This window comes from Phodopus roborovskii, unplaced genomic scaffold (genome assembly GCF_943737965.1).
Source record: "Phodopus roborovskii unplaced genomic scaffold, PHOROB, whole genome shotgun sequence".
Lineage (NCBI taxonomy): Eukaryota > Metazoa > Chordata > Mammalia > Rodentia > Cricetidae > Phodopus > Phodopus roborovskii.
Window position 1 is genome coordinate 12,827,478 of NW_026126485.1, and position 130,406 is coordinate 12,957,883.

The window sequence follows — 130,406 nt, forward strand, 5'->3', positions numbered from 1 at the left end:
TTGAGTTGAAGGAGCTCTTTTGTGTCTTGGCCTGAGCCAGCCACCCACCATCTGGTTTCTTTGTGTTATTGAAAAGAGAGCCAAACCCTTTTGGAGTGCTCAGCTTTGCTTAGCATTCTTGTGGGAGCTCATGCTGATCTACAGCTCACTGGAGATCAAGACCCAAAGAGCAGAGAGGGCTGCTGTGCCTCCCTCAGAGCCAGAGAAAAGCCTAGACCAGAGTAGGATGAACACTGTGCTAATCAAGCATTGGTGGAAGCTTCTGTCCTGTCAACCAGATCCCAAATAACCACACAGACACTTACTATTAATTATAAATTCTTGGCCAATAGCTTAGGCTTGTTACTAACTAGCTCTTACAACTTAGATGAACCCATGTCCATTAAATTACGTGCTGTTACATGGCTTATGGCTTGTTACTGCATTTTTTTTCTTTTTAATTTAACATATCAACCCCAGTTCCTTCTCCCTCCCATTCTTCCCCTAACCTCCCATTCCATCCCTCTTCTGCTCCCCAAGGAGGGTGAGGCCTTCCATGGGGGATCATCAAAGTCTGTCACATCATTTGGGGCTCCCACATGTATCTAGGCTGAGAGAGTATCCTTCCATGGGGAGTGGGCTCCTAAAGTCCATTTATACAGTAGGGTTAAATATTGTTCCATTACCAGAGGCCCACATAGACTTCCCAGGCCTCCTAACTGACACCTATGGGGCCTAGTCCAGTCCTGTGCTGGTTTCTCAGCTGTCAGTCTGGGGTCCGTGCACTCCCCCTTGTTCATATTAGCTTTTCTACACATCTTGCTCCCTCTGTGGCAGTCGGGTGACTCCACCTTTCTTATTCCCTGTGTTCTCTCAGTTTGGCTCTCCTGTCTAACCTCTTACAGCCTAGATATTGACCAATTAGCTCTTTATTAAACTAATAAAAGCAACACATCTTCACAGCATACAAAAGTGTAGCAGCCTTCACCCAGTTAGCGGAGTGGATTGTAGTACAGCTGCTATACAAACTTATTTAGTCTCGTGCTTTTGTTTTTAGTAGGTATTTTGTGTATGATCTGTTTTGTTCCCATATTTAGCCCAGGCTGGCTCAGAAAAATTTAGTGTGCAGCCCAAATGGATTGCGCTCTCTCTCTCTCTCTCTCTCTCTCTCTCTCTCTCTCTCTCTCTCTCTCTCTCTCTGTTAAAACAAAGTGTTATGTATTTCATGCTGGCCTAAAACTCATTTCATAGCCAAGAATGACTATGGACTTCCTATCCTCTTGCCTCTACCTCCTGAGTGCTAGGATTTGGCAGGAGCCACTGTAGCTGGTTTCTGTGGTAATAGTGATTGACCTCAGAATTTTGTACGTTCATTCCATGTAAGCATTCTACTAACTGAGATATACACCCAGATCATTTTTTTCTCTTCAGTGTTGTTGTTTAGAGATAGGGTCTCATATAGACTAGGGTAACCTCAACCTTGCTACACTCTAAGACTGGGTTGGAACTATTGATCTGCAAGCATCTTCCTCTGCTTCCTGAATTCTGGGATTATAGATACGTGCCATCATGCTTGATTCTGTTTTCTCAAACTATCCCAGTTAATAGAGTATCACGTAACTGTTTATTAGTATTTTCTATCTCCTATATTGAGCACTAAGTTTCTTGAGCACAGATGACATTCTTATCCATGTTTTTATCCCCTAAATATATTTTTGTGTTCAAATAAGAAGCATATGGTGAACATCTATTTCAGTAGCACAAGCCAGTGTTTGAATAATACACTCAGTAAAACATCACCCACCAGGCAACAGTGCCATTGCAGAATGTCTTAATACATCTACCAGGAGCATCTTGATGAGTATGTGATGGCATTTTACTCCTCAAGACATTTGCTTTAAAATATTTGGGGAAAACAATCTCACGAATCTGCCATCAGTATTTAATTTGACCATAGACTGAGGTGGTAGTTAGATCCTGACCACTTAGTTACTCTGATGCAATTCCTATACTTAGGCCTGGGAAAAGTACCTTAGCAATAAGGGCAGTTATCAGTAAGTGCTGATAGAGACTTGAGCCTGGATCCTTGGGTATTGGCCCTGACATTGCCATCTTGCTCATATGGGCATTTGAAGACTCATTCATTAGGAGACAGTGATGGCTTCTCCACACACAATCATATAATTATTATTCAATCTATAAAGAAAGAACTTTGGGAATCCAGAAGAAAAGAGTTCTGGAAGGTCACTTCTAACAATATAATAAATGTCAGTTGTGTCTGATTCAAGTTCTTAGGTTTGGTAGATGGCCAGCAATGAGCCTGAGAGAATGAACAAATCAAACTCCCAAACTAGCAGCGTGAGTGGAATGTCCTTACTTTTTGGCCATCTGGTCCTTCTGCACACACCCAACTTTGGGAAACTTTCCTACTTTGCAAGACCTGCCTCCACAGGAAGACATTGGAGGAGTTAATTTCATATACTCAAGTTTCAGTAAGTCCAAAGATTTTTCTTTCTTTCTCTTCTAGCCTCAAAAGTCTCTCTCTCTCTCTCTCTCTCTCTCTCTCTCTCTCTCTCTCTCTCTCTCTCTCCCTCCCTCCCTCCCTCCCTCCTTCCTTCCTTTTCCCTCCCTCCTCTGTGTGTGTGTGTGTGTCTCAGTCATCTGTACCCTTGGGCATGCTCCTCAGGAAGCTTTTTAGGAAAGAAAGATTCCTATTAACTGGGAGTGTGCACATATATGTGGTGTGAGTGTACAAGTGCATACATGCACACGTGCTCAAGTGTAGAGTACAAAGGTCAACCTAGGGTGTGGATAGTTCCTCAGGAGCCATCTATTTTGTTTTTTGAGTTAGAGTTTCTCATTTGGAAGTGGGCTCATGGGCTTGTTTAAACTTGTCCAGCAAGCTCTAGAAATCCTCCTGTCTCTGCATTGTAAGCACTGAGACTATATGCATGTATCACCATGCCTAAATTTTTTGTAGGCATGGGATCAAAATAAGGACCTTCTGGTTATGTGGCAAGCTATTTTCCAATTGAGACATCTCCCTATCCCTAGAAGGATGGATTGTTAGGAAAAGATTCAATCTTGACCCTTTTCAATGCGCTTAGATTTCTACAGTCCTGATTTTCAGGACTTCATAAAAGTGTGAGGTAAAACTAATAAAGGGGAAGAGGTTTAGACATTTATTATTCAGGGTATGGTTCAGAGATAGTAACAGGAAGCAAAATTGACAACTTATTGGAACTAGAGGATCTCAAATTTACCTATCTTTCTGTGGTAGTTTGAACATAGGCTCATATACTTGAAGACTTAATTGTCAGGGAGTGGCACTATTGAGAAGTATTAGGAGATGTGGAGGAAGTGTGGCCTTGTTGGGGGAAGTGTTATTGGTGTATAGACTTTGAGGTTTCAGAAAGCCCAAGCCACACCCAGAATCACTCTTTCTTCCTGCTGCCTATGGATCTGGCTGTAGACAGCTACTTTTTCAGCACCATGTGTGCCTGTGTGCTGCCACGCACTCTGCCATCGACAATGGGCTAAACTTCTAACACTGTAAGAAAGCCCCAATAAAATTCTCTCTTTCTTAGGAGTTGCTATGGTCATGGTGTCTCTTCAAAACAATAAAACACTAAGGCAGAAGTTGCTCCTGGGGAGCAGGGCATTGCTTTGACAGGCCTGAATATGCTGTTTGTTAGAGGATTACGGAAGACTTTGGGATGTTGGACTAGAAAACTGGTTGGACAATTTAAGCACGGCTTAATGGGCTATCTAAGTAGGAGCGTGGAAGACAGTGGTACAGAGGGTTCTGTAAAATGTGGAGGCCTTGCCTAAGAGATTTCAGAGGAGAAGACTATTATTAAGTGGCCTAACGACAATTTGTGTGAGATTTTAGTAATAAATGTGGCTAATTTACCAAAAAAATGTGCTTGAAGCTAAAGTAAGAGTTTTGGATTAATGGTGTTGATAAAGATTTCAAGACAGCCTTGTATTGACTCTGTCATGTGGTTATGAAAAGGAGCAAAATGTATAGTTTGAATATAGAAAGTGCACCAGGAAGTGTAATGAAGTAAAATCCAGTGCTGAAGGAGATTAAAACAATCAAACAAAAACTTGATGCTAAATGTAATAAAAGGAATGGTGACTTTGGGGCAAGACCCCACCCAGCTAAGCTTCCAGTTTGTGGAAAGGAATTAAAGAAAAAGATAAGTGGTGAAAAAAACCAACAACAGAAAAGTGATGCAAATGTAATTAAAAGAGGGGCTCAGGATACAGGGCACCCAAGCAACAGAACTTGGCAGCTCTGGCCACTTTGTTATAACTTTAAAGTCAAGGGTACAATAAAAAGGTTGTAGAATCTCCCTCTGCAGCTAAGGAAAGCCACTGAGGAGAGCATGTATCAGGGATGTTCCTGCATAGAGGTCCAGAGAGGCCATTGTGTGAAACTATGAAGATGAAGCCTAGATTGTCTTGAAATCCTCAAGCTGTTAGAGATGCCAGAGTCCTGGGATACCTGACAAGAAAAGCTGATAAGTAGAACCAGCCCAAGAGAGAAGTGTGCTGCCATCAACAAAGCTGAAAGGAGCTGGAGATCTGAGGGGTGCATTGACATCAGACACGGAGGCTTGGGGACATCAAAAATGGAGATGTAGATTTGTTATTTGCCCTGGTGGTTTTTGGTCTTGTTTTTGGTCCAGTAGTTCCTCACTTTTTTCCATTTCCTCCATATATATATCCTATGCCATTGCATGTTGGAAGTATGTGATCTGTATTATTGTTATTATTATTATTTACAGAATGATACAGCTAAGTGATTGCCTTGAATGTCAGAATAGGCTTTGAACTTTGGACTTTTAAGCAGTTTTTGAGACTATGGTAGACTATGGGGACCTTTGAAGTAAGACTAAATTCATTTTTAGCATTACGGTATAAGCATATGGGGAACCAGAGAGTGGAATGTGGTACTTTGAATAAGAATGACATCCATAGACTTCATATTTGGATGCTTAGTCATCAAAGAGTGGCACTCCTTCAGAGGATAAAAAGATGCGGCCTTCTTGAGTAGCTGTGGTCTCGTTGGAGGAAGTGTGACACTGCGAATGGGCTTTGAGGTTTCGACAACTCAAGCCCAGTTTCTCTGTCTCTCTCTCTCTCTCCTGTATAACTATTTGCTACTTACTTCTTCAGCACCATGCCTGCCTGTGTTCCACCATGCTCCCTGCCATGATCATAATACACTAAACCTCTGAAACTGTAAGCCAGCCCCAATTAAATGCTTTCTATCATTAAGAGTTGCCCTGCTCGTGGTGTCTTTTCAAAGCAATAGAACACTGACTAAAGCACCTTCCCAACTCCAAACTATAATCTGCACTTTACCACATTTTCCAGGTGATTGTAAGCACCTTAATATTTGAGAGGACTGGCTGAGAGAAAAGCCAAAGCAGCAATCTTCAAGATAATAAGTAGTAACTTGACCAAATCAGAGGCAGACACTTGGCATAGCACCACAGAAGACAGAAAATTCCAAAAGGATTTAGCAATAATGATGTAGTTTCAATAAAAAGCATCATTGTAGAAGCTACTGGCTCCCTCACTTGTGAATGCTGGGCAAGTCAATAGCCTGATTAGGCCCTGCCAAATCGAGGCAATGTGTGGAAGGGCAGCCGAGGAAGAGAAAAGAGAATGATTATTTTCTTGTTAGTTCTAAAGCAATCCATATGCATTGTACATTTTCCAAACTCTAAGCAAATATGGAGTATGAAACTTGGCAGAAGAATTGCTTCCTTGAAGATTGAACTAATCTCACAAAAGCAGTTCAGGCTGCACCCTGGAACCAATGTGCCCCATGGAACCAAGCAAGACATGAACATCCCAACACAGATGAAGCAGAAGAAAATGACCCTAAAAACAACTTCATGAAAATGATAGAGGCCCTCAAAGAGAATATGAGAAAATTCCTTTAAAGAAATGGAAGAAAAAACAACAAGTGAATGCAAGAAATCAACAAATCTCTTAAGAAAACAAGGAAAGCCAAAAAAAAAAAAAAAAAAAAAAAAAACAGTCAAATAGATGAAGGAAACAATTCAAACAGTTCAAAACCTGAAAACTGAAATAGAGACAGTAAAGAAAACACAAACTGAGGGAAGCTGGAAATAGAAAAACTGGGTAAACAATCAGGAACTACAGATGTAAGCATAACCAACAGAATACAAGAGATGGAAGAAAGAATCTCAGATGCAGAAGATAAATTAGAGGAAATAGATTCATCTACCAAAGAAAATCTTAAATCCAACAAATTCTTAACACAAAACATCCAGGAAATGTGGGACACAGTGAAAAGGCCAAACCTAAGAATAATAGGCATAGAAGAAGGCGAAGAAGCCCAACTCAACAGTGCAGAAAACATATTCAACAAAACCATAGAAGAAAACTTTCCCAACCTGAAGAAGGCCATGCCTATGAAAGTACAAGAAGTTTACCGAACATCAAATAGACTGAACAAAAAAGTCCCCTTAACTCTGAGGTAGTGTCTGTCTTTGAAGTTGAGGTGTGTTTCTCACCTGGGACCTACTGAAACTGAGAAGCTTCTGTAAGGCAAAAGACACAGTCAACAAGACAAAATGGCAGCTCACAGAATGGGAAAAGATCTTCACCAACTCCACTTATGACAGAGGGATGATTTAAAAAATATACAAAGATCTCAAGAACCTAGTCACCAAAGCACCAAATAACCCTATTAAAATTGGGGTACATGAATGTGGATTATTTGGGTATATGCCTAAGAGTGGGATTGCCGGGTCCTGTGGTAGACTGATTCCCATTTCCCTGAGGAATCGCCATACTGATTTCCAAAATGACTATATAAGTTTGTACTCCCACCAGCAGTGTAGGAGTATTCCCCTTTCTTCACATCCTCTCCAGCATAAGTTGTCATTGGTGTTCCTAATTTTAGCCATTCTGGAAGGAGTAAGATGGTATCTCAGAGTTGTTTTGATTTGCATTTCCCTGATAGCTAAGGATGTTGAGCATTTTCTTAAGTGTCTTTCAGCCTTTTTGATTTCCTCTATTGAGAATTCTCTCTTCAGTTTCTTGAATTCTTTGTATATTTTGGAGATCAGCCCTCTGTTAGATGTAGGATTGGTGAAGATCTTTTCCCAGTCTGTGGGCTGCCATTTGACATCTGTTCAACTATGTTTGTAGCAGCATTATTTGTAATAGCAAGAACCTGGAAGCAAGCTACATGCCCCTCAACTGAAGAATGGATAAAGAAGATGTGGCACATTTACACAATGGAATGCTACTCTGCTGAAAAAATAATGGAATCTTGAAATTCGCAGGCAAATGGATGGAACTTGAAGAAACCATCCTGAATGAGGTAACCCAGTCACAAAAAGAAGAACATGGTATGTTCTAACTCATATATGGATTTTAGACAGAGCAAAGGATCACCAGGCTATAATTCACACCACCAGAGAAACTAGGATACAAGGAGGATTCTAAGAAATTCATACAAGGTCCCTCACAGAAGGGGAAAGGAACAAGATCTCCTGAGCACATTGGAAGTGGGAGGGCAGTGAGTGGAGAGGGGGCTACGAGAAAGAGAAGGGACTAGGGTGATTGAGATGGGGGAGGAATACACAAGAGAAAAAAAGAGAGAGAGATAGATAATATAAAAGAGGGAGCCATTATAGGTTTGAAGAGAAAACTGGTTCTAGATAAATGTCCAGAGACCTACAAGACTGATCCCAACTAACAATTTGCAACAGTGGAAAGGCTACTATAAATGCCCTTCTCTGATAATGAAATTGATGACTAATAACTTATCCACCATCATAGAGTCCTCATCTAGTAACTGATGGAAACAGAAGCAGACACCCACAGCTAAATACTGAGCCAAACTGAAATCCAGATGCAGAGAAGGAGGACAAGACCAGGCTACAGAAACCCACAGAGACAGCTGACCTGAACAAGAAGGAGCTAATGGGCCCCCAAACTGATAGCTGGGAATCCAGCATTGGACTGACTCAGACCCCCTGAACATGGGTCTCAGTTAGAACACCTGGGTAGTCTAAGGGATACAGAAAATGTGGTAGATTTACACAATGGAGTACTACTCAGTGGGGAAACAAACAAACAAAACAAAACAAAAACAAAAAGCAAAGCAAAGCAAACAAACAAAAACAATGGAATCTAGAAATTAGTAGGCAAATGGGTGGAACCAGAAGAAACCATCCTAAGTGAGGTAACCCAGTCACAGAACATGGTTCCCCTGGTGAATGGCAAAGGGCCAAGAGCCCTTGAACAAATTGGGAAGATGGGGAGGGGGGAGGGAGGAGGAAGAGGATGGGAGAAGAGGAGGCTGAAGAATATGAGGGAACAGGAAGATTGAGTGGGGAGATGAATAGAGGAGAGCAAGAAAAGAGACACATCAATAGAGGGAGCCATTATAGGTTAAAAAAATCTGGCACTAGGGAATTATACAGAGATCCACAAGGATGACCCCAACTAGGAATCTAAGCAATAGATTAAGGATACCTTAAATGCTCTTCCCCTATAGTGAGAATGATGACTACCTTATATGCTATCCTAGAGCCTTCATCCAGTAGCTGATGGAAGCAGAAGCAGATAGCTAAGCACCAAGCCAAACTCCTGGAAGCTTGTTTCAGAGAGGGAGGAGTGATGAACAAAGGGGTCAAGACCATACTGAGAAAACCCACAGAAACAGCTGACCTGAGCAAGTGGGAACTCATGGACCCCAGTCTGACAGCTGGGGAACAAACATAGAACCAAACCAGACCCCCTGAACATGGACATCAGCAAGGAGGACTGGGAAGTCTATGGGACCTCTGGCAGTGGAACCAGGATGTATCCCTAGTGCACAAACAGACTGCAGGAGCCCATTCTCCATGGAGGGATACTCTTTCATCCTAGAGACATGGGGGAGGGCCTAGGTCCTACCCCAAATAACTTCGCAGATTTTCATGATTCCTCTTGGAAGGCCTCACCCTCCCTGGGGAGTGAATGGGGGATGGGACCGGTGGGGGGGTGGTATAGGAGGATGGGAGGGAGAGGGAATTAGGATTGATATGTAAAATAAGATGGTCTATAATAAAATATTTAAAAAAGGAAAAGACAGGGATATACAGGGAAGACAGCTATGGCAGGCAATCGAGTGATTCTGCCATAAGCCAAGAAGAACCTGGAGCCCCCAGAAACAATGTTTCTCTCCAAGTGTGGAAGCTTATAAAAAAAAAAAAGCTGCTACAAGGCAGGTGATAGTTTATAGACTCAAACCACAGACAAAACTGGGGGCTGTGTTGGTGGAAAATGAAGTCTCAGGTCCCTTGCTTAGGACAATGTGTTTTATATGGAGTATAGGTGAGATTGGATAGGGAAAGGGCCAATGCTGAGTTCTACTTCACCAGTGTAAAGCAAACCAGAGTGGAATAATGAATGACAATCCAGGAAGTAGGAGTCCTCCTGGGGGGCTAAAGCCAGCCTTGTGGGGCTTAGCATGTGACCTCCTCTGTGGTATAAACAGGGATGCATTTCATAGCTGCTAAGCACCAGGAAATATGCTTTTAATTATCACTTAAGATGTAACCTGTCAGAGGTATTCCTATCACTTATATTTAATGAGAATTGATTTTGGATTGTATTACCCAGGAAGCTGAGGATAATGGAAAGTTCTGGGTCTTTTCTGAGACCTTTAGTCATGACATGCCTCTGTGATGATGATCCCCCACCTCAGCAGTCACCAGACATTTGATCTGCCCACATGCAACCTGGGCAGAGGTCCCCCCCCAGCCAGAAAGTGGTTTTCAATGAATGAGAGTCCATAAAGCCCAGCTCAGCTCAAGAGGCTCATTGCAAAGGGAGGAAGCCCCAGGGAAAAGTCCTGAGGTGTTGAGTTTTCACTGATGTCCACAGGCTGGTCTTGTCAATCAGAGGGCAAAGTGTGCAAGTGAAGTGTCAGTAGAACTGTCCAAACAGCCACTGCTGAACTGACCTTCTGGTGTGCGTTTGTTTGCATCCTTGTTTGCTTTTGCTGTGCTGAGGATCAAACATGGGGCCTTGAACACTCCAGGCCAGCACTCTGCTGTTGACCTCTAGTCTCATCTCACACAGATCGTGTGCTACTGCCATGTTAAATTGCTCAAGTTGACCTTAAACTTTAGAGCATTAGCTCCCCAAGTAGCTAGGATTACAACTGTGCACTTTTTGACTTGTCTGAAATGGTGGGTAACTCCTGAAGAGGCAGGCCAGGGTAGCTGTGCAGGACACACACCACAAGGAAGGAAAAGCTGTCTGATTACCCCAGTGTGTCCCAAATTAGCCCCCTGTGTTCCATGTTTTTCACTTGTTTCCCGTGATCAAAAAGTAACACTACTTCAGTAATTATTTGGCTAATATTTTCCTCGAGTGGCTTGGCTAATTTTTAAAATTTACTTTGCAAAGGCAATTTAAATTGTGATATTAAGAAGGTCTGTCTTTCATAGGTATACAAAAGCCACCATAAAATCCATTAATTGGTGTGCTAGCTTTAAAAATAATAAAGGTATTTTCAGGTCTTGGGCAAATAAAAAAAAAAAGAAAAGGAAGGTCAGTCTTACAGGTTTGGAGACACAGCATCATTCAGCTACAGATGGACATTACTGAAAGCGTGGGGTTTTGCAATATGGGTCATTGGTGACTTTAAGGTTGTAGGTATTTGAGCAGCACTAAGACAGAGAAGAGAAGGGAGCCCCAGGATTTCTGCTTTTGTCTGGCCAGATTTAGAAAGATTGAAAATGATTTCCAAGAAGAACTTTTTCATCCTGGGATCCCATGCTCTTGAGATTGATGCCTGCATGTAATGTAAGAGACTGGTCTACCAATGAGACTTTGTCAAAAGATTAACAAGGGAGGAAGAGAGGAAGGGAGAAAGGGAGGACAGAAGGAGAGAGAGAGGGGGGAGGGGAGGAGGGAGGAGAGAGGGGGGAAGGGGGAAGAATAAGGATCACAATTGAAGCTGTCCTCAGCTGATTCTGTTGGACCCTCAGACCAGGTTGTTATATGCATTCAGTTTGTGTTAACTGTCACCGATATTGATACATGACACTGTTCAATATACTGGAGCCATAATGTCCTGCTGTCCTCAAAGACCTTGTGCAGGTCTACAGACAGAAAGACAGAGTAGATGGAGAGTGTGGAGTCTAGCAGGGAAGCCAGTTGAATCCACTTCTGAGGATGGAGAGAAACTTCTTAAAAAGGGTGGTTTCTAGGATATCATGGTGATGACATGTTCTTAATATGGGGAAATAGAATGCATTGCCATAGTGATATGGGCCCACTGCTTACTGGATTTCTAGATAAATAGACAAGCAATGTTCCCTAATTTAGTAAGTATTTTGTGAACTGTTAAGGGGGTACTTGGGTATTTAGTTTAAGATAGTATATTGCTTCCTTCATAGGCTGCTGGAACAAAATGCTCTGACAAAACCAATTTAAGGTCGAAGGGTATGTTTTTACCCATAGTTCAAGAGTACAGTCTACAATGGTGAAGAAGACATGGGGGAAGGAACTTGAGGCAGCTGGTCACATTGCATCCTCAGTCAGGAAATTAAGGAGGTTGGATGTTCCTGTTGATGTAGATTTCTCCTTTTGTGCTATCCAGGACCCAAACCCAGGAAAGATGCCTCTATTCCTTAGGGTGAGTCTTCCCATCTCCAGTAACTTAATCAAGATAAACCCTCATAAGCTGGACCAGAGACCAACCTAATCTAGATAATCCCCCGGGGATCTCCTTGTTTCCTGAGTGACTCCCATTCTGTCAAGTTGATAATAAACACTGTCACAGATGGTCTGGTTATTAAAGTTCCAGAGGCCAGGTGGAGTGATATCTCAATGGTCCTGGACTCTTGGTAGTTTTCTGTAAAAACACTTCTCGCTGCCCCGGGGGAAGCCACAATGCAGGTATCAGTTAATGACTCCTGCCAAGTCACCTTCCTGGCATTTCCAGTAGTTTTTGGCAACACCCCTTGCCCCCCCCATCCCCAGCTTGTTCAACTCATCTCAGCTCAGGCCACAGGAAGAACAAGGAGAGTCATTTCTGCCAGTTTTGTGGGTTGATGTTCAGAAGGTGGTGAGCTTTGGAACCAAGAATGGACTGGATCGGCCAGCTGTTAACTATTTAATCACAAGTCAGAGGGCTTCAGCTTGATGCTGAGATTTAGACCAATTCTCTTCTTTAAATGGATTTAAGACACTCCATTTTATTCATCATGAATCAGTTTCACATATTAGGGTAGAAAAAAAGGGATATAATCAGAGTCCCTCTGAGGCTGTGGGACACTTTCAGGCTTCAAGATTTCCCTGGGCTCTCACGGCTATGAATAACTGAGAATTCAACTATTTGCTTTCAATGAACTCTTCCAAGGACCACTACTTTTGTTTATTGTTCTGTGTGGGTCTGTGTGGATCTGTGTACATATTTGTGAAGGCAGAGCACACAGGCAAGCAGATGAATGTGGAAGCCAGAGGTCAGTCTTGGGTGTTATTCCTCAGAAGCTATCCATAAAAAAAACAAAAACAAAAAACACCTCAGTGGTTGGTTGATTGTGAATTACTTTCTTTTCTGGTCAATACATACGAACCTCTTCCCATGCCTTTAAACATTCTCTAGTAATAAAACCTATCATGTAGATATACCACAGTTATTGCTATTCATTTCCTCTCAGTAAGATTTTGTAAGGTCCTTGTGTCATCCCTACTCTGTCTAGAGCAGTGTACGTGAGTTTTTGGCCCACATCTTGATGACATTTATGGACCTCTTTTGTTGAAACAGGACACAAGAAACAGACACATGTTAGAGATGACAATGATTGCCAAGCTGCTTTTTGGACAGATGGCAACAATTTTCCTTCAAATAATTACACTCTCAGACTATCCACTCTGCTGAGTACGATTCCACTTAATGGTTGCTAGAAAGGGACTCAAAACTGAGGCTGGGTGGTGATGAGGAAGGGAGAGTTGACCAAACACGTTCAGATTCTAAACTTACGTGAAGACTAGAGTAGGAGCCTGAATTCAAGGCCTTTGCTAACAGGTTGTGTGAGAAGCTCCAGCTAACAATTTTTTGAAGTTTCAAGTCCTCTTTTTCTAGGTGTGAATGTTGGGTGATTGCACATATGGCAATATGTGTTTTTGTGTATGTCAATACATGTGTGTGGGTGCAAGCACACGTGTGTGTATAATTATTATATGTATGGATGTTTTTCCTGCATGTATGCATGTGTACCATGTGTGTGCAGAGGTCAGAAAAGGATATCAGATATCATTTGTAACCAGGGTTACAAATGGTTATGAACCATTATCTTCTCTATTTTACATTGTTTTAAAGTTATAATTATTGTATATGTGCATTGATGTGCTGGAGGGAGCATGTGTGTGGAGTCAGAAGATAACTCAGTGGAATCATTTTTCTCCTTTGTCAAGTTCAGTTTGCCAGGCTGCAATGGCAAGTGCCTTTGTCCACTGAGCCATCTTACCAGGACCTTTTATTTATTGAAACAGGGTCTCTCTATAAAAGCCAGGAGCTCATGGCTTTTGGCTAGTCTAGCTAGCCAGCTTGCTCTAGGGATCTTCTTTTCAACCTACCAAGCACTGAGATAACAGGTAGGCCACCACACCTACCAGCTTTAATGTATATAGTATAAAACATATTTTATAAGTATGTTTTATTATATATTTAATATATATTAATTTTGTGTATGGGGTTTTTTTTGTGCATGTATGTGTGTGCACCACGTGCAAGCCTGCTGTCCAAGAAGGCCAGAAGGTGTCAGATCCTCTGGGACTGGAGTTACAGAGGGTTATGAGCCACTGTGTGAGTTCTGGGAATAAAACCTAGGTCTTCTGCAAGAGCCGGCAGTGCTCTTAACTACTGAGCCATCACTCAAGCCCCAACCCCCAGCTTTTCTGTGGGTTCTAGGATCAGAACTCCAGTCCTCACACTTGCATAGCAACTATTTTATCCACTCAGCCATCTCCTCAGTCCCTTCAGTTTCCTGTTTTAATGAATGAGGTGATGAAAGATATGATTATCTCTCAAGCAATAAAAATTCCTGAAGTCAAACTTCCAGCTTCTCAGAAGTGTGTGTGCCTGGTTGCTGCTGAGCCCTCTTCACAGCTGTGGGCAGATGCCAGGGCACTGTGACACTCATTTTCAGTGTCCTAATCTTACACATTCTTTTGGGTTTCTGGGTTACTGAAGACTGGGTTTCCTCCTGATTAGCTGATGGGGTCATGCTTGGCAGCAATAATCACATTAAGTTGGTTCAAAAAGTGTCTGTTACTAAACTAGTGCTCCCTTCTTGAGTGGACCTTATAGGATGGGACAAGCTGAAGAATTTCACTTTTGGTGGCCACAGCAGGATCTCAAAACCTCTTAGTTCCTATTTGGATGTTTTATGTGTATGATTTGTCACCTAGAAGGCTCTTTCTCAATTACTCTATGGATTAAATGATTATAAAAAAAATCTGTGTCATAACCATGCAAAAATGGTTCATCAGGGGCTCTCAGCCTCACACAGGAGAAATGGGCTTTCCTGGATGCTGCATTTGAAAGGATAAAACTAAGATGAAAGCAGATTGTCTCCATTTATGCAGTAGAAAGTGGTAAGGGGAGGTAAGGTGGACCCCCAGGTTAGGCACAGAAGGTGGGTTACTGTTATGCTCTCCAGTCCACCTCCACACCCTTCAGTTAGAGTGTGTCCTATTCCTTGCTTTTTTTCCTCAGCTGATCAGTGGTCTTCTCAGACTGTCACTGAGTCTGAGTTTCTCCTGACAGCAGCAGCATCATTTGGAACAATGTGTGGAGATAGGGCATCTTCCACAGAGCTCAGCATGACTGAGAAATATTCATTCCCATCCCCTCAGAAGCACATGGGAATTCTTTCTGGAATATAGTCCAGTGAGTCACACACACATATTCATCAGAGCAGAAAAATAAAGACACAATGAGGTTTTCCTCATGTACTCACAATTCACACAATTGTGAGTACATCACATCAATTTCCCAAGAGGCAAACTCTTGGTAACAGAAGCCAAGTAAACAACAACAGCAATAATGGCCATCCAGGAATGAGCTGATCATTCCTTGGTTATGGCCAAGACTTTCATCAATGTAGAGGATGACTAGTACCCCAATTACCCACAGACCTCGGATGACACAGAGTTGTGCACTGTTTCCCTGAATGGAAATTCTGCTGGCTGAACATGTCCTGATTGGTGACCATCTTTTTTTGTTTTTTGTTTTTTTCAACACTTGATATGCATTAGGCTCTCTCTTTACATTGGCTCCTTGGTTTTTATCCACAGTTGGGGCATGTTACCTGAGGATGGTTTCAAACTGTTAAATGACTTTCCTAGGTTGGATACTGCTTGGGAGAAAATAGGAAGCATGTTGCTTAAGTTGCCCATTGAATGCTCTTGTCAACACAGTTTCTTTGTCTGATTGAGTCAAGAGGGATAGGCTCCAGCTTATTTTGTTAAACAGATAATGCAGTAATATTATGATCCAAAGCTTTGTCTCATACAATTTAGGTTAAGTGTCTCAGGTCTTACCTCCTTTTATTTACGTATTTATTTATTTGACATTAGGGACAGAACCCAGGGACCTGCTAGGCAAGCCACTGTGTTTTATCTCCAGACCTGAATCTCACTACCAGACACTATAGCAGCTTATTGGGTATACTTATTCCCACTGTCAGGACAGGTATTTTGTTCCTCCAAGATAACCTGGAAACAGATCTCTACTGAAAACTTTTCCTCCCCCATCCCTACAAAAGTACTTAAAGGAGATAAAAAATAAATAAATAAGTAAATCTAAAAAGAAACAAGTTTTTTTGCAATCATCTGTATTTTTCAAGGCATTATTTTTTTTTATAAACAATGAGTATGTATTGTTCAGCCAGCAGATACAAACTCTGCTTTGTTGGTAATTGAAATTGGAAGACTATCAGTCCAACTTGTAATTGAAGCAGACAGCAGTCCCAAACCCATTCTCCAGCGCCATTTCTCAGGTGCCTGTTTCAGCCAGTGCTCTGAGGTCACCAGCATTGCTGCAGTGTCTTCCAAACACAAACAAAGGCCCTTCTCACATTTCATTATCGCTTGCCAGTTACACATGGGAACAGAGCCCTGTTGAGTTAGAAACTGAAATATTAGAATGGAAAGCAGGGGAGATTTGCAGTCGAACTTTAGTAGTAGCTTTGAAATTAGGAACCTCTGTGGGTCTCATTTGACTATCCATATGGACTTGGAACTTCCCTAGCTTTCAGAGAAAGGAAGGGAAGGAAAGGAAAGGGAAAGGGAGGGGAAGAGAGGAAAGGAATAAGGAAAGGGAAGAGGAGGGAAAATACATAATTGACTGAAAGATGTGACTACAATTCTACTTGGATTATTTTGAATTATAGCAAAGACCTGTCATTAAAGGCATGTTTCATCCATGGTTAGACACTGTTACGAGTGAAATCAGTCATGGGTTCTGAGATTTCAGATGGCAAAATGAAGGTCTCAGAGACCTTCACGTCAACAATCCAGACCTGGAAGAAGCTTTGCCTTCACCAAGCATATCAGCCTGGCGGTGTTCTTCAGACTGTGTTGGGGAATTTGAAGTTTGAGATAAGATTGTTTTCCTTGCCAACATTCTTAACGTGTTGAGAAGCACAGGGTAGATGCAAAGTGCAGGCATCTCATAAAAAGCGTGTTATGAGGAGAGAAGAACTACCCTCAGAGGAGCTAGATATTTCTCTTTAGGCTCCAATGGCATTCCTGGTTCTGTAAGCCATTTGAGCATTTCCAATTAGCCCCTGTCTTTCAAGAGAACTTTATTTATAACACCCTCTTTAACACTTGAAGTGTCCAAGAACCCTCTCTAGACAGTCTAGACAGGAGCTCACCACTGCTGGACCAGGTTCAAACCCAGCATCACCAACCTCCCAGTAATGGATGCAGTTCTTGATCCCACCCCATCTTCTAGTGGGAGAAATGAGGGTCTGGATGACTCTAACAATGTCTGGTCAGGACTTCCCAGCTACAGAAGCAGCCCATTGTCAAGGTTCTGCCCATACCTTGCATCCTGGTACTACATAGCCCCTGGGGATTTTTAAGTGCACTTCAGAGGTGGCGAATGCATTGACATTGTCATGAAGTAGATTTCTAGAATGTCTTCATCATGCAAGACTGAAGCTGCACCCATTAACCAACAGATCCCATCCTTTCCCACAATCCCCCTAACACAGTTTCTCTCTCTCTCTCTCTCTCTCTCTCTCTCTCTCTCTCTCTCTCTCTCTCTCTCTCTCTCTCTCTCTGTCACTACCCAAAGAACCTTTTCTATAAATGAAGTCAAGCAGGATTTATCTTTCTCTAGCAGGTTCCTTCCAGTTTTAGCACAGTGTCCTCCGGGTTTATCCATGTTGCAGCTGATCAGAACACCTTTCCTTCCTAAGGCTGCATGTATGAGCCACACTAGATTATCTATTGTCAATGGACTTTGCCTCACACCTCTTAGTTATTAGAATGATTCTGATGTGGACCTACATGTACAGATACATGGTAGTCGTCACTCAACATGAAATTCAGTGGCATTAAGCACATTCACATTATTGCAATGGAGGCAGAGAACTGAGATTAATCACCTAAGTCTGAATTTGACAGATGGCTGCTACAACATCCATACCAGGCCAGGGGAAGTAGGCATTTGCAAGGTTGACTGGCCTCTCACAGGGAAGGTTTCTCTCTAGTTAGTCTAGGTGAGTTCAGCAGGCAGAACCGTGTACGTATGGCTCTAATCACAGTCACAAATGGCAGGGTCTGCAGTATCTTAATTCCAGGCTGTGTACTTCCTATGCAGACCTCATTATATCACTAGAGCCTGGTGGGGTGGGGATAGTAAAGTTGCCTTCTGGCAAATGTTCCTCCACCAAACTTGTCTCTCCTCACCACTCCTCAAATGCCCTCTACTCTACTGTCTCCTGGGTGCTGAAGTTTCCGGCAGTAGAGGGAGGGGCAATAAAATACTCCTGGGTTTATCAGAGTTCATCAGACTGCTGAACAGCAGGCGCCAGGCTGCCAGCATCCCCTCGACTTGAATTTCAACCCCTTTTCTCTGTTTAACACCTCCCAGACCTCCCTCTCTGTCCCCACATAATAAACTCTATTCTTTACCAGTGAGCTAGGAGTCACAGTAGCCTGGGATCTACCTTGTGGGGATAGGAATTGGCTCTACTTAATCTGCCATTTTTGATTCCCTTTCCCACCCTTCCTGCCCCCCAGTCCATTCAGCTGTAATCCTAGTAGACCCCTGGCCAAAGAGTGGCACCAAGGCATTTGCCTCTGGGAAGAATTAACCTCACAGGGTGAGGCACTGGCTGTGTGGCCATCAGTGGGTCAGTAGGTGTGACTTTGGCCTTGGCCCTATAACTTAGAATGAGTGGGCTTGCCTCTCCTGACCTCATAGAACTGAGGAACTGAGGTGGCATAAATATTAAAGTGTTAACGTGCTGTGGAGGCAAGTGACCGAAGAGGCATGGGGAAGAGAAACGAAAACCCCAAACAATCCTCGGGGTTATGCTAGAATGAGGGGTTCACTGGAAGGGGTGGGAAGTGCAGAGGAAGGAGGTAGTGAGGGTGGCTTGAGGACCTATGCTTGGTGGGTTAGGCTTAAAACAGGGCAAGGATGCAAGGCTGAGAGTGAAGTCTGGTGGTCCCCAGAATATGGCAGCAAAGAACTCTCTGCTAAAGATATAGCTGCATCAGGATGCCTTTTAACATCCTTTACCTGGAGGCCAGCTTGCTTTTGTGTATATTTCAGATGCCTAGACTTCATACTCCAACACACACTACTACACAATCTTTTATTATTATTATTATTATTATTATTATTATTATTATTATTATTATTATTTTAAAACATGTTCTTGGGGAATCAAAGCCAGGTATTCATGCTTACAAGGCAAGTACCTAACTGACTGAAGCCCATGCCCTCTAGACTTCAGATTTCATATATACTGGAACTGTCCAGTACACAAAGGCTGTTAAACATAGCATCATGATCTAGACTCCTCTTAGCCCTTTGAGTCCCTGTTGCCTAGTGGAAAATAGCTAGTTACTTATTTCTTCCATTGTTGATCTCTTCACTTAAACTCTAGGACTAAGTTTCTACAACTGGAAACATCCGCTGTTAGACCTTAAACAGAGGCATTGGACCTGACTGATTTCCCAGACAAGGGTATGGGAAGAAAGGAGAAAATAACTATAGTGCACCAACCTTGTCCCAGAAGCCAGAGGCAGAGTCATATTAAGGATTTTCAGAGACTGGTTGCATTTTTCAAATATGGTCCCTCCCGGTTTCATTTTGCAATGTTTATCTGAGGGAGCTTTGTTGATTAACAGAGAGTAGGCATTGACACAAGAAACCTTTTTCCTCAACACTTTTACCTTTGGACCATGGTATTCTTTTTAGTTTTTTAAATTTTTGTGTGGTATGCATGGATGTATACAGGGTTTATGTGTATGTGCCTGCATGCAGGGGCCAGAAGCTGGTGTTGAGTGTCTCCCTCAATTTATGTGTTGAGTCAGGGTCTCACACTCAAATCCAAAGCTAGCAAATTTATCTAGTCTAGCTGGCCAGCTTGCCCAGTGCTGCTTCTCAGTGCTGGAATCACAGCCATACCTGCCTGCCATTTACATTGGATCTGCAGTCTAAACACTGGTCCTCATTCTTGTGGGGCAAGGAGCCATCTCTCCATCCCTGGGCCATGATGTATTTTTTTAGATAGGGTCTCTATGTACTACTGGCTGTCCTGAAACTTGCTATATAGACCAGTTTGGCCTCAAACTCACAAAGGTCTTCCTGTCTCTGTCTCAAAAGTGTTGGGATTAAAGGCGTGCACCCCTCTTACACCATTTACCCCTCTTCCTCATTCCTTTCCTTCTGGACACTGGGAACATAACTCATGTGCACATGACCCATCTCAAGTATATGTGCACTTCCCCCTTTCTTACCGCAACACTCCTGAAGACTTGCTTATCTCTTCCACAAAAACTAGGGCACGGCATGTCTCACAGCACAGTTGCAGAGTGGCTGACAGCAAGAAAGAAAGTTCTTCCTGCTTCTGCTTCTCAGCCTGATGCCCTCCCTGCCAGGTGCTGCCCAGTGCTCTCATTAATCATGTCAATAGCTGCATTGTCTAAGCTTCTCTCGGGAAGACAAGTGACATTTCAAAACCACTCAATATGCATATGAGTCTGTCTTGCTATTTCTGCATAGCTAGCTCTTGGCTCTTGATCCGTGGCCTCCTTCCCAGCTCCTTGGTGTGTTTCCATGTTTTTCCATCTCACAACACTTTACTTCCAAAATCCTCAGAGTGAAAGATATGTCTTGGGATGGTGTGTCTGTGGGAAAGTGGAAACGATGAACTTCCAGCAGGTCTGCAGTATCCAGGTCTCCTGGGATCTGGATACTGTTCTTGGAGAAAAGAGTCTCCCCTGTTCACTTAGTGATTGTTCACTACACTCTCCTAGAAGTCTATTCTGGGGCTCAAACTTTTTGCAGAACACTTACCAACTGAGTCACCTCCCTAGCTTAGCACTTCCCTTTGGAACTGAGTCTTGAACTGTTGTCGTTCTGTGGAAAGGTTTGGTTCTATATGATCTACAGCATAGAAGGTAGATTTCATTGTCTGAGATTTTATTTATTTATTATTAACATTTTTAGAGCTCTTCTCAGCATCATGCCTGAAAGATCACAGAAATGAGGGAAGATTTCCAGTTAGGAGTTTAACAGGATGAGCAAGTAGATGTCCACCATTCAGGCCTTCCTTTGCATGAGGGATTCTCAACCTGTGGGCTGAGAACCCTTGGGGGAGTCACATATCAGATATCCTGTATAACATGAGTTTTAACTATAACATGAATTATAACTATAATTCACAACAGTAGCAAAATTAGTTATTAAATAGCAGTGAAATAATTTTAAGGGTGGGGTCACCACAGCATGGGGAAGTGTATTAAAGTGTTGCAGCATTTGGAAGGTTGGGAACCAGTGCTTTACAGAAAGTTATTTCGAATGCTGTATTTTCTGCATTGCTCTTGTGAGTTTGAAAAAAATAAGTTAAATTGTATTAAAATGTTTTCAAAATGAAATATTTACACTCATAGTTCAATGAAGTTATTTTGTGACCATGTCAATAAACTTAGTAATTGTGATTTTCAACTTATATAACCAGAAATTCTCAGTAAACCATTGGAACACCGGGTCTTCTCTCACACAAACACAGCTGTTGTTTGGAGAAAATAAAATGATTATGGAGAGGAACAGGAGAAGGGAGAGTTGGCCAAAACTAACTTTGTACAAAAAAAAAAAAAAAAAAAAAAACCCTTAAGGAAACCTGATACCTGGTAAATTAATTAAAAAATTAAAATGTCAAAATTTTAAAAATAAGATAATATAATTAACTAAGAATTCAGCTCCCTATGAAATGTAGCTAGATCAAAAATGTGCATATCTACCTTTATTGCAACGTAAAAAAATAGCAAAGGATGACGCTGGGACTTTTCCTTCCTTTTGGCTCAGGTTCCCAGATCCAACGCCGCATGAAATTATAGACACTTTGAAGAAGACAAGTTTGCTTCAGTTCCTGAGTTTGAGATAAGGACAGAGTACTTACTGGGAAGTGATATCTAGAGACCACACCACAGGGTAAGTTCAGGAGCCAGCTATGCAGAGACAAGGAGACTGGAGCACTAAAGGGAATGGATAAGGGGAGAGGAGCAGCCCCAGGGCAAATGCAGTCAGTAAGAGGAAAGAATTTCATCATAGCAGACTGGGAAAGATATGACATACCCAGAACCATGGGAAGGAAGGGATCCCAAATCCAGCTCACCGGGCTAGCGACACCCATAGAGGGAGTCAGACACGGGGAAGGAGTGAACTGTGATGGTAGAGATTTGGTTCCATGAACATAAAGAAGACAGAAGCTTGAGTCTGAGGTGTAAACATTGAACCAGGAGTTGGGAAAAGAGTAAGATTTAGATGGGGCCTACAGAGCAATTGTCATGCAGAAGTAAAAGGACAGGCAGAAGTCACCAGTTTCAGGTCAGAACAAAATTGTCATGGTAGGTGTGTGGATCCTTGACTGGAAAACCTGAGACTTCGGAGCCCTAATATGAGGTCCAGCAAATACTCTAGAATCTGAAAACTCTGAAATCTGAGACTTCTAGTCCGATGAGATTTCTGTGTTTGAAATCAAGGGGACAGTGCTTGGGGAGGGAGCAAGGGTCTCCCTTAAAGTAACAAAAGCAGCCGAAGGGAGGTGGACAACCACACTCGGAAGGAGGAGAGTTGGGACCAAGGGAAGACATGATGGTGCAAACAAGGGAACTCCTTCCTCTGTTTCCTCAGCAAAGTCAAGGCAGGGTTGCTGTGGACAGCTACAATCCTACAGCTAGCGAGAAACAGGAGCAGTTAACACTGGTGCGCTGAAGGGAATTGGTTAGTTGCAGGTTTCCCTTGTCTTAGCAGGAGCCATGTTGTCAGAATAAACCCATCGTGGATTTCTGTGACTCCTTGGTGTTCTCTAAAGCCCAGGAATAGGATAAGGTGTGATGTGGTCATGGATTGTGATGCATCAGACACAGGGTCAGAGAACCAAGCTCTGATTCCATGAAGTGTTCACTATTGCGGCTTCACAGAAACCACCAAATAGTTACACTTTAAACAGAATGGAGTAGGAAGATTGTTTCATGTGGGCGATGTCGTCTATTGTCTAATGTCCTGGAAAGCCTGTCTTAACCTAGTGTGTCAGTACATGCCACTCTTCTTGCAACTTAATTCTCCATTCCTTGGGCCAGTTTCCTAACAAGCCCTATCTTAGCTGTCCCTCCTCTGTGCTCAAACAGCAGCCTTCAGCAAAGTTGTCATCTATCATCGCCCACACTGTCCTTCAGCCTTTGCACTCTGTATACATCTTGTTCTCTAAGCTGGAGGCTTTACTGAGGTGACAGTGTGGTTCTCTGGTTGTTCCCGGGGCCTGGCATAATGGAACTCTAATGAATCAGGGCCACTGAATGAGACTCTACTACTTACCACTGAGCAGCTCAGGAAGACTCATCTGAAGGCAACAGGTGGTGTCAGCTTAGAGTACTTGCCTAGCACATGAGGCACCCTGAGTTCAACCTTCAGCACTGAGAAGAGAAAGAGTTAGAGGAAGGAAACCTGAAGCAAAAGACCAAAAGCAGGGCCAGGGAGACAGCTAGGATGAGAGTTTGATCCCCAGGTAAGAAAGCCAATGCAGTGGCCCATATCCAATCCCAGGACTCCGACTGTGAGATAGGAAGTAGAAACACAATACTACGCATGAAACCCTACAGCCCGTCACCTGGAGTATGAAGGCAGAAATGAGCAGAGATCCTGTGTTGGGAATAAAGTAGAAGGAAAGAATAGACTCCAGAAAGCATCTCTCTGACCTCCCTGAACACACTGTGAGTTTGAGATAGATTTTTGTTCATTTGTTTGTTTGGCAACTTGACACAAAGCAGAGTCATTCAGGAAGACAGAACCTCAATTAAAAAAAATGACAGAACCTCAATTTAAAAAAAAAAATTGCCTCCATCAGACTGGCCTGTAAGCAAGTCTGAGGATGGGATTTTCTTGACTCATGATGAGGTGGAAGGGCCCAGCCCACTGTGGGTGGTACCAGCACTGGGAGGTGGTCCTGGGTTGTAATAAAATTCAAGGTGAGCAATTGGTTACAGCAAATTTTGCCAGTGGCCTCAACTTCATTTCCTGCCTCTTGATTCCTGCTTGATTTTCAGGGGTTTCCCAAGCCCTCTAAGTTTCATAAGCATCCTAAGTGTTTGGGTCCCACTTCATGCTCCAGGAGGGGATGTTGAGTTTGGAGGCAATGGGTACTCCGGTAGAGCAATTCGACCTACTTGGACCAGTTAACTCACCCGTGAAGAGTGTAATTCACTAGGTTTAGTGAAGGGTGCTTAATTCACAGCAAATAATCCTTTACCACAGTGCCAGATGCCACTGACTAAAACTGTTCCCAGGCTCCTGCTTCATACATCTTTGCTCTCTGGCTTGAAGCACTGTACCTTGAGCTTGAAGCCACAGGGTGCAGTGCCTCAAGCCAGAGAGTTCAATGAGATCTAAACCACTTTGAGCTGGAGCACTCCAGACTGGAGGCAAAGGTGGCAGAGCCAGAAGCTAGAAGTACCTGAGTGAAACAAGCTGCAGGGTGGTATTTTGGCTGGCAGTTCCCCAGGGATGGGATCAATGCTGCTGGAGAAGACATGACAGCAGGCAAGGAAAGCAGGAAAAGAAGCTGCTGATTACACCAAGTCTAACTCAGGAGGCAGAAACAGCAAGAGGGGCTGAGCTCTAAAACCTCAAGCCTGCCTCCAGAGACCTCCAAATCCTGAACTCTATAACCGTCCCAAACAGCGACACCATGTGGAGACTAAGTGTTCAAACACATGAGCCAGTACAGGATGGGGACTTTCCTACTCCAACCACAACAGTGAAAAGAAATTACTTGCTTGGAAGAAGCACTCAGCACGATGATGGGCTAAGAGTGTGCAACTGACTGACCCAACAAGAAGGTAATGAAAGTCCCGCATGACTGAGGAGCTGGTCCTTCTTGTGGATCTGACAGATTGGAGAAGTGACTCAGCAGTTAAGGGGACTTGCTGCTCTTTCAGAGGATGCAAGTTCAGTCCCCAGTACCCACATCAGTCTACGCACAACTTTCTGAAACCCAGCTCCACAGGATCCAATACTCTGCTGGCCTCTGCTGACATCTGCATGTGTGCACAGGAATAAAAAAAGTTCACAAGGATAGCATCTATAAATTTTTTGCTCTCTAAATTATTTTCCCAATGTTTCCACTCTACTAATATATTGTATATATAATTGCATGCCCCTTAATGATGAGACTCATTCTGAGAAATGTGTTGGAAGATGACCCCTCATGTATTAACATCATATAATATACACACTCAAACCTAGATGGCAACGTTTATTATTTGCCAATGCTGTATGGCATATCTTATTGCTTCTGGAATACAAACATGTATAGCTGTGACTATGAATCCCTTACTATAACACAATGGTAAATACTTGTGCATATGAACACAATTAGACATTAAAGATAGAGTAACAACACCAGGTAACAGAATTTTCAACCCTATTATAACAGGACCACTGTCTTATATATGGCCCATCATTGACACAAGAATACTTATGTTTGGGATTGAAGTGCAGAAATATCTACAAACAAGCAGTGTGGTTATAATTATCAAGTTTTATTCTCAGTAGCCCTGATTCCATTTTCCCTTAGAAAATAAACATACTACACTGTTTGTTTTTAGACATCATTTTCTTACAAGCTTTAAAGAAATAAAGCCTTTTGAGATATGAACAATCTGTACCCTACTTATTTAAAACAGGCTAAAATAAATATTTAACATTGCATCTCTAAGTATTTGGTTAGCTGTGTTATTGTAATTGGTGTTTATTTTAGCTGGATCATGTCCTTATGCTTCCAGGGGTCTTTCAGATTTAACAACAGCATTGCTTTTGTACATTCTGGGTAGCCTGAATGAAGGTGAAAACCATAATTTTGATGCTTTATTGCCTTAGTAAGTCTTGGCTGCTATATGAAGAATACTATAAATTGGATGGTTTAAACAAAAATAATTTATTGCTTGCAGATTTGGAGACTGAGAAGATCTAGATCAAGGCACAGATCTGGTGTCTGGTGGGGTTCCTGGCTTCTGCACGGCTACCTTTGTGTTATAATTTTACATAACAAAGAGAAGCAACTTCATGCCTCTTGAGTCTTGTGTGTGTGTTCATATGTGTGAGTGCACATATGTGTCCTAGTGTGCATGAACATGTGAAGGACAGAAGATAACCTTGGTTTCTATTCCACAGATGCCATCTTCTTTGTGTTTTATAGCAGATTCTCTCACTAGCTTGGAATTCACAGAGGCCCCAGGGATCTGCCTGCCTCAGCCTCCCTGCATTGAGCATGTGCATCCCCATGCTTGACACTTTTGAGTTCTGAGGATTGAACTTAGTTTCTTCTGTTTGCAAAGTGAACACTTCACCAACTGAGTCCCTTGTTTATTTTTAAGAAATATTTATTTTTTTTAATAATGTCATGTGTGAGGACTGTATTTACAACATTTCCATCCTGTCTGAAATAGTCCACCTGCAGGGACCATCACACTGGGGAGTTATGCTTAAGCGTGGGAATTTTGGAAAGATACTTTCAGTCACAGCATTCATCTCTCCAAAGAACCCTGCTCTTATCCATCTGTGAGGACATGCAGTTCAGGTTGTAACACACACACCTACAAATACATATGCATTGATTTTTGAGGCAGGGTTTCAACATAGCCCTCTCTACATAACCTCAGCTGTCTTAGAACTCACTATATAGTTCAAGCTGGCCTTAAACTCATAATCTGCCTGCCCCTGCCTTGCAAGTACCAGGTAAATATTGACTGTGACTCCTGATAAGAGCTGTAAGCTGTCTTCCCTAATTTCCCAGCTTCCTGCATCTTTAGAGTGGCTTCTGAGCCCACAGGGGTCAACATAATACTTCATCCTGTCAAACATCCTCAGCTTCCATGGGATGGGTGAACTGAGGTATAGTCAGATCTTTTCATATAAAATTGTAATGAGAAGGCTCTTTAAAAATGACCCATTTCTATGCCTTTCTTCAATAAAGGGGGTAGGAGCTAAAAGCCAGAACACAACTTTGTTCAACACTTCAGGTCACTGACTCATTAACACTAACTACTGTAATAGCAAATTGATTTATCTCATTTAATGTCAACATTTTCCTCCAGCCAATTTATTTGCTTATTTGGGAACCTCCCACTTTATCTTTTACAAAGCATGCAAGGAAAATAAATGGTTGACTAGGTGAAAAACATGTGAATTCTGCAGGTTCAACTCTACCCCTACTTTACGTCTTAGATGTATAACTTGAAGAAAGTGGCCCAGCTACCTCCATTTTCCCTTTTGAAAACTCAGCCCGCTCCTCAAAGTTACTTGAGTCTTCTATCTACAACACACATGCCCAGTCGAATGAAAACTTTCCTGTTGGTGTGTGGTTTGGGATATATAATTTATATATATATATATATGTGTGTGTGTGTGTGTGTGTGTAAAATTTTAGATCATTGAATAATGGATGATTTTTGCAGAGAGAGAGAGAGAGCTAGCAATGCTGTGGAATATCTGTCTAATGTTAATGACTTCTGAGTAGAATCTGTCACCTTTTAGATTGATTTCTTTTCTAGAAAGGAGAGCAAGTGATGGACATTTCTTTGGTATCTCCCATGGGTTTCTGCTTTTAGACAATAGCAGTAAAAACTGCTCTTGCCTAATGATATTCCTCTGTTGAGGTGAAGCCAGCATTGAGAACAACACACCCATATCATCCCTCTGAGTACAACCCAGTGGGCTGGTGGGATGCCCTTCCCACCCCTGGGCTGCCCCTCCCACCCCATCCCCACCCCTACTCCCTACTTCTAGCTCTAGAGTTGTCTCTCCAGCTGGGATTTATGTAATAGGAAGGTCCCTGGAACACACCATGGGGCCAGCATCAGTTAGGCCTGGCTGAGATCCCCTCTTTCTCTAAGCCTGAAAAAATGGAAACATCTGGCAACCATACGGGTTGCTCATCTTTGTACTCCTGGCCTGAGAATGGACAGAGGGGTCTGGGAACACGGGGAGTCAGATAAATAGCACAGCTGGCCAACTGTGGCCTGGTGGGTTCGTGGAACAGAGTAAAAGAGACTCACGCAACCCTAGCTGGCTCTTGATGCTGCTAGGGGAGTCAGACAGGAAGAACATGTGGATGTCATTGTGCTGCTCAAATGCTTCCCACAGGAAGGAAAGCAATTTTCTTGATGCCAATTTCTCTCCAAGTGCCAAGCAGCCTTCCTGTCTCACTGTGGAGGTCGCCTTGGCACGGGGCCCAATGGAAGAAGCGGGGATAGCACAGAAGCCTTTCACTCAGGTCCACATCGAAATACTGCTTCCCCCAAGCATGTTCCTTTCACTTCTCTGTTGTTCATTCCCATCACTTCCCACTCGCCTGTTTCCATGCAGGCCTCACACACACTGGCCCTGAGAAAGCCTAAGCACAGTCAAGGATGGCATGGGGTAGAAGAGCTGAGACTCCAGGCTCTCCTGCATCTTCCTTGCTCTTGGATGAGCTGTACAGACTTGATGGAGGACAGTCACAATAAAGTCGCACTTGCTAATATTTTGAGTCTTCCTCTGATTGTAACCTTTTTCTTAGTGGGTGACTGTCATCTAAGCACTACAACTAAAATTCACAATGATTTCCTGGCTTGTGCCCATCTGAGATGCAGGAATGTCTTCTTAGATTTTTTTTTTTTTATTTAGTGTATTCATTCACAACTTCAGTCATATCCCTAATGTACTCTCCCTCCTCCCATGATCTTCTCTTATGACTTCCTTCGTCCCTTCCTACTTTCCTACTTTCCTGTCTCTTGTTTTGTACATGATTCATTGTATTCAATTAAAGTTGCTTGCTGTGAACTAGGGGTTATTTTCTTGAGCAAGGACAACTTACCAGCAGATATTCTAGCTGAGGATTATGACACCCCTTTCTCAGGCAATTATTAACTGTGCTCTTCATGCACGAGTAGGGCCTCATGATCCCTCCCCCATCGTGGATGGAATATTGATGGGCCCTGTCTTCTACAGGCAACCAATACTACTGCTAGTTCAGAGTGCAACAGCCATGTTTTCAGGTGTGTATCCACTTGCTTCTCAGAATGTAAAAGCTGATTCTTCCCACAGGTAGCACCTACTATAGACTAGGGCTCTCTGTTATGCTAGCACTATTCTCTTCCTGACATCCAAAGGCAAAAACAAAAGGTATTAAACTTACAGTACAAGCTGAAGTGCTCTGAGTAGAAGATTTATCTTTCCACTAGCTGGCTCTCCAGCATCAAGGCAGGCCAGCAAAGACCATCCACAGGGAGTTTTCCTGTTTATTAAAAGCTCTTAGCTTATTAGAACACATTGGAAAGCAGCCACCAGCAAGGTCAAGTGGCCTGGAAAGCCAATTAGGAAGAGATCAGTATCTGGAATATTGATTTTTCTATTTTTAACCATTTTTTTTACAATGAAAACTAATTTTTAAAGGCAGGATTCCACAATAGAAAAAACAAACAAACAAACAAACAAAAAACCCCAATCTTCTGCTAAGAAAAGCCTTGATCATTTAGAGCTATTTGATATGAGGACTACTGGTTAGCGTGATTGGTGGCCTGGCCTCAATGTAGATGACCTTGAGAGAAGACGTCGAGAGCACCATCTGAAAAAGGCAACTGAAAAGAGCAATCCCTAAGCATGAATATAGGGCAAAAGCAGAGTGCCCAAACTCGGACACTGTTACGGAGAAAACAAATTCCATGGCACCTTATATCATCAGAAAGGGTTACTTTACAGTAGACTAAGAGGTGGACAAGCCAGGTGCTACAAATTTTACTTAATTAGACTGCCTCTCCTCTTGGTTCTACCATTTTTGTCTAGCACAGGTGGGATGCGGAATGTAGGAAGGGGAAGTAGAATGTAGTATTTTCACTTCTTGCCCTGACTCATGCTCTAGCACACATTGGACCTCCACTCCACCAGGGGGCAGCCTACACAGTGCAGCTCATAGCAAGAGCCAAGGCAGCACAGGTAACAAGAAGAGCTGCATCCAGAGTAGACCCAAAGTTGATTCCCTAAGTTAGACACTCTCCTTAGGAAGACTGTCAGTCTCAGTGCTCCTGGACATCCTCAGGCCCAGTATGTTTTCCGTGTCAAATGGATGAGATGCCAGGTAGTTCTTATACACCCCGTCAATCAGCTTGACAGCATTGTTTTTGTCAAACCAGCAGTCTACCTGCTCTTGCCCATTATAAATCTTCCTTTGTTTCCAGACCACTGGAACTCGGCGTCCTTTCACCTTTAGAATAGCCTCAGGAGTCCCTTCTGTCTGAGGAGATGGCTGATTACTAAGATTCTTGCCATACACTGCAGGAGCTTCTATGAGTTTGACATCCTGGTTCAGGAACTGACCTGAAAAAGGAGGGGAAAAACTGATGTAAGTTGAATGCAGATAAGAGCTGGTACCTAATTTTGGTGGTATCAAGGGCAGGAGGGGTTTTCATGGACCATTGACCTAGGCTAGGCCCTCGCTGGAGGCATTCACTTACTGCCCAGGCTGACAAGAAGCACCAGACTATCTCAGGAGGAGAGATGAGATTCTCCTCATTGTGGTCTGCCTCTTCTGGAAACTGTCCATTTATTTGCTAATGCTGTGACAACAAATGGAGTTAGAGCAATCTCGGCTAAAATGGGAGGATTGCATGGTAGCAGATAAATAGGACATAGACCCACGCCCTTCCTCTCATCTTCTAAGCAATAGATTCTCCCTCATACCATCCACTAGCTGTTATGTTCTGGGGGAAGATAGTGGAAACAGTCAGTTCAACTCACCGCTGTCACTCAGCCTCAGAATTTTCCAGGTCAATTGAGGGCATTGCTCAGGCCAAGGGAACATGGAGACAGAGGTTATGCTTGGCAGCCAAACAAAATGAAACACACCAAGCTCAAGTGCCAGGAAATCCTGCCTTCTAAACTGAGCTCTGAAAGTGACTCACTCTGTATTTTAGGGCAAAGGGCCCACATGATATTGTACATTGAAGAAGGCCAGCCAGCCAGCATGGCCTGCCTGCTGCTCATAGCAACACACATGACTCCAAGGAAAGGCATCCACCTCTCATGCTCAGTGCTGGACTGCCCTAGATCTCCTTCTTCTCCCAGAATGGCAAGAAACCAGCTCTTTGGATGACTGCTCCTCATCTCTTTGAGTTCTCAGAAGTCTAATGAGAACTAGTATATAAGACCCACTCATGAAACAAATACAATTTTCAGGGCTTGGGAGATGGCTCAGTCAATAAAGTTCTGGCTTCACAAGGGTGAGGACCTAGTTTGGTCTCTGGAACTCATAAAGTTGGGCATGGTGGCATAGGTTTGTAATTCCAGAGATGGCTAGGTGTGGGGTGAAAGAGTCCCTAGAATACCATAGGTCAGCTAGTTTATAGCTACACAGAAGTTATTGGTTGATGAGAGGCCTTCCTTAAAAAGGAGGGGGAGGCATCTTACCCAAACTGTCCTCTGACCCCACAAGTACATGTTCTTCACACATACATGAACACACATACACCAAAAAAGTAATACAATTTTCACATGATATATGAAATTAGGCTTTCTACAGGCAAAAGTCTGGCATCTTTGCCCACTGCAGATTGGAAATTCATGGGGAAACATACACTGATACTGAGCATACAGACTTCCTTCTTGTCATTATTTCATAAACACAGTACAGCAACTACTTGCATAGCACCAACAGTGCCTTTGGTATAGTAAGTAATCCACAAGTTATTTAAACAGAAGGAAGAATGTGAATGGGTTTTATGAAAATTCTGCATATTTTAGACAAGGGACATTGAGCATCCTCAGATTTTAGTGCTCTTGAAAGATCCTGGAACTACAGCCCCAAAAGATGATGAAGGATAACTGGACACAGAAGGACCATACTCTCACTGTAATTTTCTGTCAAGCTCATGATATTGGTCATATAAACTCCTTTTAGGAAACCCAATACTATCCTTGAATCACAGACTGAGCATGGGCAGCCACCTACCTAACAGGCCATGGCAATTGTTGGAAAGGCCTTTGCTGTTAGCAATATAGAATCCAAGGTGGTTTCGCTGGAAGGGTGCTGGCTTTTTGTAGAGGTGAATGAGGATAACAAAGGTAATGGTTCCCTGGATGGTGACAGTGACATTGGCATTGGCAGACACCGACACCTCAAGTCCCCGACTCCCTACCACCACACTCTGGTTGCAAGGGAGGACCAGCCTGTCTCCACCATCCAGGATGACCCTGTTTGGTGTGATCTCAAGGTAAGATCTCTCTGGCTGGTTGATGAGGATGGTGATGGTCCGGAAGTATGTGCGCTGTTTCTTGTGGCCATTTGGAGGTGCTGGGGCTCCAATAAGCTCTCCATTCACAGTCACACCTCAAAGGCCAAGAAGAGAACACAGGTTAGAAAAGCCATTTCCATTCTCCAGCTAAAGACATCTGTTACAGTTTGGGTTTGAGCTGCCTCTCCCAGGGCACATGCAAAAAAGGGCTAATCTCTCAAATGGTAGTTCTATTTTAAGAGGTATTGGAAATTAGAAGGTAGGGGCCAGCTGGAGGGAGCAGGTCACTTGGGAGATGAATCTTTGTGCCTCCCTACTGCGTCTCTGAGTCTCTACTTCCTGTCAGCCATGATTTCAGCTCCCTGTGTCCCATACTTCCACTACCATGTTTCTTTGCCTCACCATGGGCCCAGAATTGATGGAGCCAAGTTATGAACTCTGACATCAGGACCCAAAACAAATTCTTCTCCCTTAAGTTTTTGATGTCACACATTTTGTCACTGATACAAGAAGCCATTGATAATATCTAAAGAATGCCTTTCCACATTTCTTATCTCTGTATCTATCACCAGGCCTGTTGTCTGAACTACAGATTTGGGCCACTTAGTGGTTGCTAACTGAGTGAGTAAATGCATGAAGCCATGAATGAGATTTTTTTTCCATCTTTAAATATAGGAAGATAGGAAGGAAGATGTAGGTTTGGGTCCAACTATCATAGAAAGTGATTAATATCTTCATGTACTTTCATTCTTGTGGCATTCTGGTGTCTGCTGGTGTGGTTCTGGTAGGCACCATGTCTACAAGCTGTCAATAATCGTAACTTAGATCCTTTGATGTCGCTGAGCAGGATTCGAAGTTCAAATGCTTTCTTTTTTTATTCAGTAGACTAATTTCTTCTACCTAATATGTGTTTATCCTGGGATAAGTCACTTTATACATTAATCTGAAATTCCTTGTCTTATAAAATGTAGGGGGATATAAAACCTAAGAGAATTGGGAGAAGGCATCATAAAAAGAGGCTTGTGTAAAAGCCATCAACTGCCATTGCATGCAACTCTTTTTCTATTTGCTACATCATAAGCACACCTGCATCTTTCCGGCCTCTGAAAGGTGTGGGAGCTTGATCCCAGAGTTCAGTGCTGTGCCACTGAACAATAAATAGATGCAGTTGTACATGGGGTATTTGAGAATGAGTTTGATGTGTGCTGTGTGCTTTGATTTCACAAAAGAGGTCATTTTCACTAATGGTAGACTCGTATATAATTAATTCTCATTTCCTTTGTTTTGAGATAATCTTCAATAAATCTTAGAAATACCCAAGGAGAAAAATCTCTTTCATGCAGCAAAGGTGTGATAAATCCCAGCCTGAACAGACACCCTTATCTTAGGTCTCAAAGTCTTAACACCTACAAACTGATTTCATGTCTTAGACATCATTATAAATACAGAAACCACAAAAGAGTTCTTTCTGTTAGTATAACAAAATGTCTGACTGAAAGCAAAGTGAAATGGTTTATTTTGGTTCATGGTTTCAATGGGATTTTGGTTCATTACAGTACAGATGGCATGGTAAGGCAGTACTCTTCATGGTAGTGGAACTATGTGTCAGAAAGTTTTACTGGGGCTAGGGACCAGGAAGCATATAGCATAACAGCAAGAAGCCAGACAAAATATATCTGCTCCTCTTCAGGGACCCAATCACAGTGACCCACTTCCTCCAAGTAAGCCCTATCTCCTAAGAGTTCTATAGTTTCCCCAATCAATGTCATCATCTGAAGACAATGTATTCAAAACATGAAGGATGTTACACATTCAAATCTCAAGCTCTTAAGAGTAAGCATCTCCCGGAAGGGTCACTGACTCAGTACCAGCTGCCTTTCAAATGAAAAAATATTACAGATTTAACTATGAGGCTAGAAAGATCTGTGTGATAAGAGCCTTGATGACTTGATACAACCTGAAATCACCTGGGAAGAGACTCTCAAGGACAGATTGTCTATAATGGGTTAGCTTGGGGGCATTCTGTGGGATGTTGTCTTAAGCTGGTTGATGTAGGCAGGCACAGCCTACTGTGGGCAGCATATTCCCTAGGCAGGGGTTCCTGGACTGTACAAGAGTGGAGAGATTTCTTTCTGTTCTTAACTGTGGATGTGATGTGACTGGCTTCTTCAATATCCTGCCTCTTTTACTTCCTTGAAGGAATGAACTGTAACCTGGAATTATGAGATAAAACAAGCTCTTTTTCTCCAGGTTACTTTGTGCAGGGTGTTTTATCACAGAAACTGAAATGAAGTGAGGACAGCCTGCAAGAATACAATCTGATAAAGGAGATCAGGGATCAAACTTCACAAAATTACATCACAAATGCAGCCTGAGGAGGTTGCTTATAACCTGACTTGCCAAGACACTTACTGCTCAGTACCTAGCATACTAGAAAGTACATGCTAAAGCCAATCCTCATTCTGCTGGGCTGTGTAGCTGTCCACATGGCTGTCCCCAAGCAATGTTGCCTGCATTGGACTCAAAAAGCATTTTCATCTTGATATAGACCTAAGGTGGCCAAAGTGCCTTTCACATATATTCATGAGCTGTGTGTTTAATGTTTGGGATTTCCACATAAGTTTCCAGGGACTATGACCTCCCTACCACCACAGCTTCTGAATGGAAAGACATAATGATAATATGATGTGATAAATTTCTACTAAAGTGTACCCATCCATGATTTGGCTAATCTACTATGTGGTAGTCCATGAGATAAGCAGAGTATTTCAACCTCCATTTAACATGATGGACACTACAGCTGCTATGGTGCAGGCCAAATGCCACACTGGGGATTTAAAGTAAGGGTCTGATTGTGTGTCCAGAAACCGTATAGTTTCTTTACCAATCATCATTGGTGCCTGCTGAACATCCAGGATGTCTCTCTTCTATAATTATAACCTTTGGCACAGAGAATGAAATGCTCATCCCTGGGCTTTGTCTAAGTACCACAAGAGAAGATAGAACTTACCAGAGTCCAGGTGATCAGAGACCAACCGAAGGATGTCCCCAGGTTCTCCATCAATGTTAAAGCAGACAGTGAGTTTGCTTAAGGGGAAATCCACAACAAAATGGGGATCACCATCCACTACCAAAAGCAACAGAAAAAGATGAATAAAATGTTTATTGACTGAATACTACTTTATGTTCTTAGATGGATCACTTCTTTAATCATAATCATAATGTTCTCAATTCTAAATGAGGAAAATATACAGAAGTGTAATAATGCCCCCCCAATGTTATCCAGTTTGTATATAGTGAGAGTACACTGACTTCTGGTCTCCTGAATTCAGATGTCATGGTATTTTTTTTTTATCATAGTTCAGACAACTAAGCATTGCAAGGCAAGACGATCTGATAAGAGAAGGGAGATGGTCTATCCATTTTCAACTACTATGGAGTTTGATTTCCCATGTGGATATGCATCTCATTTTCTTTGTCCCTTAACTGCCTTAGCAAGGAGTGAAGCCCCAGAGCTGGAGAGATGGCTCAGTGGCTGAGAGCACTGGTTGTTTTGCAGAGGTCCTGGTTTCAGCTCCCAGCACCCACACGGAGGATGTTTGTGTTGGAACTGTTGGCCTAGAAGAGTTAAGTCTTTTCAAGTTGCAAGGACATTCATTTCTTCCCTGTGACTGCTGAACCCCCTTCCCTCCAGTGCTATATCTCAGAAGACTTTGAAAAGTCTGGCAGCTCTCACTATGAAGCGCCTCAAGTCCCATGTGAATGGTAACAGAAAGAAATACAAGGTAAGGTGGGGCAATGACTCAATTGGTAAAGGCAGTTGCCTCCCAAGTCTAGGGGCCTGTCGTCAATTCTTAGAATTGAAACAGCAGGTGTGGTAGCCTGTGCTTTTTAATCTCAGTGGTGGTGAGACAGGTGGATCCCTGTAAGCTTGATATCAGCTACTTTCCCTACTTGAAGTTCTGAGCCAATGGGAGAGATCCTGTCTCATATAAAAGGTAGAAGGTACCTGAGAAAGGAGGCTGGAGATTATCCTCTGACAGACACATGTGCACCCACCCACATAAATCACTTCACAGAGGGGAGGAATGCTAGGTATCTGTCTTGATGATGGAAACAAAATACCTAGAGACAAAATTTCTTTCCATCTTTGGCACAGGTGTGTATGGACATAGCTTGCCTGACCTTTATCTGGAGGTTTCTACTGCATTGAAAACAATTTCCACCCAAGCTGTTGCTTGTTCCGAAAGTGTGTGGATGAGTCCAGCAATCATCACCACAGGCAGCTTCCAAGAGAAAGGTTTACTTGCATTCCACAGCACAGATGCACATTAGAAAGTGCATTCTCTCCATGGAACGATATGTGCTTCAATTCCCACAGCTAATCACTGGGATGTCCCTGGCTTTGTGAACTAGCACGTGTGCCTCATCAGCAGAAAGGCAAGAACAAGAACTTACAAGGGAAGACGTGGACACTAGGAGAGTAAAACCCAGACATTCTTCCATCCTGATTGTTACTATATTATATTCTTAGAAGATGCTGCCAAAAGGAAAATTTTACTACATCTTCAGCCTGTGCTTCCCTTCCAAAGCAAGGATTCAAAAACAGCAAAAATTCATAAAACTGCCTTATACAGCCAGACAGCTTTATTTTTGTAACACCATTTTTATCTTTGGGATTGCAGAGGCTGGATGCACACTTCGCTCTCTAAAACCCAGTGTCCTGTATACACAGTAATGGGCAAAATGAGTCCCTACTCTCCATCCCCTCTATTGGCACTGCTACCAGACTGGGTCACCTCTGTGGTGTTTATAAAATGGCTTCTGCTGGTTCTGGTTCATGTGCTTCATGTTGCTGAATAAAACAGGTCATGGGGACAACTTCTATGTCCTGTGCCCCTGTTTTTACTGGCTTTAGAGAATTTGAAAAATCCCTTACTCTCAATTATTCACTTACCTGATGTTTTAGAGATTTTAATTCTTGGGCTGTATGGTTTCTTGAGATCAGGTCCTAAAAAGGACATGGAAAAGAATGGTTGTTATGTGTTAAAGATGTGTGGAGAGGCACAGAGAGCAGCAGGTGAAGATGAGAAACCTGTAGCAGGTTTCAGATATATTTGTAATAACAGTAAGAGTCAAAAAAAGCCAAAGATCATAAATTCCAGGCAAGCCTGGGCTATATAGTGTAGCCTTATATCAAACAATGAGACAAAAGCAAAAGCAAGAATTAAAAACATTCTCCAAACATGATCTAGGGCCAGCAAGATGACTTGGCAGGTAAAGGCACTCACCTTGCCACCAAGTCTGACAACCTGAGTTCAATCCCTGAGACCCACATGATAGAGGGAAGAAAAAGCAACTCCCTCATGTTGTTCTCTGACCTCTACTTGTGTTCCATGTACCACCACCCCACAGGAGCCCACACACGCCATAAACAAATGTAATATTTTAAATAAATAAATCACAATGAAGTGTCACAAACTTAGCCAGCACAAGCTCCATCTGAGACTGGGAGAGGCTTGGACATGAGGTCCTGAAATCAATACACTTCTGGGACTACACACCCCAAGGGAGAGAGAGACAGCTAATAATAATTGAAGACTCGTTCTATGCCAGAGGACAATGACTAAATAGTCCTGGCAATGGACCTTCATGGAATGTATTATTATTCCCACTTATAGACAAGCAACTGTACTCTCCAGGAGGTCTATAAATGTGTCCCGGACTTCACAGCTGCTCAGGAGGGTCCATGGATCCAAACTTCATGTTCTCTGGGCCATTGCACGTGCTTGTCAGAGTTTAATGTGAGAAATAAATTAACCAGCATTTGTGGGACTCTGAGAGGGCCTGGTTAGCTTCAGTCTCCTCTCCAGGAGTTGGAAATTTGGCAAGAACTATAAAAATGTTACACTTTCCACGTGTTCGTGGTAGAAATGATTCAGCCCTTCGCTTTGGTTTAGACTTTTCTCCTGTCTCTGAGGACTCTATCAAATGGCATCAAAATGGTCAGTGTGTAGATCAGGAATTTTCTAGAGTCCACACATGTTTTTTTTAATGTCTATATAATATTTGTTTCTGTTTTGCTGAGACAAGATCTTACTACATAGCCCAGCCTGAGCTCAAACTCACTGTCCTGTCTGAGCCTGATGTGCTGACTTCAGCAGGCCACATGTCTCAGCTGCCTACCATTCTTCTCATGACTCTTGTGAGCTACAGTTTATGACGAGTATAGCTGTTTGAGAGGTCATCTGTAACCGTGCACTTCATGTAAGGTCATTGTTTATAACAATTGCAATGTGAGAAAAACAAAACAGACTTCTGCCGAGGTTCTCTTGGCCTTACAAGGAATTGGCACTCACACACAGGCCACCCCTGAGGCTGTGCTACCTGGCTGCTTGTCAGCTCCTCGCATGCTCTGCATCACTGTCTCAGGTCCTGTGGCTGCAGACATGCCGCGGGTGTCCTCCAGCCCCTCCGTGCGGAGCCCTGGCTTCTTCAGCTTCATGGAGGTGAAGGGGGTGAGGAAGTGGTAGTTCAAGGCTAACGCCTGGGCCTTCTGCCTCAACTGCTCCTTCTCTTGTTCACTGCTGCTCTGCAGCCAGGAGCTCAGAAGCTCCTTCACAGTGAGGTAGCTCCAAAGACGCTCGATGTGGTTGGGGTCCTCCACACTATCACGGGAGGAGGTGGCTGTGACATCATTCCCCAGCTTCTGGGACTCCACAGGGATGTCTTTCTTCAGGATGACAAATTTCTTACTGTTGCTGGCAGTGACCTCCACATGGAACTGATCAAACTTCCTGTCTACCATCTTCCCGGCAATGACGATCTCAGAACCATTGAAGTAGTTGGGGAACAGGGTTTTGGTGGCATGCTCTACAACGTCAGGAGGATAATCTACACGGATGTCAGAAAGAAGCGGGGTCCGGATTTCATCATAGAACCTGCAGAGAGGAAGGACAGAGAGAATCAGGGCCTGGCTGGGCTACAGGTGGTCAGTCCAAGGAAATTAGAGTCTCTGAGGGCGTGGGTCTGACTATGCGCATGATGGCCTCCCATACTACATTAAGCGCATCATTTTGATGGCAGATGTAACATCTTCAAAGATATTTGCTTACAGTAGAACTTTGTGCTCACTTTTGTCTCTTTATTTTTGTTGGGCCTAGGGGTCAGAAATGACATTGACTTACTTTCAACACTGCAGATACGGATAACTCCTAAGTTGGGCACAGATGGAGTAGAATCAACCTGGGTCCCTGAATTACCAGAGGCTAATCTGTATTAACTGTCAAAGGAGCATTAAATAACTCACTTAGTAAGCCTTTACAGCTGGAGGTGTCTGTTCAGCATTGTAACCTCTACCCTTATCTACCTATCTTCTATCTTGTGAGGATCATAGGACATGATGAATACAAAAAAAAAAAAAAAAAAAAAAAAAGCACAGTTCTTTTTAAGTTCTTGGGAACGCAAGGTTTGGATAGCATTCCCAGTAGAATTGCAGTGGGCAGTGTAGCTAATTGGCTTCAATGTAATTGCTTTTTCTTCGTGAACTTCTGACTAAATCACAGTTCTGTTATATGGTGCAGTAAGTTTTCTCTCTTTGAATCTGGTTTTGAATAATTTTTTATGATGTAGGAAGCAGATTTGTGTGCTCACTTAAATTTTTCATTGAAATCCTAGGAGAAAAATGGTGGCCAGTCCCTTAGCAACCAGCCATGTTTATCACACACCTTAAAGACTTTCAGTCGGCTTATGATCCATAAATCTCTTTGATTGTGGCTACAAAAATCTAGATAAATCATACTTTTCCTTTGCAATAGATCCCATTATTTGCACAATGCTGACTGAGTTCCACTGTGCTGAACCTGGAGATAGTGCTTAATTCAGCCAACAACAAAACCACATACTATGATAAGCAGCATGGTATCTGGGACAACATAGTTCTGTCTTAGAAGACCTAAGTTCTAGATGTTTTCTACCACTTTTTTCACACACATACTCACACACACACACACACACACACACACACACACAACATTCTGAGCCTTCACCAGTTTTAATTGATCATTTTACTTCAAATTATATTATCATTTCACCAGTTATTCAAAATATCAAGATGTCAATTGTAACCATACATTGATTGCTAATGGGCAATGTTCACTGTGCTAAAACTTTACCTAATTTTTCCCACTAAACTACCATTAGCTATAACACTCATTTTGCAGAAGAGGAAACTGAGACATGGACTCAAATCTGACTGGATTCAAAGCACATTATGGTCAGGCACGGTGGTATACCCAGGTAATCCCCAGTTACTGTAGGGACTGAGACAGGAGGGCCACAAGTCCAGGGCCATCTGAAGAATTTAGCAAGACCCACATCAAACTAGAATAACAGAAGGGCTAGCTCACTGGTGGGTGAATCTCTTACTTAGCATCCACAAGACCTGTGCTTCAGAATAATAATTTTTAAAAATAAGAATAAAATACACTGTGATATTCCTTGATGCAATGAGCTGTCTTCAGCTCCAGCAGATGTGAGGATAAGGCCCATCCAAAGTTATCCTCAGCTCCAGATTCTTACTACATCCACCCTCAGCCCCTGCCCTTGCCTCTGGTTATGAGAAGACAGACAACAGACCCGATGAGCTGTGCTCCTGCCTTCTCCTCCTCATGAACGTGCCGTGTAAGACCACAGTTCTCCAGCGAAAGTTTCTCTAACAGCTTGGAATCCACATCATTGCCGATGCCAATGGTAAAGATGCAGATCTGACCTCCAGCGGCTTCTTTGGTATTGCTGAGAATCTTGAGGGTACTGGTCTCCCCGAAGGTGGGTTTCCCATCGGTGAGGAAGATAATGAGGGACACACTCCGATCTTCAATGTCATTCTGGGCCACATAATTGTTGAGCAATTTGATGGCCATCTGCAGAGCCCCATTGATGTCGGTACCTGTAGAACATCAACACAGGACTTTGTACTCACCTTCTACCTCTGAGTGCACACTTACAGTTGCAGCAGCCTTCACCATTCAGGGTTTGAGCAGCACTTAGATGCATGCAGGCAGCTGCATTTCCAGGGTGACTCTATGGCCTATCTAGAAATCTGACAACTATATACAAGTGACTTGAAATGATCCCAGTGTAAAAAACCTGCTTTTGGGACTGGGAAGGTACACACACATATATACACATGTATACACACACACACACACACACACACACACACACACACACCTCCCCTGCCTTGCCATCCCACCTATGGAGTATCTAAAAGTACACTTTTAATTGTATCTCTAGTTAAAATGGTCAGATAGTGCCTTGAACAGATGCTAAATGACTGTTTTCTTGGTGGGTGGAGAAATTGGCAGTTGATTGACTGAGTTGGAAAGTGCCTGCAAGAGCAGTGTTTCTGGATGAGCTAAAAAAATTCCATTCAGCTTATCAGCCACATCCCTATGACCAGGAGGGAACCCTGTTCTTACTGTAACATAGAACATCTGTTTCTTTTAATGATTCTTTCTAATGGCATGAGATAAAATGTGTACACCAAACACCCTCATTTTAACTCATTGGCTTTCAAGAATTGGCTTAGATAAAATTTATATGTCAAAATGTTTCCACATGCTAAACAGTGTTTTTAGTAAAATGTAGAGTTGTGCTGCCCCAACCACCGTCCAGAGCCCTGATTGAAATGGGAAAAAAAAATGTACCATTTTTAAAAGAGTCTTAATTATTTCCCTCATTGATTTCTGTCCTCAACACACACACACACACACACACACACACACACACACACACACGTGCACGTGCACGTGTGTACACTCATGGTAGAAGCTGGACATAGTGATGCATACATGTATTTCTAAAATTCAGGAAGCTGAGGCAGGAGGATTGCTGAGAGTTTGAGGCCATCCTGGGCTATAGAGTGACACTGTCTCAAAAGAGAAAATAAATATAAGAAGAAAAGTAGATAATCCATGCTCTCAACAAATGTATCCATAAGTCTTGCTAAAGTGCATGGAGACCAGATGGACAAGAAAAGTGCAGCTGAAACAGAATCTAGCTTTAGAGTCATTAATTTGCCTTTTTCGTCCTTTTAAAGAAGGGAATCATACACAGCACGTGGGCAGCAGTGCCTGGTTCAGCAGTCTTAGAAAGCTTCACTGCCTTCATGCCCGGTTCCACCTGGTGCAGACACACCAGGCACCGCACTCAAGGATTGCATAGAGGGATTTGGAGATCAGCCCTCTCCTTCCACTTCACACCCACAGCGCAGCTCAGGGTATCTGAGACTCCTGCCCTCTCACCATGCTGTAGCTCAAGCAAGACCATAGCTTGTTTTACAGTGCAGTTCCCTCTGCCACTGCTAGAATACATACAAAACACTGGATCATGCACTTGGCTTCAAGTCTCCATCTTAGAGAGAGTTGACTCAGCAGTAAGGATCACTTCCTGTTCTTCCAGAAGAGCCAAGTTCAGTTCCCAGTACTCACACTAAGTGGCTCACAACTAACTGCCTGTAACACCAGGAGATCTGATGCCCTCTTTTGGTTTCCAGCAGCACTCCCACTTAGAGGTCATCAATTTAAACACACACACACACACACACACACACACACACACACACACACACGTAGATAAACCTAAAAATATTCTCCAACCAAGAATAATTTACCAAAACCAGCTTCCTTGTTCAGGATCCAATCAGTTCCAATGATAACTTAAGGTCTAGGAATTGAGAATTTACAAACTTATAGGCACCTGAAAATATTGTTATTATTGATTCCATTGTTAGTATCAGCTTCAACTCCCCAAGCCATGTGTCTTTACAGAAAATGAACCTATGATCGTGTCAGCCTGGGTAGAAAGGCCGGAAGAAATCCCTCTTACCTCCAGTGGGTGACAGGTGGTAAATGTAGAGCTTGCCATTCCTGATGTTATCAGGAGTCACTGGTAACAAGTGGTCCTTCCACACTTTAATCCGGTTGGAAAACCCAATGATATTGAAATGATCCTGGGGTCGGAGGTCATTGAGAATTGTGACGAGGGCTTCCCTGGTCTAGACAAAGAAAAAGCCAATTTGGTCACACATGGGCCCATTAATTCTCGTGTTCCCTGACTAAGAATCTGACTACCAAGACCAGTGTTAAGATTTTTATTTAACATCTGCTATGTAAAGAGCACTGGTCACTGGCTGAAACATGGTATAAATATATGACAGCTGAATAGTAGACATGAATGAGTGTTTTACTCAATCCTAGGTCACATGCTGCTACCAGGCATAATATGTCAGATCAATGCATCTTCACATTCTCTTCTAAAACGTTTAAATTAAGGTTTGATTTGAATATGTGTATATGTGTGTATGAGTATGTATGTGAATGCACACTTGACATGTGACACGGACCAGTGGTGTCAGAGGACATTTCGTGGAAGTCTTCACCATATGAGTCCTATGGGTTGAACTCAAGCTATTAGATTTAATAGCAAACATCTTTATCTTCTGAGCCAGCTCACAGATCATTCTAGAATGTTCTTCCACACTGTTTTGTCCCTATATTTCACCTAAGAAGCCACTTATCATTGTCCAGCACCTAGAAAGATGGGCTAAATTCTCACTATGAAAGTTGTCCTCACTGCTCCAAAGGGACCTGTCATTCCTTCCTCTAAGCTGGCCCTCAATTTGACACACTCCTGTCATAAAGTACATTTGAGAGCAATGATGGCTTGTTTTATGTCTTTCCCCTGTAACAGAGGCTAAGGTTTCTGCAGGTGGGTTTCACTCATCATCCTATTGCCCAGTAACATTAGGAAGTGGCAGACACAGGTCTAGTAGTGATGAATGAATGACTTAATATGTAACAAATTGTAAAATTAAAGATAATAATAAATATATTTGTGGCAGTTATAATGAAAATGGTCCCCATAGTCTCATAGGGCGTAGCATTTTTAAAATATTAGGGGGTGTGGGTTTTTGTAGTAGGTATGGCCTTACTGGAGAAAGTGTGTTACTGGGAGTGGGGGTTTGAGGTTTGAGAGCTCAAGTCAGGCCCAGTGGCTCTCTTGTGCCCCCCCTCCTCCTCCCTTTCCCTCTCCCCCCTTCGGTCATCCACCCTTTCTCTATTCCTGCTGCCTATGTATCAGGCTGTAGAACTCTCAGCTACTCTTCAGCACCATGTCTGCCTGCATGTTGTCATGCTCACTACCATGATGATAATGGTCTAACCCTCTGAACTGTAAACCGGCCCCAATTAAATATTTTCTCTTGTATGGTGCTATGGTCATGGTGTCTTTTCACAGCAATAGAACTTTGACTAAGACAATATTATTTTTCAAAGATTTTATTACCTTTATTTATTTGTGTGGATGGGTAAGGTGTGTGTGCTTGTGCAATATTGTATAGAGATCAAAGTACAATTTTTCAAGGTTCTCTTTTTCCACCATGTAAGTCCCAGGGATTGAACTCGAGTCATTGGGTTTGGTGGCAAGAGTCTTTATCCACTGAGCCTTTTCTTGAGCCACTATCATAGGATTTTGAAATATTATAAAATCTCTGAAACAGTGACATAAGGATATCCTATAAAGGAAAGAATTTGAAGCTAGACATAGTGGTGCACTTGCAATCCCAGCATTCATGGCTAGTATCAGAGCTGAGGTTAAGGCCAGTTTGGGATCCATGGTGAGATTTTTGTCTTAAGAGCTGAGGGAGGGATGGTGGGAAAGAGAGAAAGGATAAGAGGATAAGGAGGAAAGATTAGAGAGGAGAGGGATCCAGGACTTAAAAGAACTGACAGAACCAGGTAGCACAAACAGCACAAAGTAGAGGATCTAAGAAGGAAAACAACTTGAGCATGACAAAGAAGGAGTCAAGTGAATTTAGGGGATAATAACTGGATAAAGGTGACTATTTGAATCTTCTGTGTTTGTAGAAAAAAAGAAACCATAAGAACTTGAGAAGAGAAATAGTCTAAGCCTGGACAAGAGATTTCATAACCGCACAGAGAGATGCTGCCATGCCTCGTGAGTACTGTCATCAGACATTAAGGAGACTCGGTAAAGGAAGTTAAGGACCTGCATTACACAGTCACCATAGTAATGGCTCTGGGCACATTGTTTGCCCTCGGTTCAACCCTGTGCAGGAAGTTCTGTGGCGTACATCGCTGTTCCTAGTTATCCCAGCAGCCACCTCAGGACAACAGCCTGCTTCATCAGTCATGAAGGTTAAGTCAGGTACACAATGAAAGGCGCTTGGAAGGGAGCGGGACAGATAGTCAATGTTATGTTTGGTTTGCTTTTATTTGGTTCCCAGAAAAAAAGTACAAGGAGAATTCAGAGATGCAGTGGCTTCCAGGGTGGGGGTGTGTTTACAGAATAATGCACTATATGGAATGTATGTCTGCTTTAGCATCCTACTAGACTTTCCCCTGGGTTTTGCGAGCCTTGCTTGGTATCCTGGATCCAGACAGTGCTGTATTTTCTGCCTCTGCCTCCATGGGAAACTCCCACCACTTCCTAACTGTCCCTTCTGAATGTCTCCTTCTTCCTCACTCCCCTGTCATCTTTCCATCCTGTATCCAGTTCTTGCTCTAAGATCTCAGTCTAACTCTTGTATGTATTCCAAAGGAACCTCCAAAATCCACTTTAGAAAACTATGCTGGATGTGTTGTGTTTAAAACCCTCCATACACACACTCTCTCTCTCTCATAGAGCTTAGTGAGTGGAGAGCTTCTACCCAGCTCCTTGGTGATCCCTGCTGAATTATTGCTCCTTATCTTCCCATCATTTCTTCATTCTAGGGGACTGGAAAAACAGCAGAGTCTGAAGATATCTGTCACTAGAAGTATGAAGAGGCTAACGATGGTGATGATATTAACAGCTAGTGTTTATGCCCACTAGACATCATGCTGAGTGCAAGGTGAGTGTCTGGCTCAATCCCCAGTCACCTGTGATAAAGCCTCTGCCAGTATTCCCCCTTTATAAAGGATGCCACTGAGATGTGGAGGGATGAAGAATTGCATCCCATAGGAGATTGGATTAAAACACAGGAAGTCTCATGCCAGGGCCCACACTGCCATCCAAGACAGTGGGATCTGCAGCTCCAAAAACATTGGAAGCCAAGTATCCTGAGTTAGAGCCTTTGAGCTTGCAGCTTGCTTTGGGAGCGCTTCCAGCTTGCCTGCCAGGCTGTTTCTTCCAGTTCATTTTTTTGGCAGCAGCTAATGAATCTATCCTCTATAATATCCCTGAAGAAAGCACTGCAGGAATTCCATATCCACCCAGGAATGAGAACAATGGGCACAGTTCATTAGGTCCATCTCCTCACTCTTCCTGGGGCTGCCTCCCACAGTTCATCTCTTCACCCTTCTCGGGGTGGGAGGCTGCCTCCCACTCCCAGTTTTTCCAGGAAAAGAGAAGCAAGACAATGCTAATTGTCCCTCGTGAAGCTAAGATGGCCACCACACCCCATTCTTCCTCTTCCCCGTTTTGGTCTTCCTAGATCAAGGCCTTTTCTCAGAAGCTAAATCTTGATGTGGAGGGTTCCATTCTCCTCCTCAGCCCTGACTCCCATCCCCGGGAAACATGGCTGAGTGTCCTGAGTCAATACACAGAATCCATACTCCAAAAGGCCAGAACTTCCTATAGGCTGTCTGTGAGATGCTCTGCCATGAGGACTCATCCTATAAATGTGTTTGCTCTGACTTCTGGGGGTCCCCTGTCTATCTGGGATTTCCATGGTCTCTCCAAGTGCTTCCTTCTTACTCCCGTCAATGTAAGAGTCACAGAATGACTTTAAAGCTGAATTTCCAGCTCAGCTCTCATACCTCACTCTTACCCTCACCCCAGAAAATTTATCTATATCCAGGATGTAACCACCAATCCTTACCACCTCCCAGATTTCTGGATTTCCCTTTGGAATGTGCTTCTCTCTAAATTCAGGACAACCTGTCAATCAGTTCTTCAGGCAAGACCCTTGGGCAGCTCAGACTCAGCTTGCTGAAAACTGGACACTTTATCTTCTTCCCCAAATCTGCCACTCTTTGCTCTTCTCTGTCTCCCAGGCAAAGGACCGTTCAGAAGCCCCGAAGCCTTTGTTAAACGGTGGACATCATGTCCAAATTTCTTCCTGCCCCACCTGCAAGGCCCATTCTTTCTAAATATCCAAAGGATTGTAATCAGAGTGCTCTCCATTTGTTGTTGTCTTTCATTTTGTTACTTACACACCTGTTTGCATACTGTATTTGAGACAATGTCTCACTATGTACCTCAAGATGACCTTGATCTGATAGATAGCTCACACTGGCTTCCAACTCATAGATTCTTCTGCTTCAACCTCCCCAGTGTTGAGGTTCCAGGCATGTGCCAGTACCCCCCCAACTGCAGTAAGAATATGTAGTTAAATGTTTGCACTCTGCTCGTGTGAGTGGGGCATCCCAGCATACACATGGTGGCCTCATGCAGGAAACTGGCCATCCTGGGAGTCTTGTTTTTATTTTCATTGACAGCTAGCTCACCTAGCATGAACATCAGACAGGTGTCATTCCCCATCAAAGCATCTAGCTCCCAGGAAGGTCTGCGGCACCATGACTGAGAACATCAATAAACATGTATTCTCTTTAGGCAGTGTTTATTTGAGCTCATATCCACAGCTCTGAGGGACCTGGAGCTGGCGAGGCTGTGGTTCAAGAGCTCTTGTCAAAAATAGTTGTTTGTTTTGCTGCTGGTATCTCTAGGGACTCTTAAAGAGTATCCTAAAAATCTTGGGAGCAAGCAGCCTGTCTCCTTTGTGGGTATTTTCCCCATCATGTTGATAGTTCTCTGTAGTCATTCAGTCTCCCTTCCTTCCTCTTGGCTCAGTTACTGCTCATTCCTCGTGACCTTGGAAGGCCTCAGCTATGACTTACCCTCGTGTGCATCAAGGGAAGGAGGGAAAGCAGCCCACAGTCATTCCATTTCCAGCCCCATTAGAACTACCTGGGGGATCTTGCAACCCATCTCAAAGGGAGCTTAGAGGCATACAGATTCTTGACCGTACCTTAACCCCACACTGGTCTTTTATCCACCTTGATCAGCTGATCAGCTTCAGAGCAGCCTTCCTACCAGGATCTAGAGGGAAGTGGTGAGTGGAGGGGGGCACACAGCTGTGAGCAGGAGTGAGCTTGCTCTGATCTCTCTCCACATCACACTTAAATGTTGAAGATTAACAGAAGCCTAGTCAACCTCTGACCAAGAATATAGTCCAGAAACAGGCTTAACACATTCCAGGAAGAACAGAGGAAGCCCAGAGAGGCAGAAATATGTAATCTAAGCTTCTTTGAGCCTTGGAACTGTCCTAGAGGTGAAGTGGAAAACCATGAGGGGCTGAACTGGATTCTTTTCAGGGTTCCTGCCAAATCAGATAAGGTTCACTGTAACTATGGAGTATATGTCTTAGTTCAGGTGATGGACAAGGTAGGCTATCACCAATAAATGCCCTTCTAAGGCCTGAACAAAAACCATGGAAACTCCAGGAAACCACATAGCTTACATTTCTTCTTCTATTCTCAGAGCTATCTCTGAGCCTTACGCACTTGAAAGAAGCCAAGGAAACCCCAAAGTACTACAAATTTGAGTTACATTTTGTCTCCCAAATTTTGGTCATTGCATAGTTTCAGTGTAGCAGAGTTCAATTAGTGGGGGGAGGGCAGTCTGGTTGGGGGAGGAGCTAAATTGTCTCATGCCAGACTGTTACTTATGCTCCCAACAAGTCACTGTCCCTATTCAATGTAAAATTCCATGGCAAGACACAGAAAAGAAGGAGGTCCAGATCATGCATAGCAACTGCAAGATGGTGACTCTGTAAAGAGAGCTGGGAATACTTGAGAACAGGCAAATGTAAAGAGACAAGAAAACCAAGTGAATATGTCTTCAGCGACAAAAACAAGGAATTCATGGAAAGCCTGCTGAAGAGGAAAGAAAACTTTTAGAGATCATCCAGCAAGAGGCCCATGAAGGATATATGCCAGTTCCCAATAGTGCCAATCCACAGTCAATATCCACCTCCGTACTCCTGCTGACACATAAGGACCAGCTGCAAATGTTGTCTAAACATATCATCCTGTCTGATGTTCATGCTAGGTGAGCTAGCTGTCAATGAAAATAAAAACAAGACTCCCAGGATGGCCAGTTTCCTGCATGAGGCCACCATGTGTATGCTGGGATGCCCCACTCACACGAGCAGAGTGCAAACATTTAACTACATATTCTTACTGCAGTTGGGGGGGTACTGGCACATGCCTGGAACCTCAACACTGGGGAGGTTGAAGCAGAAGAATCTATGAGTTGGAAGCCAGTGTGAGCTATCTATCAGATCAAGGTCATCTTGAGGTACATAGTGAGACATTGTCTCAAATACAGTATTCAAGAAATATCTTGAAACTTCCAGGTTGTATTGGTACATAAGGGTATAGAAAGATATTCAAAACTGTTGAAAGATATGCAAAAATAAATATAATGCCAATATATAGATTAATAGGTACAAATATATATATTTTCCTAATGAAGCTAAACCTTGATCTGGGTGCAGATTATTCTTTGCTTAACACTATTTTATTTTTACTTGTGAGCCTAGCCTTTAACGGCTAGGCCTTCTCTCCAGCCCATCTTAACACTATTTTATTGTGACAAACTCCTCCTCCTGGGTGTACTTTACTTGGATTAAAAGAAGAATGAGGTATTTGCTTTTAAAATAATGTCCTACACATCCACTCCAGCTCTGCCTTAGGTTGATGACATAATTCTTTCATTCTCCGTGAAACTCATCCAAGCACTAGTCAGGATCTAAATAAACCAGAGCACACTCTTGGCCCCAGACCTTCCCTCTATTCCTATGATGGCACTGGTCCTTCTTGTTCCCATGGAGGATGAGGGAACATTCCTTAGTGTTCTCACTGGTGCCTATGGGAGGTAGAGTTGGACCCCTAGACATGCAGCCCCGTGTTCATTCTTCACTCCCAGGGAGGAGCATTTAGAGGTATCTTGGTCTAAGCTATACTTAGAGACAAGAGTTGGAACTTGCATTTCTACTCCTCTCTATCTCTTCACCAAAACTGTGACCATGCAGCTGCAGACTCTTGGCACAGCCCTCAAAGGCGCAAGCACTGCCCTCTGGCAGCTAGTGTGCAGTGAATGACATTAGTGTCCAATAAGACCCTCAAAGAGAGGTCAGTGGAGCCCATGCCAAGCCTAGCTGTTGCTCACTCCTCCCCAATATTTCCATCAGGGTACCCACTGACACAGGTCTTCTCAAATGGCTCCACATCTGTGTCAAACCACACAGGAACTGGCATAGAAGCCTTTTGTAACCATGAGTCCTAGGTTGCTGGGTATAAGACATCATAAATGACATCATAGATGAATCCAAGTTCAAGGGAACAAGTTATTAGCCACACTGTGTTTTCAGTACAATGACAGTATTGTCCCCTCCACTTAGTTCCCCATACACACCTCATTCTAAAATGTTTACCAAAGAGCTGACATTTCCTTTCATGGGTCCCCATGACCCCTTTGAACTAATCTAAGAGAAAAAAATGCTTAAAGCACATGGTTTAAAGTAACCCAACAAAGAGCTCAAAGACTTTCTAGAAGTCTGATTAGAACCACAGATGTAATCAGAAAACACATACCAAGAAAATAGCACTCCATTTCTGAGAAGCAATGTAGGAAATGGAATGTGCTCAAAACACATTGGACTCCAGAGTGGAAAGGAAAATATGCCTGCATTGCCTCCATACCTCCATCAATCATATTCTCTTCCTCCAGGAAGGGGATTTTCAAGAACCAATACACTGGAAAGCACTGTTATTCAACCACATTGACAAGCACGCTGCCAATTGAGCTACTTCCCTAGCACTCAAAATAGGTGAAAGTAACAGGGTTGCAGGAGTGCTTCTTTTCCAGAACAGTGTGAAAATAAACTTTAGGTGGATAGTTTGGGCTAAATGTTATCAGGTCTTCCAATGCTTGAGGACCACGTGACTCTTCTGCCTCTTCGCACTGACTGCTGGGATTATAGGCATGCATTGCCATGTGTTGAATTCCTTTTTACTCTCACTTCACTGTAAGCGTCTCCTGGCATGGAGTACATTTTATGTAAGACTCAGAGAGCAATGGGATACTCTCTTAAGCACTTCTCCTTTGTCCCAGGTCTAAATGTCAATGTCACTTCAGGACTGAATCTCAGCTAGAATGACAGTTAGAAATAGGGCCTGGACCTACCCAAAACTATTGTGCCAAACTATGTTGAGTCTTCATGGAAGCCCTTACCCATGAGGAGGAGTGGACTCGGGGTCGCTGTGGGGAGGGGCAGGGGGTGAGAGAGGTGAGGGAGGTGGAAGGAGGTATGGGAGGGAGAACTGTAGTTGGAATGTAAAATGAAATCAAACAATGAGAAAAGGGAAAGAAAGTCTGACTGAATTTAGCCTTGACATTTGTTAAAGACTGAAAATGTTTATATCCTAGAATCATTTCTGCAAAATAAGCATAGCTTCATCTCTTTAGTCTTTGTGTTCGAGTGAGAGACATCCTAACATGAGGGACAAACTGCCTCAACTCACCCTCCTGGATCCCATTAAGATGTCTTTCTAGTGCTTTGACTTTGCTTTGACAAATGTGTCACACATTAATTTAATAACATCATGTATTTTTCTCTAAAGTTCTTTGCCAGTAATATTTCTTTACATCTTCATGGCATGCTGGGAACATCCATGGTTTTCATGTTGGATGTGCAAAATATCCAAACATCCAAACAGTTCTGTTTTGGGGACAGGGTCTCATGTATCCCAGGCTGTCCTCAAACTTGTGCAGCTGAAAGGATGACCTTGAATTCTTGATCTTCTTGCTTCTACCTCCAAAGTGCTGGGATGAGAGAGGTGCACCACCACACCCAGTTTTTTTTTTTTTCCAGTGCTGGGTATCAAAGGCAGGGCTTTGTCACACTGACAAGCACAATGCCAACTGAGCTACATCCCTAGCATTCAAAATAGGTTTCTTTCCCTGGTTCAATTTTTATAGAAGGTTAATGCTTATCACAATTTATTCTAATGGTCAATTTCATAGCTCTCGCCATTGCCAGATTCCAACCTGACCACATATTCTGGGTTGCCCTATCTAAAATATAGCCAGTCTCTATCTGTAGACTTGTAGTTTGAACATTAGAGGCTTGGTCCCCAGTTGGCAGCACTATTTTGGGAGATTATGGAAACTTTATGGGGGGGGGCCTTAGATGGAAAAACAGACTACAGGTGAGGGTGGGCATATATTTGAAAGTCAGTTTTTTTCTCCCAGGTCTCTTTCACTTTCTGTCCCCTGTCCACCAGAGGTGGGCCCTCTCCTCCCCCAAATGCTCCTGGCCGCTTTGACACTACATCACCAGAGGCTTAGGATTAGTGTAGCCACTAGGACCTGAAACCTGTGAATTATGAACTAATACAAAACTTTCCTCCTTCATGTGTTGTCTCGGGCATGCAGAAGTGACTCACTCAAGTTGCAGTGGTCATCCCTGGGGATGGCTTCTTTCTTCAAGAGTGCTATCAAGATAGGCCTGAGCAGGTGGCCTGGGCATATGAGTTTTGGTTCCACAATATCTGTGTTTAGAAAAAGAACCCAGAGGGGCATCATGTGACTCTATCCCCATTGCAGGGAAGGCAGAGATAGGAGGATCTGTGAGGCTCACTGGCCATGCTGGTTTAGTGAGAATCCTGTCTAAAAAAATATAAGGTGGATAGTGACTAAGAAGGACACCTATGTTACCTACATACACCTGCGCATGTGCGCGTGCACACACACACACACACACACACACACACACACACACTTGCCGTGATGTACAAACCTTCCTGGTAAGTGGTGTCCTTCACCCATTGATCTGGCAAGCTTACTGACTAAAATTATACAGTACCTGGTTCCCAGTGTCTGCTCTAAATCCTGAAGTTTCTATTGCCTAGCTTCATGCTTGTGCTGTGGAGCCCTGCCTCTTTCATTCTGAAGATTTTTGATGTCTGACTCTTCAACCGCCTTTGTCCCATTCAACTTTCCCTTAGGTCTTGAGTTCTCACGATTCGTATTTCTATGGCTTGTGTCCATGCTTGGGATCTCAGTCTACATTCCCAGGATGTGGAATGCCAGAACCATAAAAGAGAACACAGAGGCTGAGAAAAAGCCATACTCAATGTAAAATTGTTGGACTATTATGCAAGAAATGAACACAGTTTACCAAATACTTAGATTGTATATTCAAGAAATATTTGGAGGAAGTGGAGCCCTCATCAGCCAGGCAGGGAGAGTGATGCAATCCCTATGTCTCCATCTATCTCCTCGTGCTCTTAAGGTCGCCACAAAGTTGGACAAGCAAGACCTTTCATTGTGGAAGGGACGAGATCATAAAGCCACTTTAATTATTAATTGAATTAATTACTAGGTTGAATTGTCTTTCATCTTCCTAATTTATTCTAGGAGATTGAATTCAGAATAGAAAAGACTTTTCTCAGCCATATGGAGGGGATGGGGACAAAACTGAATCCTTACAGATATGATCCCCTGGCTCAGCTTCCTTGCTGGGGTGGGGGGAGGTTGTATTAGCTCTTTTCTCATTGCTGTGTCAAGATACCTGATTAAAGGAAACTGAAGATTTCTATTAGCTAACAGTTTGAGGGTATCATTCACAGTGGCAGGAAAGAGGTAGCAGAGAAAGCAGCTGTGGCAGCAGGAGCAGGAGGTGGCTGGTCACATTATGCCTGCAGCCAGGAAACAGAAAGATGGACGCTGGTGCACAACCTGCCTTCTCTTTTTTATTCAGAAGAGAACCACACTCAGAATGGTCTTCTGGCCTCCTTGGACATGAGGCATGAGCATGGTATGCATACATGCATGCAGACAACTCACCCAAACTCATGAATAAAAAAAAAGAATAAAAATTTCACATTCAGAATGGGTCTTTTAGTTGCAGATAAGCTTCTCTGGAAATACTCTCATAGACAAGCTCGGAGGTGTGTTTCCTAGGTGACTCTGAACCCAGTCAGTGAAGATGAACCATCACAAATGGAAACCAATGGTGCAGACTACCCACTGGTATGAGTTTCAGATAGCACACCAAAATGTACCACACACAGAGATCTGCGTGGTGGACAAGATGAAAATGGTTGAATAACCTATAGTGTCTGACTTAATCTGGACTCTAAAACTTTATTTTCCACATGGCCCACTGAGCCTCCTGGTCTCCTGTGGGTATTCTCCTTAGTCTAACAATTTCTCTACGCTCCTCTAGGATTCTAATGTACACCCCAGACTGCTCAGTCTCTATAGCTCCCTGCTGCCTCCACCATAGGCAGAGCACAACAGCACCATGCCTAGTATCATAGCTCGTTCCTCCTTTGCAGTATTATCTAAAAGCTGTGTACCCATTAAGAGCTATGGCCTGGAAGGCATAGGTAACACAGGGCATATCCCTGAAGGTTAGAGCCTCACCTACCCTGGTTTTTGGCTTCCTGATCTGCTGCTATGTGAAGAACCTTTGGCCACAAGCTCCCCACACCATAGCTCCACCGTGTCATCCCTGCTATGGAACCATGAGCCCAAATCAACCCTTCCTCTTTCACATTGCTCAGTCAGGTACTCTCTCACTGTGATGCAAGGATAACTAATGCCCTCAGGCTTACTTTCTGGATGCCCACCTTATTCTCATGGTCTTGCACTAGGAGAGATGCCTGGAGATCAGCTGGCTTCTATTTGGTGGTCAGGCCCTACATCTGTGAGTTAAGCATTTGATACAGCCTGGGGTAATATGCACTGAACTAAACTGAAGAAGTATGTCTTCCCCTCATACTTAATAACCACACAAGAATGAGATATCAGAAAATCAAAGAAACACAGTGCCTAGCTTGGGGATTATATGACTTGCCTCTCCTCTCAGCCCAGTTCAGACTAAGGGCCAGTTCAGTCTGGGTGTTGGATGTCAAGAATGCCAAATGCCCAAGTGTTCATTCATCCAACAAAGGCACAGTTTGGCCCTCACAGAAGCAGATCTGCCTGAGCCAGACTAGAGAAGATTTTTGCCCAGAAATTGTGAAGTCATAAAATGGCTGCTCTAGATCCATGATTTTCTCATCCCTGGATCTTTGTGTGTATTCATGTTACATACATGTGCCTGTGTGAGTATGTGCACCTGTTTGTGCTACCATGCATACAAGTGTGTGCATGTCCATTGCATGTGGAGACAGGATCACACACCGAACCTGAAACTGAACAATACACCTAGGCTGGCTGGCCAGTGAGCTCCAGTGACCCACCCATCTCCACCTTCCCAGCGCTGAATTACAGACACACATAGTCACACTCAGTTTTTTACATGGGTGCTGGGGAGCCAAGTTCAGGTCCCCATGCTCATATGATAAGCACTTTACCAGCTAAGCCTTCTCCCCAGACCCATTCCTGGTTCTTTAGCCTCATGACACATGACTACTCTATAGAAGTCCCAATTTTCTCTCTAGTGTATCTACACAACACTGTATGCAGAGAACACTAACCAGGTTCCATGCTAAAAATTGAGAGATACAGATGCAGGCTCTCGAACTACTGTTGGGGGGAGGTGGCCACATAAATGTACACGACAAGTCCACAGTGGAGAAGTAGCTGAGCAAATAGGTCACCACTACTGAACGATAATACCAGTGAGTAGAAGGGGCTTTCATTGATCCATATCCAAAATATCTCTTCATCCATTCTAGAATTACTTGTTATATGGACAACATCCCTTTCTTCCTCCTACCTTTTCTCCTCTCTATTCCCCTTCCATAAGGTCTAGACTGTCTCCCTCCCTAAAGGAATCTCATCCATTCTTCATCTACTACTTCTGTTTGGAAATGTCCCAAGTCCACACTCCAGGTTTGATTTATTTTATGGATAGCTATAGCACCTTTCTCTATTCGGTTGGAGATATAATCCATGATATTCTTAAACACAAAGCACTCCTCCACTTCAGGCTTCCATACTTTAAACATGGCTCCAAAGTCTATGGCTGCCCCCCTTTCCCCTCCTCTTCTGTTCTGCTGCAGCCAGTTTGAGGGGAGTGAGTGAGGGGGGACATCTGGGGTGTTAATGGCTTTTCATTTGTTTGTTTGTTTTGTTTTGTTTTTGTTTGGTTGGTTGGTTTTTTTTTTTTGAGACAGGATTCTCTGTATTACTCTGGAGCCTGTCCTGGAACTCACTCTGTAGACCAGGCTGGCCTCGAACTCACAGAGATCCGCCTGCCTCTGTCTTCCAGATACTGGGATTAAAGGCATGCACCACCAACTCCCGGCTTCCCAGAGGGTTTTACTAGCCAGAAAACTGTAGCAGGGACATACATTCCCCATAAGCTTCTACTAAGAACTTCTGGATTATCTTGGCTCAGAAACCCTTTATATATGTTACCAGAGAGTTCCTAAACCATTTAAGTTCGATGACCAACCCAAAAATCTTCGGTTCTATTTTACATAAAACTCATGGTTAGGAGTAAAGTCTCCCTTTCCCATCCCAAGCAGGCCTATAGACTAGATAGGTGAGGTGTCATTTGTGGTATCATGTTAGTGGATACAAGTTTTTCATGTTATAGCGAGGGCTGTGATCCTTCAAACGAATTAGCTCTGTGCCGTGTCACAAACTCAACTCTCCATCTCACAGGGTTCAAGGTCCCATCTGTTGTTCCCATGGGGATGCTTAAAGCTTGAACGATGGAAACTGATGCCCTCTAGAGGAATAATACCACTTAATTTAGATACCACTTGGTTTTCGGTGATCCTGCCTTCCAGCTTTCTTCCCTTCCCCCTTCCTCTCTCTCATTTTAAAACAAGACCTCACTCTGAAACTGGCCTACAACTTACTAGCCCAGGCTTGCCTCTGACTCATGGCAATCCTCCTGCCCAGACTCCAAAGTTCTGGGATTAGAAATGTGAGCCACCATGCCTGCCTCTTCTGTGTTAGACTCTATGAGTTTAGCAGCCCAGCTATACACTTGAGGTCTTGTTTTGATTTTACTTTCTTTACAAATGTTCAAGCTGGGAAAGCATTCATATTTCTTATCCAAAACTATCATCCAACCCTCCTGACTATAGCATGTACATTCTTGTTTCCAGCCTTTCTTCAAAGTCTGCCAAGAAAACTGCATCCAGTGGCAGCCCCGTCTTACTCTCCCATCATTAATTTTTTGCTACTCAGCTCTTTCTCATCCCTAGAATTCTTTCACTATCTACACAACAGAATGGATTTGAATAATGTTCAAATGTCCGGCATTTCTCTTCCCTATCAAAATGCTAATATCCTCCATTACAATGGCTTACAGTTGGATATGCTTTCTTGAATCTCTGTGGAGCACTTACTTTCCCTGCTGCTATGATAAAACATGCTAGCAAAGGCAGCTGCAGGTAGAAAAAGTGTATTCTGTCTCACAGTTCACAAAGCAGCCACAAGCAGACAACAGAGAGTAATGCATCCACATACAGTATGTGGCTCGCTCAGCCACAAGCAGACAACAGAGAGTAATGCATACAAGTGTAGTTAGTACCGGACTTGCTTTCTCTGTTTTATGCTGGATCCCTTGTGTAAGGAACAACCCCACCCACAATCAAGATGGGTTTTCCTACATCAATTAACACATAATGAAGATAATCCAGAGGCCCAGCTCTTGGATAAGTCTAGATTCTGCCATGCTTAACACTAAACATCTCTCTCCCATATTCTTGAGCATGCTTCCTGTCTGTCTTGTCTCTCATTCTTATCTCATTCACTCAACCACTCAACTAACTTCCAAGAGACCTTTTAGACTCACTTATGCCATCCCCTAAGCATTCCTCTCCACTTCCCACCACATAACAGCTCTTCATCCCTAAGAACTAGTCTCCACCCTGTGGTACAATAACCAAAGCTTCCATCTCTATTGTATCGAGGACTTGCATGCCAGTTTTGTCTGATTCTGTTCCTTTTGGCTTCTTGTGAGAAGCTCCTACTTAGTTATGTATCCCCCATGCCTCACAGGACACAACCACATGTTTGTTTCATTCTTGGAGAAGCTGAGTCTGGACTCAAAGCCAAGATGGAACTTGGGGGAGCATCAGGTGTCCTGAACAAGAGAAGGGGGTGGCTGCACTCTGGCAGCTCTGAGGAATTTATCCAATTGCAGTTTTTTAATCTCTCAGCCAAGGCTGTGAAGCCCTGGGGTTCACAGATTTCTGACACCCAGATAAGCACTTCCAGGCTTGTTATCTCATTTAATTCTCTCTGACTCACAGTGTTTATCTCTCTGTTACCCGAAGTGGTTTCCTTTCAGCCTCTCTATAGCCCTTTTGTACAAAACCCTCGCTGATCCCAGCTGGAGAGTAGGGGGCAGATTCTTCCGGAAGGGAAGAGAGACCAGGCTTTTCCATTACCAGCTGGTGCCATGATTTCAGACACTGACAAACTGCAACCTGAGTGGTGTGCTCCTCTCCACAAGCTTTCTTTGTGTGGCAGTCAGAGTACCAGTCCTCAGAGACACTCTGCATTTCTAGGCATGACCTCATTTAGGGAAATCTTCAATTGCCTCAAAAATAAATTGTTTAACAGGGCACTCCAAGTTATTTAAAGTTAGCTGTGCTATTGAAATATGTGTTGGTAGGTAAAGGCGCTTGCTGCCGAGCTGGATGGCTTAAGTTCTAATTCAAGAACCCATATGGTAGGAGAGGGAGAGAACTGGCATCCACTTCAGCGTGCACACTGTACCCTGCCCCATGTCCTAGATCTCCATTTTGAAATATATTCCTGAAACATCCATCCACTGGTGGCAAGGGCAGCTAAACAAGGGCATGGACCTAAAATGACTCTAGTCACATGTGGCTAGTCATTGTAATGGGTGAGAGGTCAGCAAACTGTGGCCCACAGCAGAAGCCAGATCTCAGTTTGTGCCAGGAAATAAAGTGTTATTATCAGAATATAACACTACTACTTCTTGACGTGTCACTTATGGTTGCAGGACAATAGTAGAGAGGCTGGGCTGGAGGTGCAGCTTGGTGGGACAGTGCTTGCCTAGCATGTGTGAAGTTTTGGGTTCAGTCCCCGGTACCACAAAAAACAAACAAACAAGCAGTCCAAAATAGTGGTGATAAGTAGTCACAGTGATTTCTGGGGCTGCAAATATTCAGAGTTCTGGCTGCTCTAGCAGAAGACCTAGGTTTAGTTCCCAGCACTCATGCCAGCTCACAACCATGTGTAACTCAGTCCCTGGGAACTCCCTTTTCTGGTTTCTTCAGGCACCTGACATGTGTGTCCTGCACATACATATACATTCAGGCAGACACTCATACACAGAAAATAAAAATAAATCTCTTTTTAAGGTAGTTACAGTGGTAACAACCTGCCTAGAGGTATTACTCCTGTCTAGGAAGTTTGCAAATCCCCCAGAAACCAGCCAAAGGAGGCTGCTAAGCTCTTTTATTGTTTCCCAAGGCCAAAGGACTGCTTCCAATGATGTCTAAGATCCACACAGGCACTCAGAACACCTGGGTAATCATACTAACTGTGTGTGTGTGTGTGTGTGTGTGTGTGTGTGTGTGTGTGTGTGTGTAATGCCACCCAGTCTTTGTCTTCTAATCCCTCTCAGGTTTTTAGACACACTCTCATTCAACGTGCTTATAACACACCTTCCTTCTGAGAGTCTTCATTCATTCTGGAAACTTCATCCTCCTGAGCAGGCCACAAGTCTGGGGAGGTCCTTTGAACTCCACTGCTCATGTCTCTCTCACACCTCCCAGATGTTGGGTTATTGCACAATACCTCCCTTGATTGACATCACCTAAAAGCTACTTCATTTATACCATCTTCCAGAATCCTTCCTTTCAAAATGTGGCAGGTTCACAGGTTCCTGAAGACCCCTATGCAAGACTTTGGGGCATCACAGGACCTCACAGTCATGGTCTCACTTAGTGCCTCAGTCTTCGTGTTCATGTTCAACCTGCCCAACCAAACCACAGAAGTGAAAGGAGAATGGTACCCTGTTTGTACCCAAGGTGCACATCATGTGAAATGGGAATAAGTTACTCATTGACTCTGTGAAGCAAAGAAGAATCACATCATTAGCTTTTCATAACAGCCAGCTGCTGGCTGGGACCCTGGGAAGGTGATTTCTGTGTGCATTCATCTGCACTGTACAGCATCCTCCATCACATGCACCAGATGGAGGGTCAGAATTTGAGAGTAGTCCATCACTAATGTTGCCTTGATGGTGGCCTAAGAGTGGGCTTGGGGCAAATTTCAATCCCAACTTTCTTCTTTTTACTTTGCTTATCACCATTCCTTTGCTATAAAGAAGGTGACAATACCGATTTCGTTATTGGGTTGCTGAAAGATTAGATGGGTGAAGTCGCTGTGGGACTATCTTTGTGCACTGTAAATATTTGATATCCCCTTGGTTAATAAAGATCTGACTGGCCTATCACTAGGCAGGAAGAGATTGGGCAGGAGAGCCAGACTAGGGGGATGCTGGGAAGAAGGGCAGAGTCTCACGAGTCACCAGCCAGATGCTAAAGAAGCAGCATGGAAAGTACATTGGTGAAGTAAGTGAGCCTCAGGGCAGCACAGAGATTACTAGAAATGGGTTCATTTAAGTTATAAGAGCTACCTAAAAAACAAGCCTAAACTGTTGGCTGAGCATTTATAGTTAATATTAAATTTCTGTGTGGTTATTTGAGAGAGGCTGGTGAGACAGAACTGACCAGCCGTCCAGAAGGAAAATGCCGCTTACATGAGGTATATAAAAAGTGATACTGGGGAGACAGCTCAGTAATTGAGTGCTTGGCATATTAGCATGAGAACTTGTGTCCAGACCCTAACACCCACATAAAGAGTTTGGCACAGCTGCACATGCCTTCAGTCCAGGCTGGGGAGACAGAAGCGACAGGGAGGGCCACCAGTCCTTACAATCCAACCAGTCCAGTCTAATAGCAAGTGCCATACTCAGTGAGAAATTCTGTCTCAAAAAATATGATAGGGAATGGTTGAGGAAGACACCCAACATGTGCCCCTGGCCTCCATAGGCACAGATACACATACATGTTAGTACCCAAATATATATATATATATATATATATATATATATATATATATATATATGCATACACATTAACACATGCACATACATAAGCACACAAAAAGTGTATTTTTAAAAAGTGTACTTGGTTAGAAAGTACCAATCACTCGATTGTATGCATTGTACCTTTAAAAGCACAAAGTAAATCTAATGCCCGTGTGATAAGTGCTGGGAATATAATCTATATTGGTTAAAACCAAGAGGCCCCCAAATCCATGTTCGCATGTTACATCAAAAGTAACACAACCAGCTAGATGTAGAACACTATGGAAGAAACTGTTACCCCAAAAACATAAAACAGGCCCATGAATGAAGCGTAAGCTATTACACAGGACACTAGAGCAAGTCCTCCCACCTGGTAATTCACATGTTCCCTAATTTCAAGGTATGAATGACAGACAAGGGACGCTATGCATGTTCCTTATCCTATGGTATTGTCTATCAAATTAATGAGAGAATAGCGGACAACTATCCAAGCTACCTGGGAACCCAGGTCTGGCACAGAGTGGGGCAGAGAGTCAAAATCTAACACGAAAAACATGTGTGAAACGATCCATTCACCTGTATTTGTTAAAGAGATCCCAGAGCCGGGTCTGTCTATGAAGGTGAAAGCAACAGATCCACTCATACAGACTGGAGGGCCGGAGAGATGGCTTAGTAGGTAAGATGCTTGTGGCAGGAGTGTGGGGCCCTGAGTTCAAATACCCAGAACCTATACAAAGCCAGACGAAGTAGTGAGCAAGTGTAACACAAGCATTTCTATGGTGAGGTGTGAGGCATAGACAAGGGAACCTGCAGAAGTTCAAGGGTCAGCTAGCCTGGCACATGCAGCAGACAATGAGTGACCATTTCTCAAGCAAAATAGAAGGGAAGGACGAATATTCAAGGTTGTGCTCTGATTTCCACTGATGCCCCAACACCTGCACCTCTTTCTCTCTCTCTCTCTCTCTCTCTCTCTCTCTCTCTCTCTCTCTCTCTCTCTCTCACACACACACACACACACACACACACACATACAGGAACTACAACAATAGTCATAATAATAATTAGAGAGAAATGTTTGGGATTTAGTCAAGGATATGTTTACATTTATTTATTTGTGTGAGTGAGTGGGGGTACAGGGGTCAGAGGACAGTTCTCAGCAGTCAATTTTCTTCCTCCATGTAGATCTCAGGAACTGAACTCAGTTCATCGGGCATCAAAGCAAGTTGCTTCAGCCACTGAACCATCTTGCCAGCCCAGAAAAATGTGCCATCACCAATGTTTTCTAGGACAGACATGTTTGCAGATACTCATACCTTAGTTGTGTAAGGCAAAGCACCCAGGCCACATCACCTGTCTTCCTGTTACCCCTCTTAGCTCCCACTCCATTGAGTAGCACAAATCTTTCTGACCCAAAGTCAGAGCCATCTCTCAACACATCCATCTGCAAACCACATGGAAGACGAAAAGTCTAGTGTGTGTCAGTGGCCAGTGGGAGGCCCTACCTATCTCCAACCCCAAACTGGGAAGACCTAGCATCCAGATGCACATTTCCACTGCACTAGAAAGGAGTCAGCCATTTATGGATACATACCGATTTAGGAGCTCCCAGGTACAGGCATGCCCCCTACTGAGTATGCATTTTTTTTCATGTCAAATAAACTTTACTGTTTGTGTGGGGAGGATGTCTATGCATGCATATGTATTCATGTGTATGCTCACAAGTGTGGAGGCCAGGGGTCAGCATCACATATCTCCCTCATTCATTCTCCACTTAATTTATTTGTTTATTGATTGAGATAGCCTTTAACTGAACCTAGAGCTCATCAATCCTGCTAAACTGTCTTGCCAAAAACCCATAGAGATATTCCTGTCTCTGCCTCCCTAGTTCTGATAGTATAGGCAAGGGTCATCACACCCAGCTTCTTTTACATGGATGCTGGGAATCTAAAACCAGGTTTATTCTTGCATGGTAGGCACCTTGCTGACCAAGCCATCACCCCAGCTCAATGTTTACAGTTCTTTATGGACCAATTGTTAGTTATTTTTTAAATTAATTTTGGGGGTGGCATATGCACCCTTGTGTGTCATTATACATGTATAGAAATCAGAGAACAATGCTTGGGGAACAAACTCTGGTCATCAGGCTTGCATGGCCACTGCTATCACCCACTGAGCCATCTCTACAGCCCTTGATTAATTATTAAATACCAACTACACTCCTAACCCCATGATAAGAACAGCAGAGTTGTTTAAGCCTATCAAAATTTTGAGAAGCCAAAAGCAGGGAGAATGATTCATAACAGGATTCAAGTGGACCTGTGACAAATGTCTCATATTGCCAGCCTGTTGACACAATACGGAAGCCTTGTGCTTGGAACGACTGTCTCTTTCACCAGTTATACACCATCATCTATGAGACTACCACAAGTTAGCTGAGCTTTTCACCCAGTGCTGTGGCTTTGGACAAATAATGGATTGCTAAAATAGAAGTTTGCAAAACCACTCAAGGCAGCAAAGGGCTTTGCAAATTGCTCAGACATGTGTTTGGCTGTTCCAGGGTGTTTCTCCTGGAAAGGGGCCATTCTGTTGCTTAGAAGCCAATAGAAAGAAGCATGCCAAACTGACAGTGAAGAGAAAGAAATGGGATTTTAATGTCCAGAAATGACAGAAAAAAGAATAGTAATGGTCTCACATCAGTCATTGGATTGTTCTTGCAGAAAGGAGGAAGCTCTTGCCTTCCAGAATGCAGCCTTCTCAATTAAGTCTTAAACGAAGAAATAGCACTGACCTTACATCCATCTACACCTCTCTTGGCTGTATGCTGTTGCTCACATAATGGTGTGATAATTTCATGGTTTGGTTCATGGGCTTCAGAGCAGAACCACTTACTAGTCAGGTTATGTAACTGTGCAAACCCTCAGTTTCCCATCAATAAAATGGGATGGTAGTGAAATGGTTATAAGGACTAAACACTTCCATATGACATAATTCATGTAATACACTTAGGATAATACATATCATATTGAATACTGCCCTATTGTGTTTTCAAGACGTCTTCAAGTGTCTGGAGACACAGTACCGTCTGTAAAGTGCTTATTATGCAAGTATAAGAACCTAAATTTCATCCCCAGCACCAGTGTAAAATCTGCACAAGGCAGCATGTGTGTGAATCCCACCACTGGAGAGGCAGACACAGAAGGATTCTAGACAGGCAGTCTAGGCAATCAGGGAACTCCATGTTCAATGAGAGACCCTGCATCAACAATCCACCACAGTGTACATGCACATAGGTGTACATGACCCACATGAGAGGCCCCTGCGTATTTTAGGGTTAAAGATGAATCCAGAAGAACCTTGATTTGTTTTTTGTTTGTTTGTTTTGTTTTGTTTGTTAGATTAGTTGATTTCTCTAAATGGTTTGGGAATTTACCTTTACTTTTCTGGAAGTTATTTGTCAAGATTTCTTTCTTTCTTTTCACTTTTTTGTTTTTATTTTGAAAGGGTTGTGCTATATTACCCTGGCTGGTCTTGAATTCACAATCATTCAGCCTTATTCAGCCTAAAAGTGCTGGACCACAATGAAGACCACAACCATGCTTATAGATAAAAATATCCTCGACTACCACCTGGCCCTAAAATGGTCTTGGACTCAAGGCGCTTCGGCCTTTGGAGACAAATAGTCTCAGAGTGAATGGGGTGGTGACTGTAAGACTGGCTGAGCATTTCCCCACTTCTGTACATCTTAATACTTTAATGATAAATAATGTAAAAAGTATACTTCTGTAATATATTAAAATTCACATTATTCAAAGTGTCTTATAAATAATTAATAATATTTATAGTTTAAAACTATGGACATAAAATAAAAATAATTATTTTTATGTTGTTTTTGTTGTGTGTGTTTGTTTTTGGTTTAAATGAGCTCCCATTTATCCCTGACTGGCATGGAACTGCTAGGTTGTCAGTGATGACCTTGAAATTTCTGATCCTCCTGCCTCAACTTCCTGAGTGCTGGGATCACAGGAACCAGCATTTAATGAATGCTAGGCTTCAAACAATCTATGACCCCTGTCAAATGCTTTTTTAAAAATTGTTAATATGGTTGCCTCCCTTTTTCATATTCTTTTCTGTTGTTGTTTTGTTTTGTTTTTCGAGACAGGGTTTCTTTGTATTGCATTGGAGCCTGTCCTGGAACTAGCTCTGTAGACTAGGTTGGCCTTGAACTCAAAGAGATCCGCCTGCCTCTGCCTCCCCAGTGCTGGGATTAAAGGCATGATCCACCAACTCCCGGCCCTTTTTCATATTCATAACTGAATTTTTTTCTCATTGATTGTTTTACATCCTTTTTTACTTTCTTATAAAGGCTTATTTCTTAGTGATCTGGAATAGTTCACTGTTTATGGATGATAAATAGTTACCTTTTTTCCTGAATACAGCTTTCCAATCATTTATTGCTTCTGTTTTTAATTTATAGCAGACTTTTACATTTTTCTTTTACCTGAAATAAGTGTGTGTGTGTGTGTGTGTGTGTGTGTGTGTGTAGTCACTTTCATCTTTTATTTTTAACCTTAAAAACTTGCCTTTTGGCAACCTTACTTAGATGAATCCTGACTGTGGCTTCCTTTCTGGGTGAATCTAGATTGTGACCAGTTGTCAATGAAAGATAACATCACTCCCTTGAATCCACAAATTCATTAAGTATGAAGAGAAAAGCTCTCAGGAAGAATAAGTCATCATTCTAAAATTACAGAAAACTAATTTAAAGGAGAAAACACCAATAAATAATCCCCCGGGAAGAGAACTTTCAAAAGCAACAATAGAAGTCATCCAACAATGTAAACACCCTCTAATGACCCTTCTGAACCTGGAGTTGTGGTGACAGGCTGTAGATTTACTCCTGAATTATTGAGACTTGAATTCTTTGTTCTGTGGATATGCCAAAGGGACTTCTAAGGATTCTGTTCCAATGTGCACAAAGTAATCCTCACTGGACACAATTTTTGTTAATATGGTACCATTCTGCTTTGTTTCATTTTCTTTTGTTTAATTTTGCCTTGTTTGAACTGGGTGTCACTATGTAGCCCACACTGTCCTGAAACTTTCCATGTATCTCAGGCTAGTCCTGAACTAGTGTTCCTTCTGCCTTAGTCTCCTAAGTATTTGGGTTTCAATGTATATCACCATGGTCAACTAACTGTACTGTTGAGTGGCCCTTTCAGTGTGTTCCTATTTCACTCACATTGTCCTCTCTGCCAGCTGTTTTCTCTAGCCTGCCCTTCTGCTTTCTTAAATCCATAGTATCTACCAATGGCTTACATGAGTCAGCTTAAGGATGTCTGTAAGTAGGAATAGCTGGGTAGTAAAGCAGACATTTGGTACCAACTGAATGTCATTCACAAAGCAGATCATTGCCCCTGTCAAAACATGAGCAAGCAAAGGGCAGGTGGCATTCACTCACCTGCTGGAGTTTTGTTCCCACCATGGAGGCACTGATGTCAAGCACAAAAACCACATTCTTGGGTAAAGGAGGGAGGTCTTTAGGGGCAAAGTAGTGAACAAAGTAACCATTCAGAACCTGGTGGAGGAAAATAAGGTAACCAAAGTAGCATTCAGGATGAGGAAGGAAATCACTAGTCTTGGAATTTCTAAAACACAAAGATGGCATGAAACATAAAGACATTAGACAGTCTAAAGTTGCATTCTACACCAAGAACAAAATTATTTACAGTCTTGATCCCTCCATTAGAATTGATTGCTAATTAATAAAATAAAGAAGAATCATGTCTTTTAAAAGTATATCATGGACTGGGGCGGAGGGTAAATCTCGATGATAGAGTGCTTGCTGAGGATGTGTTTATCCCAGGGTACAATTTATGTCACGTTGAAAATAATATAAATGTATACGTAGTTATAGATACATAGACCATGACAAGACATCAACTTTAATTATGCATCTTCTTCTGACCTTGCTTCTTGAGAATCCTGCTTCTTTCATTATCTATTTTTACTAAGCATCTTACACAGGGAAGGATCAAGGTTGTCTGCATTCCCTGTGCACATCCACATATTTTAATATTCTCACCTTGTCTCTGTAGCAATACAACCTAAAGGGAAATAAGCTATGGAACAGACTCTTTTAATTAAAGTTGAAGAAGTGCTAAAATTCTAACCTCATCTAAAACACCACAGGGAAAATTATAGATTTCATTTACTGTACAAGTTACTGAAGCACGAAATAGGTACCCTTGGCAGCCAGCAAGGAAGAATCACTAGTCTCTTTGAAGACATATTTTGGGTTTAAAGAGTTTTACTGAGAACCAGAAATATCTTTCACCTTATGTAAGTATTGGATCCATAGTTCTGAACTGAACAGAAATGATAGAGCTCCACATATAGTGGAATCATGGAAGTCATTACCTGGATGTCACCAATGGTCTGCTCTCTCTTGACATCGTATCGAATGATGAAATCTCCGAAAATTCCATTCTGGGCAATCTTAGCTTGTTGTACTACAGTAGGCTTAAAAACAACTTTGGCAAAAGTTTCATTTTGGTTAATGACAGTAGAAGGGGGAGGACCCACATCACCTGCAAGTAAGATATAAATGCAATAAATAGTTGAGATTATAAAGACTTTTCCTGAAAAGAATTACCTTCTTGCATAGACACAGGATGATAGACTTCCATCTATTGCATATTGGAAGTTCTCATGGCATCTCCTAAGAACTTTAGAAATGGTTTATTTGTGCTCATTGTTTGAGTGGAAGTTGGTCACATCACAACCAACCTCAGATAGGAGAGAGATGAATGCCCTATTTAGCCCACTTTCTCCTTTTTATCCAGTCCAGGATCCCATCCCATGGAACAGTGCTACCAATTATGGGGTTAAGAAGAAAGCTGGTACCCGGAAAACTCCCAGGAATCCACGAGGATGACGCCAGCTAAGACTCCTAGCAATAATGGAGAAGGTGCCTAAATTGGTCTTCCCCTGTAATCAGACTGGTGACTACCTTAATTGTTAACATAGAACCTTCACCCAGTAACTCATGGAAGCAGATTCAGAGATCCACAGCCAAGCACTGGGCCAAGCTCCAGGAGTCCATTTGAAGAGAGGGAGGAGGGATTATATGAGCAACCAGGGTCATGATCATAATGGAGAAACCCACAGAGACAGCTGATCTGAGCTCTTGGGAGCTCATAAACTCTAGATCAACAGCTAGAGAGTCTGCATAGGACTGACCTAGGCCCTCTGCATGTGGGTGACAGTTATGTACCTTGGTCTGTTTATGGGGCCCCTAGCAGTAGAACCAGAATCTGGTGCATGAGCTGCCTGTTTGGATCCTATTCCCTGTGGTGGGATGCAGGGGGAAGAGCTTGGTCCTGCCTCAACTTGTTATGCCATGCTTTGTTGACTCCCATGGGAGGTGTTGTCCTCTCCAAGAATTGGATTGGGAGTTAGAAATGAGGTGGGGGAGTAAATAGGAGGACGGGAGGGAGAAGAAACTTTTGTTGGCAAGTAAACTTAATGAAAAAATATACTGATCCACTTTGTACTAGGTGTGAGTCTGCATATGTCACCAAGCCACCTGTAAGATACATTAATAGTAGTACTAATGTCATGCTCCATTGAAAAAGATCCAGTGACATAGCATATTTATCACCATCCTAGTTCATGCTAAGCATCACATCAAGCAATGTTATTATCAAACTTCAGAATTTGCATAGTAGAAGGAGGAATTCAATGTAGATCAGAATGATCTACAACTATCACAATGGAAAAATCTACATGTAATGCTGACATTCATGTGAGGGAAAGCATCAGAGCGGAGAATGCATTCTGTATTCTTCACTTACTTAGAGTTCAAAGTCAAATACTACTTGTCCAAAGGCAATGTAGTAGGCTGAGTGCTCCTTTGGTACTCAATTAAAGAGTACAAAAGAACTTTGATGGGAAATGTCCTATGTTTGGTATACAATGTAGCAATATGGGTGTCCTTAATGTAAATATGTGAATGTTTATGTGTGTGTATATAACTCATCAATACTTTCACATATGCATTTTATTCTCTTTTTTAAATTTAAACATGGGACTTGGAGAGTAGAATGAATGGAACAGATACTCTGGTATGAAACATAACATGCATAGCTTGCCAAGTGAACCCTTCTCTGTTCTTTTCCTTGGAGTAAATGTGTTTGTGGATCACTTATATGGGGATTAAGGTATCCAGTGACATTCCAGCTGGCAGAATTAAGGTCAGGGATAGAGTTACTGGGAAGCAATTGCCATGCCACATCAGTTAAATTAAAGAAAATTGTTATAGTGGCACCTGCTGCTGTCACCCCACACTTCAAGTGTCAACGCAAACCCTGGAAGAGTCACCTGCAACATTAAAGTAGATCATTGACTTAGAAGAGCAGCTTAGCAACCCTGTGGAACATTCTAGAAATGTCAGTGCTCAGGCCCTTCCCAGAAACTCTCAATCAGAAACTCTGGAGAGAACTTGAACAAGTCCTGTAGGTGACTTGGGTTTCTGAAAATGGAAACTGAAAGATATGTCTTTCACCCAGACCTCATACCTTACATGCAGAGCATAGTCATGACATTTGTTATATGTAAGTACACCTACACCAACATTCCACAATAATCTAACACTTCCTCTTTAAACCATAACATGTACCCACTTTATCTTTCTCCAAATCTCTCTCATAAAATTGCTTTTCACAAATTCCCCAACTTAATCCATTCATAACAAAATAAAAGCCCTGGTAATTTAAAGACTATAACTTCTTTCTTCTGATTCTTTGATACAGCCCACAAGAAAGGATGTACTATGTTTGTTGCCTATGGACTCTGATGTTTTTCATTCATGATGAAAATTCATGAGTTTCATATAAATGCACTTCCTTCACACACTCAAAGAGTGGGTGGACTCTCTGATTATTCAGGAGGAAGCCAAATTCCTGATGCTAGCTCCCAACCACTAAGTGCCACATAGTAAAAGTAGTACAACAGGGTTTCTACCACTATGGGGAACAATTCAAAAGCAGTATCTTTTAAAAATTAGTATTGTATAGGGGTGCACAGGTGTATTAGGGCATGCATGCGTTGGTCAGAGGACAACTTTCAGGAGTCATTTCTGTCCTTCCCTCTTGGGTTCCAGGGCTTAAACTCAAGTTGTCGGGCTTACATGGCACGTTCTTTCTCATTCTGACCTGAGCCACCTGCCCGTATCACTAGAAAATGAAGATGTCTTGGGCTAAGAAGTTGCTATAGCACAAAGGCAAGTGCTGATCTTTGGCATCCATACAGAAATATGGGCATGGTAATGAGTGTCTGTAGTACTAGTGCTGGGAGGTAGAGATGGGATTCCTGGGGTTCTCTGACCAACTAACCTAGTCAATCAGTGAGTTCCAGGTTCACTGAGAAATTCTGTCTTTAAAACCTGAGCTGGCTTTTGGGAATCTATGCCCCATAATAGATGGCCTCACCCAGCCTTGGTACAAAGAGAGGAACTTAGTCCTACCTCAATTTGATATGCCATGTTTTGTTGACACACACCCGTGGATACTAGTCACAAATAGATATTCTTTTAGACAACCTTGAATGCTGGGGGAAGGATGCCCATTACTACATAAAGTGTAGGAGCCAAAGAACCATGTTCAAGGACACTGGCTGGAAGCTACAACCCCAAAAGCTGGTGAGCAGAGGGATTCAGTGTCCTGTGAGCTTTGTGTTTGGCTACTGTCAACCCCAAAGCTGCCAATACCTGGGGTTTTTACAAAAGGTTCTCCAAACAAACACTGCCTGCTCATTTCCCCTGGAAAGAGGCTAGACAGTCTGGGTGTGTTTATAAAAATTCATCACCTAAATACTGTGTTAAATTTCGGGCAGTCAAAAATATGGTGACTTACTGGGCAGCTAAAATGTAATGGTCCCAATAAAGACAAAGGTCATGCAGATCAGCTGAATATTGAAAGAAAAACATTGAAAGCAGAGGCAATGAGAAGAAATTGGTTACTTTTTACAAGTCTCTTATTAAACAGATTTCCTGTTGGTGTGATGGTTACTATTGATTGTCAACTTCACTGGATTGGCAGTCACCTAGGAGACACTTGTGGGCATGTCTGTGAGGATTCATCTATAGGGAGCTAACTGTTGTGAGAAGACCTGTCTTGAATGTGGGAAGCATCATTCAACAAGCTGGAGTCTCAGGCTGAACACAAAGGATGAGTGAGCCGAGATCTGTTCTCTGTTTTTGATAGCAAATACAATGTGATCAGCTGTTTTGCCCTCCCGTCTGCATGACTTCTTGCACAATTAACTGGAGCTCCTTGAATGGGAACCAGAGTAAGCCCTTCATCCTATGTTGCTTCTTGATTGGTCTAGGCAATTAGAGAAAAGTAACTAACACAGTTGGTGTGGGGATTTTTGTTTTGTTTTGTTTTTGGAGAAAGCACGATAGCATCATACAGCATAGAAGAATAATGAAAATTTGTGTTTTAGAACTCAAGAGGTCTTTTCTTTTTATAGCTAGGGGGTGTTTGCCCAAATTTCCTAAGAAGTTTGCTTTCTTCACACTTCTTTAGGTTTCTTCCTCCCTCAAGTAATTTATTACTGACTCTCAACTTTCCACCTTTGAATATGAAGAAAGCTCATACATGTTGAACACTTAATGTGAAAGTGATTGTCATATGCTTAGGTGGCTGAGCAGGTAGACAAAGTAGCCTTCCATGAGAACTGAAGATACCATCAGGGAAGTATGTCGGCTGACACAGAAGTTGACTCTCTTATTTTAGCCACAGCTGTGATGGATGTTTTCATTCACACAATGATATTCACTTCACACACTAGGAGAATCAAAGAAACAAAGAACCAAAACTCAAGGTCCTAAAGGAAGAACAGGCTGTTCCCACTATCTAACTAAAGGGAGAGGGCCAGACTTAGATGACACATTCATATCTAAATATGCAGTCCACAGATGGCCTCAACCAAACTATAGTCAGAACAAGGAAGGTGACATGGGCTTCTATGCCAGGACAAAGAAGGAAAACAAAACCAATTTGGGAGCCAAATGATTCACACCTGAGTCACTTCTGAGCTAAACAACACTGAAAAACTTCACCTAACAATTGCTTGTTTTCCTGGCCAAAGTTCAGAGATTTCCACAAGGTCAAACAGGGCTATGCCCTTCCAGCTGCTGAAAGGCAGCTGGATCCAGGGAAGACTGTAGAACTGGGGGCTTGGTGGTGAGTCACAATACAGCCCTTTAGTAACGGACACTTTCCGGATTTAAAAAAATCAAAATACAGGCTGTCCACTTCCACTTGAATTTTAGACAAGTCACCAGTAGTTGTTAGTACATCCAGCTACACAGAAAATGTAACTGGGCATCAAAATTTCACCCAGCAGCCCTAACAAAATAAGATTTAATCTAGAATTTTTTTTGAACCAATGTCTTCTAGAACCAAAATGGATAATTATTATGTCTGCCCTCTAATCCCTCCATCATGACAAAAGGAGAGATAGACCTCAAGGCATGCTGAAAACTTAATAGCTCTTTATTACAAAGCTATTTCTTCCTTAATTCGTTGAACAAAACTTGATTCCATGCCAGGCACTACCACAGGACTGAAAATATAATCTCAAGAGCCCTGACAGCCAAAGATAGACAGTTGTTAAGGTACTAAAGAAAAATATACATAAAAGCTTAAGGACAGGTTTGATTCAGCCCTCCTGAACACACGACACTGTGCTGGTCTCAAGTCAGGGAGTCTAGATCTTGCACCACCGTGAGTCTCTGATCACTACCTGCTTCCAATATATATGCCAACTGCGTCAACGTCTACTGTAAAGGAGAATGAAGCTGTAATTCAGTGGTTCTCTTCTTTCTAATTAAGCTACTCAGTTGGGGGAATTACTGAAAATCAAAATACTATAGGAAGCTTTGGGATGGAGGGATTGAGACAACTAAACACAGGCTTATATCAAATCCTAACAGTTCAGACCTTTTTCTTCTCCATCTCTTGTGTCTGTGATGCTGAGTCAAAGCTGGGGTGGCAAGAGGCAACTTCTATGGGGTATATAAGCAATATTGAGTTGACCTGAATCCAACAGTAAAAAGCTTATTAGTGAGAAGGTGGACAACACACATTTTAATAAATACCCACAGTCAGGTTGGGAAGAGAAAGGGACTCAGCAGGATGGGAGAAAGAGAGAAGGAGAGGATATTATGAGAGTAGAGCACACATTTGTGAAACTGTGAACACATTGGGTTTTGGGTGTTTTTAAAGATCTAAAGTGAAGAGTATTTTGAAGGACCCATGAAATCCATGGACAATACTGTTTCATTTAAAAGCTGCTTTTATCATTCAAAATTCTGACATAGCTGATGCCCCTAAATCCTGCCGGGAACCACAAAGTAGTGACTCCCAGCCTTCGCTATGCATGAGAATCACCGTATAGTTATGAAGATATCTGCCTGATATCTAAAGGACAGAGAGATAAGTGGCTGCCTGGGGCTGGGGTGGTAACAGCATGACTGCATAGAGGTGTAGATGTTTGGGGAGTGTTACAAGTACTCTAAAATTAGATTGTGGTGATGGTTGTGAAACTCTGCCAACACTAAAATGCAATTAATTGTATCCTTAAGGTGAGTAATTTTTATAGTATGAAATTAAACCATAATTTAAAAAAAAATGTGGACGTGGTGGTGCATACCTGTAAAACCAACACTATAGCAGCTGGTGAAGGAGGATCTTGAGTTTGAGGTCAACCTTGGCTGTCAATGAGATCCTACCTCAAGGAAACAAGCAAACAAAACAGAAAAAGGAAAGCTGATTGAGGAGGAACCCTGCTAAAGGCAGTAGGTTAAGTGCTAAGATCTGAAGAGAGGCTGTTTATGAGATAAAAGTGTAAGCATGCTGTGTTAGTTACTTCTCTCATTTCTATAACAAAATATTTCATGAAAGCTGCTCAGGAGAGTAAGCTTTTATTTTATTTCACAGTTTGAGAGCACAATTTGTCAGGCTGGGGAGCCAGGGAATCAGGAGAATCAACTGGTTGGTCACAGTGGTGAACACAGAATGCTCCCCATTGGCTTTTATGTTTGAATTCTTGGACTATTTGGGAAGGATTAGGAGGTTAGCTTTGTTGGAAGAAGTGTATCATTAGGCGTAGCTTTGAGGTTTCAGAAGATATTCCCAGGCAGCTTCTCTTTCCTGATTTTTAGTTTGTGGGTTGGGATGTAAGCTCTAAGGTATTGCTCCAGCACTATGCCTGCCAGTCTGCGTCCATGCTCCCTTCCATGATGATCACAGACTCTAGCCCTCTGGAACTGTGAGCCCCCAATAATTACTTTCTTTTATAAGCTGTCTTGCTCATGGAGTCTCTTCACAGCAAGAGAAAAGTAATGTCCAGATTCAGGAAGCAGAGGGAGTTGAACTGGTGCTCAGCCTTTCCCTTTCTCATTCAGTCTAGGACCCCAGCACATGGGATTGTACTACGCATATTCAGAGTGAACCTTTCCTACTCAGTTCAACTTTTTATGTGAACATCCTTATAGATAAAACACAGAAGCTATTTCCAAAGTGATTTTAAATCCAGTCAAGTTGAGAACAATGATTAATCGTCACACAGAGAGAATGAAATAGAGACCCCTGAAATACACATTTGAAACATGTGCCTGAGTGCACATCTGGAAGAGCATCCATCCCAGCTAGCTATGTCCCAGAAAAGGCTTTAAACACCGACATGTGCTGCATAATAATCACGAGGCATGTGACAGACTGTGTGCAAATGTGGCAGTGGTTCTGTACATATTATGACAAAGCTGAATAACTCCTATCACTTAAAGATGATGTGGTCTGTGACCGTTCTAGAAGTATAGTGCAGTCTGTGATTTATGCTGATGCACACCCAACCACCACACTGCCAGTTGCACACAATTATATATAATATACAACAGACAACTGTTACTGGTTCACTTACTATAATTACTTTTTTTTTATAATTTCTGGGCTACTAGCTGCAAAAGAAAATGTTCATTGTAAAACACTGTAGTGAACCGGAATCAAACAGTTCAATAGATGTGGATTCAATTCTGATCTACGAGGCATATTAACTGAGGCAAGGGTAAATAAAGATGAGGCTTTATGTTTCATTCTTTCATTTTATGTGTGCACATGAGTAGCCACATGTATGTATGGGCACTGTGGGTGTGCAGTGCCTTTGGTGACCACTAGAGGACATTGGATTCCCAGAACTGGAGTTTCAAGTACTTAAGAGCCAACCAGTTTGGGTGCTGGGAACTGAACCCAGATCCTTTGTAAGAGCAGCCAGTGAGCTCACTTAACTGCTGGGCCAGATTTTGGGATCAGACCTGTACTTAGAGTTTGTTTCCATAAATAATTAAATATGTGACCTTGTATATATTTCTGTATTTCTGTATTAAGACATTCCATCCTGCAAGAAGGTCTTTAACAACTCCAAATAGCTCTAGGAAGGCCCTGAAACTGACCAGATTCACTAGGCCCCTCCCCTACAAGAGTAAGTAGTAAACTGCAAAGAAGACTCTCACACAGGCCAAGGTGCAAAAGAACACTCCCTCACCAAACTAGCTACCTGGAAGAACCAGAACAGTCAGCTGCCTGGAAGAGGTTAAGACCAACAGAGCATTTGGAAAGGACACTCTCCAACCTGTTAAGCTGTCTGTAGGCTACGCAGTGTTATCCAGGTCTCCCAGCGTTTGGGAGCTATCAGCTATGCTGGGATGGGCTTCTGTTTGGGGGTAATCTTTTTGTACATTGTGAATATGTGTCTCTGTCAAGGCACCTACTGATTGGTTTAATAAAGAGCTAAATGGCCAGTAGCTGGGCAGAAGAAGATAGGTGGAACTTCTGGGAAGAGATAGGAACTCTGGGAAGAAAATGAGAGTCAGAGAATTCACCAGCAAGATGTGGAGTAAGTCAGACATACAGCATGGAGGAGAAGTAACAAGACACATGGCAGAACAGAGATTAAATTAAACAGGTCAATTTTAGTTATAAGGGCTAGTTGGGAACAAGCAGAAGCCAAGACCAAGCTTCTGTAATTAATAAAAAGTCTCAAATAAATAAATAAATAAATGAAAAAAAAGAGACAAACATTGAAAAAAAAAAGAAAAGAAATAAATAAAAAGTCTCCATGTCATCATTTGGGAGTTGGCAGTCCAAAGAAAATACAGCTACAGGCTTCAGTGATGCAGCTGTCTTTGAGTAATTTCTGCTCCTGCAAGTAAGCCCTCAACCATATTTCTATAGATAACTGTGGTGGTTTGAAAGAAAGTGGCCCCCAGAGGGGATGACGCTTTTAGGAGGAATGGCCTTACTGAAATAGGTGTGGTCTTGTGGAGAAAGTGTGTCACTGTGGAGGAGGCTTTGAGGCATCTCATATATGTTCAAGCTATGTCCAGTGAGACAGTCTACTTCTGTTTCCTCCATATCAACCTGTAGCAGCTTCTTCTCCAGAAACATATCTACCTGCAAGCTGTCATGCCCCTTGAAATAATGATAATGGACTGGACCTCTGAAGCTGTAAGCTGCCACCTCAATTAAGCGTTGTCCTTTATATGAGTTGCTGTGGTCAAAGTATCTATTCACAGCAATAGAAACCCTAAGACAGTAACCCCAGTAAAAGCTCATTGGTTCACCAAGTTAGACAATGATGGTATTTATAGTCTTTCGTGGGTTCCTTATCTAGAGTGAGTAGACATGTGTGTTGCAACACCCCAGGAAAAGTTTGTCAGACAACATCTATAAGTCTTGCTTCTTCAAAAGGAAAACAAGCATGAAAAAATATGGACTAATAAGGTTGCTATAAAAACTGAATGAGAAATTGTTACCGGCAACATGCTCTGCCTAGTACCTAACAAATGACAGGCAAGATGCATGCTTCAAGACCAACACAAGTAGAAATCATACTATTGAACAAAGTAAGCAAGATTCAACAAGATCAATCTACCTGTCATTTAATCTACAAGTCACTTCTACATACAAAATCTAGATGTAAAATCGTGTGTGTGTGTGTGTGTGTGTGTGTGTGTGTGTGTGTGTGTGTGTGTGTGTATCTATGGGTATAAGACATGAAACTGGAAAGTAGATCATGAGAAGGAAGAATGAGATCCTAACAGAGCCAGAAAAGACAGGGAGTAATGGAATATTTGTGGGGAGAAAGGAGAAAGGAAGACTAGCTTGACAGATGGTGTGGAGCCAGCAAGAAGGAAGGAGGGGTATGAGTGAGGGAAGGGGAGAAAGGAACAAATGAGAATGAAGTCTAGTGACACATGTGTATGAAGATGCCATGATGAAACGCATGGCTTTGTGTTCTAATCTAAAAATAAATAAATCACTTTTTAAAAAGATGAAATGGAAGCCATGGGTCAGAGACTCATTTACACAAATTGCAGACATCAGATTTCTTAATCACAGATGGATCTATCTGAGAAATGAACAGCCAGCCTCGGGTCACACTCTCTCAGTGCCAGCACATGTTCTGGTGCAAGCCTGACTCTAATGTGATCTCTGTCCTCGATTTATTTTGGAAGCATACAAGTCTGTTCAGACAAAACCACAACATCCTGTGCTCCTTGCTGCTGGGGTCACCATTCTCAGGAAGAACAACAACTGAGTTGGAAAGGCCAATAAGGAACATCCGTGAGCAAGTCTGACCCCTGCATGGGGCTAGAGGACACCCCTGTGAAATCCCCATGTTCTGGAAGACAGAGGATCTGCTCTCCTACAAAGACCTGGGAAACCAATCTTCTTCTAGTAAACAGGCCTGAAGAGATCGATGGTCTGGAAACTTTCTTTGGAGATATTAATAAGCTCCAACTACAAACAATAAGCAACTGTTTGACTGACTGTCTAACTCATAACCTGTCCAAACATACACATGAACAGAGGCATGCAACACTTATCCAGTTCTGAAGAGCTATGCAGTTAGGCAAGCATGCACTTCTGTTGCCTTCAGTTCAACCGAAGGATATATTCATTGACCCTGTGTATTCATGGAAGACACACTTCACAACGCTTTACTTCTATCATACTCCACCGCCTCCGGGAACCTTTTTTTCACTGAATAAACTTCTTCAAACCATTAAAGCTAGAAAAGTTCCCTCTAAAGTTACTATTACTGAAATATTAAATTAAAAAGCATTCTCCATTCTTTGTGTATTTGCTTTTGAAGATGCTGTATTAGTGGTATGTAATATCTAAAAGGCATTAGATTAGATCCTGCAAAGTGACAATGGTTTATTGGAGACAGATACTCCCCTGAAGGCACTTAATATGTTTTAAGATGTCTAGAGAGAAAGAATAAATATATGGGATGTAAAATAATGATAGCAATAAAACAGTAATTATTTAGCTCTTACTCTGGGTGAAGAGGCTTCAGGTACCCCCCCCCAGAGACAGGCTCTGCCCCAGCTGCACACAGGTGGGAGCTCTGTTCTACACCACTGCAATGATCTCCTTCCAGTTTACACCAACAGCTGCACAAAAATCTACAAGCCACGTAACTACCCCCCACAGGACATGAGGATGAAGGGTTGTGTTTCCTGCCATTTCTGAATGTCAGACACCATCACAACAGTTTGGCTATCACAGTCGGATGTGGCTTGCAAAGGCCAAGTTCAGTTGTCTTTAAGATGTGCCTGCTCTGGACTCTCTGAGCAGCCATGAACACTTAATTCTGACTCTGTACTTTTACCTGTTCAGGTCTCATTTACTATTCCCCTGTTCTCAAGGTCACAGACACCTGAAATTTTGTCACTCCAACCCTGGTGTGATATTCGACTATGGTTATCTTATTATTTGGCTGGATTTGACATTCGACTGTACTCGAGTGCCAAGCATAGAGACAGATACAAGTTAAGTGTTTAACACAAACTGCTATTTGGAATCAATGATGATTGAAAATAGACCACTTTCATTCCTGAATGTAAGAATGAATGGGTCTCTGTTTCTTGTGTCTTTTCAAGAGCTCTTTTCTTTCTGCTTGTTTGTTTTATCCAGCTCTAATGTGTTAGTTTTTGTTTTGTCTTGTATTAAGTTTTATTATTATCCCCTAGAAACCTGTTTGTTTTCTAATGAGAAACAGAAGGGGATTGATCTAGATGGGAAGGAAGATGAGGAGTAGCTGGGAGAAGAAAAGGAAGGGAAAATGCATAATTAGGATATATTATGTGGGAGGGAAATCTATTTTCAATAAAAGAAAAAATATATAATATGTAAATATATATATAATGTATTTGGAAGCTTCTACAGTAACAAGTTTCAGTTTTTAAAGCATATATCTATACCACCTTAAATCTTTCATGATTACTACACTAAGTTAAATGCTGTTTTTAAAAAAATCAGAATTTGAGAAAAGCCTGAATGTAGAGCTTCTGCTGAGTTAAAAATAGCTGTTTAATATCATCTATAGATCAGAACACATTTTTTTTCCAGTACTGAGCATTGAACCTTGGACTGCACTTGCTCTAGGAAAGTCTGTTTCTCTGAGCTATATCCCAGATGCCCTCTGACTTTTCACCTTGGAAGTTTGACTGTGTTGTCCAGTCTAGCCTTGGTCTTACACACAGTTCAGGATGCACTTTCAGATCCCCCACTTGAGCCTGCCAAGCAGCTTGGATCACAGGTTCATGCCAACAGGCTTTCTGCAAACATTTTCTTTATGTAATCTTGGAAAGAATATAGCATTGATGAATACTGAAAAGAAGATTGGCTGAGCTAGGAGAATAGGTCTATGGCAGAGCTCTTGACTAACATTTCAAAGCCTTAGGTTCCAGCCCACTCACCATTGAAGAGATGAACTTTGATAAAACAACATACCTATAACCTTATGTTATTCATATGAAAACATAGTTTTATATAACTTTAAGTCTCCTGCTGTGTTCCACATAGTGTTATCATGTGTGCTGATGTGCTTTGTCTTTTGCCCCATCTCATGCTCAATTCTTTTGATTGTTGTTCATTATTAATTGCTCCTATATCATTATATATGTACACTAATAGGATGTTTTGTCTGAGAAATATGATCAGCTTCCTGGATATAATACTCTCAATATTTTAGAAACTTTATCTACAATCAGTTCCTCAGAATGGGGTTACAATGTCAAGAAAAAAAAAGAAAATTTAAATGTTTATTCATCTCTTGATGGAAGCTGGGTCTTGAAGAAGAAGAAGAAGAAGAAGAAGAAGAAGAAGAAGAAGAAGAAGAAGAAGAAGAAGAAGAAGAAGAAGAAGAAGTATTACTCAAAGCCTTGTCTTTACCTTGTGACTTTCTTCTAATTCACACAGACATTTGAAGCCTTTATGGAAAGGGGTGCCTTTTTTTTTTTTTTCAGAGTTGGTGAAATCCCAGTCCCAGCTTTGAGCATCCCATAATACCCAAGCACCATCAGACATGACTTACCTTCTGCAATTCCACTGCCCTTCTTCCTGCTGTTGTGAAGAGGGAGCACCTCCAAGGCCGAGATGCCCGACCTCTCCAGAACATTCACCTCCACAGTCAGCCTCCCCACGAGCTGCTGAGGGCGCACACTGATGGAGTGCTCATATTTTCCCAGCCTCCTCTGCAGAAGCTCCTCATAACTGAGGAGGAGAGCAGCCTTGTCCTTACTCGGAATCACTAAAGAAGCTCTGAACATGTCGGTCTCCTTCTCCCTGTCAAGAAGGAAAAAGGGACCACGAATAAGCTCAAGGGAGGCAAAGCCTGATTTCCTCCCCAGGGATGTTAACAGTGACAAAATTAAATTCTATCTCCTAAGAAAAAGGAAAAGCAATTAGAAACTCTAGGACTTACAGTCCAACTAAATTAAACTATGCCATCACTTGAACAATTCTGATAAAGACAACCCGGGATGCTGTAGCTCAACAAAGCAAGCTTTTGATAACTTGCTGCGCCAAGAAAGAGGGCATCCAGAGGCACTGTGCAGCATCTCACCAAATAATAGAGATGGAGCATAGGATTGTGTGAAGGGGGAAGGGTCGGTAAAGGTTCAATGAGGAATTGTTTGAACAGGCTCAAAACAAGCAGGCTTGTGTGTAAAGCCATCAATGTCACCTTGACTAGATTGCTTCACCATCCTGTGTCCTTGAGAACTGTAATGTTAGGATAAACATGGAGCAGTCTGTCCATATCTGAATATCCCCTATCTGGCACTCTGGGCTTGGTTTGCTTTTCAGAATAAAGTGAACCCAAGCCCTTCTGTTCTCAGTGATGGCATTTCTGACTACTAAGTCCTGTGCCTTTTGAGAACTAGTTTTCGCCCAAACAATGTCCCTTTATCAATGAAGAAAATCAGATTTATAAATGCAAAACCTTTTGTTTAGATACTAAAATGACTTTTCTGTAAAGGGAAAAGAAACTTTCCAATTGGTCTAGTAGAGGAGGATTAAAATCTTTGTGTATTAGACAGTACCTGTCAGTATCAGTCATCCTTACAAAGGAAATTCTGGGACTGGAAAGATGGTTCAGTGGGTAAAGTACTTGAAGAACAAAACCAAGGACCTGAATTCAGATCCCTAGCATGGACAGAAAAGCTGGCTAAGGCCATGTTCACCTGTAATCTTAGCATGGGATCACTTGCCAGATGGCCTAGCCTAGTCTACTGATGGAGAAGAAAAATGACATTACAAAATTTTGGCTTTAAAAATGGTATTGTAAACTTTCTTCATAGCAGAGTCTGTAAATAATGTTTTGTTTTTAATCAAGGAATCAATAAAAATCATAGAGTTGGGGAGGCAACTATAAAGACAGCTGTACACAATTTTTAGAGATATATATTCTAGAAAGCAAGAGTGGGGCATAGGCACAGTAAACCTTCCTTATTATTACAAGTGTTTGCTGCTGCATTTATTATCAGGTATAGTAATTATTTTGATTAAAGCTAAAAACATTTTGGAGGAAGATAACAGACAAGAAGATAAAGGATAAAAAATATTTTAATTGGATTCTAGTTGCTTAATTAACTGGTACTTACTCATTATCATCCGTGGTTTTGTTTCTTTTTTCTTTTATCCTATCATGGCTTTTCTTTTCTTTCTCTGTAATTTCACTCTGATACACTTTGTCTCCAATAAGCCTAAAACACAAGGCACAGCTGTGTTACCAACTCCAAGACAAACTCGAGCATGGTTCTCAGAGCCATGACAACCCCAGAAAATATTTGCATGCGCCTCCTGGGTATGCAGATAGAATGCATTCCAGACTCAGGACCAGTCTTGCATCATGCATTCCACTCAAGAGCAATTTTCCTCAAGACCAAAGGGCAGCAACCCCATCCAGGGTACCCCAAGATCTCGAACTCCCACGGGAACACAGAAGCTCGCACCTTTCCCAGATAAAAACTAAACACAAAATATCTACCACAGTTAGAACTCTGTCTCTAGGATCCAAATAAGAGGAAATATATTTGCTCTAATATCTCAAATATTTCATACTGTCTCATTATTCCAGTTTCAGTTTAATCATAGCCCCCTCTAAGCCACTTCCCAGAACTCCTTTCCCAATGGAGCCATTCTTCACAAGCATGATAGTGAAGATTATAATACCAGCCTTCAGGAGGCTGAGACGTGAGGGATAATGAGTTCAAAGCTAGTCTGAGCTACATAGTAAGACTTTGTCTCAAAAAACACAAACAAAAGTCCCTCTCGATCTTTATTTGGTAGAGTTTACTGCTAAATTATCTCATTTACTAATTCATGTACATAGTTACTGTTTCTCCTTGACTGAAATTCTAGAGTAGAGCAATATTCTCCTCCCTTATACCGATACCCTCAAAGAGTGGCTGTTCTAGAGTGGACATGAAGGATGGAGAGGAGGAAAGAAAGAGGGGAAGGGGAAAATAAAATATGAGGAAGAATGGAATGAAAGTGTAGCAGTATCTAGCCTTGCCAGTATATTTGTGCTAGTGGCCATGCCCCTTTGGGTGTGGCTTCAGGTGCAGACTGAATGAGAAAGAGGGAAGCTTGAGGTAGGCTCTCTCTCTCTCTCTCTTTCTCTCTCTCTCTCTCTCTCTCTCTCTGGTCTCTGGTGGGATCAGAAGGGTAGAGAAAGGCTGCTGCAGTTCAGCAGTTCATGAAAGAAGAAAATAGAGGAGGGTAGGGAGGGGGGGAATGGGGGAAATGGGGGAAGTTAAGGATGTTAGAAAAGAAGTTAAGGAAGGGAAACAGGAAGCTAGGAAATTTGGGAGGGAGAGGAAGGGAGAGAGAGGGAAGGGGGAGAGAGTGGAACGAAAGCAGGCAAGCAAACCTCTGATTCTTAGACCACCTACAGGATATGAATCCTTGCAGTTTGATGGGCTATAGACCCCATACTCTCAGGTTCACCTTGACCAGAGGCAACAACTGTCTGCCTCTGACCATCACACCACTTACATGGTGAAGTTGGTGATGAAAGCTGCTGCTGGAATCTGCATCTGGAACTCAACATCCTGGTCTTCAGAAGCTCTGTTGAGCACTCTGCAGGAAACTGTGGTGAAGGCATATCGAGAAATGATGGTAGACTTCACTGAGAACTCCGTCATCAAGGGCTTGGCTTTCTGTGGAAGTTGAAATGTACGCTCTTCTCAGTGATGCATGGCAATGATTCAAACACTTGAGGGTAAGTGTGAGTCTCTTTCCAAATGGGAAATAATCTCCAACTTGAGAGCCTTTGGGATATGAGTACTCTGCCCTTTCTATATCTTGCTCTTAATTCTCCATTTTAACTCACTTCACCTGTAAAACCAACTTTTGCTGAATAATCAGTTCAAAACTAATTTTAGCCAGGTGGTGGTGACACACACCTTTAATCCCAGCACTCAGGAGACAGAGGTAGATGGATCTACTACAGAGTGAGTTCCAGGATATTCAGGACTACACAGAAAAACAAACATTAAAAAAAATTAATAAGAGAACACAATGGTTTCCAGTTTAACAAAAGAATCATATTGCTTAAATAGTAAATTGTTGAAATTTTAGAAGCATGCAACATCCATAATTTCTGCTACAAACTTTTAGATCACAATACAGGGCCACTTAGTTTATCACAACTTCAGAATGTGCCCACTGAAGTGCTCAGATTTTCAAGTGGATTTCCATATTCACTCAGAAAAAAAAACTAGCCAAAGGCTTCTCCACCTGGATCACAGCTCCATGATTATACAAATTAGTACCCAACTTAAGAGACTATAGAGATTTAGAACCTAGAAAAAAAGAAAAGTTTGTGATAATTACATTTACCATAAAAGCATCCTTCATAAAGTATATTTATTTCATGTTTATTTATGTGTTGGCAAGCATGCTATCACACATGTAAAGGTCAGAAGGCACCTTTTTATAAAAGTCGGTTCTCTCCTTTCACCATGTGGGTCGCTGGATTTGAACCCATGTCAGCAGGCTTGGAGGCAAGCCCCTTCATTGGCTGAGCCATCTTCTTGTAAGGGGAGTAGCTTGTGTGAAAATTTAGACTGTTCCTTGTTTTATTTTTGGTTTTTCTAGCTATGTCTGGTGGCAACCAGCAGTAGAAGCTCCCAGAAGAAGGAAACCTTAATGAGGAAATGTACTACTAACCTCGATTCCCTCACTCCAGGAAGTGGCTGAGCAACTGACAGGATTGTAGGTTGATTTTATGTCCCTCCCATTCCAATCCAGCTGTTGAATTCTTAACCCCCAGTATGATGGTATTGCTGGATTTGGGTGGCCTTCACAACTGAAAGTCCAAGACCAAGGTCTGTCAGGGCTCAGATTTTGTTCAGTGTTTCCATCCCAGCTTGCAAATAGCCAAGTTCATGATGTATGTATGTATTACAGCATTTTCAGTATGTATGTGTGTGCATGCATGTGGATAGAGAGCATTGAGAAAGAGATCAGAGAGAGAGAGAGGAAAGAGAGACCTCTCTAGTACCTCTTCTTACATAAATCCTCCATCTTCACAATCTTGTCTAATCATTCTTACCTGTCAAGGCCACCCAAATTGTAGTATTTTATTATGAATATTCAAGCAGATACACAAGACAGTTACGACATTTTGTCTTGGCATAGATGCAGGAAGCATCTCATTCTCACTCCATAGACTAAGGCAGCAAATCACACTCAGTGATGATACACATTGGAGGTCATCTTCCAGGCACAGAGATGGAATTTTCTTCTGTTAATCATTACCTGAACATTCAAACCTCATCCACTTGGTTTCTTTACACACCTAGAGTCATTTTCCAAATACAATAAGGCTGTGACATGCTAATGATAGAGAATGTGAGTACAAACATGTTTCTAAGGTGCTATTTCATGTGCTTCTATACTCAAAACCATCAGAATAAGTAAAAAAGAAATGTATTTGAGAAGTGGACACACACCATGCATTGTGAGTGCAAAGGGAGGACACATAACAGCAATCTGAGCCAAATATATGAGCAGAAACAGAAAACTTGGGTGTGTTCCACACAAAGGTGTCAATAATACTCATATTTTTGTCAGCCAAAACTGGGTGTACCAACGTTGCTGTGAGACCTTGGGTGACTGTCCAGGTAGTCTGCTGTTTCTGTCCTCGCTGCACCATTTGGAAGTTGCCCATCTGCACTTCCTGCCTACCCTTGTAGTGTTATTTTCCTTCTCAGGTCTTTGATGAGGTTGAAGATTAAACTATCACAACTATTATTCTCTCTTCCTAGTTAGATGTATTAGGTACTAGACTTAAGCTTTCCAGCTTAGGACAACTCTATTGTAAACTCCTTTATACCTTCATCCTAGGACTAGATATGTAGGTCTTAAGTTTGTATGTTCTCAATTTTCCTTTTCTTAGAGCACACTTGTTATTCACTGTTTTGTATATAGTTTTGTATCAAGCCTAAATCTTTTCTTTAGACTAAAAGGGGAATTGTAGTGAGATAATCACTTTGTCCATACCTGTGGCACAGGTAACGCCCATTGGGGGTAGAGGCAGAGGTGGATGTTACCTGGGGGAACTAAGTCTGAAGAGGGAGCGCTGAGCTCAGGGAGCTCTCTTGCTTGCAGCATGGGGACAGGAGAGCATCGGGAGGCATCCTTGGGACAGGAACCTGCTGGTGTTCGTCTGTCTATGTTGTAAGTTATTTCTTCCTGAATAAACATCTATTCAGCCTATTTGTTTTTCCTGATCCTTATTAAACCTCAATACACTCCCTTAATACCAGCATTAGGGAGGCAGAGGCAGGCAGATCCCTGTGAATTCTAGGCCTGCCTGGTCTACAGAGTGAGTTCCAGTACAGCCAAGGCCACCCAGAGAAACCCTGTCTCAAAATCACAAGAGGATGGGAGAAAGTTGGCTCCCAAAGTAGTGTCCTCTCATTATCAGCATCACTTAAAACTTATCAGAAAGGCAAAGTTTCCTACCTCACTCCACCCCACAGATCCAGGAGCTTGGAGCAGTCTGTCTGAACAAGCTATCCAAAGAATGAATGTTCACATTTGAGAAGTTTTAAAGTAACTTACAGTGCCTTTTTATTTTGGGTTTTTTTTTTTTTTTTTTTTTGGTTGTTTTTGTTTTTTGAGACAAGGTTTCTCTTATTTTTGAGCTTGTCCTGGAACTCACTATGTAGACCAGGCTGGCCTCAAATTCACAGAGATCCTCCTGTGTCTGCCTCTTGAGTGCTGTGACTAAAGATGTGCACCACTACTGCCTGGTAGTGTCTTTCTTTATCTGTGAATTGAGATGGCTCTGATAAGCCACTAAGATCACATCACATTCTGAGATCCATGGACCCCAACAGTAAGCTAAACATGAGGGATGCAACATTGGGGTTCAAGTAATCACACCCCAATTCAGAAACAATCGCATTGCCCAACACTCTTTTATGACAATCTGCTCACTCTTCCCAGATGTGATTTGCATCCAAAAAAGAGTCCGTATGTATTTTACCAAATGCTTCGGTCAAATGATATTATTAAAAATCTTTGTTATATTTTATAAAAATGAGAATTAGGCCAGAGAGAGATGGTGAGAATGGTGGTCTCAACAGCATGACAACATGCCAGGTTTATGAAAGTTAAAATCTGTATCTCATCATCTTTCAAAGCAAAAACCTTAAAGTGAATCATGAATTGAGATGAAACATTGACTTTGATCTCTGTTATTGCTGGAAATAGGTTTTCTTACTAAATTAAACATGATTAAATATATTCTTTTCTCTCCAAATCTGAAGGCATGCACAAAAACTGTTCACAGCTGTGCTCTTGAGAATTTCTGAAAAGCCCAAAAGATACTATTGTACACAGTTCTGCTCTGATTCCTAAAATGGCACAAGAAAGAAAAAAGAAATCTGTGAAAACAAAATACAAGTGCTGTGAACTAACTTTTTCAAAATAGCTTTACTTGAAATTTAAACTGTTTCTCAAAAAATTCTCAAGTATGGGACTCATTCGTCAAGAGTGCATAGCATGCTTCAGAGGACTCAGATTCAGTCTCAGCACCCATATCAGGCATCAGTCACCTGTAATGCGTGCTCCAGGGGACTCTGATGTCTCTGGCTTCCATGAGCACTCACCTGTATGTACATATACACATACTTAAAAAGAAACATTACGTTTTTTAAAAAAAAAAATGATCAAGTCTCAGGGCTGGAGGGATAGCTCAGTGGTTAAAAGCATGGCCTGCTCTTTCAGAGGACCCAGGTTTGATTGATAGCACCCACATGGCAGCTCACAACCATATGTAACTCTAGTCCCAGGGTATCCAACAGCCTCTCCTGTCTAGCTCAGGCACCAGGCATGTGCATGGTACACAAACATGCATGCAGGTAAAGCATCTGTGCATGTAAATAGAACAAAAAAAATTCATATCAATGTGTATCAAGTCTAATGTATATGGTTAAAACTTTAGATTGCACCAAATTTAATGACAAGTAAAGTGCTCCCTCCCACCCTGGACTCCCAGCTCAATTTCCCAGATGTGCTATTTAATGGTTTGGGGTATGCCCTTCCACAACTGGTTACAGTATTCATGTATGTAGTTGTTTTCCATTTTGTTTGTTCATTTTTTTTATCTTTTGCTCATCTATCAATTCCAATTATCTTGTGCAACATAACAAACCATCTAAAGCTTTGTAGCTTAACAATTGTGCCTCTTCACATGCTTTCTATAGAGCAAGAATTCAAACAAACTTGCCCTCCTTCACAGTCAAATGTAGAATGGAGCTAGACTAGCTCAGAGCTGGCTGCTGTCTTCCTGTTCTGTGTTGATCCAACAGCAACCAAGGTGGTCAGTCCTTTCACATGTGCAAGGCTGGGTTAATTCACAGCCTCCTCCCAGCCTGTGGTAGCTAGATGTTTCACTAACCATGTGATAGTTTGCCCAACAGTGAGGTGGAAGTTACACTCCACTATGTGCTCTAGCTTCCAAAGTCTATTGGCTAGCTGGGCCTGGTCCAGGTACTTGCAATGCTGAAGCAAGGGAGTGGCAATTTCAAGCCCTACCCAGGCTTCAGTGAGCTCAAGGCCATCTGAAACAACTAAATGAAACCCTATCTTAAATTTAAAAAAGTATAAAGAATATGGATATGGACTAGAAGCTGGGTTGGAAGAGACAGCCTCCATGACTGCTTGTAGACTACAATACTACATACAAATACTAAACAGAGATGCCCCACATTTTATTGGTTGTGTATTTTTGTGTGAAAATTTCTCAACAATGGAATACTACCTAGCAGAAAAAAAAAAAAACAATGGAATCTTGAAATTCACAGGCAAATAGATGGAACTTGAAGAAACCATCCTGAGTGGGTCAGTCCAGTGCTGGTTTCCCAGCTATCAGTCATGGAGGCTGTCTCTTCCAACCTAGCTTCTAGTCCATATCCATATTCTAGTTCACTCCAGGCTTTACCATTCTCAGATACTTCATTGACTCTGAGGCTGCCAGTAGCCAAGTTTCCCTGTGTTTTTAGCATGGTTTTTCTTATTCCAATTGTATTTCACTCATTTATGTCCTGTGTGGCTCTAGACTGAGAATGGCTGCCATCTGTTTCCCCATATTTAGAGGAGCATTGTCCTAACAAAGTAGAAACATTATTTAACAGAATGTAACAGCCCAAGTGTCCATCAACAACAGATTAATTGATAAACAAAATGGGATATATGATGCAATGTAAGCTGTACATCCTGAAAAAGAAAGGCCATCCTGTCACACCCTTCAATAAGAGTAATGCTTAAAACCAGTAGGCTAATTGTAAATACTAGACACATAAAGGCAAGTACTATATGAAGCCATCTAAGGCACATAATGTGGTTAAAGAAAGGAACTTGGATTCATTAATGGTATAGAGTTTCAATTTAGCAAATAGTTCTGGACATGGTTGCAATGCTAGTTAATATACCTAATGACACCGAACTATAGTCTGAAAGGGGGTTTAGATGGCTCATTATACTTGTATTACCACAACAAAAAATAAGGGAAAGTGGAGTTGTATACAGGTCCTGAAAAGTAGACTAGAGCTGCCCATTAGCCATGATGACCTCTTGGCTATTTATGGATTTTCTTCAGGGCAAATTATGTAAATATGTCAATATAAGTAGGGAAGATATGTGAAAACAAATGTTATAGGGACAATAAGTAGTTTGTTTATCTTCCACTGACTGGGGAATATATACCACTGAAATAACATCCTGGGATGTGGATGGAAGCCCGATGCCTCCTGAATGGCATCATTGGCTTCACTGCATGACTGGTGTGATTCTCTGCTGACAAAACCACTTGCTCGTATATTCACTGGAGCAAATAGTAGATTCAATGTGAGTAGCACTCCAAAACAGTACATACCATATTCTACCACTGGAAAGAAAAGTCACCCTGGGGTCCTATCTTCAACACTTTATCAGTAAAGTCAATGAAGACTTGCTCAGCACATGCAATACACAACGTTGTATGGAACTACACTTTTGCTGATGACCATGAATGTCCTTGTTTCTCCTCCCATTGCAAGGTGAGGTTACCTTCCCCATTGATTCTGGACCTCAGTGGTCTGCATAACCTACAGAACACACTGGAAATACCATAGAAAAGCCCAAAGCTTTTATCCAAGTGACCTCCTCGAACATTCCTCTTTTGAGATCTGAATTTACCAGGTATTATCCTGCTACAGAGACCACACACAGACATCCAACTTCTCATACTTGCCAACCATCCAAACATCCTTGTCAAGCACAGCATGGAGAGAAACTGTTTTGAACCCTCCATGTCAGCTTACCTGCTAGACAAACACCTATCAGTGACTTCTGTATAAATTGTAAGATTATTTCTGCCTAAATTCTTGCCTCCAGCATCATGCAAGATGGCTGCTGCTTTAAGCCAATGGGTTTTGTATGAAGGTTTTTATATAACAGTGGAAGACAGAAGTACCTATGCAACATGTACAGTATGTGAGTTTCCTGTTCAGTGTAGCTGAACCTTGAGTGGAATTCAGTCACATTTTCTTGGTTATTTCAAACTCTGTGCTGTTCTACATCTAGAGCAGTGGTTGTCAACCTGTGGGTTGTTTCCCTTTTGGGAGCCAAGTGGCCCTTTCACGGCGGTCGCCTGAGACCATTAGAAAACAGAGATATTTACACTACAATTCATAACAGTAGCAAAGTTACAGTTATGAAGTACCAATGAATATAATGTTATGGTTGTGATTCACCACAACATGAGGAACTGGTTTAAAGGGGTGTAGCATTAGGAAGGTTGAGGACCACAATCTAGAGAGGTTTTTGATGGCATTTTCTATAAACCAGGCGTCTACAGATCAAAATAATCCTTGGGGAACTGGGTAGATGGCTTAGTCAGCAAAGCGTTAGCCACACAAGTCTGAAGACCCAAGTTCAGAGTCCCTAGCACCCACTTCAAAAGCCACCAACACTGACTGCTGTCCTCCACATGCACATGTACACACAACTACGTGTACACACACATACTCTAACGCCATTTTCTCTTCCATACACTAAAATCCCTTTGAAACCTTTTTAGAAGAGATCAAAGGTATAAATTATAAAGACAAGGTATAAAAGGAAAGATGCTCTCAAGCTGGGTCTTTTTATTTCTTTGCCATTGCAGACCAAAGTCACTTACTCTATGACTTCACCAGGTCATTAATCCAAGATGACCTTCGGAAGCCCAGCTTCCCGATTCTGGTGCCCTCCTTAAAGGGTTCTAGAGACATCCCTCTTGCACACAGCCTTCATGTGACATCTGTTAGGTAACCCACAAAACACAGAACCCCCAAAATATAATAACCATAACCTGGTCTTTGCTGCTGACTCAGAGGTTACTTGTGAGAGTCACTGGTCCTTCAGTAAATTGTGAACTTGAAGGCAGGACATTGAACTGAATCTGTTCCTTACTGTTGTTGCTGTTGTACATTATAACTCTGTTGCTTGAAAGTCTGGTATTTGCCCTTGAACAAGGGATTATTAAGTTTACAACTTAGTTAAACAGGTTTATCGCTCTCTAAATAAAATTTATCTTCTTTTAGTGGATAGTTCTGGTCCAGTACTATTTTCAAATAATTAAAAGTTTATTTCTTTAGTATTGTAATATTGTACTGACTGATTCTTGCTTTTGAGATGAATAATTTTGCTGAGTTTTAAATGGTCAGAAGCTGTTGACAGCCAATGAATTCCAGGAGAGGGAAACTCAGCTTTCTCTAAGGGCATGGCTGCTGGTGGGTCCACCATGGTGGAAGGCTGAATGTCCAAGAGTATATGGACAGCGCAAATTTGACTTGATAGATTTAGAGGAAGAAGGAGAAGAAAGAGGAAGGGGGAGGAAAAAGAGGGAAAAGGTGCCACAAAATTATTTGGGTGGGTAGGTGGATCTGGGAGGAGTTGGGAGAGGAAGGATGAATATGATCCAAAATAAATTATATGAAACTCTCAAAGAAAAAATTTAAATTACTAAAACATTCAATAAAACAAAATTGGAGTTAGAAAGATGGAATAGCAGTTAAGAGCACCCAAAGCTCTTACAGAAACCCAAGTTTAGTTTCCAGAACCCATTAAAGGGCAGCCTACAATCACCTATAACTTCAGCTCCAAGGGATCTTACACACCTTCTTCAGGCACCAAGAGCACTCACACACGTGTGTGTCATACACACACACACACACACACACACACACACACACACACACACACACGAAAGTACATCTTTAAAAGTAAATGAAACTTGAAAATCAGGAGTAGAGAGAAGGCTTAGTGGATAAAGGAGCTTGCCACCAAGCCAGATGGCCCAAGTTCAATCCCTGGGACTCAAAAGAGAACTGACTCCGCCAAGTTGCCCTCCGACTTCCATATATGTGCCTTGGTACATGTGTGCCCCTCATATACCAAGTAAATAAGTGAAATGTAACAAAAGTGAAAAGTCAAGGATGTCCAATAAACTATTAAGTGTGCCTCAGTGGTTTAGGCCTGAGTTCCCACAGCATTACTTCAAGAGCATGAGCCATGGCTTCTGAGCCCAGGGAGATGGGTTGGAAGAGTGGCGAATCTGTTAGCTTACAGTTCTGCCTGGTTACTGTTTTCTCAGGAGTCCCTGCAGTTACCCCACAACTTTGTCTCTTACTGCAGCAGCTCTGGTCTAGAACCTGTCAGAACCAAATGTGTGTGTGCAACTGCTAGCAACCATCTCTTAGCCCTACTCCTACTGCATGGTAAATGTGTAAATACACAGTGATTAAGAAGCACAATCTTCTCCTCCCTCTCTCTCTTCTTCCTTTCCTCTCTCCCTCTTCCCTCCCTCCCTTCCTTTCTTCTCCTTTCCATTCCCTAGGTCTCAGCACAGAACCAACTACAGACTGGAAAAAATAGCTCACTCATTGAAGCATTTGCCACATCAACACGAGAACCTAACTCCCATCCCCAGACCCATACAAAGAAAATCTGGCATAGTGGAGAGTGCTGGCGATTTCAGTGCTGAAGAGGGAGGCGAAGGGGGTCCCCAGGCTGGCTGGCAGCCCACCCAGCTAAGTCTGTGAGCTCCAGGCCAGTGAGAGACTTTCTCAAAACACAAGCTGGGCAGCTCCTGAGGAGCAACACCTGAGACTGACCTCTGGCCTCCACACATATATGTATAATTTTGCATGCACACCCTGCCCCCAATACATACATGTACCCACAAACACATATACATGTATGTATATTAAAATGAAAACAACTTTAAAAATATTTGTGGAAGTGAAATGAATTTTCTAACTCTTGTTTTTGTTTGTTTGGTTTTTGGTTTGGGGTAGGTTTTGTTTGGTTGGTTGGTTGGGGTTTTTTTGTTTGGGGAATGGTTTGGGGAGAGTTTTTATGTTTTTGGTGTTTTGAGACAGGTTTCTTTATGTAGCTTTGGAGCCTGTCTTAGAACAATCTCTGTAGACCAGGCTGGCCTCAAACTTACAGAGACCCCCCTGCCACTGTCTTCTGAGTGCTGGGATAAAAGGTGTGCACCACCACCACCTTTGGTATTTTCTGACTCTTGAACAATTAAAAAGAAGTGTATATCCATCAAAAATAAAAAGCTAATTCTTAAGCACTCCTGCAGTACTTAAGTCTATATTTCATGAAGTTTTGAGAAGAACTATTCCAGCTGGCTACTTATCTCAAGGCACTTGCAAACTATATTTGGAAGAAAGAGGTGAAATACAAAACAATGCACAGAGATACAGGAGTGAAATGTACCTGTAATTTGAGAAGGGCAGGTAGGGAGATACATGCTGACAAAAATGAGGAGATGCCATAGGGACCATGACTGCCAGACTTTCCAGAGCTCAGAAGAATGATAAATGGCTGTGCTGTGAAATATCCCCTTATACTCTATGACTACATGTAGTTGTGACTGGTCAATAAAGAAGCTGACTTGCCAATAACGGAACAGAATAAGGTTAGGCAGGAGAGCCAGACTAGGAGAATGCTGGGAGGAAGAAGGGCAGAGTGAGAAGTCGCCAACCAGACACAGAGGGAGCAGGAGATGAACATGCCATGCTAGTAAAGGTACCACCACATGGCAGAGCAAAATGAGGAAGCTGGGTTAACTTAAAATGTAAGAGCTAATCAGAAATAAGCCTGAGCTATTGACCAAGCATTTATAATTAATAATAAGACTTTCCTATGGTTATTTGAGAGTAGCTGTAGGACAGGAAAATTCTACCTACAAGGCTTAATAGTAGAACTGCTTATGTGCATGGGGCCCTGGGTTCAGTACTCAGGCCCCACAAACCAACAGAAAATGGAATAAAACTATAGGAGAAAGATAATTCAGCAACGTCTGCAAAGTGTAAAAGAAGGTTTTTAAAAAGTAGATTCCAAAATTCTAGACTGGGAATGTAGTGCAATGATAAGAGTGTTTGCCTAACATGCATGAAGTCCTGGGTTCGACCACCAGTAAGGGAAAAGAAGAAAAGAAAAAGGGCACAAAAGGCATGAAATAAAACATGCCCATTCCAAGAGTCGTGACTACACCAGATTAATTAGGAAAAGGGGCATGGAGAGATGTAGGTGACAAGTGGGCGAATTAGTCAGGCCCTGCCAGCAGAAAGCAAGCACAGAGCTCTGCACAGCAGAAGTGTATGAAAATGTGTCATAAATAGGAGTCTATAAAAGAGTTGTCTCAAATTTTCCCAATATAGTTCTTTAAAATGTAACATGGTCACCATATTTATATATAAATAATTATTTTGTTTGGAGATGTCAACTGGAAAATACAAAGCAAAAGAAATCTTCCTGTGACATAATTTCTTCATTATTTCTTTCCTCCAAAACCAACCCAGATGGAAAAGCAGTTTGAGGCAGGGTGTGTCTTAATTAGCTGCCAGAGGGAACAGAGGTTTGGGTATGACTCACGGGAGTCATTTAACATCAAGCCACCCAGAGGATGTCATGAATTACCCAAGTCACCATCTGGAAATGTCACTGTGGAATGTTTGGGACACTGCCCAGTTGCCAGAGCCCAGTTCAGTCCCCTCTTCCTAGAAGATTATTAACTCTTTGGTGCTTGGTTCCCAACTAACCATTCTCTTCTTTAAGATGGTTTAGTTATTTTTATTTTGTGTATTTGCCCACAAATGTCTAGTGCCCTCCGAGGTCAGAAAGGGACACTGGATCCTCTGGAACTGGAATTACAGAGGGCTGTGAGTGGCCATGTATGTGCTGGAAGCTGAATCCAGGAAAGCACTGTGCTATCTCTGCAGGCCCCTGTCCTAACATTACACTATTTATTTACAGTCATTAGGAGGGACACACTGAGGCTCCGTGCTCCCTTCTTGTTATAGAAGAGAAGATCAGGATAGAGCAGGTGGCTCCATGCTAGGTCCATTGACCTTCACTCAACTTTAAGGCCTCTGTTCTTTTAGGAAAGTGTGTACTTGTCACTGCTGAAGTTTCCCTGGATGCTGTATGCACCACCTGGGGGAGGTCACTCCCTCCCCCATTTGCAGACAGAAAATGACACCAGCCCCGATTCACCTGTTCACATTCATCCAGTATCCCCAGCAATGCCTCCTGATATTTAGAGATAGGAAGTGTAATTATCCCTGTCCAGAGGGAAACAGCCATTCTGTGATCTTCTGAAAACAACACTCTGATGGTTAGAGATGGGAATAGGGAGACAGACACAGGTGTATGTAGCATCCACGAGAGACTGATGGTCAGCACCAAGCCACCAGCTGTCCTGACTATAATTTATACAGCGTTACCTGAGGCCATTTTCATGCAAGTAAAATGCACTTTGAGCATATTCCCCTCTGGGCCCACAACCCTCTCCTTTACCCAGCTCCCATCAGTCCCCTTCATTCCTCTAAATAGTCTCACTTCTACTTTTGTCATCTATACACAAGTGATTTTATGGATCTATAAGGCCTAGAACTCACAAGCAAATGAAAACGCAATACCTGTCTTTCTGAGACTTAGTTCACTCAGTATGATTCTCTCCACTTGTATCCATTTCCTGCAAATGACATAACCTGCTGTTCTGGCACTCCAAGCTGCCTTCCTGGAGAGAATCTTTCCCTCATCCTGCCCTGCTAGTAAACCTTTAATACGAAAACCTCATTTTCTAGGTTTTTATTATCCCCACTCCTGACTGCTTCCTCTATCAAACACTCACATAGTAAACTTTTTTTTTTGGCCCCAAATCCAGGTACTGGGCAATGAGGAACAGCTGTTACAGCCGAGAGCCTGCCAAAATGACAGTATCCAATCCTATACTTACTGGGCACATTCCCCCCAACCCTCCACTCCAACCCCCGTACCCCACTCACTCATCCCTTCCCATGAAAATCCTAATAGACACTGGGCTGTGCTTCACCATCCACCCCACCCACTGCTTCCTGACCAGCCCTGGTTCTTCTGTGTGTGGTTTTGTATGCAGAGCACACTCCTCTTATCAGAGACATGTGAGTGTAAAGTTCTTCCTTCATGTCAATCATTTCAGTGTTTGTGTATCATACCACATTGGAATAAAATAATTCCTGGCACAAACTAGGGAATACTTCCTACCAAAGGGCTCCCAAGAAGGACCCCTGATATCAGAGGGTAAATGACAGCAGTAAATTGTCTTAAGAAAGCTAATCAGTCTTTTAAGCATCGTGGAAGCTCTGATCTAATGAGCCTCCTGATGTTCAAAACACAGTGTGTGTGTGTGTGTGTGTGTGTGTGTGTGTGTGTGTGTGTGTGTGTGTGTGTCTCCATCCAAGGACTTCTATAAAAAGCAGAATCTAATTAGTTCTAAACATAACCAGGCATATCTCTGTGGTCCTGACAATGGTGGGAGAATCCTAGCTGTGGCTGCTCAGTTTCTATTCATTAGTTAAAACCTGGACCATTCTGAGCTGTCTACTTTCTGTTCATTAATTATAATTTGGAACGTACTGAGAACCACAGTTGGTGAGAGGTAGCTAGAGACTCCAGGCACAGGCAGAAGAAGCTAGATCACGAAATCTCACATAAATAACTACAGAAGCTACATTTTGAGTTTTTCCCTCTTGGTGGCACAGAAGTGTTGAGGACATGGCATATTTATTACTCCTAGAAAGACCCTTCATGGATAGAGCTCGTCTTCAAAATATGTACTGCATGAGAAAATAAGACTTGGAAGTTTTAAGAGGTTTCTAAGAAATGGAAGAGATCGTATGAACTGTGCAGATGACAGAGTCATGAAAATTTTGTAACTTCCGGACATGCCAGCAATCCTCTGTGCATTTGGGAAGTAGATGCTGGAGAATCAGGATTCAATGGACAGTCTTGCCTGCAGAGAGAGTTTGAGGACAGGTGGGGATACATAAGACCCCTTCTCAAAAAAATAGCCTTTTTAATCAATAACAAAATTTAGAGGCTATAAAAGAACAAGGGGAAGGGACAAGTTCTCCAGAGCACATGGAGGGGAGGGGGCAGTGAGTGGAGAGGGAACTGGGAGAAAGAGAAGGGGAGGAGAGGAAAGCACGTGGGACTAGGAAGATTGAGTCATGGGAGGAATAGAAGACAGAAAAGAGAGGGAGAGAGAGAGAGAGAGAGAGAGAGAGAACATAAAAGAGGGAGCCATTATAGGATTGAAGAGAAAACTGAACCTAAAAAAATGTCCAGAGACCTACAAAACTGACTCCAACTAACAATTTGAGCAACCGTGGAAAGGCTACCATAAATGCCCTTCCCTGATAATGAGACCAACAACTAACTTATCCACCATCATGGAGCCCTCATCTAGTACCTGTTGGAAACAGAAGCAAACACCCACAACTAAACACTGAGCTGAACTAGAATCCAGATGCAGATGGAGAGGACAAGACCAGGTTGCAGAAACACATAGAGACAGCTGACCTGAAGAAGGAGGAGCTAACAGGCCCCCAGACTGATAGCAGGGAATCCAGCATGGGACTGACTCAGACCCCCCTACCCCAAGCTAGAAGGCCTGGGCAGCCTAAGGGACCTCAGACAATGGAACCAGGATGTATTCCTGGTGCACAAAAGGACCTTGCAGGCACATCCCCCATGGATTCATACTGCCTTAACCTAGAGACAGGAGAGAAGTCCTAGTCCCTACTTCAAATGACTTGACAGATTTAGATGACCCCCCCTGGATGGCATCACCCTACATGTGGAGTGGGGGGATGGGGGTGGGAGGGGAGGGTGGTCAGGGTGCATGTGAGGGGGGAAGAGAGGGAAAGAGGAAAAGAGGGAAGGAGGAAGGGAGGGAAAGAGAGGGAACTGGGATCGATATGTAAAATAAAAATTAAAAAATTTAAAAAAATAAAATAATAAAAAAAAAGAAAGAACAAACATAGGAACCCAGAACATTTACACAGCAACTACGCCAAAAAGAAACAAACAAAAATCAGTAAAACAATGGTGTGTTTCTGAGGGAATCTTCCCATTCTAAAGACAGATGTCACCAGTAGCGTGAGGATCCCTGATGAGTTCACAATTAGGGGGATTAAAATTAATAGAAGGAAGAAGGGCAGAGCTAAAATGAAACATTTCAGAGATTAGCTATTCCAGATGACCAATAGTCTATTTTTAGATGTCAAAATTTGTTCATAGTCAGGGAATGTATTCATAGGCTTCGTTGAAGCAGTGTCTATTTCTCACTGAGCTGGAGGTAGACTGAAAGCCCCTAAGCTCTGATGAACCTTCTGTCTCAACCTCGCACAGCACCAATGTAACAGGCCTGCATTAAGCTGTTTGCATGGGTGCTGGGGATTTGAACTCAGGTCTCCATGCTTATGTAACAAGCACTTTATCCATTGAACCATCACTCTAGTCCCTCCTTTAAGAAAGAAATATCCCCTTTGAGAAAACTTCTAAAGGAATCAGCTATACTGTTTTGTACTATACTTCTTCTCTAAGGAGGACCAGGAGCTTTGGAGAACAGGCATCTAGATTCTGGTTCAAAGAAAGCAGAATGATGAAGAAATTGAATCTGTGGATATACATACCAGCCTTTGCAACAGCCTGAGTTGTCTGGGCACCCTGAGTGCGACCTGGAAAGAGAGAAGAAATATGAAATAGGACTGGGAGGTATTCATGAATGAGTCATGCAAAACTCTTAAAATCCATTCAAATTCACCACTAAGGATATCTAGCTTGAAAAGCAGAATCCAGGAGGCCAAACTTCCTCACCGTCTGGGTGTGCCTACATCTGCAACAGTGACAAGAACAGAGATACCCACGGAATGCTTGCATTCTGCTTCACTCAGTCTTTGGCTTGACATTAAATTCCTTGCTATTGGGTCCATTACATCATTGTAATACAGACATTTGGCCTTCTTTTGATGTGTTCATAATCAATGCAAAACTCTAGGAAATCCAGATGCAACACTGAAGTTATCCTGAATTGCCTTAAAGATTTCTTTTCTATAAGATTTCTTCTATTTTCTCATAGGTAAGAGATAGGTACAGAAAAAGCAATAAAAAAAATTCCACTAAAAAACAATGACATGGGCTTAAGAGATATCTCAGCAGGACCCAAGTTCAATTCCCAGCACCCACATGGTGACTCGCAACAATTTCTAACGACAGTTCTTGGCCTCTCTCTGGCCACAGCAAACACCAGGAACACAAATAGTATACACTTACAGGAAGGCAAAACACCCATAAACACAAAAAATAAATAAATAAATATAGATTAAAGTTACAGTAACAATAAGCCAGTCACTTAAAAATGCTTGCTTCTCCTTTAGTATCGCACCCAGTAAACCTGTTTAAATAATAGAAACATAATGGTTATTGCTAGGAGTAGCAAATTGTCTTTTGGAAAGTATACTTGAAGATACTTGAAAAGTGTGTCCATTTAAAAATCTATTTTGCCTTTTATTATGTGCCTGTGTTCTGTGTATAGTGCTATACACGGCGAGAGGCTTTGAGTTCCTCTAGAGTCAGAGAGCAGAGCTCTGCTCCTCTGTGAGAGCAGGAAGCATGCTTAACCTCTGAGCCATCTCTCCAGCTCAGCTTTACACATGCTTAAATAGCATTTTGAGGTGTAATTTTTATACCATGAAATTCATTCATTTTGTGCACAAGCATCCTTCTCTGTAAGGAATGGGAGCCATCGCCATAACCAGAGCAGTTTTTACTAACTTTCTGAAAAGAAACTCTGGAGCCTGGGGAAATGTAGTGTGTAAAGTGATTGTGTGCAGGCATAAGACCTTGAGTTCAATTCCAAGGACCCACATAGAAAGCCAGGTACATACACAGTACCCCAGGACTGCAAGGCACACAGTACCCCAGGACTGCCAGGAAGTGGAGGTCACAAGAGGATCCTGGAGCTTGCTGGCTAACCAGCCAGTAGAAACAGTGACCTCCAAATTCATGAGAGACTCTCTCTCAGGAAATAAGGGAAAGAGTGATGTGGAAGGGAACCTGATGTGGGCAATCCTCCCACATACATGAGGAAGTCCACACACAGACACATCACACACACACACACACTGAGAGACATACACACAGAGATATATATGCACACAGAGACACCTACACACATACAGAGAGAGACACATAAACACACAGACACAAATACACAGAGAGATGCATAGACACAGATATACATACACACAGAGACACCTATACACACACACACAGAGACCTACACACACACAGAGACACACACAGAGAGATAGACACATACACACATGCACAGACACCTGTACACAGAGGCACACATATACAGACACACAGATACACAGACATACACATGGGGACACACAGACATACATACATACATAGAGAGAGACACACACATACACACAGAGAGAGACACTCATACACACACACACTTTGCACATTCTGGTCATCACCTCACGATCTCATCTCCAGCCCTTGGCAATCACTGAACTATATTATATGGTTTCCCCTGTTCTGATCAGTGTATATAAGTGGAATTACACACCATGTATATTTTTGTATCTTGTATTTTGAATAGTGGTCTTGAGGCTCATCTACAGTGTAGCAAACACTACTTTATTCCTCATAGCTGAATAATATTCCACTGTGTAGGTATACTACATTTTGTTTATCTGTTCATCACCTGACAGACATTCAAGTTATTATTTCCCTTTGCCTGGTATGAATGATTCATAATTTGAATTAAAATTTAATTTTCACACACCAGCAATCTTTCCTGAGGATATAGAGATACATTTTATTTTCCTATGAGTGGGATTCATATCTTATGCAGTAAATTTTACTTTTAAGAAACTGTAAAACAAAATAGAAACTATAAAACTTTTCTAAAGTGAGTATACATTTATATTCTGACCTGTGTGTATGTCCTTCAGTCAAAAATTCTGCTGCAGAGAAGTAAATAAAGAGTGGAATATCTAGAAAAACAGAATGTATAACCTTTAAAACACGTTCATAGCTGAAGAGAGCTTAAATCACTGGTTCTCAGTCTGTGGGCTGTGACCCTTTGGGGGTTCAAGTGACCTTTTCACAGGAGTCACCTAAGAATATCAGAAATATGAGATATTTACATTATAATTCATAACAGTAGCAAAACTACAGTTATGAGGTGGCAATGAAAATAATTTTGTGGTTTGTCACCACAACATGAGGTGTTTAATACACAGCATGTGTTAAAGGGTCACAGAATTAAGAAAGTTGAGAACCACTGACTTAAAATAGCCACTAAAAGTAGTTCAGCTAAACACTCCATGATAACCTGGGGACCAGAGAGATGGCTGTTGGCACAGTGCTGCCACACAAGCCCAACGACCTGAGCCTGACCCCAGAACCTACATAAGAACCCAGGTGTGGTGGCTACCTTGTAATCCTGATACTGGGGAAACCCAGACAGGGGAATCTGGGACTCACTGGGACAGGAGGTTCCCAGGGCTCACTGGCCATGAGGAGACAGAGATGGGAGGATTCCAGGGCTCACTGGCTAGCCAGAATAGTCTTAAGAATTCCAGGTCCCTAACTCAGGCCCCCTGAATGTGGGTGTCAGTTAAGAGGCCTGGGCAGTCTATGGAGCCTCTGTATTTATCCCTAATATATGAATGGACTTAGGGAGCCCATTACACATAGTAGGATACTCTCTCAGCCTAGACACATGGGGGAGGGCGTAGGTCCTGCTCCAAATGATATGAAGACTTGTAAGATCCCCAATAGAAGGCCTCACCCTCCCTGGGGAGCAGAAAGGGGATGGGAGTTGGGAGGTGACAAGGGAGGAGGAGAGGGTGAGGGAACTGGGATTGACATGTAAAACAAGATTGTTTCTAATTTAAATTTTAAAAAAGAAAAAAGTGGTAAAATCAATTAATTAATTAAAGAATTCCAGGTCCCAGTGAGAGACCCTATCCAAAACTCCAAGACAAATGGAATCTTCTGAAAAAATGCCATGCTAGGTTGACATCTGACCTCCATATGCACACAAGAACACATACACCCACACATAAACATGCACATATACTGCCCTCACACACAAACCTCACCATAAGCATGCACACATACCCTTCCCTACACACATATACAACCCACACATATTGATAAATAAATATTGAGAGTAACAAAGTAAAACTGTATTTATTGACTAGCAGATATATTGCTTGACTTCAACATTGCTCATTATGTATGTTTCTAGTTGCTCTCTGTCAGAAAGATCACCCGCTGTGGACAGATGGGGCCTCAGGACAAGTTCTGGCCAATATGTTATGGGTGTAAGTAACATTTACCACTTCTGAGCCAAGCACTAATTACAGATACCTAATCTTTCAGAGCTGCCTGCTCCCTCTGGTGCAGTAATTAGTCATTTTAGCAGTGGACAGGGTTCTCCCAAGTTCACAGAATACCACATGTACATACCTGTTCTACTGCCAGCCCACAAGAACATATAAGCAAGAATGAAATACGTGTTACTTAAGACATTCATTCATATATGGGATTGTTTGCTCTCAATCATAACCTGCTCTATTCTGACTGCCATACTCATCAAAGTTTTAGGAGTTTGGGGGAGTTATTTTGTTTTATTTTTATTTTTTGGGTTGTTTTGTTTTTGTTTGTGTAGGGGGGTTGTTTTGCTTTTTCTTTTGTTTTCCAAGGCAGGATTTCTCTGTGTAGCACTGGCTGTCCTGAAACTCACTCTGTAGATCAGGCTGACCTCAAACACACAGATTCACCTGCCTCTTTCTACCTCAAGTGATGGGATTAAAAGCATGTGCCATCACTGCCCAATTTCATCAAACATTTTAAAGTGCTAATCCATGGAACAAAACTACATTTAACATTTGAGTATACGTGTTTTAATGTGTAAAATGTACTCTGAAATGCTAATGGTTATTTCTTTGGGATGGTTGAATTCTATCTACATTTTTCTTTGCTTCTTTTGTTTTTGACAAATTAGCAAATACTATTTCAATATCAGAAAAACAATAAATGTGTTTTCATTCTAAAAACTGAAAGTAGGAGTGTCAAGACTGCTTAGTGGGATAAAGGCACTTCCTGTTGAGCCTGATGACCTGAGTTTGACCTATAGGACCCACACAATAGTCACAGAGAACCAAATCCTACATGCTGTCTTCTACATACATGCATCATGCATGCTTCCACATGTGCATGCACACACATACACAGAAACACACAAGCACACAAATAAACATTTAAAATTTTTAATCAAAAGTATAATGGATTATACTTTTGCTTTGTCCCCATCCTCTCTTTTATCCCTAATTATGTAACCATTGTACAAACCTCCTGTTCAATAGAACATGAGAGAGAAACTAGGAAGTGGGTAGAACAAGCCAATGCCACGTGGGAACAAGATGTTCTTTAGGAGAAATCTGCTTCTGGTTTCTAAAGAGAGGAGAGATGAATGAGGGACCAAAGCACTGTCACAGTAAGACAGTAAGGACCCAGGGTAAGAGCTTTACCAGTTCTCAGTTCACCTTGGGTCTTTCTCTCCCTAAAACTGTAGAATAGGCTGGGGAGCACTTAAGACAACTCCAGCCAGAAGGCAACCCAGCATCTCTCAGGTATTAAGTTCTCTGCCTGATCTAAAGTATGCTCTTTGAAGTTTCCCTTGCAAAATAGGCTTTCCTAACAAAACAAACAAACTTGAAGGAAAACTAAAAAAGATGCTTTTGCATTTTTGAGATGGCTATCTAGCATCTCAAGGGATCACCATGGCAATACTTCAGTCCAAGTTTGAACTCAAACTGACCCAGAACTGAATCTTACTTGTATGGGACGATTACTGGTGCCAGCCAGGACAGGAAGTGGAAATGGCATTGATGTCACCATCATTGTTTGCAGTTAGGGATTTCGATTCTTTTTGTTGTTTAAGGAATTTTTTTCCTCCATTATCTTCAAAGAACCTGGGGGGTGGGAACTGTGGACAGAAACATAAGGGACTTCCAGAGCTAAGTCAATGACCATAAATAGTGGTCTAGGAGCTCCCACAGACCTCTTTGTAACACCAAACTGAGACTTAAGAGATGGCTCAAGTGGGATTAGTTATTTCTAGCAAGTAGAGCATTTCAGTTCAACATCAGAACACAAAAAGTCCACACTACAATATTTATTAAGAAGTGTAAGTCGTGGACAAGTGAGATGGATCATTGGGTAGTTACTTGCTGGTAAGTCTAAAGACCTGAGTTCCAACACTGGTCCTGACACAGAGGAAAGGGAGGGCAGACTCCTCCCACAAGTTGTCCTCTGATCTCCACACATGCTGTGGCGCAGGTACAACCACACACACACACACACACACACACACACACACACACACACACACACATACACACACGAGATAAGTAGATAGATAGATAGACAGACAGACAGACAGACAGACAGACAGACAGATAGATGAACAAACAAATTTTAAAAAGTCTTCGAATGTCTGCCATCAAGGACCATATTATATAGTGAACAAGTGAACAGAGAGGGAAGGAAAAAGGAAGGAATGAAAGAAAACAAAAGAAGGAAGGAAAGTAGGAAGGAAGAAATCCATGAACACATAATAACAAACACAGTAAAGGTACATGGTATAAGTAGAAAAGAAAAACTTGAAAAAAGTCAGGTGCACCACATCCTTGAGTAGTGGAAGGCTTTGAAATATCACAATATAGCTAGAACTAGCTGTATAGAGTTGGATGGGGGAAGAATTTTAAAGAGAATTGGGTTCCACAGAGGAAAAATGCTCAGAAACCATTGGCTGCATGGAGTCCCTGTCCCTTTGACTCCTGAAGACCTGGCAATAGTCACCACCTGGAACTAGAAAAGTAGGCAAAGCTTTCCTTCATATGTTCTCACAGTAAAATACATCAAGACTGGAGATCAGAGTCATTGCCTCTACTCCATCATATTTTAGTGGAAATAGATGTTAGGAACAATACCCTTTAAAATCACAGGTGCGGATCTCTGTTTCTCCCAGGATCTATCTCAATGTTTAATTGTGCTTCAGAGAGGACTAGAGTAATGAGGTTGAGATATTCCTCCATGAGTCCCTGCCCTGATTTGGATTCTGGGTGTCCTTCAAAAACCTACGTGTTAGAGGCATGGTCTCCAGCTTGTCACTGATGGAATGAAGTGGAATTTTAGCAGGTGGAGCCCAGTGGGGAACTTTTGGTCCATGGGGAAGGCTTGAGTGTGTTGGAAGCTGGCTTACCATTCTTTCCCATTTATTTCTCAGCCACATGTAAGTGGATTTGCTATACCATGTGTCTCTGTATTGTCCTGTCTCACACATATTTCAATGCAATGGGACCAATTCACCAATGGATCAGAACCTCTGGAAAAGCATGAACCAAGATAAGCCCCCTGTATTCACAGGCAGATTAGCTGGTGTCTGTTAATGCACCACAGAATTGACTAGCATACTCCATCAGTGGGAAAGTATGTGAGACAGGAGAGGAGATGCCTGGACCATCTCTGCTGTTTCCAACCCTGGATACTTGAGCAACCTAGAATGGCTGGTACAGATTGTAAGGGTGAGTTCGTATCCTCTACTCTTTGTTTGAGCTCTATTCCAAGGTCCCTGAGCCCCAAAGTCCAAGGCCCCACAACACATGTGATAGATGCTTCATTAAGGCCAACCCCAGCAAGCTTCATGAGCATACTGACGTTACTCTTCCCAGTGGGGCAAGGACAAGAATCCACCCACCAGCCCCATTCTTCTGAGTGCCTTCAAAACACTGAAAGTGAGACCTTCAACAGAGCAACCACTGCCTTAGAGATCTGCCATAGAATCTGGAACAAAATTGAAGCTGGGTATTGGAAAATCACTTGAGGTTGCATTTATCCCTGGTTGAGTGAGTGTGGTGAGTCTGAGTCTAGAAAGGTTGGAGTAAAAAGAGAGAGAGGCAGGGAAAGAACATCTGTAACTCCAGTTCCAGGGCATCAGATTTACTCTTCTGGTTTCCAAGGGTACCAGGTATACATCTATACACTCAAGTAAACACACACACACACACACACACACACACACACACACACACACACACTAAAACTGATTAATCTTAAAAAATAAAAATGTTATACATTGCACCTGAATAATGATACCCACAGTCCTTTGGCCTCCATACGCATGTGCATACAAAGGTCTGTGCACCTACATACACTTCTACACACATACATACACAGGACAGATTTAAAAAAGAGACAAATGGAAAGAAAAGAATGAATGGTTTAGGACACACCCATCTCTACTTCCCAGTTCCCAAGAACTGTCAGGGCATCTTTCTTCTCTTTCTTTCTCCTTCTCTGCCTCTTTCTTCTAAACCAGCCTAGGATACAGAAGCTTTGCTGGCGTTACTGGCCGAATTCAGACTGCACATTAAGCAAACATTCTTTACATCTGAGCACCCACAATCTTGAGAACATACTAATTAGGAGTACAGAGTCACATACAATTCATCACCCAGTCCCAGGCAGACCCCACCCTCCCTTTCCACCCTCAAGACATGAATATAGCTAATTTTGGAGTGAGCACATCTCTGGAATGTCTCCCACATCTCTTTCCCCATTCAATCTTATAGTTCTATCTCAGAAACCACACCCCATACATGAGGGAAGCATTATGGAGAGGCTCAAAGCCTGCAGCTGTACTGTATGCTTCACTTAGTAGAAAGCTAAAAGATATAGCTGTCTGCATTCAAATGAGAAGACATGGTAACGGGTGCAACTTTATGAGGAGTTTGCTCTTTGGGAAGTTTGGAAATGAATCACCAGGATGGACGCTTAGGACCTGCATGTGCTGAGCAGAATCTGTGTTAGGAGCACTCCTGAGCTCTGTGATCTGCATGTATATAAACCCGAGGGCCCAGCTTCTCCCAGATAGCCTCTCCTTGATGGCTGTTCTCTGTAGATCAGTTTCGTTGAAACCTTGGTGTGGCATCTGTGGATTTAACTAGACTGTACACAAACTGTAGTAGTTTGGGGAGGGAGGCTTGGAAGGTTGGAGTCAAGGGGCACCACAAAGTCACACCATACAACAGAACTCATGTAGGGGGTTTATTGAGGGGGAGGTGTAGAGCCAACCTCCAAACCAGAGCAGCAGAAGAAAGAGAGGGCAGGAAGGACCATTTTGGCTGCTGCTGCTGCTGTGTCCTCCTAGGTCCCCTGATAGCAGACCAGTATAAATGCCTAAATGCACCACACACACACACACACACACACACACACACACACACACACACACTAAATTTTACTGCTTACTTTCTCTATACAAATGCTTTGTCTGGATTGGCTCCATACTCACAAAACCCACAGCAGCATAGAATGAGAGCATTTATTACTGTTTAAAATATTTATTACTGGGCTGGTGAAATGGCTCAGTGGAGTTTGACCCCTGGGAGAAAACTGATATCTGCAAGGTTTCTTCTGGTTCTCTCTCTCTCTCTCTCTCTCTCTCTCTCTCTCTCTCTCTCTCTCTCTCTCTCACACACACACACACACACACACAGACACACACACAAAATAAATGTGAAAATAAATAAATAAAATGTTTATTATTGATTTTATAGTTACCATGTGATGCTTGGAATTAAGCACAGCCTTGGAAATATGAAGTAAATGCTGTTTCGCATCATATTATTTGGACACTAATGGTTTGAGAAGCCTTAGTCCTGTTGACAAAACTGTGCAATTTGCTACACATTTACAAAATTAAAGGGTTCTTTAGCATCTCATTTGTAATCATAATTTCATATTTTTTCTCTTAAAGGACTCCTTCAGAGTTACCTTCTCTCCCCAAACACAGGTCCATCTCTCTGTGAGCTACAAACTATTAACCACCCTATGCTGATAGGATAAAAATGAAATCCAGAGAGGGTAAGTTACTTGCCCAAGAATACACAGCCAGGAAGTAGTGGGGCCCAGATTTGTACCCCACATAGCCTGGTTGCACTTGGATTTTTTTTAACCATAATATTTCACTGTCTCTTTTTGCTTTAAATAAAGCTCCTGGCATTCAGAATGCTTTAGTAGACTCAGTAACTGATATTGTGTTTTTTTGAAAACTGCCTTTGTAATAACTTATCCTTATTTTCCAAAACCTTTTAAATTTAAGGAGACAAAACATACAGAAGCAAATTGATGTCATGTCACTTCAGTTCCAATACAGATTCCCTGTCATATTCCTCTTTTAATATTTTATTATTTTTATTATAATTATTTTTTTTACTCTTTGTGGGGACATTGCAAACTTATAGAGGTCAGAGGAGTCAGTTCTCTTTTTCTACCATGTGGATCCTGGAGATGGAACTCAGATCATCAAGCTTGGTGACACATACTTGTACCCACTAAGTTATCTCCCTGACCCCTGTCAACATCTTTTGAGGCAGAAATATTCAAACTCTGGTCCTCCTGTCACCTGCCCCATCCCTTCCCATTAAGCAAGATTGGTGGGAGGGGAACCACACTTCTGACATTCAGTTTCCCAAGAACATGGAAGATTGGAAACCGCTGATTTTAGTGGCCTCTCCACTAAGAGTCACATAATTTACAGACACAGTGGAGGGTGGGGGTGGAGGAAGGAAAGTGAATCTAAGGTACAAACTGATTTTTCTAATTTCGGGTAAACTATCAGAACTCTATGAAAGTTGATAAGCATGTTCATTGCATTACAATTTCCATCAAATTTATATACTCGTGTGTGTGTGTGTGTGTGTGTGTGTGTGTGTGTGTGTGTGTGAAATGGTGTCACTCCTCAGTCACTGTCCATCAATTTTTGTGATAAGGTCACTGGCCTGAAATGTGATGAGCAAGTTAGGCTGTCTGGCCACAAGTCCCAGTGATCTGCTTGTCTTTATCTCCCTGTTGCTAGGAATACAAGTTGACAACAGTGTTGTTTGTTTGTTTGTTATGTTGGGTTTGGGTAATTGAACTCAGGTCCTCATGCTTGTAAGTAAGTGTTTTTCTGACCCAGTTGTCACCCTAGAGCCCTCATTACATTCTGCAAACTAAGTTTACACATAGCTTCAGAGGTCTAAATATTAAGACTGGAACAATGACTACATTCTAAGATTCTAAGATTTTACTATACAATTTTTCAGAATCTTTCAGTTCTTGGGATGAAACCCAGAGGCCTCATTCATCCCAGGTGAGCATTCTACCACTAGGCCACATTCTCAGCCAATGCTGGTCTCATACACTCAACAACAACAACAACACACATACACACACACTTTAAAATACAGTATAAATAGAATGTAGAAATCCAAATTTCCTTAGCAGCTTTTTATTTTATTTTTGTCTGATTAAGTCATTTTCAAGAAAAATATTGCTATGGACTAAAGACAACAGGAACTCTCCAAAATGAGCCAAATCCGTGTTTTTCTAAGAAGGAAACTTTGGAAAGTGTTAAGCTCACTTGCAGTTGTGGAGACAGCATGGCTTGAATCCATTGCTAGTCCTCAGAACGATTCTTTGTTTCAGTTCTTCCCACACTCCTTTCTCCTTACACTCTCTCGAAGCTTCAAGATCTTTACCCTGAATTCCTTCTCTTAGCAATTCGGCTGTGCAAGCCTTCCAACAGACAGTGGCAAGTGGAAACCCTGCTGGAAGCTTAGGATTCAACTCTAGAGAACCAAATATCAACTATTAATATCTCCCATTTATGGAGTACCTACTGGATACCAGGTCCTTAACACAGCTAGCTAAACCCTTACTAAAATGTGCAAGTAAAATTGCAAACCAGACATGGTGCACTGCTGTAATTCCAGCATTTGGAAGATTCAGGCTGGTAGACTGTGAATTCGAAGCCAGCCTGGGCTAACAGAAGTGCCTGGCCAGCCCTAGCTTCATAGAACAGCATGCCTTGGAGAGAAAAACGGTTGCATTCAAAACTAGAGTTTGGGCAGGTCACACGGCTGTAAGTGGTAGAGTGTAGAACCAGACCTCTCTCTGGATGGAAAGCCTAGATGTTTCCTACACCACCACAAAAGCTCTTGGGACTTTGCTGGCTACTTTTGTCCCTAAAGGAAACCCCACATTTCCCAACTTACAGGTAAACACCTTCCTTAAAGAGGACCCCTCATGAAAACAACCACAGATAAGAAGGTGAATTCCATCTTCCAGGTCTAATTGCCAAATAAGGCTGGGAAGAAATATGCCTGCTTATGTCTTCCTCATCCGTGAAAACACGCATTAAACTAAACAGTTCATCTTTTAAATGATTGTGTCAACATCGCGATTCACTTCGTCTGAGACAGTCCCTTCTACAGGATCTTCACAGGGTTGTTAGTGCGAATCTGTTTGATGGCTTTCATAGAACTTTTCCAGTGGTCTGGACTGAACTGAAACTTTTCATTGGCAGGGTTGTGGTCACCTGTGAGGTTAAACTGATTAAAACCAAAGCTGACACGTGCATAGAGTACCTGAGCCAGTTCTTGATACTGGCTTAATCATAGGACCTCCTGTAAACTACTCATAATTGATAAGAACCGGAGGGAAAATTGAGTTCTCCTATGTTTAAAAGGTGGAGAGAGTTGAGGCTTCCGGGAGTTTATGAGTTTTAATAAGTTCTTTTCTCCCAAGATGAGCGTTAACAGCTAACTACCTCACAAGTCTAAGACAGAAACTTGCAATGAACTGCTAGGCGGGAGTCTCAGAAATTTATAAGGAAGGATAGAAATCTGGTAGACGGCGAGAGCCAACAAGAACGTTGTTGTTCCAGGACTTGGAAGTTCTATTCACAACTATGCAGCAAACTGGAAGAGGAACAAGTGACCAACAGATGGGAAAGCTCCCACGCAGAAGCCTGGGAAAAGGGATGGGGCAGGCCAAAAAGGAGGAATGCCTCCTCCCTTTCATGCATCCCACCGGTCAACTGCAGCCTGTCCAGAGCCACACAGTCCAGGCAAGCGGAGGGAAGGGAGAAAGGCGCGGGCTCCCACAGCTCTACTTACTTGCTCTGAGGCGTCATCCCATCTCCGTGCCTTTTCCTGGGACTCCGAGAAGAGAGGCAGCCCCAGGCACAGCCCCAGCAGCAGGAGCATGGTGAGGCTGGAGTGCGCGCGTTACGACTCTGGGCTAAGGAGGGATTTTCAGGGTGCTGAAGGAGCTGAGCCCAAGGCTGCAGAAAGACACACACGCTCCATCCAGCCCCGCCTCCACCAAAGCCCCGCCCATCAAGGTCTCCGCCCCCTTCATGATCTCCTGGCAGCCTGGGCCACTAGCCTAGGCCACTCCTCCCCTTCTCTTCTGAGGCTTCCCCATCCCTGGTTCCACTCACTACTCACCCACCATGTGATCCCTGCCTACTAGTTTTGCCTCCCCTTGGGCTCTACTATTGTCCGCAGGACAGCTTCCAGCAGGCACCACCTCCAGGTCCCACCTCCAGCTCTTAAGTAGTTAATGGGTCCCCATGGTCCCAGATTAAAGAGTTCCAGACCTGCCCCAGCTGTGTGCACAACTGAAGCAAACTCTGCTTTGCCCAGCTTGAACACCATCTTGCCTTTCTATCCTGCATGCAGTGAATAGACTATCCTCTTAGGTCAAGCCTTAAGCCTTTTTCTACAGCTGCCAACAGCATCATCCCCAACTCTTCCTTCCCTGCTTTCCTTTGCTTTGTGGACTTGATTTAATCCCTGTTGCCAAGAGCTGGGGGTGGGGGGTTGGGAGGGTCAGCACACCAGGCTCACCTGAGGCCTAAAGGTGACAGGTCCCCTCCCTTACTCTTAATACCTGTCCCCATTTAGAGTCACAAGTATTGTCACAAGCCATATTGTCCCTTTTGATGCCATTCTAGTATTGAGGGGCAGAAAAGATAGGCAGAATTAGACTTGTGTGGATGTTAGCCTGGAAATGAATGTTATGTATCTTGATTATAAATTGTTTCTTCTGTTCTTGTCTTGTTACAGGAAGGACCATTGCCTATGGGCCTCCCATGCTTGACCTTTTAGAACCTGGGGGGAAGTCTTTCTGCCCTGTGCATGTCTAATGCAGCTGGGTTAATGTGCTTAGGCCATCTTGCAAAAGGTAATTGCTTCAAAGACTAATTCTATGTTTCTGGTAATTCCATCTAAATAGATAAGGAGAAAAATCGGCTTCTGCAGCCCAGAACAGGGAAGTGCTTGCCCCCACAAAAGATTGTGGCTAGGTAAAAACACACAGGGATATGCTCCACTACAAAAAAAAAAAAAAAAAAAAAAAAAAAAAAAGGCAATTAAGTTGCCACTCCTTCTTAAAACACTCTGAGAGCAATGTTGCTTGTTCAGCAGAGAAATTAGAAGTTCAAACAAGCAAACTTGCTGCTACTGTGAAACAAATGAAAGGAAGATCATTGTCATTAACATTAATCATTTAATTAGCCTAATCACCCAGCATTTAAAAAGCATACAACCAGCAGGAAGAAAGCAGCTACTCCAGCAAGGTTTCTATGCAGAAACTACATAGAAACCTGGCAACAAACAAGTTGTATATGCCACCACAGTTCTCACTAAGGAAGAAACCCAGATCCCCTGTAATCAGCTCCACTGTTTCCCCCAAGGGAGGAGTGACTGTGACTGGGAAGTTCACATTGCAAGGGCCACACCTGTTACTTGAGGGCTTGAACAGGCCTCCATCTTCTTCCTCGCTTGCACTCCTTGTACCCTGTCATGCTAAGCAGGGGCATATCCACCCCCCACACTTTCATGTCTTACTTTTTATCAAGTGTTCACTAGCTGAGTTTCCCACCGGCAACACAAAGGAGTATAATAGTTTGCTTTCTTTAGATGGAGGTTTCTCCCTCTACCCTGAACCAGGGTACTGACACAGTACCTGGTTTACTTTTTAGTCAGTTTCTCAATGTGATCAGAAGTTCTTTGAAGACAAGCATGTTTCATACGACTGCTAGCATTGTTAGCACTGAAATAATCTAGTTATGAGTGGAATGAGGCATAAGGCACACGGGGTGGAGCAGGGTGCTAAGGAAGGAGGGGGCTGGGCTGCAGTCCACATTTGCCCACTAGCTAGCTACATGCCTCGGTAGAAGTTCTGAACTGTCTGTTGCAGAGTCTCGGCTCATAAAGGCCCACCACTTACAAACCGTTGACCTTATAGTAGATCAAAGCAATACACATTTGAGAGAGACCATACTTTGTTTTATTCTTGCCTCCCAGACCAGCAATATTAGTTGCTATGCTAATATTCCATGATATAAGACAGCCATATCCATGTGAAGCTACAGATCAACTATGCAACCAAGGGCATATACAACCAATGCTCTAGAGGTACAACTAACCTATAGCTGAGGGTGGCTATGCAGCCCAACATAAAAGTGTAAACTTAGTTAAAACATTATGAAATATCTTTGTGAGTTTGAAAACCCAATTAAATGGCTTATGAGCGTGAATTTTGAAGATAACTGTGTTGCACCACACCTACCTGAGTATGGTACGTTGGAAGTATTTTATGTTTAGCATACAACTGTGTCAACAAAATACTTATCTATATGTGTGTGAGAGATATTCAATGTGTAATTATAAAAGTAGATGCTGGGAGAGGGAGGAGTGATAAGAAAAGAGGTCAAGACCAGGCTACAGAAACCCACCAAGACAGCTGATCCCTAGACTTATAGCTAGGAATCCAGCATTGGACTGACTCAGACCCCCTGAACATGGGTCTCACTTAGAAGGCCTGGGCAGTCTAAGGGACCTCTGACAGTGGAACCAGGATGTATCCCTGGTGCATGAAAAGACTTTGGGAGCACATTCCCCATAGAGGGATACACCCTTAGGCTAGAGGTAGGAGGGCCTAGACCCTACTCCAAATGACGGATTTTGATGATCCCTCCTGGAAGGCATCATCCTTCCTGTGGAGTGGGTGAGGAATGGGATGGGAGGGGGACATTGGAGGGACATGGGAGGGAGGGAGAGGGAACTGGGATGGATATGTAAAATAAGAAAAAATAATAAATATATATAAATAAACCTGAACTTTTTTAATTTAAAAAAAAGGAGATGCTGTGTTAGATGATTTTGCAGACTGTAGGCTAATGGAAGTGTTCTAAGCATGTTTGTGATAGAGTAGGCCATAATGGGCAATATTGAGCATATTAAATGCACTTTCCTGTGAACAATGTTTTCAACTCATGATAGGTGTAAGGAGTACGGTTTTTTCTTTCGCCTCTGGTCTGGTCCTGTCGCCGTGCCAGCCCCAATTAACATACAGAGACTCTGTATTAGATATAATTCTGTTGGCCAGGTACTAGTTTTTTATCGGCTAGTTCTGTCTTAGGTTTTTTTCCAGCTTCTCCATCTTGACCCCTCCTTACTACTTCCTCTTTTCTCCTTGTTTCCTAGTCCCACCTATCTTGTTTTCCTATTGGCCAACAGTGTTTTATTCATTAACCAGTATGAGAAACATATACAGAATGACATCTCCCATCAGATAGGTGTATCTGGAATAACCTCACTTAAAAAGAATCAGCCATGACAAAACAGCCCTACAGACTACAGCTAGGATATCTGAATCTTCTTCGAATCCCCCAAGACAGCGCCCCTTACCAGCAGGAAGTAGTTTGGAAAGAACGACGCCCAAATTCCCAAATATTGTGTATAAATGTTTGTTTTCATTTAATTGGACTTTGTTATATAAAATTAAATAAAAAATACTCTATATGCATAAAAAAAAAGAATCAGCCATGTTTGTAATTTGTAGTATTTTATTGCTCTATGTCACACCAGAGCCTCTGTGGAATGTTTGTAGGTATATTAAACGTAAGACCCAATGAAATTTTCCAAGATGGTTGACAGATACTGGCTCCATGCATGAGAATAGGAGGATTGAGCTGCCCCTCAAATGAGACATATTGAGGGCTATGGTGTCCCCACACATATATGACCTCTGAAATTGTGAAAGCCAGGCTAGTAATTCTGCAGAAACATTTGTCAGTTGATCAAGCATTTGTCCCCACAAAAACATACATTGATCAAAAATCTTGTCATCAAAGAGTCATTCTAATTTTCTTTTGAAAGGATGCAGTGACAGTATTGTCATCTTTATAGCATCTGGGATCACCAATAGGACAAGTCTCTGAGTGTATCCATGGACACTTTCTAGATTAATTTTCTAGGTTAATGGAGTTGGAAAGACTCATCCTAACTGTGGGTAGCATCATCCTATGGGCTGCCTGGGGTCCTGGGATGAATAAAAAAGGAAAGAAAGCTGAATGTCAATGTTTGTCTCTTTGTGTGTGCTGCCTGACTATGGAGAGCATGTGACCAGCTACCTCACTTCCCTTTCCCTGCCATGATGGACTATGTCCCTTGAGCCACAACCAAAATAAAGCCTTCTCCCTTAAGTTGTTTCTTTTCAGGTGTTTGGTCACAACAATGACAAAAGTAACCAACACAGATGCCCAGAGCAACACTGGTACTCCAGCTGAGTTCTCAGCTTTGACATGGAATTATCACTTCATAGAGGAGTTTCAAACACAGATGGAATAAGACACATTTTCTCTCTCTTTCCTCCATGGTACTTTCTGTGACACTAAAGCCTGAAGTCAGAGAACCCAGCAGCACCTGAAGGTGATCTCCAGGGAGTGTTCTCAACCTGAAGAGCTGCCAGATGTGTCTCAGGTAGACATTGGGAGAGCTCCAGAGAGCTTCCCCTGCCAACACAGACATGTCTCTGGAAGGGTTCTGGTTCCCATTGAGTGTGAGTTTTGTGGGTGGTGCTGAGAGATATATCACACCAGCTGAAACCAGGGACTGACTTGGCAGTATTGTTGCATTCTCTGGAAATGCTGATGGGCAGGCTGCCTGGTTGGCAGCAAGGGAGCCTCTGTGGCATGCAACATGTGCAACAGGTACCAAACACATGGGTACAGACTTGCTGAGCAAATAATACCATCCTTTCTATTCCCAAATCTCCAGGCAGTCTGGTGAGAACAACCTTGACTCTTGCCAATTTATGAAAACCTTTGAGCACCTCTGTTATGCCTTTTAAAAATTCTCTTTCTGGTATTGCACAGGGTTACATAAGACCACATTCGTACAAGCATATAATACACTTCAAGTACATTTCTCCCACACCCACCCTTCTGCATTTTACCTCTTCTAGATTGGTCCCTTTTGATTCTGTAGACAGTTTTACTTCCACTTCCCTGCTACCTCCACAGTCTTTATTTTATCTGTATAAAATCTAGGGTCCAGGGGCTGGGAAGATTGTTTAGCAGTTAAAAGCACTTACCGATCTTGTAGAAGACCTGTTTTGGGTTTTTTTGTTTTGTTTTGTTTTTGTTTTTGTTTTGTCATGCACATTCATGATGACTCAAGTTCCAGGATATCCTATGCCCCCTTGTGACTTTCACAGGCCTGTGATGCACATACAGGCACCCAGGTATACCTCCACACATAAAATAAACATCTAATATCCACAAATGAGAGAAAATGTGATTTTTCTCTTTCTGAGAATGACTTACTTTTCCTAATATGATTACTTCCAGTTTGTGGAAGATGATGGAACTTCATTCCTTTTTATGGCTAAGAACAATTCCATTTCATATTTTTCAAAGGAGCAAATCATTATTTTCTTCCTCAACTTAGAATTCATCTTCCCACCTATCAAATGTTCTTAGGAAATTGAGTCTGGAGGAAAGGGAGATGTCTTCCTGGTATGCCTGATGTTTTCCAAGGGCTCAGTGTTTTTATGTGTAATGTGTGTGTTTGAGTATGTATGTATGCATGCACGCATGCATGCATGTATGTATGTATGTGCATATATGTGTTTAGTGTAGTGGTTTTAATGATAAATGTACCCTATAGGCTCAAGTATTTGAATATTTTCCCCACTTGGTAACACTTGGGAACAGTTGCTGGAGGAAGTTTATCGCTGGAGTTGGGCTTTGAGATTTTTCTAGCCTCACCCCACTTCCAGTTTGCACTCTGTTTCATGCTTGTGGCCAAAGATATGATTTCTCCATTTCTTGCTCCTGCCTCTATGCATGCTACTTGTTGCCATTCCTCCCTGCCATGACAAACTAACCCATCTGGAATTCTAAGCCAAAGTAAACTCTGTCTTCCTTAAGTTTTCTTTCACTGTGGTATTCCATCACAGCAACAGAAAAGTGGTTATACAGATGTGCCACCCCCGTGTGTGTGTGTGTGTGTGTGTGTGTGTGTGTGTGTGTGTGTGTGTATGTGTGTGTGTGTGTGTGTCCACTTTCTACATTTTATCTACCATAGCATCTGTTTTTCCTTTTAATGGCCTTGCCAGAGGTAGCAAGTCAAGAGCTGGAGATTTAGCTGAGTGGCGAAGTGTTTGCCTAATATTGTTTGGCCTTGGATTTGATTCAGCAGTACTTCAAGAAATGGGGAATAAAGAAAAATCGTATTTCTTAGCTTCTTCTAGCAACTACACATGGCATGTATATCAAAGGAGAGGCCCTGTTATACATGGTCATTTCTCTATTCTGCTGTTTGCCTCCTGATTTAACCTTGAAATGTAATCTATCTGTCTATCTATCATCTATCTATCTATCTATCTGTCAACTATCTATCTATATACATATATCATCTCTATTTAGTTCTATCTTCTTTGAAACAAATTATTTCTACGTATCTCAGGCTGGTCGCAAACTCTTGACCTTCTTACCACAGCCTACCCTATGATGGGATTACAAATGTGTGGTACACTAGCCTCTCTTGTTTAAATATTTTTCAAGGTTTAACCACCATTTCAACCGGAATACCAGCACATATCTCCCTTCTATCAAGGGCATGTCTAATGTAACTTCATGACCACAAAAGGGAAAGACAACTTATGGACAGCATGCCAGCATAATGCTAAGTGTTTTCCATGCCTTACCTTATTTGCTCCTGAAGATAATCTGCACAGCACAGGAAAAAAAATTACAGCTTCAGAGAAATGCAACAACTTCCCCAAAAGGACAGAACTATAAACAGTAGAGCTGCGATTTCATAAATCCAAGATTGTCTGAAGAACAGCTATGGAGCTTTCATTTCCTCGTGAGGCTGCTGTACTTTTATTGCATATTTTGTCTCTGTTTCAGTAGATTCCAAATCTTTCACAGTCACTAAGTTCTCAAGGCCACTAATCACTAATCATAGCAAAGAAAATGCCACTGGGCATAGCACTGGGCAATACACACACATACACACACACACACACACAAACACACACACACACACACACACACACACACACACACACACACACAATCCTGAATGGCTGGTCCCAGCAGCACACAACTCAGTAGGAAGGCACATGCTTAGCATACCTCAAGCCCTAGTTTCAACCTCCAACATACAGACAGAAAGGAAGGTCTTGAAATGATGATCTTGTAATCACAGCATGGAAATAGATGATCAATTTTGTTATGTGCAATGATGAACTTATCAGTGATGAAAAGAATTTCTCTGTGTTAACATTGGTACAACAAACCACAAAGTGAGTTATTTAATATGGCACAAATGTATTGTCTTACACTGTCCCTGTAAGCTGTGGGGTAGACTCCTTCTATTGCTTCTTCAGCTACTGCAGCTCCATGACCCTCCACACTCTACTTCCCTGTCACATCTCCTTTCTGACCTTCCTGCTCTCTCTCTCTTTGTTGTAGAGCCTCTTGTGATCCTTGGAGTAACCCAGATAACTCAGATCTCATCTCAAGATCCTTGACTGAACCTTGACACCTAATGAAGTCCCTTTCACTCTGTAAAGGACAGTGACTGGAATTGAGGACAGGGGCCACTGTCATTCGGCCTAGCATTCACTTGGTGTCCTACCTTAAAACCTACACTTTGTACTTCTGAGAAGAAGCATGGTACATAGGGATATCCCAAAGATCAAATTGGTCCTTATGGGGCTGAGAAGATGACTACATCAGTGAAGTGTGTGCATTACAAACATGAAGACCTGCATTTAGAGGTACATTTAAAAAAAGAAAAGAAAAGAGGGATAGTAGTGTGCACTTATAAACCCAGCACAGGACAGACAGAAATGGGAGGATCCCTGAGGCTCAATGGGCAGCTGTCCTAGCCTGTTTTGTGAGTTTCAACCCAGTGGAGAGATCTTGTCTCAGAATTCAAGATGAGAAAGAGCAGGAGAGATGGTTCTGTGAGTAAGAGCAGGTACAGCACAAGCATCAGGACCTGAGTTTCATTCTCAGTACCTATGAGAAAAGCCAGGTATGGCTGCACCTACACCTGGATCACAGGAATTTCCTGGTCACCAACATGGCGTCAGATTCAGCGAGAGACCCTATCTTACAGAATAAGGCAGAGAGTGGCAAAGCAGACACCCAAAATTTTCCTCTGGTCTCCATAGCAACCTACCACTATTCCCACCCCCACATCAATAAATTTTTAACAAGTACAAGTATATTTGGGTGAAGATGTAGAGAAAACTAGAAATTTCCAAAAGTTTTGTTTCTTGAAATATTTTGATGTTTGGGCTCCTAAGTGATAGCCCTTTGGGGGCTGTAACAGCAGTGACTTTTCAATGCCATTTTTAGAAATTCTTCAGAAGAAGAAGGCTCCTTGATGAACTCTTCAGAGAAGTTTAAGATTTTTAAATGTATTAAATTCATTTGCATCCAAACTTTCGAATGCAGTGAATATTGGTTAGCTAATTAGCTCATGAGTTTACTATGTATCTATCTATGCTTTCTGATTTATGAGTCCATTTTCTAAATAATATACCTAAGTATTTATTCATACATATCTTCCCTAGTTTCATTTCTGTTGCTGTGGTCAACTAGCCCAACAAATAGCAACTTTGGGGAGAAGGGTTTATTTTGGCTTACCATCCTAGTCCCTCACTGGAGGGAAGACACACTGGTAAGATCTTGGAGTTGGGAGTCAGCTTGCATCCACAGTCAAGAGCAGAGGGTAGTGAATGCCTTCATGCTTAGGGCTCTGCTAGCTTTACTCTTAGACGGTCCAGCGTCATCTCAAAGCAGAGGGTGATACCCCCCATTCTCAGTCTGGGTCTTCCTATTCAATTAGACACTGAAGATAGTCCCCCTAAAACTGTCTAGAAGGTCAATTCAATATAGACAGTCCTTTTTTAAAACTCTCCTCCAGGTGATCCTAGGCTGTGTCAAGTTGACAATTAAACTACTCATCACAATACCTCTATGTATTCACTGTATCTGTGATGTTATATGAACCTTTATATACCCTTACATATTCATCACATATTCACACACACACACACACACACACACACACACACACACGTATATGTGGTCAGAATCAATCTATAATAGTTTTATTATGTGACTATTTAAGTATGCTTTTGGATAGAAAAGCTCAATTTCTTACAAATTGCTCCCATGATAGTATGTGTGTACATATTTAATGACATTGCAGTAAAGCCCTGATTGTATTATTGTCCCAGTAATGGCTGGGCTGACTATCGGCTCCCAGCATGAGACCCTATTTTATTTGCACATTCCTCCTCTCCAGTTTTGTGCAGGTCCTGTACTCAAGCCGCTAAAGTGATGACCACTGTCTGCCACCTAGTGGAGACAGACATTCTAGAAACCACGACAAATGACCTAAGCAAAAGCCAGAAACAAGCACACATGAGTGTGAGCCTCAGAAATTTCAGAGAAAATGAGAGCTTCCCCACAAACATGCAGCTAAGATAAAATACCCTTCCTGTGTTACTGGCCTAAATCATCTACTTCCTGCAGAACACACTGTTGTTTTCCATGGCTGACCCATTGACAACAAAGATGTGTTTTCTTCACACTGTGAGGAAGTGGCTCGTGCTAGTCAATGTTGCTGTCTAGGCGCTGAGGGAAAAGGGTGTAGGTTGTGTTGGGAAAAGACAGTTTGTGGTGGACAGGTACTCTTCCCTAGCTCACTTGACTCAGCCTTGAAAATCATGTGACTACTGTTTGAAAGCATCGTTCCTCACTTGGAAGCTGGACTTTTCCCTCTGTGGTGTTCAGTGTCTCCTCCGAATTGCTTACTACTTCATCCTCTTTGCTAACTGTTTTGTCTAGGTCTTGAACTGATTTCCTCACTTCAGTGATCTGATCCAGTCATCTCTGGGTCGTTGGCCTTTTTGAAAAGTCTGACCCTGAAATCTCTTTCGGACATTTCATTTCTTTGGTTTCTGGTCTTGGGGAGTTGTGAGCTTGTGGAGGTATCATATGAGTCAAAAAATTGGTAAAAATATTGTAAACAAAATAAAATAGAGATGCAATTCTTTAAAAAAAAATAGCTTAGTTGTTCTAGCTGTAAGAATGTTGTATAACAACACTGACTCCTAATATTTCTCTATGGATCTATCCTACGATCATATCTCAGATGGGCTAGCCTCCTCTATTCATATCTCAGGTGGGCTCTCTGCTGAAGCAGGGAAGAAGCTAGATGAAAGGAGTGGGTGCTCTGAAGCAAGTGAAAAATAGAAGAAAGCCATTTCCAACTTTCGATGGTGTCTTTGTAGTTCCTTAGAATTTGTCTTTCACTATCCCAATACAAGAATCCCTGTAGTTCCTTAGAGTTTGTCTTTCAGTAGTATTCTATCCCAATGCAAGAATCCCTGTAGGCCCTTCCTAAAATATGGTCTAGAAGCCTCTATGTAAAATTCAGATGTTTTGATGATAGACACAGCTTTAATAATCACAATGAGCAAATACTATTCAGTGGGACTGTGTCCCATTTATTGCAAAGCTCTTTACATTAGCCTTCAAATTACCTTTAGGACTCTTTACTAAGCACCCATTTCCAATTGGGCATCAAGTCTCTGAAAGTCTGTTTCCTTATTCCTTCTGCATCTCCCCACTTTCCTTGTTATTAAAGAAATTCCCAGTGAGTTTGGAACATAGTTTTAGGATAGAATATGAATGAAATTCTTTTTCATTCTTCAAACTGCAGTTGGAAATTATTTCACTTCCCTTTGAATCAACACTGACCCTCAGACTTTATTTACCCAATTAAATGCTATAGACATATGGAATTCAAAGCTGGAATTTAGAGGTCTACAGATTATACTTTCAGAATGCCCATCTTGAGACCCAACTTGCTGTGTATTTATGTGGTGATTCTATAGAGGGGAGAATTCAGATGCTGTGGCAATGGGCATCCAGCCCCTAGTAAGGTCATTAGATGTTATAGCCTAGAGGAGTCCCTGCTTGTCCACAGGCCCAGTCAATACTACACAGAGCCAAAGAACCTCCAGTTGAACTCAGTAAACCTACAGACTCAAGAAACTTATTACATTGTTGAAGTGATGTAGCAGAAGGAAACCAAAGCATTCCTGGTACTGACCTGTCTTGGCCCAGTGAATGCTGCCAAATTGCACCTCAAAGAAACACCTGGCAGATCCTCAGTGTTCCTGGGATGAGATACAGAAGGGCCCAGTTTCATCCATTTGAATTCCCTCTGCCCTGGCCTTCTCAAGGAAGGCCTAGCCCTGCTCATTTTTCTGTTGTGGAGACTGGCCATCTGCCCAGCTTCCTCCAACCTTTGTTTTCTTTCCCTGGATTCAGACCCTTCCCTCCCTTTTGACATGGAGTCTCCATAGGTTAATAACTCCATAATAACCTTCTCTCTGGCCTCATACTTGAATGATGATCTTAACCTCTTTACCTTCATCTTTCTGAACTATGTGTTCAGATTATACCCTCGAGATGCAGTTTTTAAATCTCTGTTCCACAAGTTTCCAATGCCATCCTTTTAAACACTGTCCATTTTCTTGGAGACAATCTGTTGTTGACCTGGAGCTCACCAATTAGGCTATACTCCCTGGGCATGAAGTGCCAGAGACCTTCCTGCCTCTCATCTTCCAGCACTGGAATTACTAGCACACACCAACACCAACAAGCCCTGCCATTTTCAGATGGATTCTGGAGAACCAATCCAGACAGTCTTGTTTACAAGGCAAACACTTTACCAACCCAACTGAAGCCCTCATTCTATTCTCCTGGTTAGAATTGCTGAAAGTACTGGTCCTATAGTAATCCAGAAGAAAATTTATTGCATTTCCTTTTTCTATCTCAACCATAAGAAGCATTTTGAAATCAATCTGTACTGTAACAAACCTGTGTCTTCAGTTTAAAAACACCACAGTAAAGTAATGTAATATCAGTTCACCTTAATGTTCTGCAGATCATTGTCAACCACTGGTTATTTAGGCAGCAAATCTCCCTGTGTCATTTGCAGGCTCCATAATCAGGGACGATTTAGCTGTGATGTGAGGCAGTGTTGATGGATTATACTTGTGCATGCTGACAAATGAGTTTGCCTCTGAGTGCCTGACCAGGATGAGGCCACAGCTCTGACTTAGTCACAACCCCAACTTCAATCCCCAGTCAAAGATTCTTTGGCTCATGTTTCCTCACCTTAAGCACATCTTGGCTGAACACAATTCTTGGCTTTGTTTCCCAGATCCTCCTCCGTCTTCTTCCTGAACATGGGGCTCAGACTGTCTGACCTCTTCTGCCTTCTTTAGTCTGCTGACCTTTGTCAAATAGTTTGTTTGTAGTAGCAAGCATTAGACCTAGGGCCTGTAGCATGCTAGGTAACATTCTGACACTGAGCTACACTCTCAGCACTATAGTTTAATCTAGAATATCAGCCAGAGGTCCACGTGTCAAAGGTTGGGCACTATCAGGCAGAATGTTTGTAGGGGACATACAAGGGGAGGAGGCTAGGCCATTGGGTCCATTGTTTACATTACTCACTTCTGAAGCGCAGGATGACAAAGAGAAACTTAGAGGAAAGATGTATTTGGGCTCACAGTTTGAAAGGACACAGTTCATCATGGTGAAAACGTGACACCAGCAGCTGTTCACATTGCTTGTATAGTCATGAAACAGAAATGAACACTGATGACTCACCTGCTTTCTACTTTTACTCAGTCCGTCACCAGATCATGTAACAGTGTTGTCCTCATTCAAGATGGAGCTTCCCATCTCACTTAACCTCTATGGAAAGACCCACATAGACAAACCCAGAAGTTTGCCTCCCAGGTGAATCAAAGTTCCCTCAAGTTGACAACAAGGATTAATCATTGTGTTGTAGGTGTGCTTTGGAAGGGTATGTAGTGACCCTGCCCTGCTTTCATCTTCTGCCTGCTACTAGCATTTTTTTCCTTGCCTTAAGCTGAGTCACACTGCCTTGCCACAGGTTAAAAAAAAAAAAGTGAAAGCAGTCAACCATGGATTGAAGCCCCTGAAACTGTGAGGCAAGGAAAGCTCTCCTCCATTTTTACAGTGGAAGACTAACACAGCTTCCAACCCTGCACTAATCCTCCTTGCCATGTGAACTCCCGCTTGCTCTGCACTCCAAGTGACCCCAGGCACATTTTACACACATGCGCATACATGTATTTTACCTGCACACACACACACACACACACCTTGGCTTTTTTTTAAGAATTACTAAGTATCTTTTAAATTGTTTCTTATATATTTTTTCAGATAAGTCTACTTCAAGCTCCCCAGCCTGTAATTTACAGACCCCAAATCCTCTTTGAATATTGAAGTGATCTAATAGTCATTCCTTAGAATCTCTTTCAACCTGGAACTTCGTTCAGTGCACCAGAGAGTCTGAGAAATGAATCATTCAAACTGCGTTAGCACAGCCTTGCTGGCTCTGTTCTCTTGGTTTGCATTTCCCATTGCAAGTTTTATTCTTTACTGTCTGATTTTTTTTTTACTCCAAGGAAACACAAGACAAATAAGTGGGTAAGTGGCATTAAACCATCTTTGATGGGCTTCCAGTCTCTTATTTTTCTTCATTCTGCCCCGTATGTTGCAAACAGTGTGGGCATGGTGCTGTGTGTGCAGAGGTCCAGGATCAATCCCAACTCCATTATTCTCTACTTATTTACTTTTGAGACAGTCTTTCTGAAGTTAAAGACCATCCAGGTGGCTCAGCTAGTTCAATAATGTGTTTCAGAGATCTACCAGTTTCTGCCTCCCCAGTGTGGACTCTGAAGCTGTCTTCTGCTTTTTTTCTGTGGGCTCTGAGATTTGAACTTAGATCCTTGTGCTAGCACAGTAGGCACTTCACCAACTGAGCCATCTCTGCTGCCCAAATACAGTTTTAAACGTGCAATGTGTTATCATTTTCAAAAGCCACAATTCATTCCCTTTCCCAGCCTTCCAACACTGCTCTCTATTAGTATTTTTATTCATTAATAATAATTATTTCTATTATCTTTGAAGTATTTGATGTATTCATAACCTTATACTTTACTCATATTTACCCCCTATTGTTCACTGCCCCCATTCTCTGGTCTCTTCCCTCCCTCCTTAAATAGTCCCCCTTCTGCTTTTTATTTTATTTTTAAGATTATAGATTAATTACAGCTGTTTGTCCTCTTACCTTTTCTCCCTTTAAACCTTTCCATATACCTCTCTCTGCCCTTCTTCAAATCCATGGCCTCTTTTTTCATTAATTGCTATTGCATGCATATGTGCATATGTCCAGATCAGTCCTATAATGTTATTTTTACATATATTTTCAGGGCTGTCCATTTGGCACTGGACAACCAATCAGTCCACTTTTCCCTGGGGAAGGCTACCTCTCCCACTCCCAGCTTTCCTCAGTTGCCTATAGTTTTTTTGTGTAGAGTTGAGGCAAATATTGACTCAGCACAAAGGTACTAGTGAATCAGAGAGACATGTTGCCCATCTAATGGGTAGTGAAGATCTAGAGCCAGACTGCTTATTTAGACTTGTTGCCACCACCACACTCTACCCATCATTCTAGTTCTCTATTCATTGCCTACAATGGCGCTGACCAAATGACAATCACTTTGAGTCACACTTCATCACCTTTTACACGATCCATTGAAATGAACTCTATCATCCCCATGGCTCAGACATCCAAGCACACTCCTTTCACTTTTTATACCTTGGAGAGAGACCTGCCTAATACAACACAGGAAGGCACTCTTGACCAACAGATCGATACTGATCCCAGATCTCAGGGTGATCCAGCTTCTGGATATGCTCCCTACATTTCCAGAAACATCCAGACACCCCATGAGGAATGCCTCAACCTGCTATATTGCAATTGTCTTATGGTAGCTTGTTTCTCTGAACCCCTAGACCCATTATTTCTACTGAAGCAGTTGGTATGAATTTGAACTTTGAAAACAAGACACACAGGACAGAAGATGATGCAACAACAAAGATTTGATTGGCTCAAAAACTAAAGTGGGCAACAACTGGAGAAGGCATCAGATATCAAACTCTGGCCTCCATGTGTAAATGCACAGGTCAGTACCCCTATATTTACTTGTGTTCTGTGTGTCTGTCTGTCTGTATATCATCATGTATCTATATCTCAGATAGGTTGATAACTGAGATTTTTATAAACGCACAGTTGCCACTGTCTAAACCATATCAACACACTGTGACAAGTTTCAGACTTATTGACATTTCTTAGAACTCTCAATAAGAACTCACTGAGTTTTTACTTCATTCAATGACATGAAACAGTGTGAGTTTTTCTTGTGGATTTACTGCTGATTTTCATACATGTGGAAGTGAATATTGTCATGGGCTTCACAATATTGATTTTTGTCTTGTAAATTGTGAACATTTGCAATGGTGGGTAGCTTCCGTTCACTGCATTATCTCTACCTAGGCATGAAAGGTGGGGGGAAGGGTCACAGGTTCCGGACCCAGTGACCTAAACACACATGCCCTTCCCTGTTAGAGTTGAGATACTTGCAAACATAAAGAGATAGCAAACAGGGGTTTTTCCTGGAGACTTTGGCATTTGGAGACAAGCTATCAACATGAAAGGGGAAATGTGACCCAGGCTGCCCCAAATTTGATTTCTTCAGAGATAATTCTGAATATTGATTGAATGTTAGTGAAGATGGGATGATGGATGAAAAAGACTAGAATATTGAGAGATCATAAATATTTATGGAAAATGCACCATTGGGCCTAATTTGACCCAAATCATTTTCTCAGTGGAGATTGCCAAGCTGTAGAGGCCTTTCTCAAGAGGACTTGGTGAAGGTCCACGTGTTCCATCCTAGACAGGGGAGGGGAAGATGAATGCTCTCTCTCCCATTGTACTTGAATTTCCCAGCAAATACATTGTTGTGTAATTTTAAGGCTTAAGAGAAAATTGGTTAGAGAAACAGAGGTGAGTGTCACTCATATTCCATGAGTCAGGTTTTAAATGGTCAGAGAACTACCAGAGAGCTCTGTGGGCCTGGGGTCTTGACTCTACACAAGACAACCCTTCCTTGGATGACAATTCTCCCCAGAGCATGTGTTATTCAATTATAATCTGCACCCAAGGGTCTATAAAATAAAATTCTATTAGGTTTGGACAATACTCAAAATGTCTTCAGTGCACAGGTCTCCCTGTTCCACAGTAATAGAATAATGTCATATATTAACCAATGTGCAAAACCAGAGATATGAAATATATATGGATGGTTTACCAACTAATAAGAAACCTAAAAGAAAGAAGAGTAGGAATATAACAAAATAATCTATGATGAAAAAGTGAATTGAACAAGCCTTTGTTCAAACTCCATGATGTGCAGGAAAATAGACTGCCAGGCACTGAGATAAGGTTTACTCTCACAAGTCTAGAACATGGATAAAAGATTACTAAGCTCTGTTTTTGTATGTCTAAATGTTTTCACACCACTCCTTTTTAGGAGCATAATTTGTAAATGTTATTTGTTGCATGTTTAGCATTTGCCAAGATTTTTATTTATTTATTCATATTAGTTTTAATTGGGGGGGGGTGTTTGTGCAAGTGAGTCAGATGTCCACAGAGACCAGAGGTGTTGGATCCCGCTGAAACTGTGAGCAGCTTGCTGTGGATGCTAGGAATCAAATTGGGTCCTCTGAAAGTGCCCCAAATGCTCTTAGCCACTGAGTGAGCACCTCTCCAAACCCAGTGCCAAGTATTCAAAACACATGATATATTTGAGAGTAGGTTAATACCCTAGCTCAAGATACTATAATTAAAAAATACTGTGAGCTGTACAGATTGTACAATAAAATTTTACCTCTCAAAGTTCTGAAGGATGGATATGTAAGATCAAGGTACTATTCAATTGCCTTCCATGAAGTCACCTTCTTGATCAGTGTGCATTGCTGCTTTATTGTTGAGTCTTCAGAGGGAAATTTATAAGGACACTACTCCTACTGGATCTGGGTCCTCATCCTTCTGACATCCTTTAATCGTAATTGCTTCTTTACTATAGACCCATCAACAGTAGGTATGAAGGCATATGGATTTAAGAGGGACACAATTCAGTCTACAACAACGGGAGATGCTGCTTATCCCACAACAAGCAAGTGGCAAAAGCAGATATGACCCAGGAAGACAGACTCTTAACTACTACTATAAAGAAAAAAGCATAAGGTGGACAAAAGCCCACCACATGGACACTACAATAGTCACCATGATGTCTTGGTTATTTGTCCATCTATGTAAGTTTTTCAGCTGTCAACACATGGCCTCATAGTCAGCATAGTGTTGTCATTAGTTGGCAATAATTAACATATGCTCATCTACATGTCAAAAGTGAATGCTTGGAAAAAGTGCATACCTGTCATTCCACATTAACATCTAGAGTTTTATGTGAATATTTCATGAACCTACCAACAATCTCAAGCTATCCCCACTTCCTTTGTCCTGGCCTAGGACCTCATGCTATCACACAAGAGTGTCAGTGTCTGAAGTAGGCCCTTGAATTCATGCCTTATTAATTTCATCATCTGAGCCGCACCCAAAGTGATTTTTATAAAATGGGGTGCCATCTTCTCTCTCCCTTTCTAATTTGTTGAGTTCTCTTTGCTCAGAACACAGAATTCAGGCTCCTCTGAACCGATGTATGTGGTTTCATCTACCTGCCCCCTCTTCCTTCCTCCTGACTCCCGCCATATTGATATATTTCTACTTCCTTGGGTCATGCTTATTCTGCTTCTTAGTGAGCCGGGAGCAATCATTCCCATCTTTGTAGACCCAGCTGACAAGGCTCCACCTTCTCTGTTGAGGGTCTGCGCTTCTCCAGGGCAGTGAATTTCATGCTTGCATTGGACATGAGCTTCTAGTTTGTCCCTCATTCCAGTGTGTTTTCCATCCTCCTCTACTACTGCAATGAGACATTCCAGGATGATTGCCATGCTTTCTTTTATGCATTTGGTACCCAATACATATAATAAAGCCTCCATTGATGTTTACAGTATATGAACTAACTCATTAACTGTCTTAGCTGTTTGCTCAGCATTTCCCCATCATTTGTCAATGTTCTTGTTGCCCACCTTTCATATATATTTTTTCACATAATTTTCTCTTTACATCATTTCCCAGAAATCTGTATCAGTATTGTAATAACATAGTAGCAATTTTATAATTCAAAGTTTGTATTTTCACCTTGTGACTCACCAGAATGATGGAAACACCATGCCAACAGAGATGAGAGGCAGCAGGAGGGGACATTTCAGAATATGTGCATCTTCCCTGAAGAGTGATGCCTGGTCCACTGCATCCATCCCCTCATCTTTATATGCCTCAAGTATTCAGTTGTCAACATGAGAAAGGGGAAATAGGAAGCGTAAATTGTCTCCTCAGAAAGTCAGTACATCTCTTCTCTTTTCCTAAATGCCTCTCACTCTCTTTTAATTTTTTAAGATTTATTTTATGTGTCTGAGTGTATGTATATGCACAACCATGTGTTTGCTGGGAATCGGACCTGGGTCCTCTGCAAGAACAACAAGTGCACTTAACCACTGAGTCATCTCTCCAGCCCTCCTGCTCTCATTTAATTGAAATAATTTTATCTCCAGGCATTGTCAGTTTAGGTCTTCTTCCTGGGTTTATTCCATAGTGTAGCTCCTTCCTTAGACCTTTAGAAAT

General features: G+C 42.2%; 1 protein-coding gene across 1 annotated transcript; it reads right to left on the bottom strand.

The window, feature by feature from the left end:
* Positions 1-29,746: 29,746 nt before the first annotated feature.
* On the bottom strand, positions 29,747-111,629 carry Itih5 (inter-alpha-trypsin inhibitor heavy chain 5). The gene is made up of 14 exons (XM_051194830.1): positions 111,501-111,629; positions 99,099-99,143; positions 83,581-83,744; positions 82,185-82,286; positions 80,615-80,865; positions 67,583-67,752; positions 66,624-66,740; positions 42,943-43,111; positions 40,693-41,002; positions 38,443-38,996; positions 37,013-37,066; positions 35,066-35,182; positions 31,773-32,150; positions 29,747-30,142 (listed from the first exon to the last, which is right to left on the bottom strand). The coding sequence occupies exons 1-14, from the start codon at positions 111,588-111,590 to the stop codon at positions 29,811-29,813; spliced, it is 2,853 nt and encodes a 950-aa protein (XP_051050787.1). The 5' UTR covers positions 111,591-111,629; the 3' UTR covers positions 29,747-29,810.
* Between the last annotated feature and the right edge of the window lie 18,777 nt (positions 111,630-130,406).

Excerpts from the sequence above, each read along its gene's own strand:
- Itih5 (XM_051194830.1), bottom strand. The coding sequence starts at position 111,590 with ATGCTCCTGCTGCTGGGGCTGTGCCTGGGGCTGCCTCTCTTCTCGGAG. Across the intron at positions 43,112-66,623 it reads TGGGAACAAAACTCCAGCAG|ACCAGGGAAGCCCTCGTCAC; the intron begins GTGAGTGAATGC and ends TTCTTTGTCTAG. Across the intron at positions 30,143-31,772 it reads CAATTGCCATGGCCTGTTAG|GTCAGTTCCTGAACCAGGAT; the intron begins GTAGGTGGCTGC and ends CTCCTTTTTCAG.